Raw genomic sequence first — 144,179 nt, forward strand, 5'->3', positions numbered from 1 at the left:
TAAACTGCTCAGCGCAAGAATTTTACACGGTACACATACAAACGACGAGGACATATCCTTATCGTTGTAAATAGCCTATCAGCTATTTACAAAGATAATTGATAATAAAATAGGACAACCTTAGAATTCAACCAACCAAAGGACCAAGCAGGATTTCGTAAATGCTGCTCGACAATATACCATGCTCACACTTTTAAGCAGATGATAGAGAAATGGGTGGACATATAACAAACCCCTATATACAGCCTTCATAAATTACGAGAAGGCATTTGATTCAGTCGAAATCTTGGCAGTCATGCAGGTATTGTAGAATCAGGGTGTAGATGAACCGTATATAAAAAATACTGGAGGATACCTACAATGGATACGCAGCCACCGTAGTCCTCATAAACAAAGTAATGAAATCTCAGTGAAGAACGGAGATACGATCCCTCCATAGCTATTCACCGTGTGTTTATAAGAGTTTTTATAGCCCTGGTGTAGGAACAGTTGGAGATAACAGATAATGAAGAATGCCTTGGTAACCTGCTATTTGCTGATGACTCACCGGGCAAATTGCAAAGCGTGATGACTTATTCGGACAGGCAAAGCAGAACGATGGGACCGAAAATGAACATGCAGAAAACTAATGCTGAACGGTTTCGTAAGTTATCGGACGAGATAAACGGTTTGAGACAGGTAGCGAAGCACTGTAAGTGGTAAACGAATAGATTTACTTAGGGCAGGTACTGACCGCAGATCTGGGCCATGACAGTGAAGTAACCGGAGGAGTAAGAATCGGGTGGCATTTGGCAGGTGTTCTCAAATCATGAATGGTAGTTTACCAGTGTCCCTCAAGATAAGAGTGTGTACCAACCGCATCTCACCGGTACTTACCTACGGGCGGAAACCTGGATGCTTACGAAACGGGTTCAACTAAAATTGAGGAAGACGCACTGTGTAATGGAAATAAAAATGCTAGATGTAATGTTAAGGGACAAGAAGAGAGCCGAGTGGGTCAGGAAACAAAGGGATGCCAAATCAAGAAGAAGTGGGCATGGTCAGGGCATGTAGTGAAAAGACAAGATAACAGCTGGTCATTGAGTGTAAATAACTGGTTTCCAGGAGAAGACAAGCGCGTCAGGGGCAGGCAGCAAGCTACGTGGTTCGGGGCTAACGGGGCCGCAGCAGGCACATGGCAAGACTGATAATGGAAGCACGGGTGAGTTCTTTGCCCTGCAGTGGCCGTAGTCAAGCTGATGATGATGGTGGTGGTTATGATGATCATGATGATGATACGGACGAATGAACAGTAGTAATGAATGTGAAACAGCACAAAAATCACCGCATATCCACGGAGTGAATGATGAGTGGGCGAAGCTGCGGAGGTTCATCGGTAAACCGTGAATCTTCCGTGAATTCTGCCCAGTACATCATCACCGACGTGAGATCGGGCGCGTTTATACTAAAGGTTCGATGAGAGTTATGACGACTTGCAGCTCACTTTAATTTTACATGTACGCTGTGAATTTTCACTGTTTAGAAAACCATTGCTTTAGAAAACATCTGGCGTCTTTTCGTTTTGCTTTAGAAACTTCTGGCGTCTTTTCGTTTTGCTTTTAGAAAACATCTGGCGTCTTTCGTTGTTTTATTTTATCAATCAACGGCGTTTTGAACAAAATTTTTATTGTTTAATCACGCACAGGAGAAATCTCACTAGGCACTGCCTTGGAGGTAAACAATGGCTGCTAATGGTAATCAGAGACAGAAGAAGTCGGCTTTTAGCTAACACTTACACTTCTACTTCTACTAACGTTTCCTACTGGAACATGCCAATGGCTGCTAATGGGGAATGAGAGACAGAAGAATTCATCTTTTAGTTAACGCGCACGCTGCGAATTTTTTATTGTTCAACAACGCACAGGAGAAATCTCCCACCGGCACCACCTTGCAGGTCAAGATCTGGTACTAGCGTTACGACTGGTTACGCACTACGAGGGACGAACGGGTGCCGCTTTAAGGAGCTTCGCCCCTAAAAAGCCTTATGTCGCGCTTGCATAGAGATCCCTAGAGCAATAGGGAAGCAAGGCCGTTTGTCATTGAGCGAAATATAAATTGATATCGTCTCGACGGGAACAGGAACACAACAAAAAGCACGAGGACCGACAATCCACCAAGGAAGCTTTCCAGCTGTGAGTTTTCAAACTTTCTCGTGATGCAGGTTTCTGCATATTTCGTGTTTCAAAGCTTGGCACTGTCCGGGAAGAGGGTAATTTAATGTAAATTTCACAGTTAGGCTCTAAGCAAAAGTAGAAAGAATCGACCAAAGCTGCGTGCGCGTCGGCGTTACCGGGAAATGACAAGCCTGAAAGCGCAGCCATCGCGCACCGCTGGCCCAGATAACATCGCGCAAGTGACGAAAGTGGCACGTGTGATCGAGGACAATTTAGCGACGTCTAGACACCTGCGTTTGAAAGTCCTTCATTGGGACTCTCTCGAATGGCATACACAAGGCAAGCGTATGTCAGCCCTTGCACGCACGTGTCAGTCGACGTCCCGGGATCCGTGGTGGCGACCGCGCTGCCGATAGATTTCTCCTAATTACACACAATATTAAAATGCTTATCTTTAAACGATTTTCAGAGATACGTCTTACCGGGAACTGGCTTCTGTATATTCACGGATATTCAAAGGGAAGAAAACAATAGCAGACTAGTGATTCATTCGCCTCTGAACTCGTCTACTGCAACAGCCGCGCATTCCATACACCACATTTATATTAATTCTACACTTTATCCAGTTGAGAAATCCTTGAACAGGCGGTGCCGCTGGAGCCGACGTTTCGCCAGGTGGTCTGTCTTCTTCAAGGCGGTAACTTCTTCAGGGTAGTGTCTGCCTTGGAGATGACCGTTTGCTGAAACGTCGGCTCCAGCGAAGCGACACCCCCTGTCCAATGATTTTTCATTTCTTGTCGCCTCCATCTTCTGTTGAACGTCTTCCTTGTTTGGATATCGCTGTGCCATTCTAACGAAGAAAAAGCGACCAGTCACATGCGCTACAGAGGAAGATGTTTTAGGTGAGTAGAAATGTAATACAAAATATTTTAACACGAAAGTGTTTTATGTCGGGGTCCACCAAGACTTCAGTGACGTATTTCCGTCACGGAAATGACGTAGAAAAAATTTACACGATCAGATGGCAAAGAAAATAAAAATATCGGCAGATCACGCAGTGTGGGAATCGATGTAATGCGAAGCAGCCAGCAAAGAGCTGCATACATCATCTTGTTTGTCATTGAGGCTAATGAAGTCATTCATGTCGTGACATCTATTTCGCTATATATCGCGAGATTGTCATACATACATGCCTGTATAATCTGGTATATGCCATGCTAATGAAACATATATTCTGCTACATATATACTATGCGCAGTGCTGGGCAGTATCGAAGATACATGTATCTTAGATACTATCTTAGATACTCTTCGTGTATCATGTATCTGTATCGCGATACGTCTCGCAAAACGTGTATCAGTATCTGTATTTCCGATACATTGAAGAATGTATCGTGTATCTTAAGATACAAGATACTGCGATCGCAATTCCACCGTGCGAAACAATAAACGCTGACTGAACTCCGCTTCCCAATCTGATACTGTTGCCACTAAGCCGCCACAATTAAACTAAAGGCAGTGGCACTATTTTATCTTTCCGCCAGAGTTTTCAAGCGAGGGAAGGCGATGAGCTCTGAGCGTCCCTATTGATGGAGCAGAATCACGTGGTTGCGCTCGCGTCGTCTCGACAGACAAGCGTGCGAACGTCTACGCCCAACAGACATTTCGTTTTCTCGTTTCTTTTTTCTTTTTAGTTGGGTCAGTGCCACGACACTTGGCTCTCAGCCACTGCCCTGTGCGACGCACTCCAATGCGTGCGGCATCTTTCGCACAAATTCTGGTACCTCTGTAGTGTCATTATCGAAGTATTTGTTGCATTGTGCTTCGTTACGAAGTCTGAAGAATGCAAGAATGGGGAATTGCGCCTCGTGCATTTCACACATCGGCGACTTGAAGGACCTCGTGGATGTAATTCTGTCTTATATGCAATGAGATTGATTTATATGCAAATAAGATTCTAACATCTATAGAACCACCGGTGCCGATTCTGCATCTAACAGAACAAACATTCAGCTAACAGAAGCTATATCGGCGTACCTCTCTTTTTCTTTTATTCAATGATTTCTTAAAATCATAACTTGATTGTTAGCACAAGCTCTTTCTAAGCTGCCCTTTTCCATCCCATACATTACCTATGTGTCTGTATTGTTTTTTCCTGTCTGCTTACTGCAATATATCTTTAAGGTACTGCCAAGGTAAGCTCTCTGCTTTATTATTACTTTTAACTGTCTGCGTCATTTCTGCTACTGTTTGTGTACATATATTCCAATTGAGAGAGAATAAGAATAAAAGAAAGGAGGGGAGGTTGAGTTTACTGTTGTGTCAAGGCGATGTTGACGACAAATATATATAATAGTCTGCGCGTACTTGGAGTATACAGTAACAAAAATTCTGCCTACTATACGTAGTAAAATGGCGAAATTGAGTTTGCATTATAATAACGTAAATTATTAGGAGCCATCTTACGGATGTTTGCAAAGGGAGTGGGGAGACACTGTTCCACAAAATGATCTGTTCTTCTCATGAGTGTCCCAACGAGTGGTTTTACGCTATTTTCCATAGGCACTGAATTTTCTGTGGTCTTACCCTAAATGCTTAACTGCCACAGCTATTAGGGGTTACCCGCCGCGGTGGTCTAGTGGTTGTGGCGCTTAACTGCTGAACCGAAAGTCGCGGCGGCCGCATTTCGATGGAGGCAAAATACTAGAGGGCCGTGTGCTTATATTTAGGTTTAGAACCCCAGGTTGTCGAAATTTCCGGAGCCCTCCACTACGGCATCTCTCATAATCATACCGTGATTTTGGGACTTAAAACGCAACAATTATTATTAGCTCTTGGGGGTGCCGCCTGTATCAGTTTCTATGCTTATTCACTGTGTTTGATACGGAACCGCTTTTCTATTTTACTTAGCTTGATATATTTACAAGTTTTATGGCGCGGAACTTATACACAAGGTGCTATAAGACCTGTAATTATGGATTACCAACTAGCCCGAAGCAACGCGTTGTTGATATATTTGTTTTCCTTTTTTTAGGCTTCCTAAATGTTTTTACTGTTACTAATCACCAGGTACTTGGAGATATAAAAGTGTCAATATAGTGGGAATAGTGGCAGTGTCCTGCGGCGCTCTGTGCAACTGTACAATGCGTCTGAGACGTTTCTGGGCTGCACATGTTCTCTTGTAGAAAAAAAAAATGTTAAAAAAATTGCGCATTACTGAGTACGTCGCTAACGAACGCTTTACGCCAGCAGATAAGGAGAATGTAAAAGTCATTGCAGTTTTATGTCCTCTACGTAAACACAATGCGTTTCAAAGAATATCGCTAACAGCGTTCCCATTGCTGTACACCTGCCTGGTGATTCGATATTGCGAAGACCGTAATATGTTTACAGGCAAGATAGAACTCCCCAGTGCTATTGGCACCATCCTGCGGATGCTTCATATTGACGTTCTTGTGATTAGATGGCAAACCACAAGCTCGTCGGCAAGCAGAGCAGCGACTGCCACCAATTACACAAGCGACAAACAAAAAACCACAAATCAGCTAAAGCAACGCCAATAAGTTGTTTCTCAATAAAACAAATATGCCTTGAACAATAAATACAAAGCTTTTGAGATATTAACAGACATTTCATTCAAATAAAACAACATTGGTGGCAGTGGATAAATTTTCAAGCGAATATTTTTGTGCATAGGCGTTTAGTGCTACATTATCTAGATATATAATAACAAATTTGCGGATGTATCGAAGTATCTTAAGATACAATTGGAATGTATCGTAGCGGATACAATCAGTGTTGCGGTATCTTGTATCTGTATTTCAAACACTTCTTGCCTGAGTATCTTGTATCGTGTCGCGATACAATTTCAAAGTATCTTTGCCCAGACCTGACTATGCGTGACCTGCTATTTATGTTCGCCACGCACTCCTGTCATGCCATACCAATTTAGGTATATATCCAGTAAACAAAATGGCCGTAGTGCACCATGAGCGTGGCGTCTAAATCATACCCTACATGACATGCATGTCATGATTTTCGTGTTACCACCTGTGATTTATGTTCGTCACACAGTCACGTCGCGCAGTACCAATTTTGGTGTATATCAAGCTAGCGAAACGGCCGCCAGCGCACCATGAGCGTGACACGTAAGTCATGCTGTGCATGACATGCGTGCCATGATTTTCATGTTAACTCTTGTTATGTGTGTTCGTCACACAATCACGTCGCGAGATGCCAATTTTGGTATATATCAAGCTAGCGAAACGGCCGCCAGTGCACCATGAGCGTGGCACGTAAGTCATGTTGTACATGACATGCGTGTCATGATTTTCAAGTTAACCCCTGTTATTTATGTTCGTCACACAGTCACGTCGCGCGATACCAGTTTTGAAGTATATCAAACTAGCGAAACGGCCGCCAGCGCACCATGGGCGTGAAAATGTAAATCTGGCTGTACATGACATGCGTGTCATGATTTGCAAGTTAGGACCTGTCACTTATGTTCGTCATACGAGTACACTCTTGTCACGCCATACCAATTTTGGTATATATCAAACTAACGAAACGGCCGTCAGAGCACCAAAACTGTGGCATGTAAATCATGTCGTTCATGACATGGATATCACGATTTTCATGTTATGACGTGTCAGTTGTGTTAGTCATAAATCATGTTACGCCATCATACCAATTTTGGTGTATATCCTATTAACGAAACAGCCAGGAGAGCACAAAGTCGTAGGCGGCTAGATAGATAGATAGATAGATAGATAGATAGATAGATAGATAGATAGATAGATAGATACGCTCAAAGTCGCAGAAGTTCGCTAAGAAATGCTTCGCATTTAAAATGTTCCGTCAACGGGCGTCGAACTCACGACCGCTCAGTCCGCAACAACACATGCCGGGCGCGCTATCCTCTGCGCCACGGTCACAAACTCGAGTCTTTACAAACGAGCCTTTTATATCTACCACTCTCCCGGTCGGCGGGGTGGTGTTGCCCTCTGGGAGCGGTAAAGTAAAGTAATTCGTCATTACTGTGGCCTCCGCGATTAGCACGTGCACCGCGTTACACGCCCGTCCATTTTGGCGCGTTTTCAAAAGTTCAACTTTGTCAATGCCTTAACAAACCGCGAGGTGGCGATCTTAGCCCAAGCGTCGTAAAGGCCCTATACATCGTAAAGCCCCTATACTTAAAGCCCCGAAGGTATAGGGGCTCTAAAGCGTCGTAAAAGCGTCGACCTCGCTCATAGCATCACGCTAATCCAAACCAAAAATTGGCCGCGTATCTGCGTGCTTCGCTGCAAATGTCGTCTAAAGACGATAGGAGAGGCGCTGCGTAAGATATGGACGCCATCTGGCAATACGTCGGGAAACATGAGTGCTGTGTTGCGGGCTGGTAGTCCCGGCGCAGCAGCAGGCGAGACCGGCGGTGACCAACGCGACCGGCGGGGACGCCAGCCAGCCCGAACACGCGGTTTGGCGCGAAGCGCCGAAGCCGAAGAAACGTCCGCACTCAACGAATACTCTCCACACACTCTTTTATTTACACGTCGCCTGGGTAAAACAGGAATGCCAGAGCGGCGCCCCATGACATTCGTACAGTGTAATACTGAACTGAAACCGAAACACAACAATGAGCTCGTGCAGAGGGCACGGAGGAAGGCAAGTTTTAGCGCAGTCGCATTTTCAGCGCAGCTAAGAAATTAGGGTCTCTAGAATTACGTATTTATGCATTTTCTATTAAAGGAACACACCACCTAATATTTACCTAGTGATGTTGCGCCTCAGATATGCGTAATTTTTGCTTTTTGATCAACAATGTGCACAAGTATGAACCTAGTCAGCCGTTCAAGCTGGCTGGCCCTTGGGCAAGTGGTTCAACTTTGGCCGGGTGGCTGAATCGAGTGACGTGCCGACAAACAGAAAGATAGACAGAAAGACAGACCAAAATTTCTGCGTGTAAGTTCCCCAAGAAAGACTATCGTCAGAGAACACCCATACACTTAGAGAATAATAATATCTGGGGTTTAACGTCCCAAAACCACGATATGATTATGAGAGACGCCGTAGTGGAGGGCTCCGGAAATTTCGACCACCTGGGGTTCTTTAACGTGCACCTAAATCTAAGTACATGGGCCTCAGACATTTTCGCCTCCATCGAAAATGCAGCCGCCGCGGCCGGGATTTGATCCCGCGACCTTCGGGTCAGCAGTCGAGCGCCATAACCACTAGACCACCGTGGCGGGGCCATACACTTAGAGAAGGGAAACTGTACCTTTGACAGTGCAACGGAAATAAGGGTAGCGGTGGCGTTGTGAACTAAAGTAGCCGACCAAGAGATGCCGTTGTACAACAGGAAACGGAAATGAGCTTTATGCAATATGGCTGCCGTCGCTCGTTTTTGGTTGCTGTGCAGTGCGCTCCGGTCGCCCGTGCTCGTACAAAAGAAATAAATGTATATGCCACGTTTTGTTCCCTTACCGAGCCCTGCGAGTGTCGTAATGAATCTTCTGAACTGTCTTTCGTGTGTATTCCGTGCCCCAACTGTGTGAAATGCTACGAAGGTGCCAGGAGACGCCAATGCCTCAACTGGCATTAACGCACACAACACCGGCGATGTGTAAGCCTGATAATGTTTTATTACATATTCATAAACCATTACAAGACAAAGTACACCACTGAGCGTTCACACAAGCAAACAACACGGTTACATCGTGAAGTAGTGGCTCATAAAGCGCGAACGCACGAGCAAGAAGAGCTACGAAACGTATGTATACGCTCGTGTACGTACACTATAATTATTTCCCTATTTCCTCGCGCCAATTTTATGCAGCCTCTTTGGGACATCACCTGGCCGGTGGCCTTGCGGAGAGAATACGATAGCCTGCAGCGCAAAACTCAGTGGCTGGCAAAACTCACTTCTCTCGACCTTTTGACTTCACATTGTGAAACCAGCCGAATCCGTATTTTCCTTACTACTGGCTTGTTTCTAGACAAGTTTGGCATAGCAGGCGGCAAACTAGGCGACAAAATGGATGCGGCCGCCGTGACGGGCATTTCGGTGGGGTGCGAAAACCGAAAACACGTGTACTTACATTAAGGTGCACATTAAAGAGCCCCAGGTGGTCAAAACTGATGCGGAGTGCCCACTATGATGCGCGTCATAATCGGCATCGTGGTTTCAGCACGTAATTCTCCCAAAAACAATTCATATATTAAATTTCTATGGATTCAAAACTATTTTAACTGGTGGAGCGAACCTATAATAAATTCGCCCTGGATGAACAATTATCCTAACGTCTAGTTTCTCTCTGCAGAGGCAATCGGCTAAGTTGTGTCCAAAGAGGCAAGTAATGGCTCGGAGTAGCACAAAATTTGTTTCAGCTTGCAGCTGACCGCAGACAAGTGGGCTGGGAAAATTCCAACCTTTCTTGGTAAAGAGCCCACGTGACAGCACGGCAAGTGCCCAGAAATTAATAGGTATGGTTTAATCATTCTGTGCGTTCCCACATTGTAAGTAACCGGCTTAATTCACAACACAGATACATAACAAACACTTTATGGTCACAACAATACTGTAGGAAATATCAGTACATTGCTTGTAAACACATGGACAACAAGTAAAATTGTACAACCAAGTCATGAGCTCCTTGGATTGCTTATCCTTTTTGCTTAGAACAATTATAACACAGCAGTGTATGAGCACAAAAACAATAGTCTTGAACTGCTAAGTCAATTTTTGCAGCAGATTTCCAAGTCTTTGCCTGGCTTAATTCTTTGTTTTTGAATTCCAAATACCAGAGAATCCTAATATGTACAAACTAGGGGTGTGTGAATATTCGAGTGTCGAATTCGAATCGAATAGTACCTAATCGAATAACTTGATTCGACTTTCGAATAGCTAGTATTCGAAGTTTCGAATAATTCGACAGCACAAATATCTAAAGCGCGACAAAGGCCAATGGTGCAACTTGGTTAGGGTGGGGTGGCAAAAACTAACGCTAACGTCGTTACACTAGGCCTTCCGTTAAAACTTTCACTGACATCCTGGTTCAAAAGCGAGCGCACGCTCATCTTAAAAGAGATTGTCATTTCCGCACGTAGGAAAACACATGAGAATACTGTCAAGCCCTTCACAACTTCGTTCCCAAAACGAAGGCACGGACTTCTTGCGCAGTTCGGTCGCGTATGCTGCAAGTGCCGTAAAACGTCCCGACTTTGACCTGCGAAACCCTCGGTCATTGGCTTTGCTTGTAAAAGTTTGTTCACGCTGGGCAGTCGCCACTGCCACACCGAACCACTCGTTCAGAAACTTCCACCGTTGCGGCACGCAGTTGAAACGCTGCTGTGAACGGGCGCCCGAGGATTTTTGGGCACGGAGCACCCATGGCGATGAAGCACAACATTACCGTTGTCAGGTGAGCCGTATTGCGTGACCATGGGGAAAAAACTAGCCACTGTACCCCCCTCTGTTAGTCTTTAGGAGGTTTGGAGTGGCGCTGCTGACTGGAATGGCGGCTCTTCTATCAACATGCTTGCGCGCCCATAGAAACTGAAACAAAAGCCGCTCTCAAACAAGTGCGTAATGAAACTGTCGGCACGCCGTAGCGTCCCTGATTTGCCCTTTCTCTTGCCGTGACTGGCGGTACACATTTTGTGTAAGTATACTATTCGATATTTTTGGACACTATTCCATTCGATTTGAGGTGAAATTTCACAATTCGTACACCCCTAGTACAAACATTTGCAGAAACAATTTGCGAGAGTGAGCACTGCAAAATGGGCCATTAGTCACCTCCATCATAATACGAAGCAGTTTCTCTGACACCCCTCTCAAGTGTGCTACAGCACCTATTTGAACACAGAATGCTTCTTCCAATTTTCTGACAAAATTGAAAGCTGCTTCTGTGGGCACTGTTAAATTACCTAGAATCTTGTCCTGCACCTCCACTGCTTTGAACATCATGGAGATTTGGTTTGGTGAAGACAAATCTTGGCTTTTGTCTTTCAAGAGATCCTTGCACTGTAAGCATGGTGCTTTTTTCAGAAATGCTTGTACTAGGTATCCTGACACGTAACAAACTATGTTTGATTCAAGTACATCTGCTGGTTCTACGGTGTCTGAAAGGTTTGAGCTGAAGGTGTCGGCCACAGTAGGACTTTCTTGATCGAGTCTTAATTTCTTTAGCTCAGTTAGAAGAAGAGCCTTATCTGCTTGGAAGTTGCTGCCATCTGAAAGCTTGAAGACCTTCCCGACAATGATATGCCTGAGACCGGCAGTGAACTGAAATGTGTTTGCAGTCTCGTTACAGCTGTGCTGCTGCCGAATGATCCCACACAAGTTCTCCAAGGGATCCCGATTCAGACGACGAGCGAGCAAAAACTTGAAGTTATAGGATTCCTGCAGATCTGCCCAGAGCATACAAACCACTTTAATTGTCACCTGCCAGCCCTAAATGGTTCTTGGTTGCCTAGGTTCTTTGAATATCCAAGATTTATTCCATGCAATCCAAGAATGCAAGAATTCAATGTACCCTGTAGAAGTATTAATTGTATACCTCATTTTTCTCTCAGCTATCTTTACACGAGAACTGTTTAATGAATCAAACTGATCTATTTTCACAACAAACTCAGCTGTGCTTGTGGCTTCTGGCGGAGAACATTAAATGCTATGAATGCTTCTATTGCTAGATAGACACTGTTGCTGAGCACCCACTTTACTTTCATGTTACCAAATGCACTTTCAGAGATGTGCCCTCAGTGAGTTTAGGTAGGCATTTTAGTTTCAGGTGATGTGTTGATTCATACAAACCCCAGGAAGCAACCTTATCACCAATAGGAATATCATGCTTCCTCAGATTATTCCTCATACATTTCAACAGGTGGGGGACGTCAAAAATGAAGGAAATCTTCTATTTATCAGCAATAAAGAAAGGCCTGTCAGGGCTCACACCCAGTGTCCTTGCAATAACGCAATTGCTGCTACCCTGGTCACAAACCAATGCTTTGACGAAGAGGCCACATGCCTTTAGCTCAATGATTAGCTTTTTCAATGACATTAAAAGGGGCCCTGCGCGAACTGTCCCCTCTCTTCTCAAAAAGGCTACTGGCTGTACCCATTTCTTCGCCATCCCAGAGACCACAAGTGCTGCAGTGTGCGCTGTGCCAATTGTTCTTTCTCTGGCATTATCAACATATCCATGTATGATGTCTTCCTTAGGGTCATACTGCAGATTTCTTTTTAATGAAATTTTGTCAAAAATTAGGCAGCAAGCTCTGTCTTGAATTTCCCAATTTTTTTCTTGCCTTTTCTTTGAATAACTCGAGAATCTGAGGCAGAACTCCTGTCTTTATATTTACGGCCGACAGCCACGTCCTTCAGGACTTCACTGTGGAAAGGCTCTGTACTAGGGGTGTGCGAATATTCGAGTTTCGAATTCGAATCGAATAGTAACTAATCGAATAATTCGATTCGACTTTCGAATAGCTAGTATTCAAACTTTCGAATAATTCGACAGTACGAATATCTAAAACGCGACAAAGGCCAATGGTGCAACTTGGTGAAAGTGGGGTGGCTAAAACTAACGCTAACGTCGTTACAATAGGCCTTCGTTAAAACTTTCACCAATTTCCTGGTTCGAAAATGAGCACGTGTTTACCTTAGAGGAGGTTATGTTATTTCAGCACGAAAAAAAAAGAGAAAGACAAGAAAAGTGGCAAGCCCTTCTCAACTTCACTTCCGAAACGAAGGTACGGACTTTTGAATAGTTCGGTCACGTATGCCGCAAGTGCCGTAGAACGTCCCGAATTTGGCATGCGAAACCCTTGAGGATTGGCTTCACATGTGAAAGTTTGATCACGCTGCACATTCGCCACTGCCGTACTGCACCACTCGTTCAGAAACTCCCATCGTTCCGGTGCTCAAACAAAACGCTGCTGTGAACGGGCGCCTGAAGATTTTTGGGCCCAGAGCATGGCCATGGAGCACAATAACGTGACCGTTGTCCGATGAGCCATATTGTACAATTATACAAAAAAATAGCTACCGTACCAGCACCCTCTGTTGCCCAAGAGGTTAAGAGTGGCACGGCTAACTGGAATGGCAGCTCTTCTATCAACATGGTTGCGCGCCCATAAAACCTGAAAAAAAAAAAGCTCCCGAACAAGCACGTAACAAACCTGTCACCACACCGTAGCTTTCTTGATTTTTCCTTTCTCTTGCCGTTACTGACAGTGCACGCTTCGATACTATTCGATATTTTCGGCCACTATGCGGCACTATTCGATTCGAGATGAAATTTCACTATTCGCACACCCCTACTTAGTACCTTTGATAGATATTTATATACCTCAGGGCTTGTAAAGTAAAGACTGAGGGCAAACTGTCGAAGTTGCATCGGCCATCGTCTCCCATGTTTTTTCAGTGGTTGCAGATGCATTTGCACGATTAGAATTTCCAAAAAATCCTTCTTTAGGTACCTGCCTGCTTCAAGTAGAAGCTGCGCATGAGATGCAATTGGTTTCTTGGACTTTTTCAGTTTTGCAACAATTTGATGGAGGTGGGAGTTCTCGTCGCAGTAGTGCTGAGGCCTCTTCATATAACACAGAGTGAGCACTTTCCGGGTCCTGATCCTGGCTCTTGGGGTTCCTGGAAAATCAAAAAGCCACATCACTAATGTTAAGTCTAAGCAAGAGGCTTTAAAACTTACACTTTGGTTAAATGGTTTGCTAAGTTTGGTACACTAGAAACACGTACATTTGTATTTTAATGCAACGTATTATTACCTGGAATTTTGTGTGCATCCCTTACAAAATTTGCAAGCTGTGCCCAAATTGAAATACCAGGTCAGGCTAGTGTAAAAGGCTAATTTGGTATTTTTGCATGTTATGAGAACAAAATAAGCACAGGCAAAATGTATTTTTTGTCACACAGCCACGTATATGACTGGCCAAAAGTAGGCACACACCCAGTGGCAGATAGTAAAACGTTAGAACAAAAGGGCGTTTATTTATTGAAAGCATCTATTTAATGTAATGAGCTGTATCATTAACCAGTTGTAGTGCCAATATTTATATATTGGGGACGCATGTGGGAATAATTCCTTTTTGTTTTGTAGAATGAAGACATACTTACTGGAATTATTATGTAATCTTGCATTAATATTGCTTTAATAAGAGGAAGAATACCTACTCTGTGTAGTTGGTGCTGTTGGCAATGGCTCCTGTGCCCCCTGGGATGCTGGCTGTTGTATTGGTGGAGAGATATTGAGGGGCACTGGAAAGGAATGCTGTATATCACTACATAAATTTAAGCAGGAGCAATGGCATTGTGCTTTATTTTTGGAAAGCTCCCACTTACTGGTCTCACGCCTTGATGCTGAGAGCTCTGGAAAGAAGTCGGGGAAATCTTGGTATTCTGAAAGTACACATCATTACATTAATTCTATACCCGCTTTAGAAAAAAACACATCAGATGAAATACACAATTTCAATCAAGTAAACAATGAAAATTACCATCTATGGAAGCAGCGAAACGAAGCTTCGACACTTGTGACAAAAGAAATATTATTCGCGAAACCACTGCCGTTACAGGGTGGAAGGTACAAAATACTCATCAGGCAAAATTCGTTACAAAATTTAGATTTTACAGTAATCGTGAAACCAAGGAATGATAAGAGTTTCTGAACAATCTCGACGGTCCCAACACACACACACCCCTACATTCTGGCGAGATAAGTCTTAGATCTCAATATCGGTGGAGGGGTATGAGACCCCCCAGAGACCGCATTAACTTTAAGCCCCCTTGACTTTAAGGACTGCTGATAATAATCTAAATGTTTAACACAATCTAATCATTCATGAAGAACCCCAAATAACGTTCTCTTTCACCTAATGCGATTACCATTACGTTCAATAATCACCGCTGTTCGCGCCCCTCGCGGATATAAAATCTCTTTTAAAAAACTTGTGCTCGATTATTAGAAGCGCTGCACGCATAGCCACTTCAAATTGCCTAGGCGTCCTATTGAAAAATCACGCGCAATCCCTTTAGGTACAGTACACCGAAATCACAAACCAGACGTGTCGCGTGTGCAAGTTACACGGCAATGCAAAGCTGACACTGAACAATATGTGGTTTATGTATTCGTCATTATAGCAATATATTAGTTGATGTAACAAATGTCAAAGAAACGACGACGGACCATTGAACAAGAGCATAACTGACGCTCCGGCTTACCTGTTTACGGTGCGGAATCAACAGATCGACTCCATGAAAGCGTCAAACGTACCCCTCGATCTCGATCGCTGCGGCATTCCTAAATTCGCCGGTAAACTGAGTCAGCTACTATGGCTGTAAAGATAAAAGGGCGTCTGCGAACTGAAGCGAAAGGTGCTTCCGCATTCCCGTTGCCGCCGAACAATTTGAACGCCAACGGCCACGGAAAAGATGGATACAAATTGGATTTTGGTCCAGTTAGTCATCACTGAAGTCCTAAAACGTTGACACTTCAATTAAAAAGCAGCTATACATATTAAGTCTAAACATAAGTAACTCTCTAGCTATCCAAAGCAAAATAACATGTTTGAATGATTCATTGGCTTGCGCGAAACAATTTCTTAAAGTGTAAAATTTGGGTGGTTTAGCGCCCCTAGCAGGGAAAATGCAAACTAAGATAGCCGACCGCTAAAAGAGGAGTCAGTAGCTCCACTCTGCGCGCATATCAATGGAACTCGCCGCGGTCGATTTTTTCGCCCTCTGCGACGATCGCGAGAACTTGAGACTTTCCGGGGCCTGCTATCGTGTTTAAAATAGCTCTGCGACGCGCGCCTGCCTCACCTGGCTGTAACACCGCGTTCCCCGCTCACGCGCTCGCCCCGAGAAAAATCGCGGCCGGGCTATCGGGGCGGCATGACGCGCTTTGCGTTTCCCTCTATTCCGGCCACGGTGTTCAATCACATTTAACAGGCCGCGGGATGGCGACTAAGCTCTGCGTCCAATATGCGACGCTCTTCTGGCTATCACACCTCGTTCTCTGATTACGCTTTGACCGGTAACTACTACACCTACCACAAGGGCTTGTTTAATCATTTAGCATAGACGTTAATCGTCGTGATGTAGATGTACCACCAATCATCAAAGTGGGTGCATCCACGTTAAACGGTGCTATAGCTGCCAGACATCAATATACATTGTGCAAACTCTCTTATATCAATGTACAGTAAACATTCAGTTAATTCTGTAAGGGCACGCTTTACTTTCGTGTAATTCCGATTCCTATGACGGAGGGATCAACCATTTTTTTAGCATTTTCTCTTTCTTTCACAATTTATATTGCCGCGCGATTCACGGCCCATCCCCTGTGGTGGGTTCGGCTATTCTTCTAGGAACCAACAAACCAACCAGCCAACCAAACAACTTACACACAGGGCACGTTATGAAGGCACAAGACGTTTCACTGACAGCCAAATTTAGGTCAAACATGAATTCTTGATTGTTTTATAAAACTTCGAAGAAATAAAAAAAAAAGATACACGCAGGTAACAGCGAAAGGCGCACAGAACAACGTTCTAGTTCCAATTGATTTAAATCAAACTACAACAGCCACAATGGTCATCAGGTGTCTCATTGTGAGAGAAAATATATGCATTTGTGACAAATTCAATTTAACTTATGTCATGCGCTATCTAGAAAGGTGTATCATGTAAATGTTGAGGTTTCTTTGTTTTCATGTCATTTTAAAGGTTATAGACCATTTTATATATAACAATGGTTTCAGTCGTTTGTTCTTGGTGATTTACGTTGGCTATCTTTTTCGTTCTGTGTCAAGTGCCTAGCGCTGTTTGCTATTAATTACGCACTAAGTGGTTCATCTACAAGGTCATTATTGCCGTAATAATGATGAGTGGAGGAATGACCCGACACGTTCCTTTTACATGACGGACAGCTGATCCGACATGACAGACGTCGCGTTTTGTTAGAACCGTCACTGTAGCGGTTGGAGTTATTTTGCCAAACATCGAGGTCTTTTAAACAAATGTCGACAGTTTGGCCGAAAGAGCCAAGCAGTGATTGCAATTGCAACAAATTGGTATCTCATGCGAAGAATTGCTAGCAGCTTACTCATTGAGGAAAGCGGCGGCTGCATTTTCGACGAGGCGAAAACGTTTGACGCCCGTGTACTTAGATTTAGGTGCACGTTAAAGAACCCCAGGTGGTCGACATTTCCGTAGCCCTCCACTACGGCGTCTCTCATAATCATATCGTGGTTTTGGACGTTAAACCCCAGATATTATTACTCCTTGAGGAAACGCGGCGCTGCAGCGAGCGAAGCGACCTTCGTGCAGTCTATGGCTTCAACACACACTCTGCGATGAAGGCAAAACACGTACAAAGCTATCAGCCGTCTGCGGATGCCGTGTAAACATACGCGCGCGACCGCGAGCGACCACTATCAGCAGGTAATAGTGCACATTTTCTTCCAGAAGCTTGCACATTGGATATTCGACGCGTGGGGCGAAGTTATCGAATTGAACTTTCCGCAGGACATGACGGCGACGGCAAAATTTGTCTGGAATGTTCATATAATTTTTATCGCAACAAAAGATTTCACATTTTGAGGTAGGCAGATCTAGCTAATGAAACCTTTATTCGAACAAAAACAGTGTTTCTAAACGATTTCCGCCGACTTAACACAGCAAATATTAACAAAATGACATAGACATGCAGGAGGTGTCCTCAGTATACACTGTCAACAAATGAGCGCAGGTCGTCCAGTCCACTACTATAGTCGGATACAACTTTAGAAGGCAGGAGAGGCCCCGCCCAGACGACCGAAGCGCGGCAGCCGATCGCCTCCGCGACTAAAGAAATAGTCCCGCTCATGCACGCGCCGATGTTCTCCGAAGGCAGAGCCACAGGCTGCCCTGCTCATGACGTCAGTCCCGAGTGCGCGCCCATTGGTGCAGGCTTGTATTCATCCGCCTTTGAGGAGGAAATGCCGGCGGCTGCATTTTCGATGGAGGCGAAAATGTTCGAGGCCCGTGTACTTAGATTTAGGTGCACGTTAAAGAACCCCAGGTGGTCGAAATTTCCGGAGCCCTCCACTACGGCGTCTCTCATAATCATATCGTGGTTTTGGGACGTTAAAGGCCAACTCCGGCGATTTTTTGGCCATGTCAAAGTAATGGTGCTTTTATATTCCTGAGACGCTCATGTCATGGGTCCGATAGCAGAAACACTCGGCAAGTTGGAGAATAATTTGAAATAAGCAAAAAAGCGCAACACCGACACCGAAACCCAATCGAGCATACTGTCTTCGCGTGACGTATAAGTGGTTACAAAACCGGAAATCATGCAAGGCATGCCGGTCCCGCCAGCGCGTAGTATGAAAGCTGCGAAAGCGGCGAAGAGCAGACGCTCAGTTGAAAGGTGACTCCGTCGGAAATCTTGTGTGTGACTGACCGTGTCACGTGCACAAGCTGAGCTGTCGGAAAATGACAGCTGCGATTCCGACGCATTTGGAGGCCAACTGTAATGGCCATTCCTCTTCGATGAAGTGGAACACACCTGTTTAGCTCTGTGCTTGCCTGGTTGCACATTCCACCGCCAGATGGCACCACCTGTCCAGGCAGCTCAAGCTTGTGGGGCCGTGATCGCGTAAAATAATATCGCTGAGAAGTTCGCGGACTAACTAAAGCTTCTTAATATTGCTATGGGAAGAGTGCATAAGTTTGGCAATAGCGGCGTTCAACATCGCGTTGGTACGGCAGAAGGACTTTAATATAAGCCAAGTATGAGCCACCTTTCGCACCATTAGGTTAGGTTACAGGCCCGGTCACGGTGCACCCTATATATGCTACGGAAAGTGTTTCCGTGGTGTTCACGCATGCGCATTCTTTAGCCGGTGCGGTATTACCATACTTTCCGTGCGGTAAACCGGCATTGCTAGCTAAAACACTCTAATATAGAGACGCAGGGTAATCGTTAGGTGCGAGTGTTTCGTGACTGACAACGGGGAATCGGGTGCAGCCCACAACGCGACACCACTTGCCACCCATCGCACGCATTACCACAAGGAACTAAAATTCACACGTCCAGCCAACGAAGCGCTCGCCAAACACTCGCGATTGTTGCCTTGCGGATAGCAGACGCTCTAGAGGCCCCTCGGTTCCGTCACTTCCGCTTAACAAAAATGACGTCACGCACCCAATGTTGCCAAAAATTTTAGGAAGCGAGGTGGGGAGAGTCGGGGCAATCAATAAAATCCATTTGCAATGAATCTGCGTATGTCTCGAGCTTGTAATTTGGCATATAACGGGAACGTGAAAAGGAACGTACCCAGCGAATTTTATTGAGATCCATGGACCTCGAGAAATCGCCGGAGTTGGCCTTTAAACCCCAGATATTATTGAGGAGGAAATGCCGCTACCTTCTAAAGATGTATCCGACTATAGTCACTTACGTCCTGCACTGGGCGACCTCCGCTCATTTGTTGCCGGTGTATACTGCGGACACCTCCTGCATAGGTGGCGAAACGTGTATGTTATTTTGTTAATATTTGCTGTGTTAAGTAGGCGTAAATGTTTCAGAATCATGAATTCACGTTTGGGACATTTTGTAAAAAGATTGTTATATACAATTTTGTAGTTTTTGAAAAATACTCGGCGTGTTTTTCCTTCCGATGATGTCGGTGTTATCGGAACAGAAGTTTCGCTTCCTTCCACTGAATTTCGCTTCAAAACACATCTGTTTATTCGATAGTGCGCGTTTGATGCAGCCGCTGTTTGATTTTCCTACCCAAAGAGTGCGCCGGATGCTTTTTTTTTTTTGCGATCACTTCATTTACGCGTTACAGCAACAGCTGTTCCACTTCCTCTCCGATAGATTTTCAGTTGCAGCTTCTATCGGGCGCATATGAAGAGGATGATTGGGTGGCCTTGTAACAAAGCTTGCAACTGTTTGGGCGACAAAAACAACGTGCCAGCGCAGCACACCAAGCTTTTAAGTGTAAGCTTATCGTTAAACTAAACCATAGACCCTGCTTGTTTGTTTTTTTTTTTTAGCCTGTGCTTCCCCCGTGTCTCCTGTGTATCGATCCTTCTGCACCCCTCTATAATACGTCGATGCTTTAGAGTGACGACAGCTTACACGTCTAAGCTCGATGTGCGGCACTGGCACGTTGTTTTAGGAGCTGGCTCGCCAGGTTCTTAAGCTGGGGCAATGTCCCGCGTCGTAAGCGTAACCTTAGTTCCATAGGCGACCGCTACAGGCGCAGCTCGCGCGAAAGAGAAGTCTTCTTCCTCTTCTTCTTCGAACGCCTTGATGATGACATTAACGCAGGCAAAACCACAAACGTCATAGCCAACTGTAGCATGCGCACGCTCGCGCGAAAGAAAAGTCTTCTTCCTCTTGTTCTTCGAGTGCCTTGATGATGACATTAACGCAGGCAAAACCATATTTCCTCGATTTCCTCGACCGCACGTTCGGCCACAGCCGCAAGGTCTGCGACCGCTTGCGGTTCGACACCAACCTGACCACACTCGCTACTATAAAAACGTGTGACGTCTCTGTATGACAGTAGAGGAATTGTATGGAGCATTCACGGTTTACTCGATTATCTCCGAGCCAGCTCCTCAATCATCATTCACTTCGTGGATATGGCGTGATTTTTGTCGCCCAAACAGTTGCAGACTTTGGTACAAGGCGACCCACTCATTCTCTCCCTCCTCCTCTGCTACTCCTCGGCCATGAAAAACCGAAAAAAAAAGGTCAAAGTGAGGTGACTGTATAGGTATGAAACGGACTTCATTCAGGGTGAAAGTTGTTTTACAAAAGCTCTTATTCAAAATCACTCAGATATCAAGTTCCCAACTGTTCAACTAAGCAATAAAGAGATAGAGGTACCAGAAGTCGGCAGCGGACAAAGTGAATGTATTGTGGAGGTTCCTGAAATATACGAGTAATTTGTAACTAGGACTTGCGCACAATCGTCCGAAACATATTAAAAATTGCATCAAACATCACATGTCAATTTTCGCAGGCTTAGATGCTGTAACACGTTCAATTTTGCGGAACTGCAATATAGGTTTTAGAATGGGAAGGCACAGATTCGTAAACTTCGGGCTTGGAAATTTTGATTGCTAGTCTGAAATTGCCGTAAAATACGGTGTTGAAACTCAAAAAGTCTACACTGAACGTACACTAGAAATCAAGAAATTTTCCTCTAAATACTTCAAACCACATTCTCATCGGTCCAGTGATTGCCCCGTAAAAGCACCTCTAAGTTATGTTATATATGTATATCTGAACTTCGAACTTGTCCCGGAGTTGTCCTAAGCAGTGGCATGGCTCTGCGTCCCAGTGTTGTTCCAGAGTTATCCGAGAGCGAAACCTTCTTTTCAGTAGACTCTAATTTCCCTTCCAGTGCGTACTTCCGAAGTGATACATGGCCACTTTGCTGCAATCTCATTCACTGGAGTCCTCAGTGCATGGTTTTTTCAAAAATTCGGGCAAACAAATGTTGGTGTGTGCGTGCCTGGCCTTTCTTTCTTTCTTTCTTTCTTTCTTTCTTTCTTTCTTTCTTTCTTTCTTTCTTTCTTTCTTTCTTTCTTTCTTTCTTTCTTTCTTTCTTTCTTTCTTTCTTTCTTTCTTTCTTTCTTTCTTTCTTTCTTTCTCATTCCTCCATTCGAAGTTTTAACTGTGGAGATGTTTAAGGTGGAGGTTATCCTCCAGGAAGCGTTCGCAGTTCTTAGCTGGTATACGCCACAGAAATAGGACAAGCGCCATTACTCACGAAGTCCACGGGCTCTCTCGCGAGGTGAGAGAGAATGGAACAAAGAAAATAAGACAGAGAGAGAAATAAAGAGGGAAGGAAAGGAAGAAGGAAAGAATGATAGACTTTATAGAATACACAAGGGGGGGGGGATTCGGCCTTATTCGTAAGATATGAAGAATATATGAGGCGAGATGGGGGAGGGGAGAAGAGTGAGAGAGAGAGAGAGGAGGGAGGGAGGGAGGGAGAGGAAAGGCCTGCTGCCGGCACGAGACAAGCCGAGCATGCGAGGGAGGGAGAGGAGAGGCTTGCTGCCGGCACGAGACGAGCCGAGCATGCGCAGTGGGGGTGTGGACGGCGCCGCCGCAGGTGCGAATAAGAAATGCTCCGTACTTAAAAAAGAAGTTAGCGCACGTATTGTGTCCTCCCTTCAAGTCCCCGTTTACATTGCCCTAAATATCGCTTCATTTGTGGAAGACATTTGGCTGGGAGAGCAGGAGGAAAATGTCTATAACCTCGCTTGTACCGATGCAGACCATGCCCACCAATGTGATGCCACCAGCTACGCTGTTTAACCATCCTTCGCGACGTTAAGTCAGTGAAACTGCGTCAGTTTTTCCTTCCTCCATGTCAGGAATTGAACCATCCACCGCGTGTTTAGCGCAACACTTCTGTTGCTACAGGCAACAACGGTCATGAGAGAAACAATGAAATATAACAATGAAGGACAACAATGAAATGCTGCAAAGTGGAACGGCAAGTGACCTAGATAAGGAATCAGATTGCCATATAAAAGGAAATTAGCACAGCGGTCACAGCAGAGCTGGTGGGGACCTATCTGGTCCTGGCTTGGCTGGGCTTTTGCCCTCTCACCTGTCTCTTTCTCACTCCTTGCTATACTACTATGCAGAGCTATGCTTACACTTTTTTCATCTACTTTTTTAGTCCGTGTCTTTCTATCTCTTTTTCTGTTGTTCTTCCCTTTCTTCCTCTCTTTTTTTCCTCGTTCTCGTTTTTTCCATGTCTTTCTTTCTGGATCTCTCAGTAGTCGTTCTCACGCCTTCTATCTTTTTCACTCTTTCTTCCCTTTGAGCAGCGAGACCCGTTGTCATTTGTGTCATAACGGTCAGCGCATCGGGCTTCCGTGTTCGAAAGTTGCGGAGTCGGAGGTTCGATTCTCTGGCCGGTTAACTAAGCAAAAGTTTTCTTCTGATCTTCCTCCTCACCTACCTGCGTGCGTGCCCTGTTACTGACGTCAGTTCCGTGACGGAAATGGCGTGAGCCCATTCTTGGTGGACCCGGGCATAAAGTACTTTCGTCTTAAAATATTGAAACGGAGCAGATGCTAGTCGATCGCCATCTTAGCAACGCTTGGATTCGCTGTAACTACGTAACTTGGCAGTAGCGTTGTTCGTCAGTTACGCGTAACACTGCTGGTGACAGGAAACCATAATGCGTGGTGCTGACGGTACAAAACAAAATATAAACGGAGAACACTTTCCAGGAAGGCTTCGTTGAAATATTTCGTGGTGGTGGGATAAAAGCGCCCGCTCGTGCAAGATGCAAAGCCAACCCAGAGCTTTGTGCACTTCAGGGAAATTCCGACTTTGCGAAAATTTAGCGCCTAGCACGCGTCTCGGTGTTCGGCGGGAGCGCTTTTCCTTGGGCCGTTCCAGATGCTGAGTAACGCTAGAAACAAGAAGCGAAACGTCGTGCTGACGCCGCGGTTAGGCCAGTTAAGGCTGCAACCATTGAGCTTCCTACAATAACACCCTACGCTTACGCATCACAGACGACTGCAGAACTAAATTGTGAGCGGAGTTTTTTTACTACTTTTTGCAGAGAGCCGTATTATCGCTTTTCATTCTAACGCACTAACACAGGCACGATACTATTGCTTGTGTCGTTGACATGCAAGTGAACGGAATTCTTGAAATCCGTTTACCTGCAAAAGCGAGCCGCTATTCCTTCCGTTCTGTTGAAACGGCTGCTTTGCTTGAAATTCCTGTTTCAGCGAACGATTTAAGAGCAACGAGTTCAACCGGCTTACCCACATCGACTGAATATCTTGGCATGTGGTAGAGAAAAGCACCATAATCATCATCAGCATCATTATCATCATCATTCTCAGCCTGCTTTAGTCGACTGCAGGAGAAAGGCCTCTCCCGTTGACCTCCCGTTTGCGCTATCCAGTGCGAGCTGATTCCATGTTAGCCCTGCGAACTTCTTAATTTCGTCACTCCGTCTAACTCGCTGCCTTCCTCGACGGCGTTTCCCATGCCATGGTAACCATTCTGTTGCTCTTACTGTCCACGGGTCTGTCTGTCCTACGCATTACGTGGTGATCCCAGGTACATTTTTTTTTTTTGCATAGAAAAGCAATTTTTTTCGCAATAAGAAAAGCAAATCTTCTGTCTAGGAAGCACAAATAATGTTTGAGGAAACTGAGGAAAACGAAAAATAGGAATGCACTAAGAAAGTGCATTGCTATTTGTGGCGCCACTGTGACGTCACATGACGTCATCACATGAAATCGTCACTTGGTCAAAGTTTGGTCGATCCCGGAGGCAACTGCAAAACCACGTGAGCTGCAGAAAACGTCGAATGCCTCAGAGCCTGGAGGCAGTGCAAAAACAAGTTGGTATGCAGAAAGCTGTCGGGGGGTGGTGGGGGTATCAATGCAATCGACGGAGAAGAAAAAGATGATGAGTTTCGCCTTCGAGGCGATTTTTCCACTCTCCGCACGCTTCAACAGTTTGCTTAAATTTTTGCCACCGTCTGTGCGCGTAAAGCAGGATGCGCTGGATGAGGCGGAGGTTCCGACACGTGCTGAATGAGCACGTGTCGGCAAGAGCACGTGTGTATAGTCAGTCCTGTGAGCCTTGACGCCACTATTGGGGTCATGACAATAAGGCGCAGGATGTAGAGCATTACAACAGGAGTAGCAACAGCGTCGTAAAAGTGCGTTGATGGCTTATGCTTCCTCAAAATACACGCATCTGCGAGTACGGGTTAAAAATAATAATAACCCTTGCTTACACTGTCCTCATTCACGTACCATGAGCTCCAGTAAAAGTTATTGTATAGCTATACAAGGCGAGAGTGCAGTACTCGCGCTTCGCGCTTTCAGTTGTCGCTGAATCAGGCTTAATATCATATATATATATATATATATATATAGTACTTTGGGTATGAAGATCGATGGGTCCGGTACGATAGATGAGTGAGAAGAAGGACTCACGTACGAAACGTAGTTTTATTAACGCTTCGGCGCATATATATATATATATATATATAAATCAGCCTAAATATAATTTGACCGTTAAGCGGCATTACAAATATTGGAGATTGGGGCAGGGGGAGCTAAGTATGAGTAGTTTGTAGGGGTAGATAAATTAGATCGTGCGCGGCGTGTCACGGACAGTGCTGGCGGATTATTTCTTCGGAAAAAAGTTTTATTGTCAGGTCTGTCTAAAGCGGTTGAAAAGTTTCCAGTGCGCACTTAAACAAGAACATTCAGATAAAGATACGGAAAATCGTCTCCTCGCAGCTGCAATTGTTGAACGCACGTTTGTTTGCTATTACGATCGTACATGAGTAAGCCATTGTAAGCGTCACGCGAAGCCACAGGCAGTGCATAGGAATTCCTCCAGTTTGAGATATTCCTTGCTGAAGACGCAGCTGTAAACATGGATTGACTGAATGGAGACCAGCAGCGGAAAATTCCGCGAAGTTCCTTTCGCAGGTGTGAGTTCATGTGCTAGCGAAGGAAGATGCATCAGTACTAGATAACGGCATAGCTATATAGTGGATACCACCATGGGCGAATCGGGCAGGCTCATCTGCACAGTCGTTTAGCATTCCCAGGATTTGCGGACACCTGTACGTGGCGCCATCTTTTGGCGGCCTCAATGGTGTCCTGCCGTAACTGATTGTAAAATAGGCAAAAAAAAAATCATACCTGACGAAAAATGCTAGTTACCAAAAAGGACTCCCGGTTCTATACACAAGTGACCCACTCTAATGTTTTACTAAAATTGCAGTATCGCGCTACAAGATGTGTGGCTTTCCAGGAAAGTTGAACACCACCCATTAGAAACACAAGGGGCCCGCGTTGTAAAGTATTAAACACTCAAGGAAGCCACGCGATGACGGGACCGGCAGGCCTAGATCCCCAGCAACATCATGGGCCTTGTGGGTGGCCTGGAGTTGTTGTAGATGGCTTGGACTCTTGAGGGCTGATTCCCAGGAGTCCTTGGTCTCAAGTGAAGAGGCCTCTAAGGCTGGGCACAGACAGAACACGTGTTCAAAATTACAGCCTTCGTATCCGCAAATGTGGTATTCCTGTGAGTTTTAATGATCTATTACAAATCTCGCGGGAACAACCAATGAATCTGCTAAGCCTGCAGTGTAGACTGAACCGTCCGCGTAGCCGTGAACTGTGTGTCCATCATGCTTTTCAGTGCGGGATTAGTAGCGCGGTCTGTTCTGGGGATAAATGTGACAATCGGTTTTCATTTTTGATCAGGGGAATGGTTAGGGGGACTAAGAAGTACACAGTATGCAACACAGTGAGGACTTGGGCTAGTCGGTACATACTCGTAAAGGGAACGACGCTGTTGTTTTTCCCTCTTCTTCGTGTTACTTGTTTGCGCGCTGTTCCGCTTATAAATACACACTATGCATTGCACCTCCATCCACAATGCGACTACTGTGGAGTGGGAATCGCACCCGCAACATCAAGCTCGGGAGGCCCCTCCATACCTACCATGGGCTACCGCCACGAGATTGAGCGTTTAGTGTCTATAAATACATGATCGTATGCATGACGTGCATCTCAACCAGCGAATTCATTTATTTTTCTTGAGACATCTTGTGTCCACTTGTGCCCGTGTCTGCACCCCTGCCTTCTTTTATCATGAGCCCAGCGGGAGCAAGACACAAGTCTAAGAAAGGAATAAACATCATTAACTTACATACTGTATAATGTCTTTCGCGAGTAGTGTCGTTTCTGAGCGTTCGTTCAAATAGTCTAAAGGTGTCCCTTGTCAGTAAGCCTTTACATACCAGAGGCCTATCACAACGAAAAAAAAAAGAGCTTCATAGGCTGCTATACGATTTATCAAAACCAGCAATAACCACTTCTGTTTTAACACCGCGGAATGGAAATCAACGCTGCAGATAAATTTATTTCGTTTCCGCAAAAGAGAAAATATGGCGGCCGGAAACCCTAAGCACAACTGGCTTACCTGTGACCGTTACAGGTGATTTCATTTCCTCTCTTGTATACCGGCTCACGCGTGCGACAGAGCATCCATTCCAAAAAACTATCGGCCGGGAGAATAGTCGATCTGCGTCGTTTCCTTAACGCACGCGTTTCGGCCCGTGTGTTTCATCACACCTATCGATGCTTCCGGTAGTATTCCATTGAAACAGAAAGAACATAGACGTCACGCCTTCGGATACATCGTACACTCTACACGGAAAGACGCAAGGCAAGGCCGGACATAAATCTCGCAACGCAGGCTGTTAAATTCTTTAGAGCTCTGGCCCTGCTTTTTCCTGGAAAGACGGCAATATTTCTGTCACTTTTTGCGGAAAGTGCGACATTTTTCTTTCCTCCCTCATTTTTTTTTTGTCCAATGCGCAGGTAATTCCAAATTTCGCTATATCGGCATCCGGCCACCGTGAGTCGGTTTTCGAAGTACCACGACATTTTCGTTTGTGTTAATGACAGTGTCGAATAATAAGCAGACCAAAGTACGAAGAAAAACAGGAGTTCCTTTCCTTCCAAAGGAAGTCATGGATGCTTTTGAGCAAGCCAGGTGTAGCTCCAAATGAACATAATTTTCAGTGTACACGTTTTTCAGGCAATATAATTTGAACGAGGTTCGTTATACGACAACCTGTAGACAAACAATCTTTCTGATGTGGAAAAATAGGGGTCATCGCGCTCATGTGATCCCCTCGTCAAGCAATTACAGTAAAACCTCGGTGATACGAATCTCGCGGGGTTACCAAAAATATTCGTATCATCCGAAATTCGTGTCACCAGAAAGCATGAAAAATTAGTATGCGACAAAAGAAAGTTGGCATACGTTTTGATTTAGTGTTTCTCAGGGCCGCAGCGACGTCATGAACAGCTCTGAATGATTGCCAGTAAAGTTTTTAGACGTCAGCGATCATACTTGTACTCGCAAATATACGGTGCATGCGCGCGTGTGTAATTAATGAACGAGATGTCTTGTGCCCCGTGACCGCTAGTAGCCCCTTCCTAATCTTACTACGCTTTTCTGCATGACACCAGGATACTGCGGCGAAAGTGACTTAAGAAGCGCTTTACAGGCGATAGAGGCCAAGCTCCTTCGCCAAGACCGTCCGCTTCGTCTCTTGGGGTCTACGTCCGCCTTTAATGGGACTTCATGACGGACCCGCAGCCCAAGTTTCAGTCTTGTTTCATAGAACGTCTGATTGCGGGTACATGGCTTGCATCGACGTGGCAGGCACGTGTTAACACAGTACAAAGACGCTACTGCATCGAGCACAAGAGCACGCGTCAACGCGTCGGGGAAAAAAAAAAAAGCGCGACGTCAACGTCATCTGTAATCTAAACGCGAAGGCGCCTAAAGGCCTCCAAGATTCGCACGAACTATCTCGTAGGCAACGACGCACCGTTGATGGTCGCGCAGCGCGCACGCCTGCGCCCGCGCGTGATTGCCGGGTCTTCCGCGAATGTGCGTGCAGCACCTGTTCGCACATGTGCGCTAGCGTACGTTCGTATCAAACGTCGCGGGGTGCAAATCGGTTCGCAACAACCGTACTCCAATACATTGCAGGCTAATGGGCCTTGTCCGGGACCACAGAAAAATTCGTATCACCCCGAAATTCGTACGAGCCGTGATCGTATCACCGAGGTTTTACTGTAAATGGGCTAATGCAGTGTAGCTTTGTCTAATATGGACCTGGCAGGAAATGGCTGTTTTCGACTAAACCTCTTAGTTTCACAATCGGGCACTGTGCGCATTCACCTTCAATTCCCAAAACTCAAGAACACAGGAAAATGAAAAAAAAAAAACAAAAGCTTTCCTACGCACTCCCACGATTGCTTTGCCCACGCCTGGTTTAGCGATTTTCATCGCTCCAAACCCATCTCCGAGGTTCTGCTATTTTTCTTTTTGCACGCAAAGATAAAAACTGAGAGGAAGTTTAACATCTAATTAAGAGTATGTGTTCGAGATAGTTCTATCTCACTAGCCTTCATTCCGCCACGTTGGTTTGCCTGAAACATCTGTCTCGGCATAAACGTCGGCGGCGTATGGCTTTGGAACTCTGGCAAACAAAGAAGGCTCCTAGCGACGCTCAAGCTTTTCCAAAAGAAGCTATGGCCAAATCATTTTGTTTCTTTATGGTTGCCACCTCTCCAGCCTTGTGTGCTAAGAGGGCTTAGTAGAGCACTGCACGGGCCCGGGCCGGCCCGAAAGCCCGGGCCCGGCCTGGCCCGCGGGCCGGGCTGGGCCGTCCGAAGCGTTTTCCGGCGGGCCCGGGCTGGGCTCGGGCTTGAAAGTGCGGGCCCGGGCCGGGCTTGAAGTCGCGGGCCTGGGCCGGGCCCGGGCTTGAGGCTGCGGGCCGGGCCGGACTCGGACCCGCTCATACAGGCGTAAGTCGGGCCTTCGAGCACACGCGAATGTTATGCATTCCATGGTCTAAGGTATACTGTGCGAAGCTGAAGTGACACGTATATATATATATATATATATATATATATATATATATATATATATATATATATATATATATATATATATATATATATATATATATATATATATATATATATATATATTAACAGCACTAACAATGGGCCAGATCACGGTTGTTCCCATGGGAGGCATAAAGATTTCGGTCTTTTATTCGAGGTTGAGACATACGGTACATTTCATTTATATTCCTTGGTGTTACGTGCCAAAACCACGATATGATTACGAGGGACGCCGTAGTGGCACCGGATCAATTTCGACCACCTCGAGTTCTCTAACGTGCACCTAAAGATAAGTATATACACGGATGTTCTTGCATTTCGTCCCCACCAAATTGAGGCCGCCGTGGCCGCGGGAATCGCACCCGCGTCCTAGGACTTAACAGCGAAACAGCTTAACCGCTGAGCTACCACCGTGGGCAAAGCAACAATTCGATGCATGTACACACCGGATTTTCCGTCCGATCGCCCGCTACAAAGCGCACGGCATCATTAATCATCATCATCAACAACTAATATCCTCTAGCGGGCCCGGGTCGGGCCTGGTCATGAACAAGCGCGCCCTGGATTAGTTTAGTAATGAACGCCCGGGCCCGGGCCGGGCCCGGGCTTGGAACGACGGGCCCGGGCTGGGCTCGGGCTGGGTACGGTCAAGTACGCCCGGGCCCGGGCCGGGCTCGGGCTGGGTTCGGTCATGTACGCCCGGGCCCGGGCCGGGCCCGCGCTTGGAACCACGGGCCCGGGCTGGGCTCGGGCTTCATAAAGCGGGCCCGGACCGGGCCCTGGCCGTAAAATCCGGCCCGTGCAGTGCTCTAGGGCTTAGCAGGCTAGAGGCCCCACTGTTACGTCGCACGAGATCAGGATGACTATACAAGATTGCGCTTGCCGCAACATCGTTATGTGTGACTTATAAGAATAATGACTGTCTACATTGTGTAGAACGCATATATATATATATTACAGCGAAAGCTGTTATGAGATCATTTCACCGACCGTTTTTGGCGCCGTAGTTGTCCGCCGCCGCCGCCGCCGCCGCCGCCGCCGCCGCCGCCGCCGCCGGTGTCCGTAACCAGTATCGATCGAAATAAGAAAAAAAACGAAATAAGAAAAAATTCCAGGATGGAACGAGGTTCGAACCTGGGCCCTCTGCGTGGGAGCCCAGTATTAAACCTCTGAGCCATTGCGGTGCTTGAAACTGCTTGGCAAAAAGGTCCTATACAGGCTTCATGTCGGGAAGGAACCACATTAGCATATGCAATATAGCGTGGTAGAAGAGTAAAATAAGCACCAAGCGTCGCACAACGCGAATTCTGCAACCAGGCGTCACACAATGCGAATTGCGCAACGAGTAGGTTGTGAAATGCTTCCAACCCATTACAAAGATATCTACCATAATTCTTCGTCATCAACAAACAAAGTGCGCATAATGCCTTACATGCGTTTATCAGGTACCACGGATCTCCGTAAAATGACGTAAAATGACGAAAAATGGCAGAGTGCCTGCTGCCCTACTTCTCAAAAATTAGAATGATTTAGAGCGTAGTGGGTTCCTCGCAAGTGCACTTGTATTGGTTGCCAAGGAAGCCTATAAGCGCAGATCCATTCCCTCGGGGACTGAGTAAAATTACAATGCTTTATAGCGTAGTGGGTTCCTCGCAAGTGCACTTGGATTGGTTGCCAAGGAAGCCCATGAGCGCATGATCCATTTCCTTGGGGTCTCAGTAAAGTTCTGCGCCCCCGGCCCCGTCTCGCTCCCACGTCAACGTATGTTATACAGCATGACGGGAGAGGGAAATAGTGAGCGGCGTTACCCAATGCAAATTACATAACTGGTGGGCCGTTTAAAGCTTCCAACCCATTACAAATGGCTGAGCCATAATTCTTCATCGTCATCAGTCGTCGCGTCAACAAAGTGCACATAATGCCTTACAGACGTGTAGCTGGTGCCTCGCTTCTCCGCAGAATGATGTATAATGGCTTAGTAGGTGCTTCCCAACTTCACAAAAATTGTGATTTATGGCGTAGTGGGTACCTTTCTAGTCTACTTGTATTGTAGCCCCAAGAGAGCTTACAACGGGCTCTAGAAACGCCGCTCTTCCAGCTTTCGCTGTGACTGTGCTGCGGTCTCAGCGCAGGCCTGGCGTTTTATATATATATATATATATATATATATTATATATATATATATATATATATATATATATATATATATATATATATATATATATATATATATATAGAAAATAGATCAGAGTGGCTTCGACTGCTCCTGAGTAATTTACGTGATGATGACAACACTCAGCCTGCGATTTTAATGGATTTGTAAACACACTTCAAGCGGTTGAGTCGGGGCGTTAGATGCCTGGCGAGGCGCAACACAGGCCGCCGTCACGTACGCGCGTAGCGTACCTGACGGTACGCTACGCGCGTCGTCTTGTTCGTCGTACCACGCTGCGCTTTTAAAGGGACACTAAAGGCAAATATTAAGTCGACGTTGATTGTTGAAATAGCGGTCCAGAAACCTCGTAGTGCTGCTTTTGTGCCAAGGAAGTGCTTATTTTGAAATAAAATCACGTTTTTAGTGGTCCGCATCGCGTTAGCGCGCTTCAAATCTCCCGCCTGAAAATACGACTCTCATACGTCACTGCTGCCATGCCCAACGTTGCCCGCTTTTACTGCGCGGCCGCCGACACTAGTAGCAGCCGAGCGGAAGTAGCGGGACCCACAGTAGCAACAACGGGCGCTGCGGCAAAGACTTGCTCGGATGGGCACATTCAAAGCCTTCACCAAGTTGCGGTTGGTCTCGTAATCCTCAGTACGAAAGTGCAGCGAGCACACACGCAGAGGTTTTGACTGTTTAGCACACTGGCGCAATGGCATGACACTAAGCCACTTCGAGCGTAAGGGTTCATTCCGCGGCACCCAGTGAAAAGACACACCGGTTTCCTTGCTGCAGCACTGGCGTTGTGCACCATTCGGGCATCCGGCAATATCACACGCATGCGGCATTTTGTCGAACTTTCTGTCAGAGCGACCTTCACGAGCGCGCAAAACACGCACGGCAGTACGCGATCCCGAAACTACCACTGAGACGGGCGAGGCACAGCTCGGCGAAAACGGAACCTTTGAACGACGCGCGCCGTTCCCCATGGCAACGCCACGGAGGTTTTGTTTTCCATGAATCAAGCGGAAACGAACAAACAGCATTTTATTACGTCTTTTGATGCTCGGAATGTTCTTTTTTTACTGCTGCTAGTTTGATTACTAGTGATTTATTGTAGGCCGACTTCCCTACGTCATCGGGATCACTTCGAAAATGTCCCACTCGTGGCGCTCGTCATGTGATACATTTAGCTTAATTTCTCGGTAAGTAGGGCACTGCTGTTGATAATATTGCCGTTTTAGAAGTTGTCATACATTGGGCTTTCACTCCAACATAAATTGTTATTTGCCTTTAGTGTCCCTTTAAAGCATGCACGATTTTGCCGCAATCTTCTGAGACGAGACGCCCTGGCCGGGCAATTTGGCGGCATACTCGCATTTTTCAAGGACCCGCCATGGTGGTCTAGTGGTTTTGGGGCTCGACTGCTGAACCGAAGGTCGTGGGATCGAATTCCGGCCGCATTTTCGATGTAGGCGAAAATGCTCGAGGCCCGTGTGCTTAGATTTCGGTGCACGTTATAAAGGACCCCAGGTGGTCGAAATTTCCGGTGCCCTCCACGCGCCCTTGATAATCATAACGTTGGTTTGGGACGTTAAACCCTAACAATTATTAATCCTGTTTTGGGAGGCTAGATCCGCTTATAGCGAACAACATCCTCTGCATCACAGGCGTGCTACCACCATTATTCAAAGGGGCAAGGTTATTCCGAATGCTAAATGAAGCGACTCCTACCAATTCGCTGCCTAAACGCAGTTATTTGACTCTAATATGACTGCATCATGCTTGAAAAGTGTAAACATTGCTTCAATTGGCTGCCAACGCCATTAGCCTGGAACAAAGCTAAGATAATCTGCGTATTTAACATGCACTAACCAAGCTAAGGCTTTCGGTTTCGCTAGAAAAGTAGGTTTTTATCTAAAGCAAGCGTTGCGCTTCTTAACAGCCGAAATTCACAAATTTGCCGGGTTGATTAGATTGCATTGGGGATATTTTGTCTCTAATAATAATAATTGTTCGGGTTTCACGTCCCACAACCACAATATGATTATGAGGGACAATGTAGTGGAGGGCTCCGGAAATTTTGACCATGTGGAGTTCTTTAACGTGCACCTAAATCTCAGAACGCGGGCCCCTAGCGTTTCGCCTCCATGAAAACACGGCCGCCGCGGCAAGGATTCGATCCCCGGACCTTCGGGTCAGAAGTCGAGCACCATGACCATTTTTATCTTTGAACCGGCGCGAATGGCCAATCTTGGGGACTAGCGCTGTCCTTTATGTACGGAGTGTTGCGCGCTGAGGCCACAAATAAAATGAGGACACGCGAATCTGAGCGGCTGTTATGCGTGACAGTGTCCTCGAAGCTTCAAAGAATACAGACTTGTCGATGGTAAAAGTGCCAGTTATGAAATATTACCGGCTTCCTCACATTCTAGAAAGAATACACTTATATTTACAGTGTTCGCGAACCGAAAGGCACATCGAGACTTCAGGTATAACAAACGGTACACGCAAATGTTAGTGCTAACCGCGCCATATCACTGTGAATCTGGCCACGAAGTGTGATGTTGAAGCGCCAGCCAATTTTAAGCCGATGCGATCAAAAGTGTACTTGGTGGAAACGAAAGCACGTCTATTATGGCTCATTCGCACTGGTAAATCCGCCGGCCACAGCGACCGGAATTCTCGTGCCACCGAAATTTCGCATTGTTCACACTACTTACGATCCACACCGCGGAAACTTGGGCGCCTAGTTGTCATCGTTCCTTCGCGCGAAGGAGCGCTGGCGTCGACACGCTCTGTCTTGTGTTCGCGTTTCGTTATGGCAAAGCGCATAAACAGGAGCAGGGTCGTGGAACTGCTGGGCCTGCTGGAAAGTAACTTTCTGGCGATGTCTGACGAGGAGAAACATGCATTCGCCGGACAAGAAACGACGCAAGCAGTTGTGGTTGGTTCGCCCTGATTTGCAAAATGCGAGAAGCTTGGTCGAGCCGAGATAATGCTACCCGTTCCGCGAGATCGCGATGGTGTGTTCCAAATATGCTAATCGCGACAACACTTGGCGGTTGTCGAGAACTACAGGATGATTACGAAAGACTTCGCTGTCGCTACGGGCTTCGACGACTGCGATACCACAAGCACGCCACCATTTTTCGAATGTTCGACTCGCGTTCCGATTGGTTCGCGGTGAGGGAATCCGGCGGCAGCTGCCGCAAAAATCGGTCCTCGACCGATCGGCGCAGAAAGCGCTTTTCCGGCGGATCTCGCTGCCGCCGAAGCGGATTCCGCGCGCTCTCGCCACCGAATGTCTCAGTGTGAACGCGCCATTACTTAGCCATAAGTTGACGCGTTTCAATCCGTGAGGGGTGTATGTGCATTTCCATGTGAAACATTCTTGTACATCTACATTATGTTTAGACAGATGGACGTGGGATCAACAGGCGCCAACTTTTAACAACGTTTTCGACAATTCGCAACAACGGATTAATGTCCCTTGATTTTTCAGAAAAGCGACACAAAAGAATATATAGACTTTACATCCAACTAAACGTCGTTGAAAGTCTGCGCGTGTGTGTCCCACATCTACGTGTGTTCTCGTCATTCAGTGCGCTAAAAGCTTCATCGATGTCATACCAACAAGCGCAAAATGCTACAGTGTTTAAGCCTAATATATGTTGGCCGTAATATGAAAGCCGCAGCGTGTTTTAGCCAATCGCAATCGCGATGCTGCGAGGGCACCTTGTTCTGCCATGGTGCGTCGTCTCTCTTCAAGGCACGCTATACGACTTGAAACTTCTCTGCCGACTGTGAGTGAGTGAGTGAGTGAGTGAGTGAGTGAGTGAGTGAGTGAGTGAGTGAGTGAGTGAGTGAGTGAGTGAGTGAGTGAGTGAGTGAGTGAGTGAGTGAGTGAGTGAGTGAGTGAGTGAGTGAGTGAGTGAGTGAGTGAGTGAGTGAGTGAGTAACTCGATGTATTCGGCGCAATGTAACCGGACAGATGCCAGCACGTCTAGCCAAATAAGGTTTTAAATGCGAAGCATTTCTTAGCGAACTTCTGCGACTTTGAGCGTATCTATCTATCTATCTATCTATCTATCTATCTATCTATCTATCTATCTATCTATCTATCTATCTATCTATCTATCTATCTATCTATCTATCTATCTATCTATCTATCTTGCCGCCTACGACTTTGTGCTCTCCTGGTCGCTTGGTTCATCGAATGTGCACCAAAATTGGTATGGCGTAACATGACTGTATGACGAACATAAATGACAAGTCATAACATGAAAATCATGACACGCATGTCATGTACAGCATGATTTACATGCTACGCTCATGGTGCGCTGGCGGCCGTTTCGCTAGTTTGATATACACCAAAATTGGTATCTTGCGACGTGACTGTGTGACGAACATAAATAACACGAGTTAACATGAAAATCATGACACGCATGTCATGCACAGCATGACTTACGTGCCACGCTCATGGTGCGCTGGCGGCCGTTTCGCTAGCTTTATATACACAAAAATTGGTATCTTGCGACGTGACCGTGTAACGAACATAAATAACACGAGATAACATGAAAATCATGACACGCATGTCATGTACAGCATGACTTACGTGGCACGCTCATGGGGCGCTGGCGGCAGTTTCGCTAGCTTGATCTACCCCGAAATTGGTATTGCGCAACGTGACTGTATGACGAACATAAAAACTCGAGTTAACATGAAAATCATGACACGCATGTCATGTACAGCATGACTTACGTGTCACGCTCATAGAGCGCTGGCGGCAGTTTCGCTAGCTTGATATACACCAAAATTGGTATCTTGTGTCGTGACAGTGTAATGGACATAAATAACACGAGTTAACATGACAATCATGACACGCATGTCATGTACAGCATGACTTACGTGCCACGCTCATGGGGCGCTGGCGGCGGTTTCGCTAGATTTATATACACCAAAATTGGTATCTTGTGACGTGACTGTGTAATGAACATAAATAACACGAGTTAACATGACAATCATGACACGCATGTCATGTACAGCATGACTTACGTGCCACGCTCATGGGGCGCTGGCGGCGGTTTCGCTAGCTTGACCTACCCCGAAATTGGTATTGCGTGACGTGACTGTGTAACGAACACAAATAACACGAGTTAACATGAAAATCATGACACGCATGTCATGTACAGCATGACTTACGTGCCACGCTCATGGGGCGCTGGCGGCGGTTTCGCTAGATTTATATACACCAAAATTGGTATCTTGTGACGTGACTGTGTGACGAACATAAAAACACGAGTTAACATGAAAATCATGACACGCATGTCATGTACAGCATGACTTACGTGCCACGCTCATGGGGTGCTGACGGCCGTTTCGCTAGCTTGATATACACCAAAATTGGTATCTTACGACGTGACCGTGTGAGGAACATAAATAACACGAGTTAACATGAAAGTCATGACACGTATGTCATGTACAGCATGACTTGCGTGCCACGCTCATGGGGCGCTGGCGGCCGTTTCTCTAGCTTGATCGACGCCGAAGTTGGTATTGCGCGACGTTACTGTGTGACGAACATAAATAATAGGAGTTAACACGAAAACCATGACACGCATTTTCCTCAATGACATACAAGATGATGTGTGCGGCTCTTTGCTGGCTGCTTCGCATTACATCGATTCCCACAATGCCTGGGATCTGCCGGCTTTTTTTCGGTAAACTTAAGTAAAGTCCTTTGGCACCCAGATACCGTCAACTCGGACCTTAAACCAAAGGTGGAGAATATTCGCGAGTAAATCGCTGTTGAAGCATCATGGCACAAGCTTAAAGCAAATACAATCATCAAATACGAAGTAACGGGTCAACAGGGGCGTAGCCAGAAATTTTTTCGGGGGGGGGGGGGGGGGTAACCATACTTTATGTACGTTCGTGCGTGCGTATGTATGTGTGCGTGTATATATACGCAAGTAAAATTCAAAGTTTTCGAGGGAGGGGGTTCAACCACCCCCCCACCCCTTGGCTACGCCCCTGCGGGCCAAATAGTGCACGACTGACCAAAGCTACGCTCTAGCGCGAAGTCCCGAGTCGCGTCCCGAGGCTTGTAGCCTTGGCTGCGCTGCCAGCTTATCGCGATGTAGATTACAATTGCTACAACTGGCGTTTTTTTTATTGAGGTATCTATGGGACACTGTCACGGTACCTTCTATGTCAGAAAAGCAGCATTTATACCACCTTATCACATCAGTGTGTGATGGAAAATGAACATTATTCTCTGTTTAATCTCCTTGTTATACTCTGCATTAGAAGAGAGACAACTGACAACGAGGACTGCTAAAACTCCAGAAAGTGATTCCAAAAGCGTTTTAGAAAAGTTTATTAATAATTCTATTTGTAGACGCTGTATTTTTTTCACCTATAAGCGTACGTTCACCACGAAGCGGCGGCCAGACGAGACGTTCACCCAATGAGGCTGCATTTGAAGGGGGAGAGGAGCGTCAGAACTTGGCAAACGAACATATGTTCCCCCAGAAATGTGTCAGTCCATAGCTTTCCTGCTACGCGATACTCGGACAGATGCGACTTTCTGTTTTCCCTTCTTTCTTTTTACTTTCTCGATATTTATTTCTAGTTTCCTCCTTTCCCGTTCTAAACTCCGCTCTCGATTACTCGAACCAGCTGTGCATCGCTTACTTTTTTTTCTTTCCTGTTTTTTTTTCTTGCGCAATTTCCTCAGAAACGCGCATCGTTTCGACGCGCGGTGAACGTGCGCGCGCATATATAATTGGCATACGGCACAGGAGAAAGGAGAAAAAAAAAGCCGCATGAAGGAGTCTCTCACCGCCAGACTCTCACAACCGTAGACCGCAATTAAAGAGGAGGAGTCCTTTAAGCCGATTATGACAGCAGTCAGGTGACCGGTAATGCCCCCCCCCCCCCCCATTGCAATCTCCCCTCACCCGCACACGCTTACGCACTCTTTCCCCGGCCACCTTTTGGCCGATCTCCTTTCGCAAGCGTTGGAAAGACTAGTAAAGGTCCGTATCTCGGATCGTGGCGCACAAGCAGCCAGTCGAGTTGAACAGACCGGCGAGCTCTAAAAAGAAAAGCGACTGCTAAACTCGCGGCAGAAAGCGTTTCACTTCTCAACGACATAGCGCAGTCTTGGACGGCGGCCGGACAGCGCTGCCTGCTGTACCGTTCTTCTGGCGAATCGAGCGGAGATGTTTCCTCGTCCAAAGGATTACCGAGACTTGGAGTAGGCACTTGGGAACTCGGAGATCTTGCGCGAGTCCAGCTCGGCGGAAGCCCTCTTATCGAGGCCGTAGTTCTGTCCTCTTGGGTCTGGAGAGTGCGCGCTGCACGGTTCTCTTCGGGGGTTTCGGAACGACCAGGCGGGACTAGTCAACGGTCATGGCGCCAGCGGCCGAGTACGCCGTGTTCGGTGCTCTTATGGCGCTGAATTTCGGACTCGGACTCTACTTCTCGTTACGGCGTAAGGCCCGGTCAGCGGACACCACGGCCGAAGTGTTTCTGGGCAGCCGGGCGCTGCGCTCGTTCCCGCTCGCAGCGTCGGTCGTGGCCAGCCTCATCTCGTCCACGGGACTCGTCGGCTTCACGGGACACTTCTACGCGTACGGATTCCACCTGATCTGGAACGGCCTGAACACGATAGCGGTGGCACCGCTGGTGGCGTGTTTGTTCCTTCCGGTCTTCTACGCCTTGCGCATCACGTCCGTGTTTGAGGTAAGTTGCGTGGTGTAGATTTATTTTCATCTCTTGGCCACCTCGCGCGCTCGTTGACCTGCCCGCCGCGGTGGTCTTATAGTTATGGCGCTTGACTGCTGACCCGAAGGTCGCGGGATCGAATCCCGGTCGCGGCGGCCGCATTTCGATGGAGGCTGAATGCTAGAGGCCCGTGGGCTTAGATTTAGGAACACGTTGAAGAGCTCCAGGTGGTCGAAATTTCCAGAGCCCTCCACTACGGCATCTTTCATAATCATATCGTACTTTCGGGACGTAAAACCCCAACAGCTATTGTTATTACGAATAATTGCCGTCGTTTACCTGTTTGCTGTAGCTTTGACAGAAGTTTTGAGGTTGGACCGGCCAAAACCCTTGATGTGATAATGAGGCGCGCCGTAATGAAAGGCTTCGACCACCTGGTTTTCGTTAAGGTTCGCCTAAAAATTTTAATACAAGGCTGTTGTTTTTTTTTCTCTTGCATTTCGCGCATTCTCTAGCTTATCATTGCGACACCTTTGGCGCTAAGCTAACACAGCGAATTATAGTTTTGATCTATCAGAAAGCTTTTGACGTTCTTTCGTGAGACATTGGTTATGTAGCGACAATTTGCTCCCGCAAGCACATCGCATATCGGTGTACAGTACTCACGGATTCAAACGAGACATCGAATTTGTTAGTATACAAAGAATGGTATTCGCAATTGCTCGAGATAACCGCGCCATGTCGCTACGAACTTGGTCTCTAAAGATAACGTTGGCTCTGATCTACGCGTTCGAGTCGAAAATTCGTCGATATGACCCGAACTGAAGGCGGTGGAGACGAATATGTGCGTTACTTAGCCCTAAATTGTCCTGTTTCAATCCGTGAGAACTGCACATACAGCCATAAATTTTGCTTCGTACTGCCATAAACGTAACTTGAAGTTGAGGACTGTGGCCCAGAGGTGGATGCGCAAATCTTCTGTAACCTCGTAAATCTTGATTTTCACCGTCGGATTTAAGAGAAAATTCAGTTTTTCTCTTATTTTTCTAAGAATGAACTGCGCGTTTGGAGTCGGTCGTGATTATACATATCGAGCGAAATCGAATGAATGGATTTCTCGCCACAAGCCAGGGAATGGATAAGCGCGGCTGAACAGACGATCGGGTCGTATCGAAATTTCAGTCAATGAGCAATTTGATTGAAGCTAGGGAAACAGGCAGGGCTTCGTTTCACTGGGCAGTTTGGTCAACTTGCGATCACCTCGAAAGAGAGCCCATGCACTCACCATCTGACAGTGACTTGAAAACTGCAGCGCTTGTATGCATGCCACTTCAACGCGTTGCTGTCTGGAGTATATCTGCCGGCTTGCCCGCTTTCGGATACTTTATTTCCGTGTTTTCTCGCCTGTGAAATCAAATCTTATTTATATAATAGCAACAGTACTGTTCCACATTATTGGCTCACAGTCGTGTCACGTGGGCAGCCTTCAGTAAACGCGCTTGTACGTCCTTTGATCGACTACAGAGTTTCTTTAATAACAACTAAAGACAAAATTACCGCGTGTTTGTTTTTTCGTCAGCGACATTAATCCGTGACGCGCTAACTGCTACAGGAAATGAAACAGCTGCCTGCCGGGGTGGTTGTACGTTAAATTGGCAAAAAAAGAGCGTGCGCAGCGAATTACACACAACGAAAAGAAATATATAATCGTAGCTTAGTAAGGTGGCTGACTGGCCTATATTTCTGCCTTCAAATAAATTCTCTCCCTCTCTTAGTTTCTCATTTAGTATACCGACAGTCAACAGCTGGCACTGACAAGAAAAAGCGTCCCCGCGTTTTTTTTTTTCTCGCCGGCTGTTTTTAGAAAAAAAGAGAAAAAGATAGAACTAAATAATTACTGTCTCGCAGATTCTACTATGCGATGCCATTGCGGAAGTGATTTTTACAGCGCTACAATAAGGCTAAATGGTCGCGGGATCGAATCCTGGCCGCGGCGGCCGCATTTCGAAGGATGCGATATGTTAGAGGCTGGTGTACATACATTTACGTGCATGTTATATATATTTCTTCGCGATGCAATATTTTCGCTTATCCCATTCTTTCAAGCATCCCATTGATATTAGAACATCTTAATCAAGAACGACCGGTGAAGCCAACCATTTGTGCGCGCACGCACGCCTTCCCAGCTCGCACACGCCGTGTGCGCACACACACAAACACACACACACACACACACACACACACACACACACACACACACACACACACACACCCGTCATGGTGGTCTAGTGGTTATGGTGCCCGACTGCTCACCCGAAGGTCGCGGGATCGAATACCGGCCACGGCGGCCGCATTTTATTTGATGGAGGCGAAAATGCTAGATGCCCGTGTACTTACATTTAGGTGCACGTTAAAGAACCTTTGGGACGGTGAACCCCAACAATAATTGTTACACGCATACTCAATTGCACATTGAGTGCCTCAATAAGCACAGAACCCTTGTTATTTATACCGCAGGAATTGAACACTTTATATTCTGAATGTGAACACCTATGAGATGGTAAAGAAGAGGCCGACAAATGAATAGAACGCCAGGATTTACACAAGAGAGGCACCGGTTTGCATCCTACCCAAGTGAAATTCAACTCCGCAATATCTTTGCAGAAAGCGCGGGTATATAAAACTTGTAACTGGGCGAGTTGGTTCATACTTGAAGGTAAAAACTGGAACGATGAAAGTAGCGCGGGTATATATCAGCACCGAATTGCGAAGACATTTGGAAACGACGTGTTAGCAGTGTGGTAGCCTGTCCTATATCGCGCCACCGTGTTATGATCAAAAAAAAAAAAGAAAGGCAATGCCGCAGGTCGTTCGACAGTATACATTCCTGACGTTTTGGCTGGTAGACCATCATTTTTAAAGATAACCAGAAGACATTGGTTTTTGCTTGTTACTTTGACAAAGACTGGGCCAGCGAACTAAATGTCAAATAAATATGATGTGCAACAACAATGTCATTATCCTTTCTTCTTATTCGCAGAGCGTATATCTGGACAATAGAATTCCTTAATTCACCATGACTGATAGCACCATTTTTCGTCTTTGGCTACTCAGTGCGGCGAAGATAGCTTGAAAGGGTGGTGTTTTGTAACTTAAAAGCGAGTGAATGCGAGCCAGTTGGTAAGAATCCATGGTTAAAAACAGCGCGAAGAAGACGCGGACAAGAAAGAACACAGGACTAGCGCTGATTGCCAACTGATGGTTTATTGTTCAAACGCGCAAAATATACACAGATACAGAAAAAATGTCCGCGTCTTCTTCGCGCTGTTTTTAACCATGGAAGGGTGACTTTTCGGGCTAGCTGGCACTGCATGAACTATAGCATAATAGGGTGGAAGGACAGGAAGGGGCACGGGACAAGGCGCTTGTCCGTGTCCTTTCTTGTCCTGTGTTTTATTTCCGCGCTATTACGCTATAGGATATTTCTTGCACAAAATAAAGTGCGAAATCGCAAAAGGCAATAGTGGCGAACGGCGGGACCACAGTGGGACCTGGACCACCACCACGCATGCTTCGTCGTTTCAGCCGACTTTGCTTGCCGCTCTGCGACAGAGAATGCCGCGGCATCGACTGCGTCGGTGACTCGATACATATTTTCCTAGCTCGTTGTCCTCCCAGCCGCTCTATGTATGTGCATCGCATTCCAGGGGCGCATCGGGTGACCCCGGTCTCGCTGCGCTGCACGCCTTCGTGCGAATTCAGCAGTTGTGTGCGCTAACAGGCACGTCGACCGCACCTTGGCGCCTATAAAGGGAAGATCACTGTCCACGCAATGTCGGCACTCGCGCTCTGAACACCATTACACAACAGTAGCGAAAAATTGGGAAACATGCACACGCCGTGGCACACGTTCCTCACGTCATGTCACATGCACTAAGGACTATTACACAACAGTAGCCAAATGTTAGGTAACCGCTGTTCGTTTTATACGCGGGAATACGGCCCATGTCATAGAACGTATTTGTTATGTCGCATTACGTCTTGCCATGAAACTTATAATCACATGCTTGTCATGCGCACATGAACACACTCGCACACACCCTCACACCCTCACACATTCGCACATAGCCTCGACAGCTTCACTAGATATCATCTCAAATGGCATTATACCTATAGGCATCCTTTGTTTGACGCAACCTTAATCTTAGTCAACAGAAACGAGCCCGAAAAATTCCCTGTTTTCATTCATTTATAGGCATCCTCTCATTTTTACCATGCTGAGCGCATTGCAAAGCCATTGCTTCTTTTCACTGTACTGCGGGCCGTCGCACAGAATATTTCGAATGGTTTCTTCATCACCGTAGTGTTCACAGGCTGCGGTGTCGGCAATTCATATGCGGAACGCATACGCATTGGTGGCTGCGACGCCCAAGCATAATCTACACAAAAGCGTAGCGTCCCTTTGGCGAAGTTTTGATGCGAGTTGAAAGGCTCAACGATGGATCAAAGTTCTTTGTTGGTGTACTGAGTGCAAATCATGCATTCGCACACGTGTATAACCGATGACTCTGGGAAATCAGTGCAACTTATCATTCAACGTTGCTGCAGCTGGGCGTGTCACTTATATATTCCGCAGAGTGCATGATAAACTAAGGTCGTTGAGCATGGCTTCGGCTCGCATGCCAAAGGCGCCGGTCACGGCCGTCTCCGTAAAAGGAGGCGCATAGGGTGTATGCGGCGTCCTGCCAAGCGGTGCAGGCGTTTAAGGTAACTTAACAACGCCGGCTATGGCAGCGGCATGCTGGAAAAAGGATGTGATGAAACTGTGATAACAATAGGAAATCACCGGGTAGCATGCTTCTTTTCTATTTTTTTTTCTTGACGTTAACAGCTCTCGACAACTATTACCTCACGAAATAGTTAGCCTGCAGCCATTCAGTGTATACAGGAATCAGTAGTTTTCCTTTCTTGATTTTTTCGTCAAGTACGTGCGGACAGTCCGTCATGTACGTCGTGTGGCTCCTGTGAGGCACTAGATTACAAATTTTTTTAGTGTCCCACATTCATTATAACGCGAGCACTGCTCATCAAGGAATAAGGACTTACTGGACTTAAGTGTACTGAACCTTGATGATCGCCTGTTCCCGGGAGGATGTGCTGCTCGGCGTGACGAGGCCCATCGAGCCCCACTAACTTTCCTAAACAATACCGATTTGACCTTGCGTTTATAGACATTTTTCCATGTGACTACCTATTTGTGTAATAATTATTGGGGTCGCTGTAGGGACGCCGTAGTAGAGGGCTCCGGAAATTTTGCCCACCTGGAGTTCTTTAACGTGCACCTAAATCTAAGTACGCGGGACACAAGCATTCCCCCTCCATCGAAAATGCGACCGCCATGGCCGGGATTCGATCCCGCGGCCTGCGTGTCAGCAATCGCGCACCATAACCATTAGAACACCGTGATGGGTACTACTTATTTGTGTTTGCGTCTGTGTTATTTTTTTTCCTCTTTCCTTCTCCCCTATCTTCATTTCCCCCTTTCCCAAGAGAGCAGGCAGGCGTTGTGCCCTTTTAGGCGGCAGTTGTCAGCCTGTTTCCTCCCTATTTCCTCTGTGTCTTCGTGTGTTCTATGTATTCAAACCAAATAATAATAATAATAATAATAATAATAATAATAATAATAATAATAATAATAATAATAATAATAATAATAATCATGTTCAGCTTATATCACGGCACACTACATGAAAACTGCTCCTCTGCGTCTTATGCTCCGGTATGCTGGCAAAGAAGTATGCAAATATGAACAAATTTGAGCATCATTGTCACAGTATTCAGTTCTTTCAGGACCATTTCGCTCTATATACTGGGAGGTCAATTGGTCAGTTAGAGCACACTGGGAAACACGCTAGGAAGTGTGCACTTTATTTGTGACACGGTATGTTGTGAAAACTTAAATCGCAGCGATCGGAGCTGGATTGAGGCCACTGGCTAACATGCTGAAAACTTTCCGTCACACATTAGCTTCATAAATACGTGATAGCGTTATTAACACCGAAACTTAGGTGAGATTGGTCAGTGGATCGCCTATATCAGTCATGAAGCGGCGGAGCCAACCCACGTGTAGGCAATAGGAATGCGGTGCTCGTCGCGATATTCGTGACGTCAGCACTACGTGCACGTGCGTGAAAGCGACACTGAACAGCCGCTGGCCCCAATTGAGCATCGCTATTCTTTTTTGCCGCGCGACTCGAACGAAATGCTGTCGTGACTACAGCTTGCTAATACCGCGCTTCATTTCAGCTTTTTCCAGGAAAAAAAAAAACTGCTTAGCGCTCCAACACACGTAGCCACAAACCTTGAGATATGATCAAAGAAACGCTGCAAAATCAACTATGAATCGCACGCAATTTTCATATGTGTAGAAATATAAATTCGGGAGAGCTAGGCCCATGTTTATTTATTCACATATGCATTTTATCAGCGCTGCTGCATCTGTGGCTTCTCTGCGTCATCAGGAATCTGCGTCAGTGTGAATCGCTAAAATGATTACGTAACGCACCTTGTCGAAATCTCCTGTACGTGGCGAAATTTCATTTCCGAGAGGGCTGGGTGCCAACGTTGAGAGCGTGCGTTTCTGGCACAATGCAACGTACAAGATATTTTGCCTATCTTTTGCATCGGCAGGATTTTATACTCACGTTTTCTCTGCTTCCTCATTTGTATAATTTACTAGGGGTCTACACGTGAGCTGAGAGAAGCGCCCTTAACGGAAAGTCTACGTGCAACTTTTGACCCACTTGAGTTCTGTTCGAAAAAAATGAAAGAATAATAAGAGAACGTGACCGACGTGAGAAGAATGGCAAAGTACGCGAGTTTGTACGAAAATGAAAGTTAATATCACAGCTCGTAATGTAGACAAGAAGGAGACAGAGCTCACGTGCGCAGCACTAGCTCCACCTAGCAACTAAACGTTTAAACATTTATACGCGAAAAAAAAAATGGAGTGGGTGTAGGGTCTAAAGTGGCAAAGAGTTTTTTACGAGCACTTTTAAGAGTATTCATTTCTTAATAACTGTTGTGGTTTTACGTCCCAAAACCACGATATGATTATGAGGGACACCGTAGTGGAGGTCTCCGGAAATTTCGACCACCTCGGGCTCTTTCACGTGCGCCTAAATGTAAGTAAGCGGTCCTCCAGCATTCCGCCTCATCGAAATGCGGTCGCCGCGGCCTAGGAATTAATTTCGACAGCTTACGGTAACACTCACTTCACCAACGTTTCTCTCACTTGAGGACCGATTCCGCACCGTATTGCAACTCTATTACTGTAAATATTAAAAGAAATACATACTGGTGCCCCTTTTTCTTTTAATTTACACTGTCGCTAACCCCACTGGAAGGTGTTCTTTCAGTGTGGTACAGAGCATACAACAAGATCTTTTAGCACAGATTATAGAATCAGGCAATACAAAGCAACCAGTCCACCACCAATACCGATCAATACAACCCTCAATACACCAGTCAGTACCAACGTGAGATGTCAATATTTCGCATTGTAAACCAACAAATAAAAACGGATGTACGCTTCGAGAAGAGCCTGAAATCGGTCAATGCCAACTTACGTGACTGCGTGTACATTGAGGTCATTCTACTCTCTAACAATTCGGAAAAGAAAAAAAAATATATCTAGAAGCGGTATTTCTGCACTGAAATGTAACAAGTGAAAAAAGACGGCATTGTCTCGTGGAATATGCTGAGCAAAACGATATTTAGTCGCATGTTAGGCTACCTGCTTTTAACGATTTTAAGCAAACACTTAAGGTGAGAGATTTCATTTCTTACTGCTATATGCTTCAAGTTTGCTCGCCTAAGTAACCGACGTAACTATTGGAAATAAATAGAAAAGCCTTACTTCGAACTCGTTCCAGCCTATGTAGGTTAATCTCTGTAAACGGGCCCCAAATAACATTTACGTATTATATAACTTGTAGTACGAGAGCTTAAAAAGTTTAGAAATGCTAGATTGACTTTTGAGAGACCTCCTTCAGTAATGAAGCTTAAACGTAGGCTTATAAGAAATAGCAGTGATATGATTATGATAATCAATATCATTAGTTGTAGTAATGCCTAAGTAGCTGAACCCACTGACATGATTTAATGATTTGCGATCGACTGTGTAGGTATGTAAAAAAGTAGATTTCTTTTTCTTCTTGTGGTCATTAGTTATTCATTTATTATTCATTACAGCGAATTTGTCGTAATTCATAGTCAACTAGTCAGGTCTTGAACCAATCCACCACTTTATATATTCCACAGTTTAATTAATTGTGATCAGAAGTTGAATTTATCGCAGCATACGCAACACAGTCGTCGGCATATAGTCTTATTTTAACCACAGTCATCCACAATATCACTTTAAAAAAATTAGAGAATGGAGTTTTCAGGGTTCGTTTCTTTCTTTTTTGACACAACCTTAATGAAGACGAACAGATAATGAAATATTCATTGGCTTCATTTTCTTCTGGTTTTCATTAAGGTTATAAAAATTACGAACGATAAACGCTCCAGAAGTGATCCCTGGGGGACAACCGAAGAAACAGGCAGCTTTTCTGAGGAGCGTTCGTTAAGAAGAACATACTGTTTTCGAGAAGCAAGGTGATTTCAATAAACAGAAGTAATTTTATTAAATATTGCTATCAGTATGCATCCGACATTATTGACATTTTTCTTTTCGTTTCCACATTTTATTTTATCTTGCTCACAACCACGCTGCAGATGCATAGCATTAACAAACAAATCCTGGCCTACTATTCTGAACATTGTCGAATTCCATCATGCTGGCGAATTCCGCCATTGGCTAAGTCTGATTGGCCCGGAGGGCTGCTACAGCCTCTGCGATTGGCTTAAATTGCAACCATTATGAAATTTGACAAGATGGCGGAATTTGACAGCGTCCAGGATAGCACCGCTGATTGCTAACCTCTTAAAAATCAGTTCTAAAACTGCCTCCTTCTTGGCCGGTCCTTTGCACTGGGTGTGAGCCATTGGGGAAGAACAGAAAACACGAGCATGAACTCGTGCTGAGTGCGCTTTGTAAACGAAGATTTGCAACTTTTCTTACCCGCCGTGCACCGTAGTAGCAAATTGGCTGGCATCGCGCAGCTAATCACAAGGGGATAGGCTTCGATTCCCAGCAACATCGGCAGCATTTCAATGGAGCGACCTGCAAAAAAGCGTCCGTGTACTTACGTTTAGGTGAACGTTAGAAAACGCCAGGTGGTCATAATGAACGCGCATATGTAACTTATATTCTCTACTTTAAGTTCGCGCAGGGAAGCATGTAAGCATAATGAGTGCATGATGCGGGCAATAAACCAACGAGAGAGGAAGGATAGTGTGAGTGAGTCGGCCATTCACAGGAAGCAAAAGCGCGCTCGTTACAAACGGGACATATATGCATTGAAACAGGTACACAATTGGCCGCGTATCTGCTTGCTTGGCTGCAAATGTCGTCTAAAGACGATAGAAGAGGCGCTGCGTGAGATATGGACGCCATCTGGCAATACGTCGGGAAACATGAGTGCTGTGTTGGGCTGGCTGGCCGCGTGTTCGGGATGGTAGTCCCGGCGCAGCGGCATGTGAAGACCGGCGGTGACCAACGCGACCGGCGGGGACGCCGGCCAGCCCGAACACGCGGTTTGGCGCGATGCGCTGAAGCAGAAGAAACGTCCGCACTCAACGAGTACTCTCCACACTCTCTTTTATTTACACGTCGCCTGGGTAAAACAGGAATGCCAGAGCATCGCCCCATGGCATTCGTACAGTGCAATACAGAAGCGAAACCGAAACGCAACAATGATCTCGTGCAAAGGGCACGGAGGAAGGCAAGTTTCGGCGCAGCTTAAGAAACTAGGGTCTTTAGAATTACGTATGTATGCATTTTCTATTAAAGGAACACACCACTTAATACTTACCCAGTGATGTTGCGCCTCAGATATGCGTAATGTTTGCTTTTTTATCGACAATGTACACAAGTATGAACCTAGTCAGCCGTTCAAGATGGCTGGCCCTTGGGCAAGTGGTTCAACTTTGGCCGAGTGGCTGAATCGAGTGACGTGCCAACAAACAGAAAGACAGACAGACCAAAACTTCTCCGATTAAGTATCCCAAGAAAGACTATCGTCTTTAAAAATTACCGCCAAAGCACTCCATCCAGCGAAGCTGAAAGGTGCTGCCCCGGTGTTTATCACGAGCTCGCGAAGTATCATCTGTCACCCCATTTCTTTATCACCCCATTTGAGACATGCATACTTCAAACTTTGCGTGTGGTGACGTTAGCTTAAGGTATAATAAGTTCACCTAAAGGAATTTATGGGTAGCGATCCATGCTGCGGCGGGTACCATCCCTAGCTAATATATGCTGACAGAAGCTGCTGACAAAGTAGTACAAGCGCGGCGACCCTCTGAAGTATGCTAGCGTTGCTGCTTCATCATAGTTTCTGCGCACTCAAGGACCACTGAGGACAACCAATCCCGCTTAGTCGCATACAGATTCGCTGTAGAATCAGCGTCACCCCTCCCCCCCACCCCCCCCCCCCCCCCCCAGGTGCTCAGATCACGTACAGAAAACGATGTAGAAGGTATGAGAGGTGCTTATCAAGTAATCAAGAGGGTGCTTATTCACGCACCTCTTGAATTATATATTATGAGAGGTGTTTATTCAAGAAAAACGTACGTTCTTACGCTAAAGCTGTTCGTAAGAACCTATGCCAGCGAATGACAATGTTGAACATATAATTAGGGATGGCCACTGGCCACTTATCGAGGGCACTTAAGAACGAAGCGTTTCGTGAATTCGCCTACAAAACTTTCCGTTTGTTTGTTTGCATTACTTGCTCGCTTTCTTGTTTGTTGTTTGTTTGTTTGAGAAGGACAAGGACGGAGCGGTGACGTGGTCTTGTCCTTCAGAATTCACTTCTGCTGCTTCGACCGTCTTCCCGCGTGCACTTGTCCCCATTACGGGCAAATAACGGCGCAATTATCGTCGAAAAGTAGCCTCCCGAGCACCCACACGATCCACAACACAGAGGCAGGTTTCCATCAGCTCATCCGAGGACTAAATTACGTTGCGTGGTCGTTTAGGCATCTGCCACGTTTCGACCTACGTAATTTATGCCGCATCAAAAGCGCAACCTGCCATATACCACGCTGCGTATTCTTTCACCGCATACCCGTTACAGCTCGCATGACTAATCACCTGCAATACGGTGCACGTTCAGCATTCACGCAGCGGGGCTTACGGGATCGCGTTATCGCGGACGATTAGTAGGCAGCGCTTAGGTCAAACGAAAAGATGCGTAAGCGACCGTGCACGGCAATTTAGTCCGTAAATTAGCCGATGGCAACGTTGTCACGGCAGCACTGTTAAATGTGCACGGGCTTGGGCCGCTTTTTGATTACAATTATGCCATTACTCGCCGTAATTGGTACAAGTGCGGCAGAAAGGCAGCCGAAAATAATTCTGAAGGACAACACCACCTGGTCACCCTGTCCTTGTCCTTTGACAGCGAACAACTATAGTAACTTCCACATGCACTTTTGTATATTATTTAGATTTTTTGGGGCGTACATTCTGTATCCCCCTAAGTGGGACAAGTGCTGAATAAAAGCAGCCGAAATTATGAAGGACATGACCACGTGATCTCTCTGTCCTCGTCCTTATACAACAAACACCTGTAGCTGTTTACGTCTTCTAGGTGCACGTGTGTGTGCGCGCGCGCCATATTCTGTCAAAAATATACAGCTATAGGGCCTTGCACAGGCACCTCTTCCCTATTAATGAGATTTTATTAGGCGTACGTTCTGTATTCCCGCAATTAGGACAAGTGCAGCGGAAAAACAGCTGAAATTACTTCCGTACGGGAAATAACTCGTGATGCCTTTATCCTTCGACCTCGAACAGCTATAGAACCTTGAACGGCCACCTTCTGTATCTTCGTTAGATTTTTTTTACCCGCGTACACTCCAATAATATTATAATAAACGCCGGTTGGGAAAATTCCAGCAGATCCCACGCGTTGTGGGAATCGACGTCATGCGATTCCCAAGTCAGCGCGAAGCTGTCATTGCCGCGTGGTTTCGCCTTGAGCCAAGCGTTACGAGGCGTACCGATATGTGCGTGTAAATTCAGTAGTTGTGTGCGTCGTCATCATCGTCACCAGCCTGACTACGCCCACTGCAGGGCAAGGGCCTCCTCCATGTTCCTCCAATGAACGCGGTCCTATGCTTGCCACGGCCACGTTTTACCCGCAAACGTCTTAACCACAACTGTCCTCCTATAACTTTCTTGTTGCTGTGCAGAGTAAATTTTTTTATACGCATCAATGGCGACGCTACAAGTAAAACAAATCTGCACTATTAAAGCACAACATTCAGTGCCTGCAGCGCTAACATGACTGTGTTTACGCAAGGCAGGCAGGTTATTTTTGTTGCTGTTGTTTGTGCTGCTATTTTAGTTGGGGCAAAGCGGGCACATGGTTTGCCCGCGAGTTAAGGCAAAAGGATGGCTCAAACCTCCTGACTAGGCCTATTCCTTACTGGGGGAGCAGAGACAGCGGAAGTCATACCTATTATTAAAGCAAGACATGTCCCAAATACACAGAGCACAAAATTTGAACCCATTGAAACACCTTTAAATAATACATTACTAATGGAGCAACATAAACATCTTTATTGAAGAATTCACACTTAACAAGTTCAACACATCTGGATCACATCTTGATTTGGGAAAATATTCCATATATTTAGGACATCGCGTTGACCCAAGCACTGTGTGTGCTATTCTGCTGTCTTATTTTCAAAATCGCTTGAAGATCAGAAAGTGCCATCTGAATGGAAGCTAGTAAATGTTGTGCCGATACCAAAGTCTGGAAACAAAAATAATGTTGCCAACTACAGGTCAATTTCATTGACCAGCGTATGCTGTAAAACTCTTGAACACGTTATATATAGCGGTATTATAAAGCACTTGGAAACGAATAATTTTTTCTGTACAGTTCAGCATGGTTTTAGGTCTGGTCTGTCATGTGTTACACAACTGTGCGAATTTTCTCATGATGTTTTCAGTTCATATGATAAAGGTCATCAAGTCGATTCGGTATTTCTAGACTTTCAGAAAGCGTTTGACACCGTTCCACATGCTCTTTTATTACATAAATTATCTTTTTTAGGTCTGCCTGCATCTGTTCTTGGTTGGTTGAGGGATTATTTATCTTCTAGAAAACAGTCCGTCCGAGTAAATGGTTCGTCTTCTTCATACGTCAGCGTAACTTCCGGGGTGCCACAGGGTTCGGTGTTGGGTCCTTTGCTCTTTCTGGTCTATATTAATGATTTATCAGAGACGCTAACATCGAACGTGAGGCTGTATGCAGATTATTGTGTTATTTATACATCAATACACAGTATGGACGATATTTGTGCTTTACAACGTGATCTTGACACTGTGGTGAGGTGGTGTGAGAAATGGAAGATGTGTTTGAATGTAAAAAAGTGTTGTTTTCTTAGGTTTACCAGAAAACGCAAACCTTTTCACTCATCCTACAGCTTGTCAGGAGCACAACTGGACCATGTTGAACATTTTAAATACCTTGGTGTATACTTTTCTGCCGATTTATCTTGGAATAAGCATATAGGTTACGTAACCGGCAAAGCCAACGGTGTGTTAAACTTTATTAAGCGCAATTTCAAGTCTGCCCCAAAAAATCTGAAAGAAGCTTTGTATGTTACAAATGTCCGACCTATCCTTGAATATGCCTGTCCAGTGTGGGATCCTCATGGTCAAACTCTAATCTATAAACATGAACGCATACAAAACCGCGCTGCACGCTTTGTCAGCGACAATTATAACTTTGACTCCAGCGTTACCTGTATTAAAGGCAACTTAGGATGGAAACTTCTTGAGCAGCGCAGAAAATTCTTGCGATTAAAGTTTTTCCATTCGATCTTTTGTGAGGAAATTCGCATCAACAAGAGTTTATACATGATGAGACCATACTACGTGTCACATAGAAATGATCATTCAAAAAAAATCCGCGAGATAAGCTGTCGTACCAGTGTCTTCGCTAATTCTTTTTTTCCTTTCACTACTCGTGAATGGAATAAGTTGGATGCGTGTGTTGTTGATCTTCCAGCCGATGCTTTTTGTTCATCACTACAAGATGTGTGCTTTTCGTGAATACGCAGGCATATCTGTGCAAATGTGTGCCATTTTTTTACTGTAAAACTGTAACCCTCCTACAATAATGCCCCCCTACAATAACCCCCTACAATAATGCCCACTTGGGCGATGTAGGTTTCACTAATAAATAATAAATAAATAAATAAATAAATAAATAAATAAATAAATAAATAAATAAATAAATAAATAATCGTCTTCCTCGTCACATTTTGTTGCGCGTAATGTTACTACGGACGATTCCATGCATTAGTGAGGAGATGGTTCATAACGTCGCGTCAATTCGCAGAACTCACTACCACGCTGAGGCATGTGCGACAACGCGAGACGAATTGTGGCACATATTTCGCAACTATACTTTATCTCATTTGAGTGACGCTGTAACAAAAAGACCGCGCCGCCTAGGCGCGTTATGGCATACGTCAACGTGACTTTGTCGTAAACACGAGAGGCAAACTTTGATAGATGCGACCGAAAATTTGCTCTGGCAGAAGTAGAACACCAGCAGTTGCAGACTGAAAGGCAGCTCTGCCCAGCAACTACCTCTACATAGACTTACTGGCGGCGCAAGTGGATACTATTTGCCATTCGTGACAGGGATATCGAAAACAACTGCGCATGCGTCGACGGCGCCGGTGTCCGATAACAGCGTGTGTTTCCGTCACCCTTGTTTGATGTAAACTCTCCGAGTGTAATACGATTCAAAATCACGAGCTCAGACAATGACGGATGCCTACCACGCGGAGATTTGACTGTGTCGCACACGCAAGAAGCGAAGCTTAGATTCCTGACGTTCCTGCATTGATATCGCAGATTGTAGGCGTTGTTGTGGCTTCTTTATTAATTTTCTGACTATTATACTTGTGCAGAACACTGCGAACTACCTTGAGGGCCTTATGACTCCTATATTTTTCTTTGTAGCATACACGACTCGGTGCCGAGAAAATTCGCGTTTATTTTTTACGCTGTTACAGTGCCAGACGATATCGCTGTTGTTCACGTCTTTGGATAAACATACGTGTTCATCGTAGAATGCCTTTGCGATGATCTTGCCGCGTTGATGCTTAACTGGTACATCTATAATAGAAGAAAATAAGCCGAGCTTGAACGTAATAATTGTGCAGTAGTACCGCGAGCAAACAATGGTCAAGAAGGCTTTTTTTCGGGATTCGTTATTTGCTAACGGTAAGAGCGTTAAAATCAAGGGCCAACAATAAAGTCAGGCACATATGAGTGCTAATTCGAAATTGAAAATAAATAGAACTAGTGGCCATGTCGTTTCCTTTATTATGATTGCTGCTTGAAATTGATCGTTAAGTTTCTTTATCGCCCCTTCATATTTGTTAGGACTGTTACTTGCACCAACCCGTACAAAAATGGATTTAGACAGTCTATAGACTGTCTAAAAATAGGTTTATACAGCCTATAGACTTGCTAAATAAATTTTTGTAAGGGAAGAAACAGAAGCGTAGCAAGAACTTTTTTTTTGGGGGGGGGGGAGGGTTTCAACCATTTGTTTTTAAAGTCCGTGCGCGTTTGTATGTGTGCGTGCATAAATGCACATGCAAAATCAAAAAATTGGGGGAGGGGGGGCAGTTTCGACCATCCCCCCCCCCCTCCCGCCCGGCTGCGCTCCTGCTAGGAAAGAAGCCATTTCAATTTGTAAAACAAACGAAAATAAATTTTTCGTGAAAGACGCTCTCACATAAGATATCGAGAGGCTACTGCAAGGAGTTCTTTGATGCACCAAGGCCATTGTCGGCTAAGCAGCCAGGTGTTAAGACAATTGAACTCTTGTGAGAAGCGACACCTGGGTGATTTGGTAACTACTCGCGTTGAAGCTTTAAGCATCTTTTCTCGGCACAAATGCGTGAAAATATTTCGAGCGTAATAGGTTCAAATTTATATCAAGGAGAGCTGCATGTTTTTCTTTTTTTCTTTTTGAGCTTGCGAACACATTTTTACTTACTTCGAATAAAGAAAGAAGAGAATTACCATTAATTTTCAACTATCGCTGGAGCCTTAGTACAAGTACATTTAGGGTGCATATTTCTGTGCGCTTCCAAATTTCGCTTTCAGTGAACAGCCAGTTTGCTTTTCTCGATATTCGCTGAAGTAAGACGTAATGCGCTTCTGTCATTTGTCGGTGCGTTCCCTTGTGAGGTTGCGTTGTTACGCGTGGACAGATAGCGTGCTGCGTCTCCGTGTAGAGTCCCGTATTCTTCGGACAAGGAAAGATCAGCTGACCGAGCGGTCGACGGCATGTTATACGCGATCCAGAGCTCGTCGATTGCCCCGATTCACAGCGCTGAGATGCAGGAGTGCCCCAGAAGCATATCCCCCGCGTTGGTGTGGGAAAGTCCGACGGATGTGGTGACGTTATAGGTTGATTATTCATTTCGCTGATTATTCGGACAGAAACGGAAGAATGAATGAACTTACTTCGGCCTTCTCTTCAGTCTTGCAGTAAGTCTTGCTAAAAGAAAAAAAGAAAAACAGCTCACAATGCGGTGCATTTATACCAGCGTTTCTTCTTCTTTTTCTGTATAAGGCCTTGTTACAGGTTCTCTTAAACCGAAGCTTTGTATGGCTAGGTGATAGGAAAATCCGGCGGTCCACTGTACGCAAAAAAACTAACATTAGTATGAACGAGCCTGTGTCACAGATATCGGGCAAGCCCCACTTCTCACCACTGCTCCACTAAAAATGAAGAAGTCGTCCGCGAGCAAAACCGAAAGTGCCTTAGAAATTGAGCAAATTCCACTACTCAACACTGGCCCACTAAAAGTGAAGAGGTGGGAGACACGAGCGACGTACACCAATTAAGATTTCTGGACAGATGTAGCCAGTAATTGCGAAAGACTTTAACGAACCGCCGGGATTAACGCAGTGATAAACAGCGAGGGTGCACGCTTCGGTTTCGCTGATTAACCACATGCACGTAGTACTAGGTAGGTGATTTTGTACAGCGAAAGCTGTTATGTGATCACAACAAGAGCCGATTTCGGTGTCGAAGTTGCTCGCCACCGCCGCCGGTGTCCGTAATTGCTATCGCGCGAAATAAGAAGAAAATGGGAATGAATGGGACTTGAACCCGGATCCTCTGCGTGGCAGTCGAGCATTCTATCGAAGAGCTACGCCGATGCTTGAAACCCCTCCGCAATAAGACCCTATACAGGCGTCATGTCGGGCAAGGAATCGCGTTAACATATGTAATGCAGCCTGGTAGAAGAGTAAAATAACAACCAGGCGTAATACAATGCGAACTGCGCAACGAGTGGGTCGTTGAATGCTTCCAGCCCATTACTAAGGGCTCAGCCATAATTATTCATCGTCACCAGCCACAGCACAAAGTGCCCGTAATACCTTACAAATGTGTGGCGGATACCACCACACTTCTCCGCAGAATGACGAATAATGGCATACTGGGTGCTTCAATACTTCATAACAAATTACAGCACATCCACGGGTGAACGATGAAGAGCTTGGGCGAAGCTCCTGAAGCAACCATGGTTACACCGTGAAATGTTCAGCGGTTTCGCCCAGCAGTAAACTAAGCGATACGCCACTTTGATTACTGCACGCCATCTAGCGTGCAGGGTGCCGCTGCTTTTTTCTCCCTTTTTTTACCTTTTTCTCTTTTTTGTTTTTTTTTTTTTTGCACACACATTGCACACATATCTATGGGACAGCGCCATCTACACAACTGCAGTTTGCATGCGTCTCTGTGGGACAGCGCCATCTATTGAATGATCGAGCGACGACCGACCAGGTGATGCTGTAAGGAGCTTCGCCCCTAAAATTACGATGATTTATGGCGTAGTGGGTGTCTTGCATGTGTACTTGTATAAGTTGCCCCAATAGAGCCTACAACGGGCTCTAGAAAGACAGCTCTTACATCTTTCGCTGTGACTGTGCTGCGCGTTCCGCGCAGGCCTGGCGATATTTTTATTATGTGTAGGGCTGTTAACTGTTAACTAGGACATACATTCGATGATCACGTTAGCTGTACTCCAGCTGCACGTGCTGCCAGTAGCCGTGTCAATGCACTGTACACGGCTGTAGAAAGCTGGCAGCCGTTGCCAACCATATGTTTTATGCTACGCTTGGCACTTCTGCGCTTCGCAGCAAAAAATATCACAGGTGCTGTGCCCTGTACACACTCGTGCTTTCTATTTTATGAGCGGAACATACCGCCCGATTTCCTGAGCAGATATTTATTTATTTTTTGTGCGTGCGTTCCGGTATTTTCGTCCCGCGCAGTAGTCTTGCTTGCTCCAGCATTAATATGGTTTCACAACACAGAAAAAAATAAAACGAAAGAATAAAAAAAAGATAGAAACTAGGAATTCGTGGCGCGTCCTCCATCTCTTTTTTAAACTCCGCTGCTGACCCAAATGTCGCGGGTTCGAACCCGGGGGCGGCAGTCGCATTTCGATGGAGGCGAAATGTTAGAGGCCCATGTGCTGTGCGATGTAAGGGCAGGTTAAAGAACCCCAGGTGGTCGAAATTTCCGGAACCCTCCACTACGGTGTCTCTCACAATCGAATCGTGGTTTTGGGACGTAAAACCCCAACAATTATTATCATGGTAGATCAGACATCGCAACACGTAGCAGCATAACAGGCGATCGTCACGTCCAGCTAATACGTGACCACCTTCTGCGTCATGACGTCATTACAGAGTACCTTTATCGAAAGCGAAACGCAATCTTGCCATTATTTTGGGGTGCGGGGGAGGGGGGGGTTTACATATTCATAGGACCTTAATTCAGGTACAACACGTAAACACTATCGTGACAGTACCCTTTCCGATGGTAGCGTTTACTTTATCGGGAAAAGTGCAGTCAGTGTGATTACTTTTGCTGAGCGTAATAGCCGGAAATTAGATAATATATTGAGGGCGTATTCCAAGGGCTCCCCTTTAGCACACTTTAGCTTCGTGAATATGGCATAATTTTTACGGCTTGACTGATTTGCATAAACTGTCCATAGGTGCTCTGAACTAAGAGTCGGCTCAGTATTGGTGCGCGAACGCTTATATCGTCAAGGACGTGTGAACAGTCCGTTGTGTGCAGCTTGTGGCTCCTGTGAAACACTTCAGCATCTTATAATACACTGTCCCGCGTTTGCTACGCAGCGGGTTTTGCTGATTAAGGAATATAAATTCCTCGGGTCTAAATTCGCGACCATTGACGATTACCTCTTTCCGAGAGGTTGTGTATCTCGACCCGACCAGGTCCATCGAGCTCTGCTGACCTTTAGGGACCAAAAAGATCTGGCCAACCATTTATAAGCGTTTCTTTTTATTTGTGTGTGTGTGTGTGTGTGTGTGCGTGTGTGTGCGTGTGTGCGTGTGTGCGTGTGTGTGCGTGTGTGTGTGTGTGTGTGTGTGTGCGTGTGTGTGCGTGTGTGCGTGTGTGCGTGTGTGTGCGTGTGTGCGTGCGCGTGTGTGTGTGTGTGTGTGTGTGTGTGTGTGTGTGTGTGTGTGTGTGTGTGTGTGTGTGTGTGTGTGTGTGTGTGTGTGTGTGTGTGTGTGTGTGTGTGTGTGTGTGTTTACCTAATCTTGTCCAAGTATTCGTCATGTTTTCTTTACTTCCTAACTTCCTTTCCTCTGTCTCTTCCCTCCTCCCGAAAGAGCAGGCAGGCGTTGTGCCCCTCTTGGTGGCAGTTGCCAGCTTGCTCTCTCCCTCTTTTCTCTGTGTCCTTGTTCTTGTATGTATGCAAATCAAATAAATAAATAAATAAATAAATAAATAAATAAATAAATAGGTGCTATATTATATAATTTCTTTCATTGCTGCGATTGTCACGAATTCTGTTATCTGTGAAAAGGAGTAGCCGGCGCTATATAAAAGTGATAACATTTCCTAAACAACATATAAAAAAAGTGTGGTTTACAGTAGGTGGTGACTTCCCTTACTGGAGGCGGCTGCTCTTCTTTAAAGGTCGTACACAACTGAAATCACGAGGAAACGAAAATATAGAAAATCTCAGGCTACAATTCAAAAGGTTGGCCAGGTACCACTCGCGTGTATATAAAATCAAGGAATGGAATCGTACACAAGCGCAACCAAGATAACTTGTACAAAAGAGTCTGCAAACTCACACGTAAATCATCCACGTATCTGCATAACAAACAGGACAAAACAAACGAGCAACATTTGAGATAATGAATACTGACATTTTTTCTGTATGTTTTAAGAAATAAGTTCAAAATTGGCCTCGCCAGTGTTTAGCATGCTTCGAATATTTTTTTGTATGTTCAAAAAATTTTTAAACTCTGGAAGTTATTTTTGCTGTAGTTGCGGCTTCAATGATGACCATGGTTCTTTTTTTTTCAGTGGGGCAGGTCCACGGCCTAGTGTTAAATTGGGTTTCAATATTTTGTCTCACCGCATCCTCTTGCGCGCGCCCCCTGATTCTCACGCAGCAACACACGACAGGTTTCAGATACTGAGGGCTGACATGTAGTGATCATTGCAAATTATTTAGAACTCTATAACTCAGGTCACTTTGTTGTCTGAAAACGGTAGATACTGCACGAACTAAAGAGTGAAAAAAAATGTCAGCGAAATTATGTGAAATTATGTGAAATAAGGCAGATGTTTTCGCACTTACGTCCCTATAAGTGCGAAAACATCTGCCTGCAGGCTTTGAAACCAGAAGACTCTGATAACCTTTCGTTTATGTCTTGCAAATTCCTTCCGCTCGCAGCATTTTTTTCACTGCGATATACACTTGTCCTTAACCCTTTGAGACGCTATGTACACAATTGTGTACACCACTTGTATTTGCTATTTGTGTCGACTTGGGGCTAAGAAAGAGCAAGAGAGATTGAGCTTTGGATGAATTGAACCTCCTGCATAAAAATATGTCTTCATTTAACATCATGTTTCAGCGCACTGTTGCATATGATCACTTTGCTGAAGGCGCTATCATACTCGACGAGTCGTGCGACGGGCCGCTTCCCGCGAGCCACGTCAAAAGTATAATTTTTCTTTGCTCAGCATGGAGATAATCGAAAACAAATTTGCACTATATTTCTCGTCTGAGATTTCATTCTGCTTATGCAAAAAGAGAGCACGAATGGCTTCAGAATAAATAGATGTTTGATTACAAAGTTATTAGAAATGATTACTATAACACACATAAATGAACGTATTTACGACATTATTTTTGTTGCAATATAATATCGAGTGCCTTGAAATAACATCGTATCGATTTGACACATTTACAATTCTTCATGTGTGGCGTCTGACAGGGTTAAGACATAATAAATTATGTGTATATGTGTATTAGACGTGCCTTGTGAGCCCTGCGTTGTGTACGAATTGAAGCAGTGTTTCGTGGGATTCGTTATGTACCCGGCGGTCACAGTTGATCGCGACACTGTAGCGGAGGCCGGCTTGCAGTATATAGCAGACGGAAGCGTTCCTATTGTAAAGCTGGACATGGTCATACTAAATGTCACGCACCTGCCTCCTTCTCTGGGACACAACAGTACGGACTCGTGGCGCCTAGTGGTACACGCGACCAGTTCCACGTTGAGATGACAGCCGGTGTAAGGGCCACCCCGCCTCTAAGCCTCCTAAACACAGTTTCCTCCGCCCTAGTAAGAGGTCAAGGAGGGGGGAGCAGACACAAGGTGGATTAAGAGCGCGCGTGTTTTGCCGGTGAAAATCTTGACGGGCTCGCAGTGAGTGGAAGGGTTGAGGTGGAAGAGGAATGAATGAAAGATCTGTATTATGATGGCAGTGTGCCTGCTGAGCAGTTGTAATATTGTGAAGGCTCGCAGAATGTCTTTGAGTATCATCGCTAGTTCACGGTGTATTTAATTTATGTGTTTAGAATTCCGAAAATTTGTCTTCTATTTCGGTCGAATCTCCTGCCTCATGCCTCTGCACTCGAAAGGACGTTGAAAAGCAAGCACTCTTACAAGGATCTCGTGCTTAGGTCCTCAAAAGAATCACCTCCCACAAATTGCAACATCTCCGACGCGGGGTATGTTCCTGCGTCAACATGAGAGACACCATGAGAGCGAGCGCTTACTGTATGAGCGGATATTACTGGCTTTATAACAAAAATGCACGTTTTTCTGTTTCAGTACATCCGCCTGCGGTTCAACTCAGCAATTTCGCTGACAGCATGTGGAATCTACCTGTTTTTGACGGTAAGAAAAAAGAAAAGCTATTTTGATAACACATTGCTTAGTCACGTGTACCATTGTCGTCAAATATGGAGCGTCCCTGAAGCGTTTTTTTTTTAACTTTATACGCGATTACGCCACACCTAGAACAAACCCTTCACAATGCAGCTTAAGCGAAGCACCTTGTCTCAATAGAGCTTCGGGTGAGTAACAATTCCCTCTTTTCAAGCCGTGCTTTTCGTCCTCAACACCTTCGCCTGGCTGTCGGTTAGGGTTAAGCATAGGCGTGCGCAGGGTTCCCCTTCTGGGGGGAGGGGGGGGGGGCGCAGGTTTATCGCGGCGCCTCCCCTACCTATTAAGTCCATGTATGGGGCAGACTCTGCGACCCCCCTCTTAGGTGACTATAGGGGGCATCTTGTGAACAAGCATCTTGTGAACAACGCGACGAACAACGGTAAACGTTTTCTATTCCAGGGCGGCTTGGAAACTCGTTTCAGGAAAGAACAAAACAGTCTTCGCTAAAAAATCTTTGATTTTAAATAAGCGCTATTCATTTATCCTTACTTTGCGGCACTGACCATTCGTCTAAAGCAACAACACACGTACAACGAACGTATATCAAGGCATTTCTTGACACGCTAGCTTGAATAATTATTGTTCAGTGATGCCAAGGAGAGTATAGGGGGTGTTTTTCGTAGTGATTAGGATATAGATATGAAGAAAGTAAAGTGGGCGGAAAGATAACTTACCGCCGGCACGGACCGAACCTGCGAACTTCGAATAACGCGTCCGATGCTCTACAACTGAGCTACGGCGGCGGTCATATACTCCCGCCCACTTTATGGGGTATATATGTGCCCCATAAAATGGACGGGAGGATGACCGCCGCGGTAGCTCAGTTGTAGAGCATCGGGCGCTTTATTCGAAGGTCGCAGGTTCGGTCCCTGCCGGCGGCAAGTTATCTTTCCGTCCACTTTACTTTCTTCACATTTATATCTTAATTGCCATAATGAACACCCCCTATACTTTCCTTGGCAGTATTGTCTGTTAGTTCTCAATAATATTGTGCCTAACAAAGAAGAACGAGCCCTTTAAAGCCATCTTCTTTCCTTTATCGTTCATTGAAAGCGTTAATATCAACACGAACTTGCCTCGAAAGTTTGCGAGTGAGCAAGTCGTACGAAAACGTCGATGGACATGCAGCGGCTTAAGTAAACGCACGTGCGACGCTATACGTAGGCCTCATAGCGTTTGGTAAAAATGAAATCTACCTAGGCAGTGCAAATGCCCTTTGAGCACCTGTCAAGCACCCATCAAAAAGACAAGTCGTCCTTCGAAACGCGGTTTGACATTCCTTATGACAGCTACATATAAAGCCTCCCTGAGCTCTATAAAGCCTCCCTGACTGTTCAGCGTGTCCTCATTTGTCAAACCAGTCTATTTTCTTGTAGAAGGAGCAGATAATGTAGTGACAATCATCTGTTCTGATATGTCACTCTGAGTTTATTGTTTCCGGTCTCAACCGCCATACTTCTTGTCCGTCCGTTTCATGGAATTATCTCATGTCACAACACGCATAGCCTGCTTCACTTACCGCTTCACATGTTTCTTGTTTTTTTTTTCACATATCACAACATTGTGGCGAGGTACAGTGTAAAGCTGCACTGTACACGGGCTTTCCTAATCTCGACACTTATTTCTGGAAACGTAATTGCCTGCTCTGGTATACTCTCTTTTGCTTTCGTTCCCAGACAAGAGCTCACTGAAGTTAATCGGAGTGCTGCGCCACAGCGATCTCATTCTGTCGCCAGTCAGCCGTTAGGAGTACGACTTGACATGTGAAAGAGAAATTGCGTTTGACACACAAACGAGGTCAACCAATCAATAAATTAAAAGCCGACTAACTTCAGTCAGTATACGCTGAGTCTACCTTCCAATTCTGGTTCAAAAATTAAACAAAAAACAACAGCGGCACTGTGTGAGTACGTGCGCTTCAAGCTGAGGTGGTAAACTTCTATACACATGAACGGGCGACACCATCGTAATCTCATTCTGGCTTGTGCGTAATAGCAAGAACTCTCTGCTGGATGCCGCTCGTCTTCAAGCGCTAGGTGTATCGTAAGCACATCGTAGTAGCTCAAAAGTCGAAAGAGAAGGGAAACAGAAGAAGGAAAAGAATGAAGAGGCGTACAAGATTCCGCTCAGCTGTGGCAAGTGCTACATCGGCCGAACTGGCCGATGCGCTAAAGACCGAATGAGGAAGCAGGCAAATATATTGAAAAAAACATGCGAGTGCGCACCTGCATGTCTGCCCATTGCAGGTCTGGCCTTTATGGAATCGCGATTTTCTAAAGTTAGGATCCCAGGCAGAGGTAAGAACAAAACAACGCATCAATGCCTATCATATCCAAACCACTGGTCATACATGCGTCAGTCAAACGTCTGTCACGCTCTATGATTCTGAAATGAGATTGCTAAGTATTTCAGGGTGGTGACACGTGTATCTTGCCTTACTGGCCGTTTTGGTTTTTTTAAGCGTCTGCGCACATCTCGTCTGCGCACGCGTAGTGGCACATCTCGACAGCGACGACTAACGTCCATGATTATGATATAACCGTTGTGGTAGCTGAAGTTGTTAACATATACCTGGACACAACGTATCGTGAACACCGCGCAAAGATGACATCAACGAGCACATAATAAACACTAGTACTCGATATGAACGTCTTTAAAGCGTCGTCAATTAAGGAGAGAAGCGGCACGATGTGAGCTCCCGCCACCCTACGCCTGTGTACATGCATGCACTACCACACTGCACTTCAGCAACACCGGAGGCAGAGGTTTGTAGCTTGAGCCGCGAACGTTTTATCAGTCGGTGATATCGCAGAGGAAGCAGTGGGCGGCGGAGAAACACCGTTGGTGCATGCGGAAGCTGTACTACTCCGACAACGAGCCGTCACACGCAAACACGAAGCGAAAAGCAAAAGAGCGTAACTGCGTCTAGGGCGACTCCCCGATACTATCGCGGCCAGTGTTTCTCGCTGGTATCAAGACGCTTTAAACATGGCCGCCGAGAGCGCGCGCCGACAGGAAACCTGCCGGCGCGCAATCTCGGAGGCCACGCTTTAACTGCGTCGTCGCCGAATCGTAGTCAATCGGCGCTAGTAAGAGTCATGCCGCATTACTTCGCTTCGCCGCTCACAGACGGTGGCACCGCCCCGCACCGCCAACCCACGCCAACAGCGAGCACCGTGCGAGAGAGAAGGCACGTTTGTGGAGTGTTGCGCATCAATCAGCCTCGGTAGCTTAGTCGAAAGAGCGCCGAGCACTTATCGTCGTAGACCGAGAATTCGTAGGTTCGATACCTGGTGCCGGAGCTTTTTCTTATTCCTTTTTTTCTTTCTTATCCCTTAGCGTCCATTTTATCAACGTCATATCCGTGACAAAATACGTCATTGAAGTCTCGGTGGATCCCGGCATAAAACACTTTCGTGTTAAACATTTTAAAAAAGGAAGCCCAACCAACTACGCTCTTCCTTCAGGCTTGGCGCCACTTGTGCAAAGCTGCCATATTTTTTTTTTTCAGTTTTGCCCTACTACTATAAGTTTAGCAAACACCAACTCGCCGAAGCTGAAGTTATGCTGAGTTATATAGTAACCAGCGCCATAGCTATGCCCCAACAACATCCTTACGCTAACAAGATTCTGTGTAAAGAGGTTTTCTTTCCACTACAATAGCAATACATTTTCGCTAACAGTAACAATAAACTATGTCAGCAAGACAAGACGTAATTTGGTTGTGACCTGCTGCATGTCGCTGCTTGTTAAAGCAGTTACGAATGTAGTCCATCCTCTCGTGTTCTTTTGTAGCGTTAGCTGCACCGACCTAGCCGAGCCAGTTTCGCGTGGCTCCTCAAGAGCCGTGCTGCGCATGCGCGAGGATCAGGGATGTCACACAGCTGGCGCACCGGAGCCGGCACCTCCCGCGCACTCCGCCGCTGCCGCAGGTCTGAGCTTTCCAGAGGAGTGACGTCGTAGCCGAGGTAGACGTACTGGCTCTGGCGCACGCGCAGCTATTCGCCTTCGCTGCGCAGTCGCCGTCTGACACTGCGCTAGAGCCGCTTGATAGCGCCTCTGACTGGGGTTTGTCGGTGTCGTTTAGCCATGGAGAAGGAGAGCGCAAATGCTGCTCAACGGCGCAGAAGAGCCGAGAAGCTTGTCTCGTCGGATCCCGAAGTAGTTGCCTGGTAAAATAAATATACGTCTGCCACATGATATGTATACCATGTGTGTAATTGGAGCTGCAGTAAGCATGATAATCAAGCTAATCATAGACAATCGGGAAAGCTATACCAACAGTCAGCTCAACCTTTGCTAACGCTACGTTATCATGACATAGCCAAGCTGAGCCACTTCAACATTTTCTGTATTTGTTTTTTTTTTTGCTGAGAGATAACAAAGTAATGAAAACAAATTGGGGCAAGCTGAATCGGGGCACGCGAGCTAAATGACACAAACAGCAGCTGAATTGAAGTGTAATAGTGGCACGCGGAAGCGACAGCTTTACATCATCTGGGCCACATGCGTAAAACCTGCAACCGTGCCGCCGTTTTGTTCGATTTTTTTTTTCATCGCGAAGTATGTCACGTAAATGATAAAAAGAAAACCCCACGCATAACGCAGAGCGCGAGATTGGGTTCCCTCTGATCTCGTAAAAATATAGGTAACATGCATTACACATATGTGATGTCGGCGCGCCTCTTTCCACCTGCAACTGTGATTCGTGAGCCGCAGCTGTTGGAATGCATGAAAATGGACGGCAATATGACACCGATCTGCGTAGTTCGCTATTCGGCTTCAAACACTGTTAATGGAAGGGATATACGTGTTTATACACGCCGAGTTTATACACGCCGTGTTTATACACGCCAAAAGGCGTGTATGAGCACACCTTTTGTTCCGGCACCATGACAATTCATGTCACATGTATTGTCAAAACTGTAAATAAACTTCAAACATAAGGCGCCTATGAGACAAACGCAAGACGTGACCACGGACTTACTTTTGCCTCGTTGGCGCCTCATTCCTTCCGAACTAACATGCATGAACTAGCACAACAAAGAGAGTTCTGTTAGAAACCTGCGTCGGATTAGATATTGCAAGACGGCGGCTATATTTAAATACGCTCGGAATGATCTAAAAGCGCCGAGGAATTATTCTTTTTTCGCGATAGGCTGCCGTCGTAGTTGAAAAGAATGCTCAAATGCGATGGCCCCGTCTTGCATTGCCGCCGTTTGTCCTTCTATGTAAAGGTGTACACTTGAATAAAATGTGTGTGTGTGTGGGGGGGGGGGGGGGGGGGCAGAGGAGCTGTAAATAAACTAAAGCGGCCCTAATGCAAGACTTAAGGTTCTGAGAGTGGCGCTCGCAGCGACTCTGTTGCTGAACTTGCGATTAACTGTGAGCCGTGTTGTGCTTTTTCTTCCAAGTTAATCCTTATCTTTACACAGTGCAGCATGGCCTTGGCAGCGGGTCGCACTCATGTCCCTGTCGGTCAGGTGTGAAGACCGACTAGTAGTGATGCAGAACTACCGGTAAATTGACTATCGATAGTATCGATAGTTTTTTTTTAAACTATCGATAGTGTAAACAAACTATCGATAGTGCTACTATCGACAAACTGTCGATAGTGCCATCTTTATTATTACTAGCGATATTACTGCCACGCGTGTTTATTGCTTTGTTTTGATGTATTCGTGTTCAGTTACCCACAAAGACTGTTAGCAACGTTTGACGCAGACCGTTATTTCAAGTATTTCAAGACCGTGCCGTAATGTTTGAGAAGCTTCACAATTTTTTGAGATAATTCTGTTAAGACTACGCGCCAAACACGAATAGTCAAGTTTATTCGAGAGCTTACTTGAGCAGCAGCAATAAACCTGGAAGGTTCTATGGCTGATATATGTATAAAGGACGACGCGTTCCACCGATGATCAGATTACTCAGAGGCTGACGACTGCTCCCGCCACTATCAGTGCGCAGCATGTATCGCTTGTATTTTGAGTTTTGATTTTCTGGGCACAAGTAAGCCCAAATAAAGAGCTCCGTATTTCCCGGTCTTGCTGCAGCATTCTCCACTGTCACAACCACTTGACAATACTATCGATAGTGGTGTGAATAATGATGATGATGCTGGCCGACCATATTGCCAAAATATTTGCGATAGCCTACTACTACCTTCGCTTAATTTGTGAGCAATTTTTGGCAAAGAAATTAATTATTTCCTCCGTAAAAATGGCGGAATATATCCATCAATAAACTCGTATCCAAAAGCAACCAGTTACACCTTACAATTAACTTCATGATATTTTTTTTATTTTGAAATCACGAAATGCAATATCAATTTGAAGCCGCGCAGTCCCACCGCATGTAAAGGCTTCCTTTCCGCTACAGCTGAACAGTTTGACTTTATGATCATGTGTCAGCAAAGCACTCTGGTGAAGAACGCAATGATGTCAACTTTCTTGCCCTTCGGCCTGCTCCTCCGGCTCCACTATGTACCACGCGCGCGGAAAACCAAGTTTATTCTGCAGTGAGTCCGCGCTGTTGATTTTATACTATCGATAGTACCATCAAATTTTTTACTATCGATAGCGCTATCGATAGTATTTTTCACCATCGATAGTTCGATAGTGACTCAGCTATCGATAGTATCGATAGTATTATCGATAGCTCTGCATCACTACCGACTAGACCATAACGCCATGTTATTATTTTCGTTCTAGAAAACCTTGGAACTTAGAAACGTTCTGTATTGTACTAAAATTCCTCAGAAACTGATATTCTTTCTAATGTGCTCATAATATTTTCTTATAACTTCTATTTACGTAATAAGAACTAACTTTACTGTTACTCCTTGTTTTCAGCAAAGTATCGGCGCACTGTCCATATTCGCCGCCAGCTTGACCATCGCCACAAGTAAGTATTAATAAAACAAACATTATATTGAAGATTATGTTGATGTACGTCATCTTGTATTCTAAAAAAAGAGTGCGTTAGCGTGAGACACTGAGACAGGCTGCAAACACAAGAACTCTCGTATGCGTTTGTGTCAGGCCTTCTTTATTGATATTCGCAGTACAGTCAAACCCGGTTATACAGAACTCGGGTAAATCGAACTATCTTCTATGTCGAGCTGTTTTCGGATACGACAATGCTTTAGCGCCAATGCATAGAAATATCGGCGGCTACATTGAACACATATAGCCGGGAACACCTACATACATCGAGCATTGGGCAGCGCCCAAGAAGTTGGCTCTCCCTCACAAGAAGTTGGCGTTCCCTCACTGGGGAAGGGGGGGGGGGGCTTGCCCGCATGCATTTTGGAGAGCGAGCGGTGCGTTAATTAAAGGGGCCATGACATCCAATTTTCTATCATAATCTCTGTTACGTTGGTTAATCGTTGCGCGTTCACAAATGAAGTGGCGAAATTTTCTCGCGCTTGGTGGAGTCCTTAATTCGTTGTTCATATCTTTATAACACTTCGAGCCACCTGGAGTTGGGCAACACTGGCGCACTCGCGAGTCGTGATGTAACAAGCTGCTTGCTGTGCCAGTGTCCGCATTCCGACGCACGATTATGTTCCGTTGTCAGCTGCGCGTGCAGTCGAGCTATTTCATGTTTATACAGCTTGACACCGAAATTGAACGATTCGCAACAAATGAAACTCTGCTTTCACGACGGCTATGCTGCATGCAGTACATGACATCCCACACGCCATGTCGAAATGGCGGTCACCTCTGTGGGCGGCGTTTATAGCCGGTGACTTCTGGGGCATATTTTGCACGGAAATATGCTTTTACGGTACATTTTTCATATATGTGCAGCCACATGGACCTCCTACTGCATTTTTTTTTTACTGAAAACAGCAATTTTTTGGGTGTCATGGCCATTTTAAGAAAGGGACCGCGCAGCGCGAGTAGTAACTACCACTTGCCATCACGTGCTTTCTCCCATGATTCATCGCTGTCATGCCTATCCTTGCGTCGTGCGCGGTCGCCGTTCGCTTCGCGAAAGAGCAAAAGACGCTCGCAGACTATTTACCGCGCTAATTTATTCGCCAGTGCACGTATTTAGAAAGTTAGAAAATAAAAATCAATCGCCTATGAGATGCGCTGTCTCCATCGGTACCGTATTTTCTCGCATTAAGCTGACCATTGCATATGACCCGCACCCCAACAGAAAACGTCGAAAAAAATATATATAGAAAAAAAAAGAAATAATCCCCGCTATTGCCGTGAAGCCACTTTCCTTTCTTTACTGTGGAGCCGCGCCGTGAAACCAACTTGCGCACCAAAAATGCGGTAACTTCCTCAAAAGCGTTACATCGGATTATGCGATATTTCAAACTAATTTCTCACCCCCCCCCCCCTTTTTTTTTACAAGCTCGATGTATGCGTATTTAACTGTAACAGACGTTTAGAATGTCACGTCATGCAGGCAGGACGAGCCATTGTTGTAAAAGGTGTGCAAGGCGGGTATGGTGTATACAGTGCGACCAAGTTAGTATATGCGTAGTCGTTGTCGGAGGCGTACATGCGAGGAGTAGCGTATTACTATTAGAGATATGCACGTATGCTCAATCGAGGAAGAACGTTCCGTGTTCCAGCCACAGCCTGTCCAATGCCCCTCCGGTGACGTGGAAGTGCAGTCAATCATGAGGCGTCGCTTGCACTTCGTATCTTCGTAAGCGTTAACGGGCTCGCGCTCTAAGGCGGTAACTCTAGACGACGCCCAATACCCAAAGGTGCCGGTGTGCTTCCCGTCCGCCCAGTGCGGCGCAGCTCCTGTAAAATGCTCCCTCTCGCTTAGCTGCAGAGGAAGGAAGTTGACAAACGCGCAGAACAGCTCGCATTTTGAAGCTCACACTGCACGTGGTAGTGCACACATAGGCCCATTGTTCTCGCAAAAAAAAAAAAATACCGTCTATAATTGCAACTTTGGAGCTTACTTGCAGTCCAATGTGTTCTGATTTCGGACCTATGAGGACATGAAGGCCACGATTGGGATTTCTTTTTTAAGGTCAACAGTCGATGTGCGAGACTGGGACAACCAGTTTCATTTCTATGCTAACAATATTAGGTGGGATATACTTTCTTTTTAGGGGCGTATAATTTATGGCCATGTCGTCCTTTTGCTCTCTCTCATTATGACGACGTCTTAGCTATGGCTTGAAAGAAACACGTTTTTCTTCTCACTCTTGTTCATCGGTATGAGGAACAAGTGACACTCTTGTTTCTCCACTTCCGGTGGAGCACTTACTTCCGGCTTCCTGAATATTCACAAAGCATGTTTTTAAAACTAAAAATGGTACTAAATCGACGGCTCTGGTTCAAGTCGAAGAGCTATAATGCATACAAATGATATCAGATCATGACTTTACCTAAGATAAGGGCCAATCACCTGTCAGAAGGAATAATGAAAATTAATTAAATGAGTTCAGAGCAGAAGGTTTTCGTGTGAGCAGCTGGGACAGCTGCGACACATTAACCCCGATCTCAACCAACAGCTTCTTTCCGCTTGGCCCCTGAGATCCGCGTCGGCAGTGCGACGAAATACGAATTTAACCCAAGGAATACACCAGGGCCAACTAACGCCGAGGTGCGAGTGGCGCTATTAGACACCTAAGCGAATGAATAGGGTCCCCTCCAGTTTTAGTGCGATAGCAATTGTATGGACAGTCTCGGCTGGATTTTGCCGTCGCCGTCGCCGCCTTCATGCACCGTATACGTATGTGTGTGTGCGTGTATATATATATATATATATATATATATATATATATATATATATATATATATATAGTATATGTATATATAGGTCTTAAAGAAAAATAAAATAATTCAGAAAAATGCTTCCGAAGCGCGGAATCGAACCAGCGACTTCTCGTTCCGCAGCGCGTGGCGCTAACCACTACGCCACAAAGCGCAGATCGTCCAGGTAGCAAAGGCGAGCGTTATATACACACCCTTTACCGCTGGCAGGACTCTGAGACGGAAGGCGCTTATAAACGTTTCTTCATTACCAGCGAGATGACGCGAGAAGCGCAACGGGCGCATTTAAAAGTCGTCGGCCAGCTCGCTCGCTTCTAATCTTTCCGCAGGGAGAACCTTGTCCTTCCGCTGTCTGCCCGTGCGGTAGTTGCTGCCGGGGGGCAGATGCTTCAGCGCGTCCATCACGGGCCGCATTTCTTGCTATCGCATTCATTGCTTCGCCCTTGCAGCGAAACTGTGACTTTTTTATTATTCCTGATACGGTTTTTAGTATCTGTGTCTAATTCCCACGGAGTTCCTTTGTGCGCAGCCGACATGCTAGATTTGAGAAATAACCTCTCATAGGAGTATCTGTAGTGTTTATGAAGACTCGATGCATGTTTGACGTCCACATTTATCATTACGAGTACATTCTATAGCTGTACTGTTTTCTTATGTTTGTATGCTTTCTCTTTCGTATTTCAGTTTTCGGGGTACCCCTCTTTTGGTGTAACATCGTAATCGGAGTATGCGGAACGCTGTACACGGCTCTTGTAAGTATTGCTGCCCAGTAAGCTTGGCGCAATATTATTGTAACCTGTCCTGTCAAAATATTATTACGAACAACTCTTCGGTGTAGAACGTGAGTAACGGGTTTTTAAAGTTATGTTGTTAGTAGCATTTCACTTACATTTTTAACAGCCAGGTGACGAGCAGTAGACTTCGCAAGCATGCACACATTTTTTTTTATTTTTAATCATTTGAAAAAAAAAAATCACAGCATATCCACGGGGTGAATGATGATGAGTGGGGCGAAGCTACGGAGGGAATCATCTGTAAACCGTGAAACTCTTCCGTGAAATGCGCCCAGTACATAATATAAAGAGTGTGAAACATCGTGTATATATTAAACATCAAACTTTTATTGTATACGTGTCCCTTCATTATCACTTGTGATCGGTGAAATGTCCGCTCCCGAGCGAAAGAGCGCCAAGAGCGACCGCACTGTGCGAATTAAAGGCAAGGCTAGAGGGAAGACAGGACGCGCGTTCCACGACGCGAGGTCGGTAGCATGCCCAACGAAAGCCAACGGAACGCGATCGTGCAAGCTTCGCATCGCCTCATGGTTCCATTTAGCGTAGCTCAAGGTGTGCCTTGCGTTTTTCGTGAGTAAACGTTGAAAGCTCACTAGAGTGTATCGCCCGCAAAGTATGTCTTTTAGTGTGTCGTATGTTGTTGACGATAGTAGCACTACTTCACTTACATTTTTAACAGCCAGGTGAAGAGCATTAGACTTCGCCAGCATGCACACATTTTTGTTTTAATTTTTAATCATTTGAAAAAAAATAATATTGCGATACTCTTCGAGGGACACTTATTTAGACATGGTAGAACTTCGAGAGAAGATGGACGCCTAAAGAGAAGAAAAAGTCGACTTTTCGAAATGTTGGCTCCAGTGACACCGCCTGTTTAAGGATTGTTCAATTTACACTTATTTAGGCATAGACGTCAATGAATACGTGCAAACAGGCTTTTCCTATATCCTACTACCTTTGAGCCCAGAAATTTTCATCTAGACGTGTTGTATTTTCACAGTATGAGTGCACCGCATATTGTAAGAATCTTGTCGTGGATTTTTTTTAACTACTGCATTTATTAGATGGACTTCGTTGCTAGAGCTTGCTATGCGAGATTGTGCAGTGGTAACTAGTATCACGGAGGGTGAACCACTCGCTCGAACTGCTTGCCTGAACGAGTGCCCTTGTAACATTTTGTATTTCCCAAAGTGTACCTCTCTCTATTTCGCGTAGGAGCAATGAGCCAGTATCCCATTCCTCTCTTTCTCACTTTTCTGTCTCCCCTTACCCCTTCCCCAGTGGAGGGTAGCAAACCAGATATGTTTTCTGGTTAACCTCCCTGCCTTTCTGCATTACATTCTCTCTCTACTGTTGCCAGTACAGCAACAGTACTGTTGCCAGTACTGCTGCTCTACTGGCAACAGCCGGTACTGTTGTAGTGTAAGCATCATCTTTAATTGGACATGTTAGTATATGTTCAAAGAATTTGAACAGTACGAAAGTGTTATACAGGGGAGAGAAGGAGTTGCATTCTGTCATTTGCGATTTTGCGTTCTTACAACGTGTATATGAACCTGCAGCTGCTTGATATACTCTATTTTCTCGTTCTTTTTCTATCTCTTCTTTAAACCAACCAGGGAGGACTGAGAGGCGTCGTGTGGACAGACTGCATGCAACTCGTCTTCATCCTGCTCGGTCCCGTCACGGTCATCGCGAAGATCATTATAGATTCTGGCAGTTCTATAGGCGCCTCGCATGCACTGCGCGAACTGGATCTTCGCACGTACATTGCAAAGTGAGTTTACTCTTCGTTGCGTCCGAATCGCATTTACATGGGGGTTTCACGCACTCGTATAATTACGAGTGGCCAATAAAATAGAACGACTAAGAGGCGGAGGGGCGAGTTGCATGAAGCCGACACGGCTGTGGCCGGACAACGAATAGAGGTGTGTGTGTGTTGGGGGGGGGGGGAGGAGGGGGGGGGGCTCTGCAGGCACAAAGAAAAAATTCGGCGAATTGGCAATATTGTACAAAACTGGCACAGAAATCAAGTTTATTTTCAGCACGCATGCCACTAAGTTGCAATTTACAAAGATATCTTGCAAACAAGCAAAAGGAAAAACTGTTTCAATGCGGCTTTTGGTGCTTAAGGGCTAGGTCACCCACTGTCATGTCCGCGGGCAAGCGGCATGTCGACACAAAACTCGAGCCAGTTCACCGTGACCCTTACTCGCGTAAAGGACGAGAAGAGTCGCCCATTGTGGTGGCGGGGGGGGGGGGGGGCGTAACCCTTGACATACACTTGGAGATTCTTGGATGAAGGTCCTTCGCTGACCTAGTTTTCTTCACCCTTTTCTTGGACCTGTGCAAAGAAAGGAAGTGGAGACGTTATCTGGCTCAGTGTGAATTTGGAGGACAATACCCCATTTGAGGTCAGAACTGCCATGTCGGCCTTCAGATAAGTACTGACAAGGAGACCGGATTAGGGGGGGGGGGTTGACCTCGTGCCAGGGGCCGCATAATACTGCCTGCGGACCGCCGGTTTCCGACCCCTGATTAGCGGAATAAATGGTGAAATAAACCATTGAACCAAAGAAAATACATTCGTTTCGTGTAAAGCCCTTCAATATTCTCTGTAAACTCGAGGCAGCTCGCATGCCACCGAAACGGTGCATAATGTGTGACAGAGCAAGAAAAATTTGAGTATCTGTAACTATAACTAACGCGTATAGACTGACGCGATTCCCAAAGGATGCGCGCATATTAAACGACACGTTGTCTTCACTGTATTCACTGCCGTGGATATTCTTTCTCCATTGCGACGAAGACGTGGTTTGCCCGGCTCGCATAATGTTGTGGAAACAGGTTATAAATTACGCGAAAAATTGTCGGAGAGTAAATCCGTAGATGGCATAACGCGCAACGCCCATATGGCTAACCGCACTGTAACCCCTTCACGCTCTAAGTGGAGAACAGCATCCCGCTTTTTTTTCATCCCCCCTCCCACTGTACTAGAATATTAGTATCATTTCCCTGTACAAAATTCACAATCTGAAGTTCGGTAAAAATGTGGTGGAAAAAACATCCTTACACTGAGATTGAATGGACGCAATGTTCCTATAACTACAGATAATCAACATTAGTCAACACTACAGCCAGCATTAGGAATAATTTAGCCATATTTAGCCAACAAAAACGACTATTTAGCCAACGCTAGTGAGCATTAGGTAGTGCTAACCATGGCTTGCAGTATATGAGTCAATGCGGTGGTTAACACATATTCACCGAACCTCGCTACAGAATGCGCGCTGTACAGGTCCGGAAAGGCGTTGCATTCAAGAAAATCACTTGCAAATTACGACAGCATCATGTAACTCCCCAGTGGTAGAGTTAACACACTGTAATGGCGGACAGCTGATGCATATCGGTCGTCTGATGTTCCTTTTTTTCTTTTGTTTTTCAAGCGTAAAGCTGGATATCACCCACGACGAGAACGTCTGGTCAGCCCTCGTAGCATCTACGACGGCTGCCATTTACCGAGTTGGTTTGGACCAAGTTGTTGTTCAGAGATGTATGGCTTCACGAACACTTGGCGGTGCTCAGAGGTACGTACGAGCTGCCCACCAGAATGGCTGAGGGTGCTTTGGAAACAAAGATTCGCGCAGCGACCATCGACAGATAGCGAAGCAACGTCTGTTACAACTTCAATTAGTTAATTATCGGAAGCCAACACTCGCGCCTAACGTGTTTCGTGCTTTTTATTTGACGTTTAGACAATCTTGCCTCCTGTGGAACAGCTTCTGTGCCTCGAGAAAAAAAAGCGGCTTAATTCATAGTGTAACTATGCGGCCTGAATTATTCATGTAATGGGATCTCACCTGACTTGAATGAAACCCTATGTTTTCTAGACGACGTGCTCTCTGAACGAATTGAGCTTTCACATTTAGTTTTCGTGGGTACAGGCTGTATTTTACAAATTAAATCAGTTCTAAGTGCCTTCGCATCCTCGTATGGCGTGCGTGCATTCTGATATATCACAGTCGACCGTTACAACCAGCAGACCCGTAAGTTGACGTAAATATCAGGCGAGAGGTTGCTCACTTAGCAGCTATCCTCAGAAATTACTTTGTACGCGAAAAAAACACACATTAAAATCAAATGAACGAACGTTCTGTACGTAAGATGTATTGCGTCATCAAGGGCAATAATCAGCCCGGTCGACCACAAGGACGTTGCGCATTAGCAAAAGAAACACGCGCGCAGAAAAAGCCACTCGTTCAGTATCGACAAGACAGAATCAATTCATCTCACGTTTTGGGAATTTTGTCATGTAGGTAAGGTTTCAGGAGCAGCTACTGGATATATATTAGCGGTTGAAGAATGAATCTCTTGCTTATTCTTTTTTTGCAGAACCGTCTTAATGGGATCATTCATGCTCGTCGCCGTTTACGCCGTCAATTTAGCTGTCACTGTGGCTTTGATAGTATGGTTCTGGGGCTGTGACCCGAAGTTGTCCGGAGCCATCGAGAGCTATGATCAGGCAAGTCAATATATGTCGCAAACTTCGCGTGTAAGAAAGGGGAGTACTTGGGTTACAGCTTGTGAAGTGTATTTACGTATTCTGCTGTGCAGGAGGCAGTAAGGCAGAAAGGCCACAGTGTGATTTGTGCCTCGTGTTGCATAGTGGCAGATGTCACTTTTTTTTAGGGGCGAAGCTCCTTAAAGCGGCACCCGTTCGTCCCTCGTAGTGCATAACCAGTCGTAACGCTAGTACCAGATCTTGACCTCCAAGGTGGTGCCGGTGGGAGATTTCTCCTGTGCGTTGTTGAACAATAAAAAATTCGCAGCGTGCGCGTTAACTAAAAGCCGAATTATTCTGTCTCTCATTCCCATTAGCAGCCATTGGCATGTTCCAGTAGGAAACGTTAGTAGAAGTAGAAGTGTAAGTGTTAGCTAAAAGCCGACTTCTTCTGTCTCTCATTCCCATTAGCAGCCATTGTTTACCTCCAAGGTAGTGCCTGGTGAGATTTCTCCTGTGCGTGATTAAACAATAAAAATTTTGTTCAAAACGCCGTTGATTGATGAAATAAACCAACGAAAGACGCCAGATGTTTTCTAAAAGCAAAACGAAAAGACGCCACAGGTTTCTAAAGCAAAACGAAAAGACGCCAGCTGCTTAACGAAAGACGTCAGATGTTTTCTAAAGCAATGGTTTTCTAAACAATGAAAATTCACAGCGTACATGTAAAATAAAGTGAGCTGCAAGTCGTCATAACTCTCATCGAACCTTTAGTATAAACGCGCCCGATCTCACGTCGGTGATGATGTACTGGGCAGAATTCACGGAAGATTCACGGTTTACCGATGAACCTCTACAGCTTCGCCCACTCATCATCATTCACTCCGTGGATATGCTATGATTTTTTTTTTCTCTTTCGAGAGCCTTCGTCCATTTCGTGGGATCCCGCAAAAGTTACATGTTATCAACATTGAACGGAAATAACGCGAACTTACAACCAACGTGTTTTCTGGCCACCAATCACAAACTTTGCTTACTCAAAAAATAATAGTACAAACACTGAGCGTTTGTACTACGCACCAATTTTTAAACCAACGGTAAACTAGTTATTCTGGCAAACGACATAACTGTTCTTTCTGATAAAACACAGAAGGCAAGTGTTTTTACAGTTATCATTGTATTTTGCAAACCCTGTGCCGTAATCAATGCACAACTTTATTTGTCCCTGGTTAACGGGAAGGAAGCTATGGGACAGAGGGTAGAGGGAGGACCTACTTGAAGTAGGCCTCCTCTACCCTCTCAGCCCACGCCAGGATGGCCTCCTGAACGTCGGGCCTCGAGCTACCCAAGGCAGCCTCCGACTGTTCCTCACTAAAAATTAAGCATGCCAGGAAAGGGGGAAGAGGGTTCTTAGGGCAGCACCACATGATGTGGTTTAAGTCTGCTGTAGAAGCGGCGCAGAATTTACAAGAGGGAGAAGGGTAACTGGAGGAATGAATGCGGTGTAGGAGGTAAGGGGAAGGAAAGGTGCGAGTCTGCAGTTGTCGCCACAGAATTTCGCACCTGCGCGGGGATTTGCGAATGAGTGGCGGAAAGGTTAAACGTTCTAATCGGTAGTGGTGTGCAGATGTCGTGGAATGAAATAAGCCGATCCCGCGCAGTAAACGGTGCCTCCTCCGTAGCGAGTTGCGACACGTCGGATGCTTGTGCCCGGACTGTAAATCCTCGAGCACTGGCATGAGCCGCCTCATTTCCGGCAAGGCCCGCTTGCGCGGGAGTCCAGATTAGTGCTACAATTTGATCGAGGGGATGGGCCAAAAGCAGGGAAAGGGCTGGCTTAGACACCCTGCCCGCTCCAAAATTATATATGGCCGTTTCGGAGTCACTTACGACAACAGATGAATTAGGGATTGTGAGGGCCAGGGCTATGGCCGCCTCTTCGGCCTCTTCCGACGAAGAGGCAGGGATCGAGGCGGCCCCAGCGACCTGGTCCTGAGAGTGAATGACTGGTATTGCATAATAATTCCTGTTCCCGTAATCGGCGGGAACAGGAGGCCACTTCGGGCGAGTTCATTGCCTCCCGAATTGACTGCCGCAAAAAGATGTTTAGAATCCGTCAAGTACGAGAGGAGTTACAGGGACATGGCGCTTTCTCTCTCCTCTCGTACAAGCGAGCGCGCTGAAAGCTACGCAGTGATGGGGATGACAAGGGGGCAAGGAGCTACGACCGTTAGCGAGCGCTCGTCATGACCTTGAGCATTTCTTTTTCTTCGGACGCGCGCCTTACTTTCAGTGTGATCGAGCGCGCGCGCACGTGGCGGCATCCCGCGGCCGCAATGGTAAATATGCAAGACACAAGTGCTCAAATCAGCCAATGGCCGTGGACTTTGGGTTTATGGCGCCGTCATTTGGGTTTACGGCATCATTTGTCGAGAGAAGAGGGAGCGATTTCTAGCTGACTTTGAGAATTAACTGTAAATTCCAGGTAACGTGCTGCGCTATATTGTTAGGCTCGCGTGCTCTCAGGAGCCTCGACTACGGATTGGCAGCGTTTTCTGAGCATGCTCAAAAAGTGTCGCAGGATCACTTTAAGAAGTCTCTGTTCACGAACGTGGATGAAGATAGCGAGGAGGTTAAACAAACTCGACTTGCTGCGCTAACCAGCAGGAAAGAAGGAGGGAGAGAGGAAACTGCGCTTTGGAACTGCGCTCTTTCCTGTCTCCCTTCTTCTTCCTGCTGCTTGCGCAGCAAGTCGAGTTTACAAATATGAACCAACTAGTCTGCAAAGAAGTATTGAGGTTAAACAACCTGGCTATTCGCTCGCAATTTCTTCTAGTATACAAAATGGAAATATATGTGAAATTTCAGACATTTATTCCAGTCTTTGAATAACAGTGACTTCGGATGTAGTTCAATTCTAATGACGGCGGGCAACGCTTCTGCCATTTGTTGATTTTTTTTTCTTTAGTGTTTGTGGCACTTCGCGGCTACCGTAGAATCAATCATTTAAAATGCAGCCCTGATTAAACTAGCATGTGGAACATTGTGCGAAGCTATCCTTATCTCGCAGTATGGTGATTCGTGTTACCTGGGAATACGATCGCGTAATCAAGCAAGGACTATTTTAGTGTCCCTATGCTGCAATAATACAGTAAGCGGGCAAACATTTTCTTGCATTTTGCATCCTTTGTGTTGTTTCGTTTTAGCTCATCATGACCACATGTTTTCCAACAGATTTTGCCGTACTATGTGAAGGCCTTCCTCGTGCACATCCCGGGTTTCACCTGGACTTTTCCTCGCTGCCGTTGTAAGCGCCGCCACAAGGTGAGAGAAAATAAAAACAGCTCACTCAAAGAATATTATGCCTTTATTTGTGCGTGCAAATGTACGTCTTTGACATTTCCAGTTCACGCCACATGTAGGCAATAGATAATGAAGATAAGGAAAGCGTGGGAGACGTTATTAGTGGATTTAGTTGAAGCGTGATATTTATGAGATAAAGGGAAATAGAAGTAGATGAAGAAACATGACCAGGATTTTGGGACACATGCATGTACCGCCGTCTCTCGTCGATGACTGAGGTGGCCAGGCCGTAACTAGAAGGGGAAATAGGCGAAAAAAATTCTATATGACGAAAAACGTTCGTCGTCAAAAACGACTCCCGGTTCTATACAGTAGAGACTTATTTGAACGTTCTATTAAAATCACAGTGTCGCACCACAAACCGTGTGGATTCCCGGAGTGTTTAAAATGTTACAGTGGGGCCCCATGTGTTTCTAATGGGCGGTGTTCAATTGTCCTGGGAAGCCACGCGCTTTGTAGTGCAATACTGCAATTTTACCAAAACGTTCCGGTAGGTCTCTGCTGTATAGAACCCCGAGTCGTTTTTGACAGCTTGCTTTTTTCAAGAGATGATTTTTTTTCGCTCATTTCCCAATCAGTTATGGAAGGATTCTGTTGCTACCGCCAAGAGATGGCACCACGCACAAATATCCCCAAATCCTGGGAATGCAACTTGCCGCTCATGGGAACACAACCAACTAGCTGAAATTTGAATCAATCAATCAATTTTCAATCAATTTTTATTGTTCATAACACATCTAGTGGCCGGTTATTAGGAATCATAAGGGAAAAAAAACATGCGTGATCCCTCCGTCGTAGGAATTGGCAAAACACGAAAGTGAAACGAAGCGAAAGACAGAGAACGTAACTGCGTCTAGGGTGCCTCGGCGACGCCAGCGCGGCCAGCACGGCAAGTGTCCCTCGCTGGTATCAAGACGCTTTAACCATGACCTCCGATATCGCGCGCAATCTCGGAGTAAGGGCTAGTAAGTTTCAATCGTGACGCATTACTTCTTTTCGCCTCTCACGGACGGCGGCATGCACCGCCCCTCTAGCTACACCGCCAACAGAGAGCACCGTGCGAGAGAGAATGTGTGAAAGATATAAGGCGCGTTCATGGAGTGTCCAGCATGCGGTGGTAGCTTAGCTGGTTTAGCGTCGGGCGCTTACTCTCGCGGCCGCAACGTCGTGGGTTCGATTCCCAGTGGCGGATCTTTTCTTGTTTTTTTTTCTTTCTCACCCGTTGGCGTCCATTTCATGAACGTCATATCCGGTAACGGAAGTACTTGGTGGACCCCGGCATTAAACACTTTCGTGTTAAAAAGAAAAACGGGATCGCTTACACTTACTGTTCAAATATAAGCTTCCAGCGCATTGACAGTGACCGTTCGTGAAGTGTTAATGCACAAAATACCATAATCAAAGGAAAACGACGAGAAATCACGGCAGCACTCATAACGTTACGCCTTCATATTTGATAGCTTTTACTCCCAATCCCAATAATAAATAAAATAATATACGCTCTCGCGGCGAGAGCTGCTCAACCTCTAATCGTAATCACTGTGAACCTTATTCAATTATATTTTTTCTTTTTGTCGACATATATTGCTGTCTAGAAATGCAGGAGGAAAACCTAATCAACAAAAAAAAAATGTCCTTCCAAATACTTATGAGCTTGCCTTCCGGATTTTCCATCAGGCTCGTAATGCCTGATGACCATTTTTCTTATTTTTTTTAACTGATGCATTTCACCAGGCAAAAATGTATGAACGTGTCACTGGCAAACAGGCGACAACTCATACGTCTCTTTTCATTTCAACTAAAACAAAGCGCTGCGTTATTCAACCCTATCCGCTGCTCTGCATTTTCAAGAGAACATGGTATCGCGAGAACACTTGACGGGTATTTACCGCATGAAATTAATCAACGAGATTAAACACAGCACTCAGCCGGCTGTTGCTAAGGGTTTCTGCGACGTGTACTCTCTGCGCCGTGTGTCGCCATCGGTAACGATGGGTAAGCTCATAGTTAAAAAAAAAAAGAATATATCTACTATCACTTGCCTCATAGAACTGCATCCTAAACCATTTTACAGCGAAAGCTGTTATGAGATCATTTCACCGGCCGTTTTTGGTGCCGTAGTTGTCCGCCGCCGCCACCGCCGCCGCCGGTGTCCGTAACCAGTATCGCTCGAAATAAAAAAAAAACTAAATAAGAAAAAAATTCCAGGATGGAACGAGGTTCGAACCTGGGCCCTCTGCGTGGGAGCCCAGTATTCAACCTCTGAGCCATGCCGGTGCTTGAAACTGCTTTGCAAAAAGGTCCTATACAGGCTTCATGTCGGGAAGGAACCACATTAGCATATGCAATATAGCGTGGTAAAAGAGTAGAATAAGCACCAAGCGTCTCACAACGCGAATTCTGTAACCAGGCGTCACACAATGCCAATTGCGCAACGAGTAGGTTGTTGAATGCTTCCAACCCATTACAAAGAGCTCTTCCATAATTCTTCATCGTCATCACGCACAGCATCAACAAAGTGCGCATAATGCCTTACATGCGTTTAGCAGGTACCACGGCTGTCTGTAGAATGACGAAAAATGGCACAGTGCCTACTGCCCTACTTCTCAAAAATTACACTGATTTATAGCGTAGTGGGTTCCTCGCAAGTGCACTTCTGTTGGTTGCCAAGGAAGCCCATAAGGCTCCCATGATCCATTTCCTCAGGGTCTCAATAAAGTCAATTCTCTCTCTCTCTCTCGCTCTACGTTTCTCTGGTTAATGTGTTATAAAGCGTGGTGGGACAGTTAAATAACGACCGGGCGTCACACAATATGCATTACGTAACTAGTGGGTCGTTTAAAGCTTCCAACCCATTACAAAGGGCGCAACCATAATTATTCATCGTCATCAACCGCCGCATCAACAAACTGCACATAATCGCTTACATATGGTACCTCGCTTCTCCGCAGAACAACGAATAATGTCGTGCTGGGTGCTTCCCAACTTCCCAAAAATTACGCTTTGTTGCGTAGTGGGTACGTTGCTAATGTACCTAGGCTGTATTAGTAGCCACAGGAGAGCTTATAACAGGCTCTAGAAATGCCACTCTTCCAGCTTTCGCTGTGACTGTGCTGCGCTTTCCGCGCAGGCCTGGCGTTTTTGCTTTCTTTTTATACTGCACGGTGTCCGCTTCCATATAGAAGCGGTGCTATCGGTGAGTTGCTTCCCTCCTCACGAGTGACCATAGGTCTGCAAACTCACTCGTTAGTCGACTAACTCAGACTCAGATCGAGCCTTGAGTCTGAGTGAGTCTGAGTCTGAATGAGTGTGGCTGAGCAATATTTTGATGTGTGTCCGAGTCACTCCGCTTGAGGGAAACTTTCCCGAGTCTGAGTCCGAGTGAGCCATAAACGCAATATATATTTCTTGAGTGAGTCTGAGTGAGCTCGACATTTTTTGTCGACTTATGCAAGTGACTCAGACCAGCTACGAGGATTTCTCCATTGTTAATTGCGTTTGGAAAGCGTTAGATATTGACGATATAGGACGCATCGTAATGTATGGCTTCTTATAGTTTTTCTTTATTTATTTATTTCCTTTTAATTCCTTTTTCGTTTTTAAATTTATGTGTGTGTTTTTTATTTGGCAAAACGGCGTTTCGTTTATTTGCCATGGTTTACCATCAGGTACAACTTTGAGAATCGTGGGCAGGATTCACGCCACTGAGGAAACGCAGCTTTACACCTTGCGGGAAGCCAAGCAACGGGAAAGACGCAAGACGTATGGATATACATACGTTAGCCGCACGCGTGGGAATTCTTGGGTATTAGCCAGTCACACTAAGACAGCAACGAAAACAACGGCTTTGGGACATTTTATCGGCGTCGCATCGCTGAGTTCGTTTTACGATGTTGACGCGCGCAGCGCTTTGGTGTGTGCTATTTATAACTGACGCCTTTTGGAACTCGTTTTCGAAGTTAACGAGGTGTGCAACGCAACATTATGGATATAAATACGCTGGATTCGTGATCCCATGTGAGACGGAATCTTGCACATACACAGTCTTTGTTCGGGTTTGCAAACATTTCGACAGCTGGCTACCGCACCTGTCGTCCACGTGTTTATAAATTTCGCTGGAAATTTCAGATGCCTTTAAAAGCGAAACTATCATGTTCACAACTCCGTAACTGTGAAATAAAAAAAAAACGATGTCACACATCTGCAAACTGCGTCTAACATGCAATATAAAGCTGCCTAAATAGACGTATTATACATCGAGCGGAAAAATATTAATTTGGTGAGCAGCGATTTTACTAAAGCTATGAAATATTCTCAGACATTCTCTGAACCTGCAGGCGTTCATGCACAAAATTTGACATGTTTGGTTTTCTCTTAACAGATGTAACTTATACAAGCGCAATGTGGCGTTTTTCTGTGGACTTGGAGATTTACAAACTTCGTGCCTCAAGTTTCTCTTCAAGCTTGCCATTTTTAGAAACTTGCGTAAAAATTGCCAGCGCTAAATGAAAATATCGCTCTTGAGTGACTAGAGTATAACGTTCTTTCTCATATATGCAGCACTTTATTCAAATCTGAAGTGCTTGCTCGTCTCATTGAAGCATTTCTGTTTTTTTTTTCATGTACTTGAATAATAAAATTGTAGCGATGAAGGCGAAGTGCAATAACATAAAATAAAATAAAAGCACCAGTGCACTTGCAGTTATGCTGCATGTTCAGGAATCCATGGTCGTCAACATCGGTTAGAACTTTCGCACTGCGGTGAGCGAATCACTTCGAGGTTTTGGATCGTAAAACTGCGGGTTTTTCTTTTTTAACACGAAAGTGTTTTATGCCGGGGTTCACCAAGACTTCAGTGACGTATTTCCGTTACGGAAATGGCGTAGAAAAAATATACACGATCAGATGGCAAAGAAAAAGAGTTCCGTCAACGGGCATCGAACCCACGACCGCACGGTCAGCAACAACAGATGCCGGGCACGCTATCCACTGCGCCACGGTCTTTTTTTTCTTTATTGCCTGCTTTTGACAAGAAACAAACAAACACAAGAAGAAGCGCTATTTATAATACAAACACTGGTTGTGTAAAAAGGGACACTAGAGGCTTTACAAACGCGTCTTTTATATCTACCACTTTCTCGGTCGGCGGGTTGGTGTTGCCCTCTGGGAGCAGTAAAATAAATTCGTCATTACTGTGGCCTGAGTGATTAGCACCTGCAACGCGTTACACGTCCCTCCCATTCGGCGCGTTTTCAATTGAAGTTCAATTTTGTCAATGCCTTAACACACCGCGAGGTGGCGACCTTAGCCAAGCGTCGTAAAAGCGTCGGCCTTGCTCATAGCTCTGCGACGCGCGCCTGCCTCACATGGCTGTTACACCGCGTTCCCCGCTCACGCGCTCGCCCCTAGAAAAATCGCGGCCGTGCTACCGGGGCGGCACGACGCGCTTTGCGTTTCCCTCTTGTCCGGCCGTGGTGTTCAATCAAACATGCCGCGGGATGGCGACCAAGTTCTGCGTCCAATATGCGACGCTCTTCTGGCTATCACACCTAGTTCTCTGATTACGCTTTCACCGCTAACTACTACAGCTACCACAAGGGTTTGTTTAATCACATTTAGCAGGGACGTTAGTCGTCGGGATGGAGATGTACCGCCAATCATCAATGTGGGCACATCCACGTTAAACGGTGCTATAGATGCCAGACATCAATATACATTGTGCAGACTCTCTTATATCAATGTACAGTAAACATTCACTTACTTCTATAAGGGAACGCTTTACTTTCGTGTTATTCCGATTCCTATGACGGAGGGACCAACCATGTTTTTTCTTTATTTTACTGTCATGCTTGTTTTGTGGCAGTGACTGAACGGGACTATTCTTTTCGCGCAGCACGATATCGTCAATCATCAATTCCCAGGCGGCGGTCGTATACGTGGACGTGCTATCGCCGCATTTTAAAGGCGCCAGTTCCCACGTGAAGTGGATCACACGAGGCACAGGTATGACTCAGAACATCGTTAAACGCTATCTTGCCAGAGTGATTGTGCATACCACTCTTATACAGGGTGCTGACTCTAGCCAGGACTTAAAAATATGCCGACGCACTTAATGACGACGCCACCAAATGCGTGTTGCCCACTATTGCATGGATTGTTGCTCATTATTGCATCACACACTTTTTTTTTGTTCTGCATAATTCGTTAATTAGGCAAGATTAATTAAACGACTTCTAAAGAAAAGAAGCTGGTCTAGAAAATTCAATTAGAAAGTTGTAGATCGGTTGCATGCCACGTGGCATTTCATGAGCATATGACGTGATATTTTTTTTTTGTATTTCGTGGGCATCTGTAGGAAGTAGAAAAAAAAACTGATACTTAATAGATAGAAAGTTGGAAACTGTCTAATCGGACGTTTCTCAAACTGATATATAAATTTGTAATTTGAATTTGTCGCCCGGCTTCACTGCTTTAGAAGTTAGTTAATTAGTCTTGTCTAATTAAGCAATTAAGCACAAGAGAAAAGATTGTGCGACGTACTGCGTGCAATAGTCAGTAACATGCATTCGGTCACGTAGTCATAAAGTGCGTCGGCATATTTTTAAACTCTGGCTATTGTTAGCTGGAACACCCTGTGTATATTGTACTCAGTGAACCTGTGGTCTCGCTGGTTATTTATGTAGACATGCTCCCCTTATGTTATGAACGGCGTTATGTGGTTATATTTATGCTCAGCGCAGCAATGATTGCGTAGATGTGTGTTCTTAACACTACACGTGTTTTTCTTTTCTTTATCTTTCCGGTGCAGCATTTCTACTTGGCACATTGATGACAATGTACAGCTGTATCTGCATCTACATGGGCTCAATTACGCGGGTAAGTGTGCTTTTTAGTTTAAGGTAAATTAAGATATACGAATTCGTCATTTCGTTATGCTCACGGCTAATCCTTTTCGCATGATGTCAATGTTGAAAAGAGGGACTAGCAAGATAATGAAAGGGAGAAGTTCAAGAAACTTGCAGTGGACAATTAGAGCTAGACGAAGTAATTATAGCTTGCAAGCTGTCGCAAACCCCCCGGAATGCAGAGCCACAAAAGGCGAAGCCCACTTGCTGTTTCACCCTCGGGAAACTTTCCTCTGGATATTTCTTCATATTCAGAAAGTATCACAAATTAAAAATTTCAACTTAGTTGATGCGGTACGAACACCGAGATTAAAATCTCGTAGTTGGAAATATTGTCGGCTCAGCTGGCGTTTACATTGCGACTTAAACATTTGTCACCGACATGCAGAAGGGCTGGACTTACTCTGAGCAGCGCATACGAGTTCGCAATGGAATTAAAAGAGAGCCATTAAGCTACGACAAAGAGAAAGAGATGATCGAACCTCTGATAATACTTCTGGCCGATGCTCGAGTTCAAAAGAAGAATATACGCATAGCAGATTAAGTTTATGTAGCATCGCCCCACAAATAATAAACAGGTTAAACTGCACATGTGGACTTCGACAAAGTTTCCGCGTAGATATTCCACAAAGACAGCCTACATTTTAAAACTGCGCTAGACAGTAAACATGCACCTAAGTATAACAGTAGGTGAACTGTGCAACAGAAAAATGAAACGACTGATCCTAATGCGGGACTTCATGCCCTACATCTAACCTGTCCATGAGCAATTACAGGCGCGTGAAAAGTTGATAAAGCAAATTTGGGCAGCGAAATGAATACTTGCACCGGGTGGTACACAACCAACCAGTACAAAGCTTAGCGGTTAAGTGAGATCATTCAGGTCTCGTGGAGGGCGAAAACGTAGACGCGCTTCCTTCACCCAAGCAATTCTTTTCATCGATGTTGAAGTTGAAGTTTTGAAGTTGAAGTTTATTGCCACATAGTTACAAAACATTTATAAACAGTAAGGATGGTGGGATAAAAGCTGCACATAGGCAGCTTGACTGGTCCCACCTCCTCGTACAATAACAGCAGCAACATGACAAGTATTCGCAATTGTTACAATATTAAAATAGAAATACACAAAGCACAGGTGATAAACATCAGCAAGAAACACACACTTTTAAGAAACACAAAAGCAAGGTTGACATTCATAATATTAGTTGAAGCAATGCGCTTTTAGGAACATAACGTATGTTTTCATCGCATAGTTTATATTTATTTAGTGCTGAGAGAAGACAGTAGAAAAGGCTTTGAAGACCATAGTTTGTGCGTGGTCGCGGAACTGCCCAATGTTCGGTGTGTCGGTTTAAGCGAGATGATTGGTTGGTTAACAAGTTTGCGATGTTCCTCATATGAGTAGTACTCTTAGTCGTTTCACGTTTAAAAGAACACATAAGCTGGTACTCATATAGGTGGCCCAACTCTGATAATTTTGAACTTCAGAAACAGATCACTCTTTCTCTCATCTCGGTGCTATTAGCATGGTATTATTCTCAGCTGCTGCCATACTTGCTCGGCGAATCACGAAGAGAAGTTGTGTACATCGTTTGTGGTGCGGTGTTCTATTTTTGCGACCTTCTAGGCGGAATTATTCGTGGCTAAAAGGTGTCATGAACCACTTTTCCAAGTAATGATCTAATGACCTTAGTATCGGAGTTTACTGCCTCCCGAATCGATTGCCGCAAAAATTTCTCGAATCCGTCAAGAATCAGCGGAGTTACGGGTGTTTGGCGCACGCTCCCAGCGCTTTCTCTCTTTTCTCGTGCCGACGAGCGCACTCGAAGCTAGACAGGGAGGGATGACACGGGGGAAAGAAGTTACGTCAGCACGCGTCATGAAACGCGATCGCTCTCCCGCTGTGATTCGCTTGCGCGAGTGCGGCTACCGTGTATTGAGGAATGCGGCGCCGGCAAGTGGCGGCACACCGCGGCAAGAAGCGCATCTGATCCGAACGCCGCTCTCGATTTACGTCGGCTATCGGCCAATAAGCATGCTATGTTTCTTGCGACGTAAACGGACAGATCCGCGACGTAAACTGACAGACGCCCCACCCACCGACGAGAGTGAGAACCGGCCTCTGTTTGAAAAGAGGGCGCCTGGGGAAACGGCAACTTCGCGCTCCGCTTGTGGCCTTTACGCGGCGCGCACGACTGTAGTATTTGGCAGAGCAGTTCATAGCCGTGTCAGCTTTCCGCAGGATGTGTTTTTTCAACAAGCCCAAGGGGTGCTTCATGACCCCTTTAAGGCTAAATACGTGCGTTCTTGATTTCGATGCAGGTCATAATGATGGTGCTTTCGGCATCAACGGGACCCTTCGTGGGCTTGCTCGTATTGGCGATCGCGTTCCCATTTGTGCATACGAAGGTGAGTAATTGCCTGACTTTATTCGGTTTTTTTTTTCAGCTTAAAGGGACACTAAAGGCAAATAACAATTTATGTCACAGTGAAAGCTCAATCTATGACATCTTTTTTTTTTTAATTTCGAGAGTTTGCCCAATGGCATACATAGTTAAATATACTGGTAGAGGCCGGCTTCCGCTATATACATCAACAATGCTCTATGGTGGGGCCCATAGAGCCACAAATCATAATCCGGTGGTCTTGTCGGATGAAGGCCCACTGTTCTCAGGTAGCGCCGCCGTATCTGATTCAGGCCAGGACATGTCCACAACAGGTGCTTGATTGTAACCGCGGACGCTTCAGTGGTACAGAATGGGCAAATATCCCCAAATGGTCCATGCAGATGTTGTGGCCAGGCATATGTGACCGACGGAGTAAGTGCCGTCCCCGCACGAAGCCTCCGCAACACCACCTCCTCCTGGCGAGTAAGCCCGCCTGGGAGGTTTGAATCACACGGTGGAATTAAATCTCGTGTGGTGCGGCGGAGAATCTCCTTGCGGTGGAGGAACTCACACCGGGGATCACTCGGGAAAGGCGCTTCTAGAGTACGTGGCAGCTCACTGTGGGTGGCGGTGCCAGCTTGTATGTGAGCAGAAATGGTGTCCCGTGGTATCCACTGTATCCTTATCTGGCCAGGCATCTGTGCAGTTTACGCTCTATATCGCCTGCGAAAGTGTGCGCGTTATATACCTTGCGGAGCTCCTTTATGGCTGATGTAGAGTCGGTGCGTATTATAGTAAAGGATGACGACGATGCGGAAGCCGCGCTCACCAACTTTGTTGCGTCTCGTATTGCCAGAAGTTCAGCACTGACCGTTGGAACTGGAGTTCTCAGGAGGTACAATCGATTGACACATAGGTTTTGGTGCCCAGGCACCACGATTGACGTAACCACCTGCGTGTCCGTGCAGCTCGCATCAGTATAGGCCACCAAGTGATCCTGTCGGGAGTGGCGGCATCTGCTTCTTCAATGTGGCGCCGAAAGGTAGTCGTTGGATGAGGGACTGGATTTCGGAGGCGGCCGATAGGTTTGTTATCCGTTAGTTGCCGGTGATCCCAAGGTGGAAGGCTTACTATTGAAGGGGACGAGGCAGACACCGGATTGCCCATATATGCCGCTAAGTCAGCAGCAGGTGGTAGAAATGACGGCTTGAGTTCCCTTGCTTGCCGGCGTTGATAAATCGACTCGTCGATGGTGTTTAGTTGCGCCTCTTCCAGAAGTATCGGGATAGGTGTGCATCGTGGAAGTCCGGTAACGACGCGCATCGCTTCTCTGTTGATGCATTCTAAACGGGCCAATCTCTCACTGTAAGGTGCTGAAATTGAGCCGAATAAATAAGGCGAGGCTGCAGCACTGCTCGAACAAGTAAACGAGCACCTGGTGCGCTTGTTGCTTAATTTCGCGAATCCAAGCTTTTGCAGATTCATTTGCCGTGATGACAACGCCTCATATGCGTAGCTGGGGAGCTGGCGTAGGAGGACGTCCAGATAATATCAGTTGAATAGGCGTGTTTACAAGTCTTCGCCGGCCCCAGCTGTTGGCAACCGACATGTAGAGAGTTGTCTGTTGAGAGGGTCAATCCTATGCATCTGCACCACTCGTCGGCTGTGTTAAGAGCTTCTTGTAAGGCCGATTCCTGTCGTTGAAGGTCGTTGTGAACACTCCACACTAAAACGGCAATAATATCAACAGCAGTGCCCTACTTACCGAGAAATTAAGCTAAATTTATCAGACGATGAGCGCCATGAGCGGCAAATTTTCAAAATGATCCCGATGACGTATGAGAGTCTGCCTACAATTAATCACTAGTAATCAAACTAGCAGCAATAAAAAAAAGAACCTTCCGTGCATCAAGAGACGTAATAATATGCTGTTTATTCGTTTCTGTTTGATTCATGGCAAAAAGAACCCCTTTGGCGTTGCCATGGGGAACGGCGCGCGTGGTTCAAAGGTTCCGTTTTCGCCGAACTCCGCTTCGCCCGGCGCCCTGCTTCGCTCACGCGGTCGCGTCTCAGTGGTAGTTTCGGTATTGCGTACTGCCGCGTGTTTTGCGCGCTCGTGAAAGTCGCTCTGACAGAAAGTTTGACAAAATGCCGCATGCATGTGATGTTGCCGGATGCCCGAATGGTGCACGCCGCCAGTACACGCCACTGCGCAGTAAAGGCGGGCAACGTTGGGCATGGCAGCAGTGACGTATGAAAGACTGATTTCAGGCGGGTGATTTGAAGTGCGCTAACGCGATGCCGTCCATGAAAACGTGATTTTATTTCAAAATAAGCACTTCCTTGGCACAAAAGTAGCGCCACGAGGTTTCTGGACCGCTATTTCAACAATCAAATTCGACTTGATATTTGCCTTCAGTGTCCCTTTAGTCTAATTTTACAACAAAAGAATAAACGCTACATATGTACTCATACGATAAATGCGTGATGTCAGGCTAACGTCTCTGGTTCCAGTGTTGGCTCAGCTTTTATAGCAGTATAATAAACATTACAGCAAGCTAAATTCAAGCGTCGCTCGAACCCGGATGAATATGCTAACGAAAGTTACGTATGATATTCACATCATCGCACCGTCAAGTGCACTTTGTTTCGATAATACTGACGTATGTGCTCTAACTCTATTGCTGACGTTACGCCAGACCGTAAGTTACCCTTTAAACGCATGTGTTTTCGACGTGTCTGGTAAGCCCACGATGTGCACACAACTACTACACTTACAAAAACACGTCCGCCCACCTCGTAACGCTTGGCAGAGGCCACAAATGCAGCGTAGAACTACTCGCTGATTGCTTCACATGATACCGATTCCCACAAGGCGTGGAATCTGCTGAATTGTTTCTCTAAAACGCGATTACGACTCGTTTATATATGACTGTACAACCGCAACTTATAGTTTAAATACAACGAAAATTTGCTTCAGAAGACACGGAAATGGGCAAAGGCGGCGGATGTTCATGGCTGGAACAGAGTGACTTGACTCTGACTTAGGAAAAGGAAGGATGATGCCGTGTAACAACTACATGTGTTACACGGCGCTTACCACGGCGCTTACCACGGCGCTACACCACGTTGCTTCTTTTCCCAAGTTCATGTCAAATTCGTTTGTTCCCGCCACGTAAAACGGTGTAACGCAAAAAAAAATATGTGCCTGTGTTTAATAGACGACGACTTCTGGATCGTCTGAGAAGATCTAAGATATTTATGCTCTGTAGAGCTTGAAAACTATCGTGGCTACCGTTTGCCATATCCGAGTGCCCTGTGTATGATTGGAACGGACGTCAATACATCCGCTTACGCCCACGGTATGGCTGTTCCTCATGTCTCAGGGTGCGGGCATATCGACACTCCTGCTCCTGGGATTCCAGCTACTGGTCATGTGGCAGGCTATCCAAAGCGGCGCTAAGCCACCGCTCATGCCGGTCACGCTCGACTACTGTCCGGTCAACAGCACCCTTCCTGAAAGCAGCTCCAACATTACAACTATCGCGCCAAGCGAAAGGTAAGTACCCAGTCATGGGTGGTTGCCATCTGACAAATTTTCATGCTCTTCTGACCAGAAAAAAAATGTATGAGGCCTGGAATAACAGAGAGCTCAGCTAGTTGGCAGGTATTCATGTTGAAAAGCAGGGCGTGCAAACACCAACACAGGAGAGAAGTCGGTGTTTGAGTTGTCTTGGCTTGTCAGTAATAGTAACAGTTAAGTTCTTCTTATTTCTTCCACTCGTCTCGCTGGTTGCGCGACATTTGCTGCTGCCGCCAAGGAAGCCGAAGACGAGAACTTTTCATCTGCTGGCACCTTGAGGAAACGACCGCTCCGACATCATCTGGATAGAGACGTTTATTCGTTTCTCTTCTCCCCCTCCTGTCACTGCACCCCTGCTTTTATTCCCTGTCTCCCCATTCACACACTCTTACAGTCCAATCGGAAAGCAGGAGTGACTCTCTTCTTGTCTCCCGGTCGGCTGCCGCTGAAAGTACCAGGCCCGGATTCCTCCTCGCCACCTCCTCGCAGGAACCACCGCCTCTCGCCCACTCGTCGATTCGCCGCCGCCGCTCAGCTCCCTTTCAACCCGGTTTCCGGAATGTTCGGCCTCATGCGTTGACGGGTCGTAGGAAAGCACCTCCGGGTACGTACTTGCCATGCTGGGCTGACGGGCCATCAATACAATTGGCCGTGCATCATTGCCGCCGCCTTTGGCTGTCACAGCGAAGGCGCAAGTGTACCTTCCGTCCCTGTAGCCCGGCTGGGCCACGGTCTCCTGTAAGGCACCATAATTGACCCCTTCGGGAGACGTGGGTCTTCGCGTCCTTTGTGACCAGCAGACAGTCGTCGTTCCACCATCCGGTACCACCGCTTCCGTGTTGGCGCAGGCACGCCGGCCGCGGGGCGGGTAACAATATGAAGGTATTCGGCGAACGTACGAAGTTCGACCCCAACACCTCCCCTCCAACTGTGTTGCACTGTATCTATGACATGCGACACACACACAACCGCATATTCACACATGTTCACTGACTCGACACGTGAGGCACCACTGTCACTCGTACCCTATTGACTCTGTCGCGCGCACGCGCTGACAAAGCATGCAGCCCCCCTTAACTCGCTGTCCCTTTTATGCATCATCGTTAGGAGTCACCAACCGCGACATTGCGTCGGCATTAGCGTTTAGACACCCAGGCCATACGATTGACGCACACACACTGAGTCTACTTAACTGCCAAACAAGAATATAACGCTCCAGCCGAACAAGGAAAACAAGAATCGGTTTTGAGGCTTTCGTCACAAAAGGGCCACGACTCAGTCGTCGATAGTTAAGCTTCCGCTTGACCCCATCTCGCTGCCCACAATAATGCACCGCTAAAGCTAGACGTGTTCCCGTGAGCAATCTGTCACATTGCACGAACATCAGGAACCGAATTCTTAAACATCCGTAATTGCACGTACTAGTGCCACTGCGAGCTTCCACTCCGCGGATGTACGAATAACTTAGCTCTACTCTTACGGTCACAATTCTTAAAAACAACCGAGCGATTCTCGCGATAACCTTTCCTCATTCGCTCACACAGAGAACACACGCGCAAAGTACAAACGAACAAAACCAACCTTCGCGTGGCTCTGCCGAAACTCGCACAAGGCCTAGCCTTGCCTATCTTTCCCGCAAGCTACCAGCTTAACTCCTATGTTTCCGCTATCCGACACGTGGGACACCCTGACTTAACGTTCCCCTGCGTCTACGCATGACACGCAACGGAAACGCCACAAACTCTTTTCACAGTCAGCTGCCGTAGCCCTATTCAAGGCGCTCATCTCTTAAGCCCTCGACAAGCTCTAATGCGTGTCACTAACCTTCCGATAGTTAAGTGCACCACACACATCGGTTAACAAAAAAAAACATACGGCACTAACGAAAACAAAGTTTGATACTAGTTACCTTAAACTATCAACCGTCGCGGAAATAACAAGGAAAACTAATTCTTAACTAAAATCAACAAACAAAAAAAATTCCCTTTCCACAAATCCTGAGTCGACCTTCCATGAAAAGCTAAGAGTTGTCCTCAACGACTTTTCAGACGCACTCGCGGTGGTCGCGCCTAGAACGCTTTTCTAGTCAAGCGGGGTGTAAGACACACATGAAAGTTAACCATTCCTTCGTCGAACCCCACTACGTTCCTCGAAGCGGACCCTCCTTTGTCGCCTCCTCCTTCCTCGCGAAGGTCACCGACCTTGCGAACTCGCACCTGAGCCAACGCTCCGCGAAACAAACAACGGGGAGGTATTTTGCCCTCCGACCCCTTCCGCGCACAATACGCTGCTCTTTTCTTTTTCTTTCGGCGACTCGGACGCATGCGGTAGACACCTGTCAACGATGAGAATCGCACCCTTCTTGAAATTTCGCGCCGACGTCTGCAGCACTTTTTCGAACGCGTCGCGATCTTGGCCGCATTTCTGTTTTTCGGACGCTTTCTCCTTTTTGCCCGCTTCTTGGTGCAAAATTTGGAGCCTTCCGTCCACCTCCGATGCTCATCAGCATCGACATGCTCGTCAGCTGTCACGCGCGTACTGTCTCGATGATTGCCTATCAGTTCAACATTCGGCCGCTTCCGCGTAGAATGCGCTGCGCTTTTATCTTTCCGGCTGCTCGGACGCATGCGATAGATACCCGTCAGAGATGACAACGGCACTTTTCTCGCGATTTCGCTCCGACGTTTGAAGCCTTTTCTCAAACGCGTCGCGACCTTTGCCACTTTGTCCTTCGGACGCTTTCTCCCTTTTGCACGCTTCTTGGTGCCGATTTGGGAGCCTTTAGTCCGCCTCTGGCACACAACGACATCGTCACAAGCTTCGCCTGTCTCGCGCGCACAATGTTGATGACTACCTTGCAATTCATCCTCTTTTTCAGTCGCTAGACTGGCGGACAGCTCAACGCTCTCTAGGACAATGCCGCTACTTACTCCTATACAAGGCAGCTCGCATACCAGTGAGCTGTTCGTAACTGCATTGCCCTCTCCACTCAGATCCTCCGCTAGCCCTTGTGGCTTTTGGATTCTCAGAGTGGGATCTCTGCCACTTTCAGCATTCAGAACGGCAGGACTTACATCTATGAGCTCTCCTGTGCACTCCTCTTCGCGAGATACCTGAAAAGCCTCTAAACTCCCGACTCCCTCCTTAGCTGGCGCGCCTTCCCTGACATCGTCTACAGGGCTGTGAGGTTCCTTTCTGGTGGAAACCATCACCACGGAATCCTCACACCCTGACTTGGCCGCGAGCTCTCTTTCCTCGGAACGGGTTAGGGCCTCAGCTATGCCTTCACCAGCACTAGCCTTATCTTTGGCCTCAAACGGCACCGCCGCTACATCGCACCGTTTGTGCGCTGCATCTACAGACGTCAAGCCTCTTTTTTTCAGTACATCAAGCTCACGGTGCAACCTTTCTAGCTCTTCGTCTAATGCCTGCATCTTCCTCCTATTTTCTTCGAGTTTTTCCTGCCTGCGCTTCCATTCCTCTTTGTCTATTTCTTTTCTGCGCTTCCTTTCCTGTTCCTCTAAACATTCCTCGTCGTCTGCCCCGATTGCCTCGATCGCCTCAATGATCTCCGGCTTTTCCTTAGCCTCGGCAATTTTCAATTGGAGCTGTAGCAGCGCTAGCTGCTGTCCCGACGCCGTATCTGACGTGCCACTACCATGACCCCCCGTGCCGCTGTCGGCGACTCCCAACGCCTGCAAGTTTCCTGCCCCGTCCCCGTTCATTTCCGAGTTGTCCCTTTCTCTGTCTCGCAAGTTGTAATGCTTTGTCATCGCCTGCGCCCAACAGAAAATCAAGAGGTACCCGCCTGCAGTAGCCTTGCGGTGCGCTCTTCCTCCTCGGAATCCGGTGGACTAGCCTTGCTTCGTTGATCCCGCAGCGCGGTAGTCAGTTGAAGGTGGTTGTCGTCAGTCTCGGCCGATGTCGCTCCCCGCTGTCCTCCTCAGTTCAGCCATGCAGATCCTGCTCGACTGCGCCAGTTAAGTTCTTCTTATTTCTTCCACTCGTCTCGCTGGTTGCGCGACATTTGCTGCTGCCGCCAAGGAAGCCGAAGACGAGAACTTTTCATCTGCTGGCACCTTGAGGAAACGACCGCTCCGACATCATCTGGATAGAGACGTTTATTCGTTTCTCTTCTCCCCCTCCTGTCACTGCACCCCTGCTTTTATTCCCTGTCTCCCCATTCACACACTCTTACAGTCCAATCGGAAAGCAGGAGTGACTCTCTTCTTGTCTCCCGGTCGGCTGCCGCTGAAAGTACCAGGCCCGGATTCCTCCTCGCCACCTCCTCGCAGGAACCACCGCCTCTCGCCCACTCGTCGATTCGCCGCCGCCGCTCAGCTCCCTTTCAACCCGGTTTCCGGAATGTTCGGCCTCATGCGTTGACGGGTCGTAGGAAAGCACCTCCGGGTACGTACTTGCCATGCTGGGCTGACGGGCCATCAATACAATTGGCCTGCATCATTGCCGCCGCCTTTGGCTGTCACAGCGAAGGCGCAAGTGTACCTTCCGTCCCTGTAGCCCGGCTGGGCCACGGTCTCCTGTAAGGCACCATAATTGACCCCTTCGGGAGACGTGGGTCTTCGCGTCCTTTGTGACCAGCAGACAGTCGTCGTTCCACCATCCGGTACCACCGCTTCCGTGTTGGCGCAGGCACGCCGGCCGCGGGGCGGGTAACAATATGAAGGTATTCGGCGAACGTACGAAGTTCGACCCCAACAGTAACTGTTAATGTTTAACGTCACAAAACCACGACCTATTTATGAGGGACGCCGTAGTGGAGGCATGCACCAATTTCGACCTCCCAGGGTTTTTTAATGTGCACCTAAATATAAGTGCACGGGCCTCAAGCATTTTTGCCTCCGCCGAAAATGCGGCCGCCGCGGCCGGGGTTCTATCACGCGACCTTCGGGTCAGCAGTCGAGCACCATAACCACTAGACCAACAAGGCGGGTGTCTTGACTTCTCTCTTGTGTCCCTGTTGGCACGACCAGTCTTTTAACATGTAAGAGGCCGTTTCCAACCGGCACTGCTTTTCTTTTAAAGCTGAATAGCAGTTCTCTAGCCGGCCCGATGAATTCCGTATCGGTGGGCGATCTAGTTTCCGGTGTGACGTAACCCACACACTTGCACGTACGAGTGACCTCATCAACAGCCTGCGTCTGTTTGCCTCGCAGGTCACATGACTCCTCTGATCCATTTCAACTATCGCCCTTTTGGAGCTGTCTCTTCAGCACGTGCGGCACCGTCGTGCTTGGAGTCTTGATAAGCGTTGCAACAGGTACGTCATCGGTTTGTGTCGAAAACTTTGACGTCAGGATTCCTGCGTGTACGAGCTGGAGGGCATTGCTTGCCGCAGGGCAACGATTTATAATTTTTGCATCTTATCTTCTTTTTCATTATTCTTTATTTCCTGTTAAACGTTTAGTCAAAATGCTTGATCAGGAATAATCGTCCCTTTTGAAACGTTTTGTATATACCATTCTAATATATATATAGGTACCAATTTTTAATGATGTGCCGGAGACGTCAGTCTGGTTTATCGCTTGGCTTGCTTCTCCAAATGTTGGGTGATGATGATACATACACACTGGTCACATATACTCACAAATAATACGTACAGTCCCAAACACGTTCGTATACACAAGAGAACTAACGGACAATAATGCCAAGGAAAGTATAGGGGATGTTATTAGCAGTAAATGTAAGGCAAATGTGAAGAAAGAAAAGTGGACGAAAAGATAACCTGCGGCGGGCAGGAACCGAACCTTCGACCTTCATTCGAAGGTCGCAGGTTCGGTCCCTGGCCGCGGCGTGTTATCTTTTCGTCCACTTTTCTTTCTTCACATTTACCTTACATTTACTACTAATAACATCCCCTATACTTTCATTGGCATTATTGTCTGTCAGTTGTCATTAATATTGTGTATAACAAAAAAAAAACGAGCCCTTAAAATTTCCACTTCTTTCCTATATACACAAGAGAATCATTCATAAAGTTTCGTTAAGGCAAGTAGACCTCAAAAACACGAACAGAGCTTTTGTGTTGCGGATCGCACAAACGCATTCCAATAATTTCATATGTTTTCTTACGGAATCGATATGTTTGTCATATACTTGTCATGTATTTCCGTAATGATCTTATGGAAACATATGGAATAACTGGAAATGCACACGGAACGTGTCAGTTAAGTTGTAACAATGATAAAGAACTGCACGTTCGAATTTATTCCAACATTTTAGAATAAACTAATTTTAAAAATTATATCTACATCCAAACCCCCTGGAGTGGGTAGAAGAGAATATTCCTGGATAGTCATCATTTATCATTCTTATCTTCGTCATCATCATCAATGCTTTGTAGGATTGCTAGCTTCGCTGGTAAATGCGGCAGGGTTTCTAGGAAAGCCTGGTTCGAGAATATTACCACGCCCGCTTCTTGTTTTATTTTGATGTATACTCGCGTTCGACCCCCAAGTACGGTTAGCAAAGCTCGACGCAGACCGCACCGCAGTGTTGAGAAGCTTCGCGACTGCAGCAGATCATTTTGTCAAGATTGCGCGCAGGACGCGAATAGTCAAGCTATTCCAGAGCTTGCGCGGCCACCAGTTACAAGGCTGGAAAGTTCGGTGCGTGATGTATAAAAGGCACTCCTTTTGCTACACGCAGCAACGGCGGTCATGCGTTCATATCCAGGCAACAAACTACAATGGCAATGTGAAATTACAAGTGACTTCAACAAAGGTCAAATTGCCATATCAGAAGGGAATGATCGCCGACAAGACCACGATCGAGAGAGTAATTATTGGAAAACGCCGCATAAAAATACGCATGTAAAGGGCGCACCTTCAGGGGCCGCAAATGTGTGCACTCTCCGGCTCCGGGCTTCTTGCGTACGATGCCGCCGCCGCCGCCATCGAAATCTGTAACACATAAGCTTACTGACAGAGCCATATTTCTGGTTGACCGGATTTTCTTACCGCCGGTCACCGGAACACAGCGCTAGACTCATAGCTGCGCGCCAGAGCTTCCCATACAGAGACGCCCCACTTTTTGCTTGTGTTTGGTATATGGCCATAAGAATTTTGCATAATCTAGCTTTGAAACCTATACCATATGTTGGGACATCGATATTCCCACGCCCGCTTCTTGTTTTGTTTTGATGTATTCTGGTTTGACCCGCAAGGACTGTTAGCAACGCTCGACGCTGACCGCGCCGCAGTGTTCGAGAAGCTTCGCGATTGTAGTAGATCATTTTGTTAATTGTGCGCAGGACGAGAATAGTCAAGATTACTCCAGAGCTTGCACGACCACCAGTGATAAGACTGGAAAGTTTGATGCGTGATGTATAAAAGCCGGCGCGTCCCAGCGATGATCAGTTTATCGACGGCCGACGTTCTCTTCGCCGTTATAAGTGTACAGTGTGTATTGCTGTAGTCTGACTTTCCGTTTCCCGGCCAAAAGGTTGTGCCAAATAAAGAGTTTCATCTCGGATACGCCGACTGCTGCCTTCGTCGACGGCACGACCCCGTGCCATCTGGTCGTTCATATTCCGGACGCCCTCGTCAAGCCCTGAACACAGCCCAATTCGTTGCGAAGACACCGACACCATCACGGACAGTCCAGCCAGCCGCAGACTGTAAGGACTGCCCCCCCACCCGCCGACCTTCCATGGATCGGAAAGTGAAGACCCCCAAACCTGGCTCGAGACGTTCGAGAGGGTTTCAGCATTTAATAACTGGGACTCCGAGGACAAGCTGCGTCACGTGTACTTTTACCTGGAAGACGCAGCAAGGACCTTGCTCGAGAATCTAAAGTCCACTCTTCGAAGCTGGGACGTCTTTCGCAGCGCTTTCTTGGAAACGTTCGCGAGCGTCGGCCGAAAGGAAAGGGCCGCATCCTTGCTGTAGACACGGGTACAACTTCCAAACGAAAGCGTGGCCATCTTCGCAGAGAAAATGATCCGACTGCTTCGCCACGCTGATTCTGCCATGCCTGAGGACAAGAAAGTCCGCTTCCTCATGCGAGGAGTAATGCAAGAGCTCTCCGCGGCACTGATGCGGGACCCACCGACCAGTGTCCAGATTTTGTTTCTGAAGCAACGACTATTCAGAAGACGCTGGACATGCGCAACCGGCAATACAATCGTCGTTCGACTACACACTTCAACGAAATACAAAGGCTCTGCTCCGCTGACCTACGTGAGACGATCAGAGCGATCGTGCAGGAGGAGCTGCGAAAAATTCTGCCTCCATCGCAGCCTCAGGTGGATTCCATTGCCGAGGCCTTGCGCCAGGAGATCCAGCAATCCCTGGGCATGACTCAGCTAGCAGAGCCGCAGCCGCAGGCTATAAGCTACTCTGCTGCAGCCAGACACACAGCCCCCCTCCACTCCCACGTAAAAACACCGGACAACCGCACTACCATCGCCAGGCGCCGCCGCCATCACCGAAGCCATACCACCCGCCTGCCGGCCTGCGCTACACTCCGAGGAAGACCGACGTTTGGCGCGCCCCCGACCACCGCCCACTCTGCTACCATTGCGGCGAAGCTGGCCACACCTACCGCCGCTGCCAGTACAGACAGCTGGAACTGCGTGGGTCCGCCATCGACGCGCCGCGTCCACAGCAGGGTGAACGACCACGTGACATGGCAGCGCATTGGACCTCCCCCCCCCCGTGGACCTTCCCGATCACCATCGCCAGGCCGCTACGTTTCTTCCCAACGCCGACCATACACTAGCCTAACGCGGGGCCGGTCACCTAGCCCGTATCCGGAAAACTAAGGGCAGCAACCGATGGAGATGCGGTTGCTGTACGACGAAATACCGAAGATCCTCCGTCGACGACGACCGCGCCGCGACGAAATCTTATGAACACGACGCAAACCAGACTGAGCCCTGACGACGCAACCTCGGGGGCTGAAGAAGACCCGTCGACACGACGTAGAAGCAGCGGAACAAGCTGACCTAGCCGTGACCCGACGCCGCGACTTAAACGCAAGGCAACACGACGGACTAGCGACCTCGACGTACTGTTCGACGGCCACAACGCCACCACTCTCGTCAACACTGGAACCGACTGTTCCGTCGTCAGTGGACCGTTAGCCACAAAGTTGAAGAAAATTAGGATTGCTTGGCATGGCCCCAAAATCCGGACCGCTGGAGGCCATCTAATAACGCCGGCTGAAGTCTGCACCGCAAGAGTCACCATCAGTAACCGGACTTAGCCTGCTAGCTTTGTAATCTTACAACATTGCTACAGGGATGTGATACTTGGGATGGACCTCCTAAATCACCACGGTGCCATCGTCGATCTGAGGTCTGAGTCAATAAGAATAAAATCAGGAAAAGCGCTGCCGCCGAACACGACACCAGGGAACCCCGCATTGAATGTGATAGAACAGCACATCACGATTCCGGCTCTCTCCAGCGTCATCATTACCGTCGGCATCGAAAACCGCACACCTTGAAGGCGTCATCGAGGGCACTCAGCACCTGCTTCTGAACCGTCAGGTTTCCGTAGCAAGACGCATAGCTGAGCTGCATGATGGCAAAACAAAGTCGGTGCTGACAAACTTCAGTCACGAATTAGGCACCTCAATAATGGCCCCTCAACGGTAGCCTAAATCGACGAGTTCGTGGACGCCAGCAATGCTTTCGCCCTCTTCTATTCTACCAAACCTGCTTCGACGGATCGAGGTCCCCAACGAGATTTCGACATCAACCCAAGCCTCCAGAAGCACAAGCAAGACAAGCTTAAAGCCCTGCTCCTGAAATGAAATGCAAGGACTGCTTTTCGTCGTCGTCAACATTTCGACAGGCCCCACTCGCGAAACATCGCATCATAACAGAAGAAAGTGCCCGACAAATCCGTCAGAGCCCGTACCGAGTTTCAACGCGAGAACGCGAGGCCGTTAAGACAAAAGTCGACGAAATGCTACGCGACATCATTCAGCAGTCCAAGAGTCAATGCGCGTCACTTGTGGTGTTAGTGAGGAAGAAGGATAGAACCCTGAATTCTGCGTCGACTATCGTCGCCGGAACAAGGTCACGAAGGAGGGCGTGTACCCTCACCCACGAATAGACGATGCCCTAGATCGACTCCACAGCGCGAAGTACTTTTCGTCGATGGACCTCAAGACCGGCTACTGGCAAATAGAAGTCGACGATAGAGACCAAGTAACGACTGCCTTTATAACATCAGACAACCTGTTCGAGTTCAAGGTCATGCCCTTTGGTCTTTGCTCGGAACCTGCGACTTGTCAACGGGTTATGGATACAGTACTGGCCGGCTTGAAGTGGCAGACGTGCCTCGTATACTTGGACGACGTCGCTGTTTTTGCCTCAAGCTTCGACGAACACCTCTGGCGCCTTGAAGCTGTACTTCAAGTAATCAGGACCTCCGGACTCACCTTGAAGCATGAAAAGTGTCGCTTCGCGTACGAGGAGCGCTTGTTTTTGGGGTACGTGATCAGAAATTATGGTGTTCGCCAGGACCTGCGGAAAACAGCTGCCATGACTGCCTTCCCGCCACCTACCGATAAGAAGACCGTACATCAATTTCTCGGCTTGTGCGCCTACTACAGATGCTTCGTCAAGGAATTTGCACGAACAGCCGAGCGTCTAACGCACCTCACGGTGACCGACGTGCCGTTGAAGTGGGAAATGGCGCAAGTCGGCGCATTTGAAGAACTGAATTTACTCCTTCAGATGCCTCTGAGACTAGCGCATTTCCACTAATACGCCGATACGGAAATCCACACCGACGTGAGCAACGTAGGACTCGGCGCCGTCCTTGTGCAGAAGGCTGACGGACCAGAAAGAGTCATCAGTTATGCTAGCCGGTCGCTATCAAGGGCAGAAAGCAATGATTTCTGAAACGAGAGTAAGATTAACTGAAGTACAGTCAGTCTTCAAGCTACTCTTCATCTATTGCTACGAAATAAATTTTCTTATAAATAAAACTGACCCTAAAGTAATATATTGAATACGCATAGGTATGAGCGGTGCAGTTCACCGCACGCCAACAGTAACGTACACTAAGTAGACCGGAAAAATAAAGAAAAATAACCACTATCAACGCAGTCTAGTGCGCGTAACGCCTGCCCTAATCTTGCGAACAGAAGTACAGCCTCAACGGAAAAAAAGATTGGCACAAGTGACTGGTTGTCGGAGCGGCAAGATTGCGACACGCGGCTCCGTATTTCCCGAGCACGCCGATATCGAGAGTTCCAAGCACATTCTATTTTCCAAAGCAGGGATGGCCGGCAGAAAGCACTCCAACAAACAGCCTTTTCGGGGCAACTGCGATAATGATGTACGGTTGCTCGCAACTCCCGCGAAAAAAGGAAAAAAAAAGAAATCGCCTACGTAGCCACATCTGCCGATAAGCAACGAACAAGCGTTTCTTTAAGATATGCGCTTTCGGATGCGCCAACCGCTAGATGGGCTGCTTCCCGCCGGTTCGGCGGCCATCCCTGCTTTGGACAATGGAAAGTGCTTGGCAATCTCGCTATCGGCGTGCTCGTGAACAGCAGCGCCGCGTGTCACGATTTCGTGGCTTCGGCCACCGGTCACTTGTGCTAATCTTTTTTTCCGTTGAGACTGTAGATATTAGGAAGTCTGTCACGCAAATGAAAGCTTTTCTGTCAAAGCTAGGGTGCTATCGCGGAACGATTCTATTTTTTATTCCAATGCTTTTCGTGCTTTTCGCGCTTGGCCATTGGTCAGAACGACGGTCCGTCCGCGTTATCAACGCGATCAGCCAGCCGCGAGTGGTGGATGATAAGAATAGCATAGAATATGGCATTGGAATCGGGAATAGCATCGTTCCGCGATTGCACCCCTACTTATGACGGCGTGATTCTGTATTGTCCCGAGGGCCAATAGTGCTTTGAAAGAGGGGTAATCCGAGCTGATTAGCAATAATTCAAAGTTTTTCATATGCAAAAAAAAAAAACTTAAAAGTTAAGACCTGTCATCCTTGTACATTTCTTAAGCGTATGTCTTTTGTATTTTGAAAAATTAGGCGACTTCCTGCAAAGCGAGCGTGTGTAGCTCCGAAAGGTTGGTACTTGCTTACTTGTTTGTGAAGTTTCCGTAATGTGTACCTTACGGTCATGAGTAAACGCCAGAATTGTTTTTTAACCGTGATCGCGCGCAAGCAGTCGCCCATTCTTCGGCTCACTCATTTCCAAGATCAAGCTGTACCTCCGACACTGGTCAAATGTTCTGGTCGAATGTATGTGCATAGGTACAAAAAAAGTACTTAAGGACATGTTTTCCTGTTTTTGTCTCACAACGTTGTCATTCGTTTACCAAGGACGTTGCTCCATTCATTTTAAAGCTGTCGCGCTTTAGTGGCCGAAGTTTCATACAGAAATGCACCCCATGAGGAAAGTTCTTTTTCAATCTCACGGAAATAACGCGAAGAATTTCATTGCAAGTGCGAATCGCTTGAGTCTCTAAACCCGAGGAAGGTTCGAGCGGGTGGGAAGGTGTAAGCTTGAAGCGGTGAGAAATAGACGAGCAAGCAGTGTTGCTGGAACCAATGCTTCAACGAGTGGACTTGTCTTCATCAAAGCCACAAATGCAGTTCAGGTGGAGACAAGCAAAGTGGGTACATCAGGAAGGCAGTGTTTTTCAATGCCGCCAAAAGCGGGACGGCATAAAAACACACAGGTGCATGACGTGTGCTGACTTTAATGCGTAATGAAACATCGACGCAGGAGTTCTAGCGACAGGCAAAACATACGATTCCGTCGTACACCATCAAAACGCGCTCCGCGTTTACATGGATAATCGTGGAAGATGAATTCCACCGTAATTTCATAAATCATTTCGTTTAAAAACTTAACAGGTATGAGCCCCACAGACGCAGTCTTTTTACGATTTAATAAATTAATGCGTATGCTCGAAACTGTACTCGCAGATGCTGTCTAACATAGGTCATATTTATGCTGGTACTGTTGCTCGTGTATCAATGAACTGAAAAGGTCATGGTATACTCTTTCCTCGTGTTCGACCCACTGCTGCTCTTCTGTCCACAGGTGAACACAAAAGGCGGAAAGCTGATGTGGCACACGTCAACAAGTGGTTCATTCATCTCTGGAGAAAACTGGGATTTGTGGAATATGACATCAAAGAATTGGTGAGTTTAAGGTCACCCCAAAGTGAATCATGTTTTTTTAGTGTATACTTTTTGTATTCCATATGTGTCTAATACGTCCTTCAAAGGCTCTACAACATTCAAGTTCAAATACAATATTCTATAAGCATACTAGATGCAAAAAAATGATAAAAAATCACAGCATATCCACGGAGTGAATGATGATGAGTGGGCGAAGCTTCGGAGGTTCATCGGTAAACCGTGAATCTTCCGTGAATTCTGCCCAGTACATCATCACCGACGTGAGATCGGGCGCGTTTATACTAAAGGTTCCATGAGTTATGACGACTTGCAGCTCACTTTAATTTTACATGTACGTACGCTGTGAATTTTCATTGTTTAGAAAACCATTGCTTTAGAAATCATCTGGCGTCTTTCGTTAAGCAGCTGGCGTCATTTCGTTTTGCTTTAGAAACATCTGGCGTTCTTTCGTTTTGCTTTTAGAAAACATCTGGCGTCTTTCGTTGGTTTATTTCATCAATCAACGGCGTTTTGAACAAAATTTTTATTGTTTAATCACGCACAGGAGAAATCTCACCAGGCACTACCTTGGAGGTAAACAATGGCTGCTGATGGGAATGAGAGACAGAAGAAGTCGGCTTTTAGCTAACACTTACACTTCTACTTCTACTAACGTTTCCTACTGGAACATGCCAATGGCTGCTAATGGGGAATGACAGACAGAAGAATTCGGCTTTTAGTTAACGCGCACGCTGCGAATTTTTTATTGTTCAACAACGCACAGGAAAAATCTCCCACCGGCACCACCTTGGAGGTCAAGATCTGGTACCAGCATTACGACTGGTTACGCACTACTACGACTACGAGGGAAAAACGGGTGCCGCCTTAAGGAGCTTCGCCCCTAAAACTATTTCGCGCGGAGTCTATAACTAACAAAGCAAACGCTCTTTACGTAAGATCCTTTAGGTACGAACATCATATATTTATTTGTGTATGTGACGCGATGGTGGGGCGCACATATTTCGCTCTCTTCTTCATGACACATCTCTGAAATACGAGAAACACAATACCATATGGGAAATATTTCGACTCGTCCTCTCGCTTTCGCTAAGAAGTAATAAAACTGGAGGAATATTTACGCCCAATAATCATCGTGAACGGACGGTACCGCACCATTAAGCTTTACCCGGTTTGCAGTAAAACAAGAAGCAATTCGCTGATCTAAGAGGTTGGGGCGTACCATTAGTTCAATTTCAAGCGAGTATTAGAACAGCTTTTCAGGCGAAAGCCTTAGATGCCTCATCAAACGCGAAAACTGACCGTCGCCTTCCCGCGGCGTCCGAGGCGAGTGACGCAAAGGAATCATCCTCACGGGATGACGTCACCATATGACATCACGATGACGTCACAGCTCGCCATAATTTGTGAAATCACTTCATGATATCGTAGCTTGGTCAAATGTGGTGCGATTGCGGAGGCGATGCAGAACCAGGTGAGGCGCCCTCGATGTTGTAGGCAGTGGGAAACCACGTTAGGTGCAGAGAGCCTTCGAAAGGTGTTCGAAAGGTGGCGGGGCAGGCAGGATCAATAGATCGACTGAAAAGAAAAAGATGGCTTTTGCCTTCGAGTCGTCTTAAGTCAGCGGTCTCAAACAACTGGCCCACGAACCTTTCGCTTTCGACGTGTCTTCGTTCCATATATATCTACATATATATATACTTTCCTTAATAAGTTGTCCATGAGCTACACAGAAATTACTGCTAACAAGCATTCTTTTCGTGGGGCAACCCGCGTGGTCACCTTGTGCTCAAACATAAGTGTGGAACAAATCTCAACATTTCAGAACCGGCATCCAGGTTTCAGACATTCTGCAGATAGGCATCGATGTTTCTCGAATACTGACTCCAGATCCCCTTCAGATATGACCCATATACATACAAGATAAGGGAAAGGCTTCCTTTCTTTTCAAATGGCAACGTTAGCTAAAATCTTCTTCGCAGCCCACGCGGTGGGCTGTGATCTCATTGCCAAGAGCTAGTTCTCACACGCAAGTTTTTATCGACGTCACGTATTAATCCCTTCGTGTTTTTTTTTTCTTTTTTTCAGAATGCGGACAAGGAGAGAGACGCTGAACAGGCAACTGCCATCTTATTACTTAACGGGGACGCGCACAAGCCTGAGACGACGATATGATTGGACGAATATTATAGGAAAGAAATGATCTCCATAGTTCTTCATAACGTCCTCATACTCGCTACTCGCGAATCGAAGTGGGGGATGGGGGGGGGGGGGTTATATTACTGTTACCGCATCACGGCATTCTAGACAAGTGCAATAGGGTAAAGCATAACCACACTCAAGGCATAAATATGCGCGCATCAGTTGAAACACCTTGATTACAGTGTTATTGATAAGCATAGCTTAGACATTATTTTAGTTTCGCTTGAGCATCACTGCCACTTTCCATACACCAAGCTCTTGTAGAAACGTATGTTGACTTTACCGCGCTGCTCGACTCATTTACCTCACTAGTGCAGCTCAACGTGCATATAAAAATTCGATGTGCCTATGTTTAACTACCTCTGTAAACTCTATCCTCAGTAGGGTAGTCGTTGGAGTTGATAGAACGAGGCTTTCGCAATAAATGAAAGTGTCATTGCTTTTCATGCTAAGCGCTCTGCATTATGGGATGACATAGCAGCCCTTAGATTCATCATAATCATTACAACGATCACAGTTCATTTTCTTCGTTCACGTCATATCAATGTGTGTGTTCATTGTGCAATTGTGTAGGCGTGCCAAGCGCAAGGTCAAATAAAGAAGCCACTCCTCACCCGTGCTCTTGTGTCTCGGAATTCTGTGCAATAAAATGTCGGAATTCTGTTATTCGTTTAACATGCGATATACAGTAAGTAGAATGCCGAAAGATTGTTAGGTGTTGGTATTATGTCAAATCACTGGGTCCATAACAAACACCTATGCTACCAGAAAAATTATTACTGGTTACAACACTTAGGCCTACAGCCGGCTCTCCGGTTTATATTCTCACGTGGTTGTGACGGATGGAAATCTGTGACGGTGGAACGAAGTCTTCATTGGGCGAACTTGTGCCCAGCAAAGCAAATAAACACTCTGCCCAGTAAAGCAAAACATTACACCATTACGCTAAAGGGGACCATGAGGCGATGCGAAGTCGGAGCACATGCACGATCGCGTTCCGTTGGCGTTCGTTGGGCATGCTACCGACCCCGCGTCTTGGAACGCGAAGAGGAACGCTACGCGCGTCGTTTCTTCCCTCTAGCCTGTCAGTTAATTCTCACAGGGTGAGCGGCGAACGCGGTCGACAGGCGCGCGCGAGGGTGGAGCGTAGGCAGAGGAGAGAGAGGGAAGGGGACGCGCATGCGCTGGCGCTCATCGCGGCGTTGCGCAAGAGAGAATGATGCGCGCGAGAGGGGGGATTGGAGAGGGGGAGAGAGTGAGGGGTAGCGGAGAGAGAGGGCGAGGGTGAAGGGGAGTGGAGAGGAGGTGTGTAGAGAGGGTTGTCGCATGCGCAGTAAGGGTGGTCACGCCGCACACCACCACCACCACCCCGGATAGAACTCCGCCATAAGGATGCTTCGCATCTATAAGACACTCTGCCCTGTAAAGTAAAAAACACTGAAAGTCATAGCAGTGGTCACGCTTGCCCATTCAGGAAGCCTAGTTTCACCGAATCGCCCCCCCCCCCTCACCCTGTGGTCGAGTCCGAAAGAACACGTTTCGCAATGGATGCAAAAATTAAAATGAAGCGATGACGTACCTTCTCGCAACGGTCTGCCTTTGGTTCCCGGCTTTCCAGGAGTAAACTTGGGAGGTAAACAGTGCATGGACCGCAACATCAGGGGCCCTGGGACGTCATTATAGTAAGAAATCTGTGTCATCATAACTCTGTACATTAAAGAATGACAAAAAAAGTCCGACAGAACAAGTCCGACTGATATAAGGTATGGGGCGGACTTGCCCCCCCCCCCTTTTTAGATGATTATGGAGGACCCCACCTCCCCAGCCTTCCTCCCCCCGTGCGCACGCCTATACATAAAGAGAAAATAAGATATATGACAAGTCATCACAATGACATTGCTACAGACACACGGAACCTGTATAGTCAACAATGCAAAGGCATTGCAAATAGCCTTTACGCACAAGGTTCTCTTTATATGTGCGAGCCTTCCTATGCCGACTCGACAAAAAAGCTGTCTCCGCTACTGCTGTGTACGACCTCTATGAGGAAGATGGAAGACGCCGTGCTGATGAAACCCGACAGTATCGTTACATGGAAGGCCACAACTATTCAAATTCACACGATAAAGCTCCCCGCCGGAGCATCGCTTATACACCTCCTAAAGAAGAGTCTGAGTGTAGTTTTTACAGCGGAGCTGCTTAAGCTCGGAGTAAGGCCGTTGTCGTAGACCGAAAACTGGGCCGGTATACGCCACAGAAAACGGGTATGTGCCAAGCAGGATGGCATAGCCTTGTAGTACAAGGCATGGCATAGCCTTGTGTAGTTTATGCATCACAGACGGTATGTGCCAAGCAGCTCATAGCATAGCATAGGCATGCATAGGATAGTACAGCAAGGGGTGGGAAATAGAAGTGAGGGTGAGAAGGAGTGATGTGGAGGTGAGGAGGAAGGAAAGGAGGGAAAAGGGAAAGAAGAGGAGGAGTTGAGTGTAAACCATAGCATAGCCATACACAGTGTGGCATTCAGAAGGGTTGGAAAGAGCAGTGAGGGTGATGAGGATTGATGTGATGGTTAGGAGGAGGGAAAAGAAGACGGCAACTCAGAAAGAGACAAAGAAAGAAAAACGAAAGCAGAAGAAGAAAGATGAAGAAGAAAGCACCCAATCTGCATTCGCCAGGTTCTGTCGCTTGCTTGCCAGCTACGCTGTTTACTCATATCTCGCAGGCGAAGAGGATGTAACTTTTTTAGATGCGAAGCAGCTTATGGCGGGGGCTTTGTCCCTCCCCTCCTTCCCGCGGCGTCCACCCCCTTTTGCGCATGCGCGTCCCCTCCCCTCTCACTCCTCTCCTACGCTCCCCCTCTCTCCTCTAGGAATCCTCTACTCTACGGAGCGGAGCGCACGACAGGTGGTGCGACAGCTGCATACTCCGCTGGGGGCGCCACGGTAGTTCTGCGGTATGAAAACGATGGAGCGCTCGCGCCTCATTCTCTCTCTACGCATTAGTCTGCACCTTAATCTGCCTTAAGCCACCGCGATTCACTTCAATTGTCATTGATGAACTTCTCCACACTGCCTCACACCTTAATCCTCCTTAATCCACTTTGTCTCTATTCCACTAAGCATTAATGCGTGCCCCAATCCACTCTAAGCCGTTATAATTCACTTCAATTAACGGTGATGTACTATTCATATTGCTATACAGCCTAATCCATCTTCTCTATGCTCCTCTATGCATTTAATCCTCACCTTAATCTACTTGAAGCCACAGCGATTCAGACAGATAGAGGCACGCATGCGCAAGCATTAACCTTTTGCACACACAAGCAAAAGCATATGCACTTGGATGGAAGCTTAGCTACGCATATGTACATACAATCACAACACAATGCGCCATAGGAAGAACCAACGAGCACGCGCACACACATCTTGCACCCGCGTAATCCCTTCCTCTCCCTCTCTTCGACCTCCTAAAAACTTCCACGTTCGCACAAAAGCAGAACAACACATGTTCTGCCATTGCAACACCAGCGCGAACCATTTCCAATAGTTTTACAGTTCCACCTTCGCACATTTCAATTCAGTTTGCTCTCTCTGGGAAGATGTGGAACCAGATCCCCTGGAGTGTGGCTTCACCGCATGACCTCATAAGATGCCGCTGTAACTCAGAAACGGCGTAACGATCAAGTTCCGTTTCTGCGCATGTCATTCAAAGGCAGCCCTCTCTAATCGGTGTTAGTTGAAACTTCTTGAAACTCGGCGGATATATTGAGATATAGTGTTTTTAAAACACCACCCATTCAGTTACGGTAGTGTACTGCAGTGAAGCTCCCGGAAAACCTGAAGGGGCAATGTCCAATATTTCTGGACATGTACCCACTACGGCACAAATCATAATTTTTGTGAAGTTGGGAAGCACCCACCACGACATTATTCGTGATTCTGCAGACAAGCGCGGTACCTATGTGCACCTTGTTGATTCGACGGCTGATGACGATGAAGAATTATGGCCGAGTCCTTTGTAATAGGTTGGAATCTTCAAACGACCCACTAGTTACGAAATTCGCATTGTGTGACTCCCGGTCGTTATTTAAATCTCCCACCACGCTTTGTGACATACGTTAACGTGAGAAAGAGAGAGAGGGAGGGAAATTAACTTTACTGAGACCCCGAGGAAATGGATCATGGAAGCCTTATGGGCTTCCTTGGCAACCAATAGAAGTGCACTTGTGAGGAACCTGCTACGCTATAAATAATCATAATTTTTGTGATGTAGGGAAGCAGCCACTATGCAATTTTTCGTCATTCTGCGGAGAACCGCGGTACCCGCTAAGCACCTCTAGGACATTATGTGCACTTTGTTGATGCTGTTGCTGATGACGATGAAGAATCATGGCAGAGCCGTTTGTAATGGGTTGGAAGCATTCAACAACCCACTCGTTGCGCAATTCGCATTGTGTGACGCCTGGTTGATGTTCTACTCTTCTACCATGCTACATTACATATGTTAATGTGGTTCCTTCCCGACATGAAGCCTGTATCGGGTCTTTTTGAAAAGCTGTTTCAAGCACCGGCATGGCTCTGAGGTATGACACTGGGCTCCCACGCAGAGGACCCAGGTTCGAGCCTCGTTCCATCCTGGAATTTTTTTCGTATTTTTTGTTATTTCTAGCGATTGTGGTTACGGACACCGGCGGCGGCGGACAACTACGGCGCCAAAAACGGCCCTTGTTGTGATCTCACAACAACTTTCGCTGTAAAAGATCCGTTGACAGGAGTCGAACCCATGACCTCTCTTTCCGCGACGATAGCTGGCGGGTGTTTAGCCCACTGAGCTACCGCCGAACACATTGCCGAGGCTACATGAACGCGCCTTTTATCTTTCACACTTTCCTTTCACACAGCTCTTGAATAGATGGATGTTATGAGCGTCCCATTTATAATGGGGCGGTGACATGTGTGCCACCAGACTCGAAAAAAAAAAAAACGCGCTGTTGCTACGACCGTCCCATTCGGCGCGTTTCCAATAGAAGTGTAATTTCGTCAACGCCTTAACACCGCGAGGAGGCGGCTTTAGCCCAAACCTCGCTCACAGCATCCATCCATATCGAAATATAGCTTTCCGACGCATGCTGTCGCACCGCGTTCCCTGCTCGCCAATGTGAGTATTAACGGGCAGGCTAGAGGGAAGACACGACGCGCGTAGCGTTTGTGTTTGCGTTTCACGAAGCTTCGGAGGAGTGAATATCGAGTAAGTGTTTATTATGTGCTTGTTGCCATCTTTGCGCGGGATTCACCATATGTGGTGTCCGCGTGCATGTTAAGAACTTCAGCTACCGCAAGGGTTAAATCGTGATCATGGGCGTTAGTCTTCGTTACAGAGATGTGCCACTAGGCATCAACGTGGGTGCGTCCACATCAAGCGGTGCTATATCTGGCAAACAGCAGTAGACATTGTACCAGCTGTCATATACCAATGCACTAAAACAGTGAACTCCTTCTGGGACGACACGTTTCACTTTCGTGTTATATCGATTCCTATGACGGAGGGATCAGCCATCTTTTTTAGGTGCGAAGCTCCTTAAGGCGGCACCCGTTCGTCCCTCGTAGTCGTAGTAGTGCGTAACCAGTCGTAACGCTAGTACCAGATCTTGACCTCCAAGGTGGTGCCGGTGGGAGATTTTTCCTGTGCGTTGTTGAACAATAAAAAATTCGCAGCGTGCGCGTTAACTAAAAGCCGAATTCTTCTGTCTCTCATTCCCCATTAGCAGCCATTGGCATGTTCCAGTAGGAAACGTTAGTAGAAGTAGAAGTGTAAGTACATTTCTTAACACGTGCCTTACTTTCGGATTAACACAACTTGTATCGGCCCCAACACGAAAGAAGGGGCAATGTTCGAACATACTCGACCTCATTTTATCGTCTCATCCTGATAGTGTATCTTCCGTAGTACATCTACCAGGATTAAGTGATCATTCTGTATTGCATGCTGAACTCACTTGTCACCTACCCATAAGCAAAAAAGGTTACGAAGAAAATAACGCTTTACGATAAAGGCGATTATGATAGCATTAATACCGCGCTGACTGACTTCTACCACCAGTACATAACAGAATTTCCTAAGCGCACTGTTCAAATAAACTGGACGTCTTTTAAGAACAAACTACTAGAACTAGCGGAAACATTCATCCCAACCATTACTATAACAGAACGCCCTTCATCCCCATGGTTCAACAACGCATTAAAACGCCTAAACAACAAAAAGAAAAGGTTATTTCGTTTAGCCAAACGCTCAAATAGTGTCTCTTCCTGGGAAAAATATAAAATAGCAGAAAAAGAGTTTAATTCATTGGCCGCAAGTGCTAAACGATCGTTTTATTCGGAAACACTGCCTTCCATTAAGAAATAACCCGAAGCAACTTTGGAAATACATTAACCCAAAGCCACACAAACCATTATCTCTAGTTGATGACGATAGTAAGCCTATTCCAGACCATAACGTAGCTCATGTACTCAACACTGTTTGTTCGAGCGTGTTCACTTCTGAGCCTTGTACTAATCTTCCTGAATGTCCCTACCTAGACCACCCACCAATGTCCGATATACCATTTGAAGTAAATGGCATCACCAAATTAATTGAGACGCTTAGGTTTACGTCTTCAGCTGGCATTGACGGGATCAACTCTAAATTGTTAAAGAATACTAAACACGTCACCAGTACCTTCCTATGTCACATCTTTCAGCAATCTCTGTCATCTGGAGTGGTGCCGCAAGACTGGAAGGTGGGCAAGATAATTCCAGTACATAAAAAAGGTTCATCATCTTCATGCAATAACTATCGTCCAATTTCCCTGACCAGTGTTTGTTCGAAACTAATGGAACATATAATCTGTTCTCACGTGGTAAAGTTTCTAGCATCATGTCATTACTTCAATCCTAACCAGCATGGCTTTCAGAAGGGTATGTCTTGCGAAACACAACTCGTCCTCTTCATCAATGACATATCCTCGTACCTCGACCAAAACATACCCGTCGACACCCTCTTCCTAGACTTTCAAAAGGCATTTGACAAGGTTCCTCATAAACGGCTCTTTCTAAAACTCTCACGATTAAATCTCAACCCTCCTGTTTACGAATGGCTCTGCGACTTTCTGTCTAACCGTCAGCAATTTGTTTACGCTAACCAACACTCCTCTCCTTTATCACCTGTTGTCTCCGGCGTGCCACAGGGCACTGTTCTGGGCCCGTTGCTTTTTTTAATATACATTAACGACTTACCCAAGGATTGTGCTTCTAAAATCAGGCTGTTTGCTGATGACTGTGTAATTTACCGTCCCATACTTAACAACACTGACATCCTCACCCTGCAGTCTGACCTTTCTCTCATAGAATCTTGGTGTAACAAATGGCTAATGTCTCTAAACGTGAGCAAACCATCACTTCTAACTTTTCATCGTCGTCAATCGTTCGTTTCCGCTAAATACATGATAGCTGGCTCGGAAATATGCGCAGTTACATCTTATAAATACCTTGGTGTTAACTTATGCAATAACCTTACTTGGTCACTTCACATTTCTAACATCAGGAATGCAGCAAATTGTGCGTTTGGCTATTTGCGTCGTAACCTACGCCCTGTTCCTTCCTCGGTGAAACTACTAGCATACTTAACACTCGTTCGACCAAAACTCGAATATGCATGCTCAGTTTGGGACCCGCATCAAACTAACCTCTCAACCGCTCTGGAATCCATACAAAATCGCGCAGCTAGGTTTATTTGTTCAGACTACTCTTATCACACCAGCGTCACCGAGCTCAAGTCATCTCTTCATCTTCAAACCCTCGAGCAGCACCGCACGACTGCAAGATTGTGTCTTTTTCATAAGTTCTATCACCTTTTACCTCACCAGGCTGACATCGAACCCTTGCATCGTACTTCATCCCGTCATGGCCACCCAAAGGCAGTCTATCCTCCGGCAGCCCGCACTACCGCTCACATGAAATCATTCTTCGTTCACACGGCAAAGGACTGGAATCGTCTTCCTGCCGACGTTGTACACCACTTCAGCCATGCATCTTTCAAGGCATCCATCGAAACTATCATCGACTAGTTATGCCCACCCCTCATGTAATACCCCTCACGGGGCATTTGAGGTACTAATAAATAAATAAATAAATAAATAAATAAATAAATAAATAAATAAATAAATAAATAAATAAATAAATAAATAAATAAATAAATAAAAACCGACTTCTTCTGTCTCTCATTCCCATTAGCAGCCACTGTTTACCTCCAAGGTAGTGCCTGGTGAGATTTCTCCTGTGCGTGATTAAACAATAAAAAATTTGTTCAAAACGCCGTTGATTGATGAAATAAACCAACGAAAGATGCCAGATGTTTTGTAAAAGCAAAACGAAAGAACGCCAGATGTTTCTAAAGCAAAACGAAAAGACGCCAGCTGCTTAACGAAAGACGCCAGATGTTTTATAAAGCAATGGTTTTCTAAACAATGAAAATTCACAGCGTACATGTAAAATTAAAGTGAGTTGCAAGTCGTCATACCTCATCGAACCGTTAGTATAAACGCGCCCGATCTCACGTCGGTGATGATGCACTGGGCAGAATTCACGGTTTACCGATGAACCTCCGCAGCTTCGCCCACTCATCATCATTCACTCCGTGGATATGCTGTGATTTTAACGCGATAGCGTTAGAGAGCTCGTGTCGCAGAAATTCCGTTGTCGGTGTCGGCACCGTTGGTTGTGAGCGAAAAATCGACCGTGAGCGAAAAATCGAGAAAGCAGCAAATAAAATAAAGAATAACAATTTCGGTTTCATTGAGGATCGAACCCGGGCCGTTCGCGTGGCAAGCAGGTGTCCTACCACGAAGCCACAAGGTTACTTGCAGCTACTTCGGAAAAAAGCACTACATAAATGCTATGTAGTGGAAGGAGTCTCCTTAACGCATTTTGTTCGACAGGTGTCACGACGAAAACGAGCCCATTCGGCGATTTGTAGGCGCATTTGGGAGACCATCAAACTACGTCGAAAAAGGCCGGGATAGCGCAGCCATCGCCGCTAAAAACACACACGAACTTTCAAACAGCTCTAAAAATGGACAACTATGTCCATCTAGCGGAAAACATATCAACAAGCAAACAGCAAACGCTAGATAATGTGCTGCCATCTGTGAGGCTTTGTGAGACTCTTCATGGCCTCCGAGATGGCGAGCGCGCGGCGTGTATCTTAGAGGCCATGCGACTCTTGCTTTAGATCGAAAACCTGTGCCATTCGCGCGCGCGCGCGCGCGCGTGTGTGTGTGTGTGTGTGTGTGTGTGTGTGTGTGTGTGTGTGTGTGTGTGTGTGTGTGTGTGTGTGTGTGTGTGTGTGTGTGTGTGTGTGTGTGTGTGTGTGTGTGTGTGTGTGTGTGTGGTGTGTGTGTGTGTGTGTGTGTGTGTGTGTGTGTGTGTGTGTGTGTGTGTGTGTGTGTGTGCGCGTGTGTGTGTGTAACAAAACACATTAATAAGTATGCACTTAGTGGTTGAAGTGCGCACTAGGGGCCGGATTTCGCTATTGCGTTCAACTCTTAAAGGCGAAGCTTAAGGGTCCCCCAATTTTTTTTTTCTACATATTACGACTCAGTTTAGAAAGCACTGGCGTTCTAGTTGCTGCACATTATCTATAAAACAGCAGCGCAGACATAAGAGACGTCAATGTCGTACATAACACAGGCGTAACTTTTGAACATCGTGGTTTAGCGCTAAAGAAAGACAGACACATGTGAGAGACAGGACAGGCGCTATCTCACATGTGTCTGTCTTTCTTTAGCGCTAAACCACGATGTTAAGTACTCACCAACTCGCCCAACAACAAGTTCTTATTAAGTAACTTTTGAACCATACACTCCCTTTAGAAGAGGAGGATGTGGAATTACATCATTTAGAAGGAGCGGAGGGGGAAATAGTCTCCACTCGCCCAAATGGCGGCCTGTAGGCTTTTGCCACGGCAACGTATTCAGCGAACAGAAAAATCCCTAGTTGATTACCAGGTCGGTTTGAGCCTGAAAGAAAGATACAATAGCAAGAAAGGAAATGACAGGCAACAGGATGAGCGCTAACATTTCCTTCCTTGCTAATGTCTCTCTTCTTCAGGCTCAAACTGAGCTGCGCTATGGCAAAACGAGATCCTGATGCACCAAACTGCCCAATCTGCCGTACTTTATTACCAGGGGACGAGCTGAGCAGCACGGTCGCCTACTGCTCCGCACTCGTAGGTTAAGGTTTGCAATATACAGCATGACAGACGAAGGACAAATAAGAAGGCATCGAGACTATTGTTATCGCCTCGGTGATTCCTATTCGTCGGTCAGTTTTCATGGCTTCAACAGTAAGCCACGCTTCGCTTCCTCTCCACTTCAGTGCAGAAATTGGTTTCGCCTGTGGGCAACTAATCGCAATCGCAAACTCCGTGTCTTTATTTCAGCGGCTGCGAGTGACCCCATCGGAGAACAAGCTTCTTTACAACCACTTCCACACCTTTAGCCAACCCACCTTCACACAAGCTCACGTGGTTCACAAGGGCCACGACAGAAGAAATATTGCAGTTATTCCACTCTGTGAGCAGTGGCGTATCAACTCGTTCTCGAGTGGGGGGTCGGGGGCAGCGTAGCTCACTTGGTCCGCCGTATATATATATATATACACTGAAGGAAATAATGCACATTGTATACACTTGTTTGACTGGGTATACGTGTTGTGCAGACGGCCCTCTAGCGCTATGTGCCAACGAAGCCATAGGCTGCTCTCGGGCGTCCATACTTCGCATTGGGCCCGTAAGCAAGCTCACACTGTAACGTGAATTCATTACTCGTCGCCCTGACATCAATGCGACAAGACTTTCGACCACTCAAGAGTCACTGACATACATCTCGCATCTTTCCTCTGCCTGTGATGAGTGTCAGCTGCAAGGACGACCACGTGCTTTGCGGCGAATCGCCAACAAAAAGAAATGCAGGAGGCGTTCGGAGGGCCAAATTCGAAAACTATTTTCTTCCTTAAAACAAAAAAATGATTTGATTACTCTTTCTTCATTACTTAACGATGTAGACTACTATCAAATGCCCCATGATGAGGATTTTTATTTGGACCACATCAGTATGAAAAATACGGTCAAACATGCGACCGATTGCACATTTTCTTTAATTTCACAATTTTTTTCGGAAAGATTTGAAGTCTATTTTACCTCTAAACATTTTTGTACTAAAATACACATTCCTGAAAATCATACTATTATTAAGATTGGTTAGGGAGAGTTCTAGATAGCTCAAGAAAAAATCACGAACTTTGAAGGTTTTTGTAGTCTTTGAAGATACGTAGCTGGTAGTGAAAACACAAAATTTTCGAAATTAATGAATAGGACAACTAACCAAAACCTCTGCGATAGCACAAGCGTGGTTTAGAAGTTCAACACACGAAAATAGATTTTACACAAATTTTTCTATTAGGCACAGTTTAACAAATACAAGCGAAATTCGAGGGGGAGCCACGATCGTTAAAATTTATTTTGCGAGCAAAAATGTTTTGCCACAATACTGTATGTGGCACAGGAAAAGGGCACAAATTTTATCAGCAAAATCTGCGATGGGCAAGCGCCACCTCTGGGACACTTGGCATGGAATGACCTATATATATATATATATATATATATATATATATATATATATATATATATATATATATATATGAGAACTAACAGACAATATCGCCAAGGAAAGTACAGGGGGTGTTAACTGTAGTATTTAGAATATGAATGTGAAGAAAGGGCACAAATTCGTCCACTTTACTTTCTTCACATTCATATTCTAAATACTACAGTTAACACCCCCTGTACTTTCCTTGGCGTTATTTGTCTGTTAGTTCTCATTAATATTGTGTCTAGCAAAGATAAACGAGCCCTTGAAGAAATCATCTGCTTTCCTTCATATATATATATATATATATATATATATATATATATATATATATAGACGCACATCATTCACAAAGTTCACAACAAGACGCCCAGACCATACATTCTAGATGTACGCAGGATCAGCGAGCGATGGGCCCGTAGAGGACTTCTTCGACCAATTCGAACTCCACGCTACCACTGCATCATGGTCAGAAAGAGACATGGTCGCCAATTTCAGCAATTACGCCACCGGTGAGGCTTTCGAATTTAACCTCACACGCATCTTTCAAAAAGACGAATCTTTGAAAAAACGCCAGGCCTGCGCTGAAACCGCAGCACAGCCACAGCGAAAGCTGGAAGAGCGGCGTTTCTAGAGCCCGTTGAGCTCTCTTGGGGCTACAATAGAAGTACACTAGAAAGGTACCCACTACGCCATACATCACAATTTTTGTGAAGTTAGGAAGCACCTACTAAGTAAGCCATTATTCGTCATTCTGCGGAGAAGCGAGGCACCAGCTACACGTCTGTAAGGCATTATGTGCACTTTGTTGACGCGACGACTGATGACGATGAAGAATTATGGTTCAGCACTTTGTAATGGGTTGGAATCTTTAAACGGCCCACCAGTTATGTTTTTTGCATTGGGTGACGCCCGATCGCTATTTCCCTCTCCCGTCATGCTGTATAACATACGTTGACGTGGGAGAGAGACGGAGGGGGGGGCGGGGGGCGAAGAACTTTACTGAGACCCCGAGGAAATGGATCATGCGCTTATGGGCTTCCTTGGCAACCAATACAAGTGCACTTGCGAGGAACCCACTACGCTATAAATCATTGTAATTTTACTGAGACCCCGAGGAAGTGGATCATGCGCTTATGGGCTTCCTTGGCAAAAATTACAAGTGCACTTGCGAGGAACCCACTACGCTATAAATCATTGTAGTTTTTGAGAAGTAGGGCAGCAGGCACTGTGCCATTTTTCGTCATTCTACGGAGAGCGTTGGTACCTGCTAAACCCATGTGAGGCATTTTGCGCACTTTGTTGATGCTGTGCCTGATGACGATGAAGAATTATGGCAGAGTCCTTTGTAATGGGTTGGAAGCATTCAACAACCTACTCGTTGCGCAATTGGCATTGTGTGACGCCTGGTTACAGAATTCGCGTTGTGCGACGCTTGGTGCTTATTTTACTCTTCTACCACGCTATATTGCATATGCTAATGTGGTTCCTTCCCGACATGAAGCCTGTATAGGACCTTTTTGCAAAGCGGTTTCAAGCACCGGCATGGCTCAGAGGTTGAATGCTGGGCCTCCCACGCAGAGGGCCCAGGTTCGAACCTCGTTCCATCCTGGAATTTTTTTCTTATTTCGTTTTTTTTTTCTTATTTCGAGCGATACTGGTTACGGACACCGGCGGCGGCGGCGGACAACTACGGCGCCAAAAACGGCCGGTGAAATGATCTCATAACAGCTTTCGCTGTAAAAAATCCAAGAAGAAATGATCATTCGACCTAAAGGATACCAAGAAGACTCGCCTATTACCAATCAACTCGTCACATTTCAACTTGGTCGTCGCAGTAACAAGCATTCACAACGTAGCTACCATTGTTAAGAATGGCCTCTTTAGGAAATTGCAGTCTATATCCCCATCTTTGGATCTTCTGAATGTACGAAGCGCATTCAAACGACGAGCACGAATTTAGAATTCCCAAGAGACAAGTTAAAACATTCGCTCACTGAAAGCCATCCAGATCTCTTTCCGCAGAGACCCAGCTTACCACCAGGTTTCCCACGTGCAAAGAAATCGACTTTTTCTGCGTAATCACAGAATTGTAGGACTCGAGGTGCTACTGCACCTCGAGTCCTACTTGCTGCCTCGTCTCGCGCACACGGCCGACCACCGAGTTTCCCATCACTTGGCTCTTCGCTTACTCATTATGTCCACCGCCGGCCTCACAAGCACGCTACGGATACGGTGGAGCAGTTGATGAATCGGGAAGTTAATAGACCAAGCAACGACCCTTTCCTCCAGGCTCATGCATCGGAAGAGATTAGCTCGTTAGTTGCACAGAAAGACAAACATTCGAAATTAGAATCTGACCAAACCATGCCTGCTCCTGTACCACCGTCCAGTGCACCCCAACTTGAGAGTCGAAACACAGAAAGCTCGGATTAATCAAACGTCTCACGTTGACGGCTGCCTCAAGCGTCCACAATTAACGGCGTCGCACGAGCCTCTGAAGAGCTCGCACTAACTTCACTGCCCGAAAAGAACTGCACCAGCTACCTAGTGTGACACTACATCAAGTTGGCAAGAAAAGCAATGTCATTTTCCAAAGGGCTGTCAGCTCAGCAGTTTTTCCATCATAAGCAAGGCCAGCACAAGCAAATCGACCAACTTAAGGGATAACATGTTCTCCGAGAAGGACCACTACAGACGTCGGAAGCACAGTCACGACTTAAAGAAAGCCGTTTAAAAGCGAGTCAGTTGAAGCGACGACAAACTGAAGATGTTTCCCTCAAGACAAACAAGACATCAAGTTTAAGACACCTTCGCAAAAAGGAACGTCAAGTAAGTTTTCTGCAGCAGAGATCAAGACCGCGCCTACGATTACACCACCAACATAGAAACACAAGAAATCATCGAAAGGACTCAGGCACCGTCCCATCAGTCTCAGTCAACGAGCAGAGAAACTGAAAGCACAGGCTGTGTACCAGTCACGACAAGGAATCCGACGCTTACAACAGTCGCTTCAAGTTCCATTATTACTCAGTTGTGACATTTATGCGAGCCGAGTCATCGTTACTCTCCATGCTGAAGGCATACTTATGCTGTCCACAGCGCAACAGCCACCCTCGCCCGCCAGAGCTCTTATTGATGCCACTGGACTGGACACTCTACTATCAACTTTTTTGTGAGTTGTTTAGGTGTCACACACACACATGTATATATATATATATATATATATATATATATATATATATATATATATATATATATATATATATATATATATAGGTGAAAAGAAGGACTCACGTACGAAATGTAGTTTTATTAACGTTTCGGCTGGTGGGCCAGCCTTCGTCAGAAGGGCTGGCCCATATATATATATATATATATATATATATATATATATATATATATATATATATATATATATATATATATATATATATATATATATTAACTAGATTTGCTCTCAACTGACCGTGATTTTTCATATCCGGAGAGATAGATCATTTGCTTTTGAAAACTGTTGTCCGAAATCAAGGAATAAGCTGCACAAACAGACTGCGCAGGCTGTAACGCCCTATACCGTGACAACACAGCAGTGTTTAATAACACTATGGAAAAGTTGCCGTCAATTTTGAAAAGTACAGCCACGTTTATCCTGTTCATCTGAGCATTCCATCTGCAAACTTAACAGTCTCAGTTTGGCGCTGTAAATACGATGAGAATGAAGAACCTGCTTTGGTTCTAGTACCTTAAATTCTCACTTATTAAAAAAAAAACAAAAAAAAACACGTGCCTGAGAAAGCAAGGTACTTCGCAGAAGTCTTCAGAATAAGCCAAGTGCCAATTTTTTTCTATTCCGATAGCAATTATATGGACAATCTCGGCTGGATTATGCCGTTGCCGTCGCCGCCGTCATGCACCGTATGTGTGTAAGTATGTATATATATATATCAAAGTCCCAAAGAAAAATAATTCAGAAAAATGCTTCCGAAGCGCGGAATCGAACCAGCGACCTCTCGTTCCGTAGCGCCTGGCGTTAACCACTACGCCAGAAAGCGCAGACCCTTCAGGTAGCTAACGGCGAGCGTTATATACACACCCTTTACCGCTGGCAGGACTCAGATACGTCAGGCACGTATAAGCGTTTCTTCATTACCAGCGAGATGGCGCGAGGAGCGGGACTGGCGGATTTAAAAGTCGTCGGTGAGCTCGCTCGCTTCTTCTTATATTTGCGCAGGGAGAACCTTGCCCTTCCACTGTCTGTTCGCGCGGTTTTCTCGTGGTAAGGGGAAGAGGGATGTTTCGAGCTTTCAGAGTGATGTCCGCGCTCGTGTTACGGAGCGTACGAAAGTCACTCGAATTCAAGGGACCCCGCTAAACGAACAAACGGAAGATGAGTGCGAACTATCAAGTGTCACAGCTCGACACTTGAAGCACGTTAGTTTCCTTCGCTGCATCGGCCGCCTTTGCAACAGCAGCACTGTTCAAACTGAGAGTATCCATTGGCGAGCCTCACTTCGTATAGCATTAGTTTCTTGCTATCGCATTCATTGCTTCGCCCTTGCGGCGAAACTGTGACTTTTTACTGTAAGAGCCCTCTAATTTAAAGTCTTTCTGAAGAAGAAGACAAAGTTCAGTCGATTAATTTTTATAGAAACCGCATTAAGCTGGCTGTGTATACAAGATTATCAATGACTACGAATTTATATACTAGGCGTCGTTCCTTTCCCTCGTACTTTTCCTAGTTTTCGCGGGGGGTGGGGGTGTCTTTACTCCGCCCTTCCGGCTGCTTCAAGTAAATACGATTACGTAAACCATGTAAACTCAACTTTTCTTTAAAGAAATGTGGGCAATTGTAACGTTAAACTACCCCGCAATGTCTCCTTCCGTATAGATCGCTAGCTGTTAATGATTGGTCGAAATTTTCTGGGTCTTGCGCACAGCACCTGCTCGTAACGCAACGCAACAAATGACGCGTAAGTGATCCACCGCGTAATGACCCCTTCGCACGACTACGTCAAAAAAGAAGAAGAAGAAGAAAAAGAAGAACAAGGAGGAGGAGGAGGAAGAGGAGAAAGAAACAATCTTTATTAAGGCATATTGTTGGTCATTGGTTTCTCGCTATTCGTCAAAAAATTTTCGGTGTGCCATAAGATCGCCTCCTTGTTACGCGACATCACAAGTCCGCGAACACTCGCGGCGTTAAATTGAAGTGTGCACAATAAACAGCGCATTACTATGCAGAACAATAACTATTTTTTTGAATAGCCAGAGAGAGTCTCATTCTGAACGCAATTCAAGAAGGCTGCCCGCCAATTAAATTGGCAGCGGCTACTTATAGGAGCTGGCAAGATGGATTCATATGCGTATAATAGATATTTTCAGTTGTAGTACAACGACGTTGAGCTGTTTTTGAGCGTATACAACTCTCTGTGAACTCATCTTTGTTGCGCGAGCGGCAGAGCGAGAAATAAACTTTATTAGGAACAGACACTCTTTTGCAGGTGGGCGGTGTTCCCTGGTCAGGTAGATCAAGTTACGGGGCAAACTTAGCTGCTCTTGCAAATGTGCTCGAGTCCACTGCCTTATTTATAAGCAGCCGCGATCGCTGCAGGCTGCCATATGATAAGCAAGGTGAAGCAGGTTAATCGGACAGTAAAGAGGGAACCATTTTTATCTGTCCTGGCTCGGCACAACTAAAATGCTCGACACTTCTGCACACTCATCAACTCACAGCCGCTTGGATATGGAGCAGCGGTGACGCTATTCGTTTTCAAATTAAGAAACTAAATTTCTTGAAAAAGGAATAACGTTCGATAGGGCTGTAAAACGTTCACTGGTTGCCGTCCGTGTCTGCGTCGCCGATTACATAAATTTCAGGCCAGGCAGAACAGAATAAAGTCATGACAGAGTGCTCAAATTTTATAGTGCCCCTGCTGAGTGGTTGCCTTCTCTGCAACGCTAGAACGCAAGGCGGGAAAGCGTCGCATAGGCAGCGCGCACCGCAGAGAGCCTACGGTGCGTGGTCATGTGACAGGGAGGTCAGTCGTCACAGCAGAATCGTAGGACAAATTTTATTATAGAATTACGTGATTGCTGCGTTCAAGTAAAACTTTGCCTCACTTGTTAGTTTCCCAGCCTGCAGCCGGCAATGCCCACTGTCGAAAGTGGAGGGGAAGCTCCGCCCCCTATCTTTTTTTCAGTGGAGGGTTAGCGCCCCCCTTCCCCCCCCCCCCGGCAGATACGCTTATGTCTGTGAGTGTGGGTGGCCCGTGGAGCTGACGGGCGCGCTCCCGACTCTGCACTCGTCGGTGTTCTTCAATGGCTGCTCCTCCTTCGCCATTCTCACAATGCGCAGCTAGTCGACCCATACTTGACACTGACGACCACGCCTACGCAGCGCCCATAGACTCGACTGACGTGGCGAAATGCGTATGATACGCGCACCGCTCCGCTGAAGTTTTGTGCTCCTCGCCTGGGCGCAGCACCTCCGTGATCGGCCCACGTTTGTTCGATCGACGATGTGAATTGATGACGTTATCGTGTGAAGCCACGATGACGTCACGAATTTTGCGGCATAGGGCGCCATGATGACGTCACACAACGATGTCATTACGTGACGTCATCGCTGGGTCGGAAGAGGTCACGTGGCTTTTTTTTTCTGTACGTGGAAGTCCGCCCACGTACAAAAAGGATGCGTACCCCACACAGCTTCGCATTAAAATACAACCACGCTACTGATGACCTGCACCCGCCCCCCTTCTTTTCAAACAAGTGACAGTGCACAATGGTTTTTAGGTAAGCTAGTTGGTTCATGAACATTGTTGCAGGGCAGCGCCGAAAGTGGGACGAAGTGCGGACTAGACAGAGCGCTGTTTTAGTCCCTTGTCCGTGTGTAAATTAGCGCCGTTTTTTATTTTTTTAATGGAAGAGCTTCTGTGGGGTACTGCAAACGTCTGGGCGTGGGAGGATCGTATGACCAGCTTCCACGACATCACGACACACTAAACTCAGAGACGCGTATGCCCATCAACTCACGCAGGCTAAACAGGACGCAAGCGGTACACTACAGGCAATTACGAACAGACTAATAATGAAACCCCAGACACATGCACGCCATGTATCCAGACATGTACACTACAAACAGCTGTAGATCGTGTGCAGAGGTTGCCACACTTAGTCATATGCTGTGGGAGTGTCAGGGCTTAATAGACAATTCGGACAGGGCCAATCCCTCCGTCTCTTACACCGCCAGCCGCTCGCGCTGGAAGATCGCACTGCTCAGCTCGAACCTCACAGCACAACTCTGGGCCGTCCAGCGAGCCGATGAAGCAGCTTCGAGACAAGGTCACGGAACCGCGTCCACAGCGGGTGCCAAGACCCACTAAAAAGACGCCGGATTCGAATCTTATTGATTCGGCAATAAAGTTTACTTTGATCTTCTTACCTAGCAGACTGACTTCCATATGTGAAACGTACTAAGACCAATAAAATCGACAAAATTGTAACATTGTGGGTATCTAAACTTCATACAGCCTAATAATTTTAGCCCTTTATCATGTTTACAATGTTGCGAGACTCCTTTACCAACGAACCATTCCTGGCAAGTACGGAAACATTTAATAAGCGAACAGTGTTGCTATTTGGGAATTATAAGGCATCTAGCTTCCCTCTGGAGTGACATTTTTTCAGTTTGATTTCTCGTTTTCTACTCATCTAAGCTTTTCTGGTGACACGAGCATAGAAAATAGACCAAATTTTCAGGATTATTCGATTTAGCAATGTCACGTTTCTACGTTGAATGACTTTCCTTAGGTCACGCGCACGTACACGAAACGCGCAGGCACGTACGGACGCACCGTGACAGTATTGAACAAAGCCGCTTGGTAATGAAAGCTCAATTGAAAATTGGCTGGCGCGGGTTTTAGCTTCGCGAGAACTCACAGCTGTCGCATTCACTGGCAGGTTTCCGGATTCATGTGCGCGACTTTTAGAAACGGGCGGACTCCACCTATAGAACACCGCGGACTTTTTTTTTTCTCCCGCAGCTGTCATATACGCCACGATGCATCTGTTTCACAAAGTTCTCCTTCTCTCAACAGCCGTCGATTGCGGGATGACAATGCGACAGCGAATGTACGAGTAGTCGCCGTTGCAAGCAAGAGGCACCGTTACAAGCGGTCACTTGTGGTGTTAGAGCGGGCTAAGACAGCAAGCTTACAGCTAACGCCTTGCCCCTCTTTAATACGCTAGCAGCTGGCCGATTCCTTTCGGAGACGAGAGTGACGCTATGCGGTGACAGAGTGCCGGTGTTGTCTTCACTCCCGCCTCAACTCTGAAAGCTGCCAAACAAAACAAGCTTAGCCTCGACACGAATAAGTGAGTTGACCGGACAGTGACACATCGCGCCGTGTCGGTAAGCCATCTACCGTTTGCTGTTCAACTGAAGAAGAACGGTACAGCTGAAGGACAGCTCGACTGGAGCGCGTCATCCGCACGCTGAGGAACGTCAGTGTACGCGCGCCATTCTTCGCGGATACCGTCTTCCCTGAACTGTCATCTTGATAACAAGAAAACGGTCGAAACCGTTCGCGTGGCGCCGCAATAGTGATTGCCAGACATGACCGGAGTCGCGGAGTACGCGACCTTTGGTGTCGTCATCGCGCTCAATTTCGGACTCGGGCTGTACTTCTCGCTGCGGCGCATGGCTCGAGCCGCCGACACAACGACCGAAATGTTTCTGGGTAGCAGGGCGCTACGTTCGTTTCCGCTGGCAGCGTCGCTAGTGGCAAGTTCGATATCATCCGTCACCTTGGTGGGCTTCACGGGCCACTTTTACGCGTACGGCTTTCACCTCATGTGGCACGGCCTCAATACCCTCGCCATGGCACCCGTGGTCGCATTCCTATTCCTTCCGGTGCTCTACGGGCTTCGCATCACGTCAGTGTTTGAGGTAAGGGCACTCTTTGTATATTTGAATTCAGTAGCTGCGTTCACTATGTAGATAGAACCTGTTCCTGGGCAAATTGAGATGACTAACGGACGAGTTACGGCCGACAACGATTAAACTATCAAGTAGCAAAAAATTTAAACAAAGCTGACTAGGATAAGAAGAAACCGCTGTTGGGCTAGTTGGTACGTATCTTGATATTTACTATGTATGTGCAGCGCAACGAAACGAAGACAAAGGAAAGACACGTAATTAAACGATATAGACTGGCGCCTGTCCATGTCGTGTATGTCTTTCCTTTATCTTCGTTTCCTTGCGCTGCACATATTTAGCATATATCGTGACTTGTATGTTGATTTATGAAATCTTTTTCTTCGTTTGAGGTATATCTCGGAAATTTTCTTGTCATAAGTGGAATTGCATCAGTGTTGTACCGAACGAGGTTCCGGGAACTAGTTCCTTTCGGGAGGAACGGAGGAACGCCACCGTTCCGCTAAGGATCCGTGGAACTGTAACGGTAACTCGTTACGTTTACGAGGGAACGGCAAAGGGAACGGTGTTCCATCTGTAAACGTTCCACGGCATTGAAAAGACGTACACAAGTACGCGGCATGTCATGCAGAGCAGGGTGGTTGGGCGACCGTGTGTGGCCCATGAAACTACCGCTCGCCTGTCACGCGACAACGCTGCCTCCTGGTCAATTACCGTCCCATATCATTAACTAGTGTCCCCTGCAAAATCATGGAACATGTCATATATTCCCATATCATCAACTTCTTGGACTCAATACACTTTTTTCACCCTTGCCAACGTGGGTTCCGTAAAGGTTATTCTTGCGAAACGCAGCTGGCCATTTTTCTTCATGACCTGCATTCTAACCTTGACTGTAACATTCAGACTGATGCCCTTTTCCTAGATTTTGCTAAAGCTTTTGATACTGTCCCTCACAAACGCCTAATTATAAAATTATCTCTGTTAAACTTAGATCCTAACGTACTTGCATGGATAACATCATTCCTGACTAATCGCTCTCAATTCGTGTTTGTTAATAATCACTCTTCTAACCGGCTACCTGTAACGTCAGGTGTCCCGCAAGGGTCTGTCTTAGGTCCTCTTCTTTTCGTAATATATATTAACGATCTACCAATGCAAGTATCATGTAACTTTCGTATGTTTGCCGATGACTGTGTAATTTACCGTTCAGTAACCAACATTCATGACCAAGCATTAATTCAGCATGACCTTAACAATATACAAGCATGGTGTAATCGTTGGCTAATGAACCTTAATCCTAACAAATGCAAGCTCGTTTCCTTTTCTCGCCGCCATAACCCTTTCGTGTTCACCTATTCAATCGCTAATACTCCACTGGAATCAGTTCAATCATTCAAATACCTCGGCGTCACATTGTCCCATGACCTTTCCTGGCGTGATCACACTACTAACATCATTTCGGCTGCTAATAAATCATTAGGGTTTCTTAGGCGACACTTACGTCATACTCCGCCACATGTCAAAATGCTAGCATATAAATCATTTGTCAGATCGAAGCTTGAATATGCATCTTCCATCTGGAGCCCCCATCAAACATATATCATAGATGACCTCGAATCGCTTCAAAATCGGGCTACCAGGTTCATTCATTCTGCATATTCATATGACATCAGTATCTCATCCTTGAAGGCGGAATCGGGTTTGCAAACGCTTGCCTTCCGCCGACAGGTTGCCGCCCTCTCTCTTTTTCATATGTTTTATTTCAGCTCACTGAATCATCCACCGTACGTCACACCCCCTTCACGCATATCTCATCGCACTGGTCACACTCTTCAAGTCGCACTGCCACGTACCCGGACCATCACATTCCAAGCCTCCTTTTTCATACGAGCAGCAAAAGACTGGAACGGCCTTCCTCAAGACATTTCTGCCATCACTAACCCATCTATGTTTTTTGAAGCTATTAAAAACACCCTTGTATAGTTTTATTAAACACCACCCCTTATGTAATACCCCTCGATGGAGGTACTTAAGGAAATAAAGTGAAAGTGAAAGTGAAAGTCACTTCATGGCGTCCGCCGAAGGCGCATGGTAGCGCGCAGTGACGAAACCAACTGCGTGCGGGAAAAATAGCCGACGTTTTTTTTTATACATTTTGTGAGCCAGCATGGAGAGCAACTAAGCGCCGTTCTGGAGTTTGGACACACCGCGGATAACATTTACTTGACATCCGAGAATCATCGAACCCCTTTGCGAGACTACCACTAGAAAAGGGCACGTTTTTTTTTTTTAACTTGCTGACATATTTGTTCGGCCAGCTCGAAAGTCGCTTTTGTGTTTTTTGCTTGTTTGCTTTTTATGCGTATTTGGGTGGTTCTGCTTGGGTTCCCTGTGACCTTGTCGGCATAGGGAAAAGCGGATGTGGCTTTTGGGGACACGAACTAAAAAGCCGAGGGCGCCTGCGCTTGGTTCCGCGAAACCTTCGAACGCCAGAGATAGCAGAGCGAAGCCGCCAAGAACCAACTCAATGTTCGCGGCCGCAGTAAGTGAGCAAAACACCAACGTGCTAGACACCGAAACCCTACGTGGTTGCCTCCCGCTGCTTATGAGTGGACTTCTTCACGGGCTCCAACGTAACGGTGGCGAGCTGGCTACACTTTGGTTGGACTTCTTGGGTGGGAGCGACTTGCAGCGTACGCTTCCGCCGTTTCCCTTCGTGCGCTAGCCGACTGCCTAGCTTAGGCCCAATTCTTAGGAGGGTTCTTTTTTATTGCGATATGGACAGTCTTGGCTGGTTTTTGCCGTCGCCGCCATCATGCTGCGTATATGTATAAGTATATATATATATATATATATATATATATATATATATATATATATATATATATATATATATATATATAGAGAGAGAGAGAGAGAGAGAGAGGAGACAACTAAGCGGTTGTCTTAACTTTGTCTCTTCTCTTCCCAAGTACGTTTGGCCCATTGGAAAAGCTTCTTCAGTGTATATATATATATATATATATATATATATATATATATATATATATATATATATATATATATATATATATATAACAGTCCGAAAGAAAAATAATTCCGAAAAATGCTTCCGAAGCGCGGAATCGTACCAGCGACCTCTCACTGCACAGCGCGGTGCGCTAAGCACTACTCCACAAAGCGCAGATCCCTCAGGCAGCTAACGGCGAGCGTTATATGCACACCCTTTACCATTTGCAGTCCTCCGAGACGGCAGGTACGCGGCATGTCATGCAGAGCAGGGTGGTTGGGCGACCGCGTGTGGCCCATGAAACTAGTGACGGGAATGTGAAGTAGGCTAGAGCAACTTAAGTAAACAGTCTCATTTGTAGTCGTCGGGTGGGACTGATCACCCTCGCTTATTAGCTTTTTCCTGTCGAGTACTCCTCAGCCTCGGGGTCGACATTATTCACTCGACCTCTTGGAACGCGCCAGGTCATGTTATCCGTGCTACTTGCGAGGTGGCTCGGTTCTCGCTGATCGCGGCTTGACCAGTCCACTTTACTCAGACTGAAACAGCTGCTTGACTTAGCGGCTATGCTCGTTTCCGAAGCTAATGGTATATTCTGAAGACACTCCAGGAGGTCATCTAGAGTTCTGGGTGACAGTAGTTGCACTTGCTTCAACACTTCAGTGTGCAATCCATGCATTAATAAGGCTACTACAGCCGTAGATGGCAGCAAAGGCTCAGCCAGCTTTAAGAGACGGCGTTTCTCAAAGAAGTACTCGACAAGGGAGCTTTGCTCGGACTTGAAATTAAGCGCCGTGTTCCATCTTTGTACTGGATTGCTTCGGAATGCAGTCAAAACTTTTTTCCTCCACTGGCTCCAAGAGTCGTCACTGCCTTCCAGAATGCATATTGCATACCACTTGCGCGCGACACCTCTCGAGTAAACGCGCATGTTGGTGATTTTAGCCTCATCAGAGAGCCACTTGTTTTTTCCAGCGGCATATTCGTAGAAATTAAGCCAACTTTCTGGACTTGAAGACACGCCGTCGAAGGCATTAAGTTCTACGAATTTAGTCACCGGTTTCTCAGAATTTAGAGAGCTTATCAGAGATGTCACTATTTGGTTCTGTTGAACAATCTGTTCCTGTTGCAGCTGAAGAGCTTTCAAAACGAGGCTCACCTCTTCCGTCAAAGACCGTGATCCTGAGTGTTTTCGACGCATTGGTTCAAGAACTGGGTCGTTGAAGGTCGCCACACACAAGTTCACTCTCACAGCACCTTTCCGTCGTAGTTCAATAGTGTCCACGGCTGCCTTTTCCACAACCATGTTCACGAATTCTTCCGAGCTGAGCTCACGAGGTAGGTCTACCGCTGCTTGATCTTGAACTTGGTACTTCGAAAAGATTATCTTCTTCGCGGAGGTCTCGTCAATGAAGAACGTCACCCACATGATGGCTTCGATGGCCGGCTGCGCCAAAATAATGTAATGTTCCTATTTAAAAGAACGGAACAGCATTAAAGCATATTATATATATATATATATATATATATATATATATATATATATATATATATATATATATATATATATATATATAATGTTCCTACTTAAAAGAACGGAACAGCATTAAAACTTCAGTATGGAACTGGCGTCCATCTTAATCTGCTTCATTTTAACTTCCTCCCCATCTTCTTTCCTGCCCCGGCTCTCGCACTATTATATATATATATATATATATATATATATATATATATATATATATATATATATATATATATATATATATATATATAATATATATATTGCCGGTCCCCGGCCGCAACGTTGGCAATAAAGCATCGTTTTTCGTTCGTTCGTCCACTTCACTTCAGCATCTATATTATATATATATATATATCAGTGGCGTAGCCAGGAATTTTGTTCGGGGGGGGCTCACGTTGCAGCGCGACCTCCTCATTGAATTTTTAGAACGACTAAGTATATGAATAACATTTATTTATTTATTTATTTATTTATTTATTTATTTATTTATTTATTTATTTATTTATTTATTTATTTATTTATTTATTTATTTATTATATCCTCAAAGGTCCCATATGGGACTTTACATGAGGGGTGGGCGTCATAAAATGGCGGTATCGATGAAGGTGTATGTTAGGATGTGGTTGAGTCTGCTTCCTGGATGGCATTTTTGAAGCGCGCAAAATCGCGGATGACTGCTACTTCGTTCGGAAGGTCATTCCAGTCTCGGGTGGTGCGCAAAAAGAAGGGCTGCTGAAATGAGGTGGTGTGGGCACATGGCGGAATCACAGCATTTGGATGACTTGTGCGATGACCTCGATGGACCGGCTGGATGAGGTGGTTGTCACGCGGGGTTGAATAAAAGAATCTGTGAAAAAGGCAGAGACGTGCGATACGACGACGAAGAGCGAGGGTAGAAAGATTTAACTGGTATTTGAGGGCGGAGACGCTCGAGTAGCGGGAATAATCTGAAACAATGAATCTGGTTGCTCGGTTCTGTACTGACTCAAGTATTTCGATATGATTAGTTTGGTGGGGGTCAAAGACAGCAGCTGCATACTCAAGTTTGGTCTGACAATGGTGTTATAAGCGAGTAGTTTAACGGAAGGTGGTGTCATGGAAATGTTACGGCGTGTGTACCCGAGAGCGCGGTTATCGGAGTGAATTATGTGATTTATATGGTCGCCCCAAGATAGGTTACTCGAAAGATGGACACGCAGGTATTTAATCGAGTCAGTAGCAGCTATATGACAGTTGTTGATTGTGTAAGTAGCCGGCGTGTGGTTTCGGCGACGATGGAACGAAATTAGTAATGTTTTTTTCGCATTAAGGGACATCAACCAGGTGGTACACCACTGCTGAATGCGTGAGAGGTCATGCTGTAGAGAGGAGACATCGGTGGGGTTATTTATAGGGCGGTAGAGGACACAAACATCAGCAAAAAGACGGATGTTAGATTCAACGGAAAGCGGAATATCGTTAATGTATATTAGGAATAAAAGAGGCCCTAGGACGATACCCTGGGGCACGCTGGACAAGACATGCGAGAGGTCGGAGGAGTGATCATTAGCATGCACGAATTGTTTACGGTTTGTTAGGAATGCTTTAATCCAGTTAAAAACATGCCGATGAAGGTTTAGACGCGAGGTTTTTTGAAGGAGACGGGAGTGGGGTACCTTATCGAAGGCTTTTTCAAAATCTAAGAACAGTGTGTCAATTGGGATGTTACGGTCCATATCAAGGTGAATGTCGTGCAGGAATAATGTTAGTTGGGTCTCGCATGAGTGATATTTACGAAAGCCATGTTGGTTTGGGTGAAAGAAGTTTACGGATGATAAAAATGTAGCAACATGAGAAAAGATGACGTGTTCCATGATCTTTGAACAAACACTAGTGAGCGAGATTGGTCGGTAGTAACCTGCAAATGAGCGGTCACCTTTCTTGAAGAACGGAAAGACCTTCCCAACTCTCCAGTCTAATGGGACTTCACCTGTGTCGGGTGACTGCTGAAAAATGATTGACAGTATGGAACTACATACATGTTTAGTATTTTTCAGAATTTTGGCGTTTATGCCATCTATACCGCATGACGAAGAGTTCTTTAATTGGTTAATAACTTTTACAATTCCCTCTGAATTGAATGTAATCTTTGGCATTGGCGGAAAAGAAAAATGCGGAAAATCAGGAAGTTCGTTGTTAGGTTCGTTAGTAAAGACTGAACAAAATGCAGAGTTGACGGATGGAACGTCGCAGTCGGCAACGGGGGATCCAGTAGTGCCACAAAGAGAGACTGTGGTTTTGTCGTCCGGTTTCATAATTTTCCAAAAGCGGCGTGGGTATGTACATGTATTACCATGTACATACATTGTCACTGGTATTACCATTAAAATGTATTACCAGTGAAAATTTGTATTAGATGCTGCAAATCACTTCTTGAATGCTGCCCTCTGTTAAGAACGAGTAAGAAATGTGTTTTTTCGTAAAAATATTATGTTGGCATGCCCGCAAAATCTTTCCAGGAATAACTGTCTTCAATCTTTTCAATATTTGTGTTTGTGTGTGTGTGTAACAGGTACGGCAAATATCACGTAAACTTCGGAACTGCATCAGCTTTGAACTGAAGAGGTGCCTGATAACAAAAAAAATGAAGTCCACGAAATAACCAGGATTTTAATGCAGATTGTTTACGCAAAATGTTAATCTTTTTGCACAAATGATGCGGCCAGGGAAAAGCAAGAATGGGAAAGTACACCTCGAATACGGGCAAAATATAAGTCACCGGAAACAGTGCGCAGTATGCTTACGCAAAACTTCACAAATGTACATTTAAATATGCAATCAATAAACGGAACTGAGCAGTGATCACTATACATAATGGCCAACTGATATGTCCTTGGGCCAAGCTGCTGTCTCGGACGCACCATGTAAACAGAACTATAAAGGAAGAGCGCAGAAATAACGAAAGAAACTACTTCAAAACTGTTTTAAAAGTGCGAACCACTATTGTGCACTCAATTTAAAGGAAGGTTGCCGCTTCTAGTTCAAAAAGCAATGAAGAACAAAAACGACAAATGAAAGTAACAAACAATGCTGTTAGTACGGCTTCCCAATAGTTGAATTTGTTTGGTAACGCCGCGTATGCCGACCTCTCAGTGAACAAGGTGAAGCTGTCGATTGGCTGGTAATGTCCACCTGATGCCCGTATTCTTATGTTTATATTAGGTCACAGTGTTAACTGCTAAAAGGTACAAAATCCTCACGGCTTTAAAAGGTGGTGAACAATAATATTGCGTCAGAATTACGGGCTCATTGACCTGAACTCTGGAACAGTAGTGTCTTTTCCTTTCGTTTGCGCTGATTTTTGTCCTGCTCGGTATCAAAGGACAACGTTGACCCGGCGAGGAAGCTTAGCGAAGCGGTCAATGACTTCCGACGAGCTGATGTCGACATTTCTGTGGGCGTACAGAAGTGCCTGGCCAACCATGCGTTCCTCGGACATCGTGGAGCGTAAGTATAGTTCTTAAGTAACCTCATGCTTGAAAACGTTCCCTCTGCGCTGGCAGTGGTCACTGGAAGGGTGACTAGAATCCGGAGTAGCTTGTACACATTCGCACAGAACCTGCTGTCGCAATGAGAGAGGGCATCGGTTCCTGTACCGGGGCTCTGGTTTGCTGCTTTGTTCGCCCACTTTGTCCACCATAGTCGCAGTTCTCCAAAACCAGCCCTCGTTTCGACGTCATGCGCAAAAACGGTCAGGAGATTTTCTGCTCCTTTCTCCCGATCATCTTGCATTGGTGGTATTGCGGATGATACAATTAATGAAAAGTCCTTTAGAAGTGTCCTGTGCTGTTCGAACCGTTGGTTTAACTGGGCTAGTACGTGGTTCATGAACGGAATGAACAGGGTTCTGCGAAAATATTCTTCCGCACTTTCGAATGCATTGCTCCCAAGGTTTTGCTTTCGGACACCGGCTCGACGGCTGGTGATCTCCACATTCAGTTTTTCTGCCAATGCCTGCACTTGTGCAAATATTTTTGAGAAAGAAACATTCGTGTTCTTGCGGTCACTTTCAATTGTCTGCTGTATCATTTCTATGTCGTCAATGGCAGCGCTCATGTCGATACTCCTCGTCTGCAGCTTCTTTGACAGTGGCAAAGTGAGTGCTAACACGTGTTCCGTCACATGCAGGCTTACGAGGAACGCTGGTGAAAAGAGTGCCAACATTAGACTGTTTGCCTGCACTGGACTTTCGCCATTTCCGTTAAACTCAGTCTCCTCTAGTGCTGCGATCAACGGCTGAAAGAGGCTCACAAATGAAAGCACTGCATCGTGCTTCTCGACCCAACGCGTTTCGCATAGTCCCAAAAGGCGCTGCCTTGTAGGCTCAGGACAGCTGAAACTTATCACTTTTCGCAAAACGTGTGAGCGGCTAGAAGATTTACGGAAAAAGGCTGACGTCGCCTTCAGAGTCCCAAAACAGTTTCGAATGTCTGTGATGGAGCATGCTGCACACACAACTAGATAAAGGGAGTGACACGCGCAGTGAATACATAGAGTGCGGCTGGATATTTCTCACGGACAGCAGCTTGAACACCATTCGTTTTGTCGGCCATCGAACTTGCACCACCGTAGCCTTGACCACGGAGATGCTGCATGTTAATTCCCATTTCTATAAGGAGCCGTATGATGGTGTCGGCCAGGGCCCGGCCATTTGGTCGTGAATTGGCACAAAGCCTAAGAACACTTCTTCGATTCCGTTCGCATCCTTATTAAGGTACCTTGCACAAACAGCAAGCTGCTCGATACCCGCAACATCCGTCGTTTCATCGGCAAGTACGGAGAAGCAGCCTGCAGCGTTTACTTTTGCGACTAGGCTTTCCTTGATGATTGCAGCAGAGATTTCTATAATGTGGTTTTGTACATATAAACTAAAATATGAGGCCTTATTTGGGCAACTTTCCAAATGCTTTTTTTTTATCTGTGTCGCCACAATCCGCGCGCATGCGAAGCAGCTCTTTGAAGTTGTCTGTATTTGTAGAGGAGGCTGTGCTTGAATCCATGGGACCACTGTCTCTATGTCCACGGAGAGCCACACCTTGCCACCGGCAAAAGAGAACTGTCTCAACAATAGGCTGTAACTTCCTTCGGATCTCTCTTATTTGAATTTGCCTGCCATGGTCCAGCTGATCAACAACACTGGGCAGTGGGCACACATCCTGAGAAGGTTTGAAGAAAACTATAGGCTACCAGATGAGCGTCAGTGTGATATTTAGTGACTTCATGTGCACCGAAGACTTCGAGGGCGTGCTTCCACTTTTGAAATGGATTGGATACGAGGGCCTTAGTGCGCGCATGTTGGCCCTTGCCAATCTCACTTCTGCTAAAAAGGACACACACTCGGCAAAACGCGCCCTCTTGAAGCGCTGAGAAGCTAAGCCATCGGTACCTGTCCAGCCAAGCCACGTAAACATTCGTTTCTGCTTAAAATCGTTCATAGACTTAAACATATAGCATGGCGGAGGAATCCAAGGAGAAGCTAGCAGTTGATGTTTTGTGTCATCATCCACTTTTGAGCCATCTGTGTAGAGCCCGATATCAAACTTGCTTCTGCTAACATTTTGAGGGTCATAAAAAGATAAATAATTAAATAAATGATAATCAGGCTGAAGCCCAATAAATCCCACCACCCGGGTGACGCCGCTGGTTGGTGGTGTATGAGACCACGAAAAATTTCGGGGGGGGCTGAAGCCCCATAAGCCCCCCCCCCTGGCTACGCCCCTGATATATATATATACATACTTATATATATATACGGTGCATGACGGCGACGGGGACGGGCAAAAACCAGCCGAGACTGTCCATATAATTGCTATCGCAATAAAAGTTCGTCTAGGGGCGTTTAGTTAGATAATTTTTATCTCCATGTAACCTGCTCAGGGAGGGTTCAATTTCGTCTAATATACGTAGCCTGATCTGAACTTTAAGTTGCTCACTTTATCTCGACTCGGTATTCGTCCGACACAAAACCTTAATTTTCAAGAAGACCAAATGTAACGTTAATGTAACGACACGTTCCATAGTTCGAATTGCAACTGGAATGCGTTCCTTCCACATTAAGGGAACTTGTAACGGGAACTCGTTTGAAAATTGGGAAGGATCGAGGAACGTGCTTTCCAAATATATACCAAAATATACGACTTTGTGCTCTCCAAATATATATCAAAATTGGTACCAATATACCGGGTGTCCCAGCGAACTTGTGCCAAAGGGTTAAAAATGCAAGATTAGAGGCAGGCGAACGAAATCAGTTGCATATTTTTGACAGCCACCTTGCGCACTACAGACAATTTCTTGTTTTGTAATAAATATTTATTTACGATAATTAAACTGAATTGCTAAATATTGAACTTATATCCAAGAAATGGGATTTCCAAAGTTCGAGAGCGTCTTCAGAGACCCCTATTGCATTATTTGCGATAAAGAAAGTCTCACGTGTACCATTGCTTCCAAGCTGCAAAGAAAGCCTGCGAAAAAAAAAAAAAAAAAACCTGACTAAAGCCTCCGCGAGCCGCGATAATGCTGTTCTCAGCCGTGGTTTCATCGAACAAAAACATCTGCGGCCGCGACTCGCCGGCTCTGTCGAAGCGGTATTCCGATAAGTTGGCGGTGGTTTCTTGGCCCGCGTCAGCCAGTTGGCGCGCATGACGGTGCAAGTTGAAGAGAGTGCGGGCCAAGTAACCACCGCGAACTTATCAGCCGACCGCTTCGACGGAGCCGGCAAAACGCGGCCGCAGCTGATTTCGTTCGCTCAAACCCCGGCTGACAGCAGCATGACAGCGGCGCGCGAATGCGCTAGTCACATGGTTTTTCTTTTTTCCTTTTTTTTTGTATTTCGCGGGCTGTCTTGCAGCTTGGAAAAAATGGTACACGTGAGACTCTCTTTATCGCAAATAATGCAATGGGGGTTCCTGAAGACGCTCTCGAACTTTGCAAATCCTATTACTTGCCTAAGGTCAACATTTAGCAATTTCGTTTAATGGTCCTAATTAACAAATTAATCGCAAAACAAGAGAGAGAAGAGGAAGACAGGGCGGTTAACCAGAAGGTAGTATCCGGTATGCTACCCTGCACTGTGGTTGGGGAATAGGAGGTTGAAAGAGAGAGAAAATAAATAATAAGGAAAAAACACAATCTCAACCACACATTGTAAGGCGTGGGTTTCGGCGGGTCTCTTTACGGTAGCTGGCTCTCGCCGTCCGTCCCCATAGCGGATGATTCCCAGTGAGGAGACGCGTTCTTTCAAGAAGGAACGTATATTTATTTACATGATTAGGGGATTGGAGTGAAGAGAGCGAAATAACGTCAAAAGTCTTCCCCTTTTATAGCCCCGAGACTATCACTACAGAAACACAGGCAAACCGGTGTCATCGTCTCCCGCCAATCCGGTGACCTGCCGTCCTGGCGTCCGGCCTCCCGAAAGGAGGCAAAGAGTGACACAATACACTCGCCACGCCCCGAAGACTCGTAGGTGGGAAGGTCGGCGAGGAGTTTCAGTCCAAAGGGGAGTTGGGGGTGGAGGGCCGATGACCTCCGCTTCCACTGCCGGTAATACTCGGAAGAAGCGTTGAATGAAGGCTGCCTCGGGTGAAGGGCCCCACCTGGGTTGATGGGAGCGTCTTCAACGGCGCAGTCCCACGCTGACCAAAACGCACGATAAAGCGGGTATGTCGAATTTCGGAAGAGACGCAGACCGCTCCCTCCGGCACAGGTTAATTTTCCCTGCTTCGGTAGGGTAGAAGGCAGAAATGGCTGGGTGAGAATCTCACCCGCGGTGCTATCTCACGCAGAGAACAACAAGCCAAAAAGGGGTCTCCGAATTCCGACGTCATTTTTCTGGGAAATCCATCCACGGCGATCTGCCCGCTCGCTCGGCATAAGCACCTCCAGGGAGACGTGGTGTTCCATATATCTGTCTATGCGCCGATACGGGTGGGAGACAGCATTCTGGCAAACAGCTGTACGCTCAATGGCGTCAACCTCGATGAATTTTAAGGCCCAACGTAACAACATACACGCGAGAGCGTTCCACTCAGTGGTGTTCTGACAGGCCAGTAGATCGCAGGAAGACTAGCAGCGCTTGTAAGGCCTTCTTCTGCGACATAAAATCTGGAAGGTGGCGTAGTAGTCTTTCTTCTGATGGAGGCTGGTCGTCTAACTTGTTGAAAGCATGACAGATTGTGTCTGTGTGCTATACTCCGGACAGTCGCACAGAACATGTCGAATTGTTTCTTCGTCGCCGCAGTGTTCACAGGCGGCGGTGTCGGCTATCCTTATGCGGAACGCATACGCATGGGTAAACGCGACGCCCAGCCATAATCTACACAGAACGGTAGCGTCACCTCGGCGAAGTCTTGATGGGAGTCGAAGGCTTAACGTGGAATCTAAGGGGTGTAGTAGTGTTTGCATGAAATGTGGCTCATTACAATTTGACCTGGTGCATTGGCGAGCAAGCATGCGGAACTTCCAGGCAGCGTCTGTCCTAGAAAGAGGTATCGACAGATCGCGGTCCTCTGTATGGGCTCAACGGGCAGCTTGATGGGCCCGTTCATTACCGGTAATCCCACAGTGACTTGGTAGCCACTGAAATGTAAAGCGGTGTCCTTTCTCGGGTAGATGGTGCAACATCTCAGCAGTGTCATATACCAACTGTTCGTGCGGACCGCGGCGTAAAGTCGACAGTAGAGACTACAGTGTTGCCTTGGAGTCGCAGAAAATCGTCCACCTTTTTCTCATTTGGTCGTTAATGAAAAGCAGCGCGGCGCAAAGCGCTGTAAGCTCTGCTGCCGTCGATGTTGTTGGGTGAGCCATCCTGAACTTGATAGTCGTGGCTATCGTTGGAATCGTGACCGCCGCTGTTGAGCTGCTCAGTAGGACGCAGCCGTCGGTGTAGACGTGAGTAGTCTTGATACTTCTCGTACAATAGAAGTAAAGCGAGCTGTTTAAGAGCTGGTGTTGACAGATCATGCTTTTTTCTGGACGCCTGGTATTGTCAGGTTGATGATTAGCTGTTTCAGGCACCTCGAAGGAACCGAAGGTCGCGCCGCCGGCGTGAAGCCAGTTGGTAGAGATTCGCCGTGCGTAGTTACTGTTCGGCAAAAGGAGGTTCATGGTCTGTCCGCTGGTAGAGAGGCAAGGTGGTGGCGTGGAGCCCGGGCAAGATGTCTTATGTTGGTCCTCAGCGCTTCAACCTCAATATGAGTCTTTACGAGGTGGTCCTTGGCGATGGCTATGGTCACCACTGTTGAGGCACTCTGAGGCAGGCCTAAACAAATCCGGAGGGTCTTGGCCTGAACACTCTGTAGCATGCGTCGACTTGTCTTGTTTGCGTTAGTTAATGCAGGCAAACTGTAGCGCAGGAAACCGAGAAACAGCACCTTGCATGTACAGTTGTAACATAGCAGTGGGCGAAATTCCCCAAGTCTTTCCAGCGAAAAACTTGAAGAGGTGACAAATGCCTGTCACCGGTTTTTGAGGTACGAGACGTGAGGACTCCATGATATGTCACTATCTATTATGACGCCAAGGAACTTGTGTGATCGACAATACGGTATACTTTGACCATTGATTGATACAATGTAGTTAGTCATGGGCTTGCGCGTAAATGCCAGAAGAGCACACTTTCCGGTAGAAATTTCCAGACCTCGATCACGGAGGTACAGCGCAGTTTGTGTGGCAGCTCCTCTGGATTCTCGCTAGCAGCCGCAGGTGAGTTACCGCAGATTTCCAGACGTAGGTATGTTCTGCGTATGTTGACAGGCAAACAGTGCTTGGCAGGTGCGCATGGAGAGCAATCAGCGTAAGATTGAACAGCACAGGGCTCAGCACACCGCCCTGGGGAACGCCACGATAACTGTAATATAGGGAGGTGTGCCCGTCCTCTCTGATCACAAAAAAAAGGATCGCATGCAGAGGTAGCTGCGTATCCATTCAAACATTCGACCGCCCACTCCGACGTCTTCTAGCGCGGCAAAGACGGCTTCATGAGCAACGTTGTCACAACAAACGTTGTAAAAATACGCAACGTTATCAAAACAAAGAAGCGCAAAGACGCTTGCGGCCTTTCTCGTGCTCAACGAAGGTGATTAGGTCTATGACGCTATCAATTGATGATCGACCACGTCGTAAGCCGGCCATGGTATCTGGGTAAATGTTATTGCACTCCATGTACCACTCCAGGCGTCCGAGGACCTTCCTTTCCATCACTTTGCCCACGCAACTAGCCAATGCGATCGGATGATATGATGCCAGGTGCAGCGGTGACTTGCCAGGCTTCAACAGTGGTACCAAACGACTGGTTTTCCAA

At 46.2% G+C, this 144,179-nt stretch overlaps 2 protein-coding genes across 2 annotated transcripts; both read left to right on the top strand.

Annotated features, from left to right (window-relative positions):
• The first annotated feature begins 38,926 nt into the window (after nucleotides 1-38,926).
• On the top strand, nucleotides 38,927-80,401 carry LOC125756237 (sodium/iodide cotransporter-like). The gene is made up of 8 exons (XM_049416547.1): nucleotides 38,927-39,596; nucleotides 61,924-61,989; nucleotides 68,892-68,943; nucleotides 72,480-72,547; nucleotides 74,209-74,366; nucleotides 76,036-76,176; nucleotides 76,982-77,111; nucleotides 80,297-80,401. Exons 1-8 carry the CDS (start codon nucleotides 39,264-39,266, stop codon nucleotides 80,399-80,401), a joined length of 1,053 nt encoding a protein of 350 aa, XP_049272504.1. The 5' UTR covers nucleotides 38,927-39,263.
• Nucleotides 80,315-109,291, top strand: LOC119395955 (sodium-coupled monocarboxylate transporter 1-like). The gene is made up of 8 exons (XM_049416826.1): nucleotides 80,315-80,414; nucleotides 86,347-86,456; nucleotides 87,262-87,329; nucleotides 89,681-89,767; nucleotides 93,132-93,304; nucleotides 98,506-98,609; nucleotides 106,379-106,479; nucleotides 108,565-109,291. Exons 3-8 carry the CDS (start codon nucleotides 87,282-87,284, stop codon nucleotides 108,649-108,651), a joined length of 600 nt encoding a protein of 199 aa, XP_049272783.1. The 5' UTR covers nucleotides 80,315-80,414; nucleotides 86,347-86,456; nucleotides 87,262-87,281; the 3' UTR covers nucleotides 108,652-109,291.
• Nucleotides 109,292-144,179: the final 34,888 nt, after the last annotated feature.

Source organism: Rhipicephalus sanguineus, chromosome 6, assembly GCF_013339695.2.
Source record: "Rhipicephalus sanguineus isolate Rsan-2018 chromosome 6, BIME_Rsan_1.4, whole genome shotgun sequence".
NCBI classification, from domain to species: Eukaryota; Metazoa; Arthropoda; class Arachnida; order Ixodida; family Ixodidae; genus Rhipicephalus; species Rhipicephalus sanguineus.

Coding starts and splice junctions, on each gene's coding strand:
- LOC125756237 (XM_049416547.1), top strand. CDS start 39,264: ATGGCGCCAGCGGCCGAGTACGCCGTGTTCGGTGCTCTTATGGCGCTG. Junction 39,597..61,923: donor GCATCACGTCCGTGTTTGAG/GTAAGTTGCGTG, acceptor TTTCTGTTTCAG/TACATCCGCCTGCGGTTCAA. Junction 61,990..68,891: donor GAATCTACCTGTTTTTGACG/GTAAGAAAAAAG, acceptor CCTTGTTTTCAG/CAAAGTATCGGCGCACTGTC.
- LOC119395955 (XM_049416826.1), top strand. CDS start 87,282: ATGACAATGTACAGCTGTATCTGCATCTACATGGGCTCAATTACGCGG. Junction 87,330..89,680: donor ACATGGGCTCAATTACGCGG/GTAAGTGTGCTT, acceptor ATTTCGATGCAG/GTCATAATGATGGTGCTTTC. Junction 106,480..108,564: donor AATATGACATCAAAGAATTG/GTGAGTTTAAGG, acceptor TCTTTTTTTCAG/AATGCGGACAAGGAGAGAGA.